This window comes from Cricetulus griseus, chromosome 3 (assembly GCF_003668045.3).
Source record: "Cricetulus griseus strain 17A/GY chromosome 3, alternate assembly CriGri-PICRH-1.0, whole genome shotgun sequence".
Taxonomy (NCBI): Eukaryota; Metazoa; Chordata; class Mammalia; order Rodentia; family Cricetidae; genus Cricetulus; species Cricetulus griseus.
In genome coordinates this window covers 182,482,045-182,625,929 of record NC_048596.1, presented here as the reverse complement: position 1 = coordinate 182,625,929, position 143,885 = coordinate 182,482,045, and the positions used below count along the sequence as shown (strand labels likewise).

Below are 143,885 nucleotides of genomic sequence, written 5' to 3'. Positions count from 1 at the left end.
ATGATAGATGATTGGGCCACTTGTGGGACTCTGGGACTGCCAGCTGACTTTGGGTTTCCTCCCTGTGGCTCTCAAGGATCATAGCTGGCAATAAGGAATGACACTGTAGGTTCGTGCTGATTATTGGCCAGTGAACCCTCTTAGCTAACAGGCGATGTTTAAAAACCTTGACTGTCCTCACCACCCACTCATTTCTCCTAATTTGTGATTCATTCCCTTCCTTCCTTATTCCTTTCCCAGGGAGGAGCCAGGCCTACCCTAGCCTCATTTGCTGAACACAGTGGGTCTGCCTCCCCAGCCTTGTATACTGCATTTTTCCTGCTTGCCTCCTTCCTGTCATATCCTGGGTCTAACTTAAGACCCTCCTTATGGCTCCATCTCTGACTAGTTCCTTTTCTCAGAAACACCTCCCTCCAGGTCACTCGTTTCCTAGTGACCCTCTCTGACATCCTGCCTCAGCTCTCCAGATCCAGGCCCACATTTCCAACTGATTGTTGCCTTCTCAAACGCAGTGTGTCAACAAAGTGTGTTTGTTTCTCCCAAACCCACCTTTCTGCTGTGTTGTTGGATGTTCTTTTACTCTAGCCCCACATTGGAATGCCAAAATGTTGGTAGTTTTACTCTTTGGGCTCTTTTGCGCTTTTGAGGGCCTGCCACCCAGCTCCCAAATAAAAGCACACACAGAGGCTTATTCTTACTTATAAACGCCCAGCCTTAGCTTGGCATGTTTCTTGCCAGCTTTTCTTAACTTAAATTATCCTGACTACCTTTCACCTCTGAGCTTTTTCCTTTTCTTGCTTCTATATATCTTACATTCACTCTTACTCCATGGCTGGCTGGGTGGCTGACCCCTGACATCCTCCTCCCCTTGTTCTCTATTTTGTTCCTGTTCTCGTTCCTTCTATTTATCCTCTGCCTGCCAGCCCCACCTATCCTTTCTCCTGCCTCCCTATTAGTCATTCAGGTCCTTATTAGACCATCAGATGTTTTAGATATCACAGCTTCACAGAGTTAAACAAATGCAACATAAAAGAATACAAACAAATTTTCTACAGCATAAACAAATGTAACACACCTTAAAATAATTTTCCACAATACTGTTGCCCTCTCAACCATCCCAGCTCAGGCTTTTCCCTCTGGCCCAGGGGAGCAGACAAATCCCAATGATCTGATATAAATTTTGCTTTAGGGACCTGGCTCAGCAAGGATGCTCAACACACTGACTGTTGGTCCTTCACTGCTTGTGAGCCTCATGTTTGATCATTGTCACCACTATTTCCACCTGCTTAGGTTAAAGTTCTATGGGCAATTTGCCATCATCAGCACTAGCAGGGTCCTTCTTTTTGCCTGCTCCTCTCCAATCTTTCCTTTTCCCTCCATCATGTTTGTGGGGAATCCCTCTCTTCAAGTGTATAGGGAGGCAGCTAGGAACAGGTCAGCACTGACACTGAGGCTCCCTTCCCTGCTGTCTTTTCAAGACCTTTGTAAGCCCAGACTTAGCTACCTGAACATGGCATATCATCACAAGAACCAGGATAGGTCCTTTGTAGTCAAAGTCCAACATCACATCCCATTTATTGAGCACTTCATAACTGCCTGGGTCCTATTGAGAATGTGCATTGAAGTATTTGTTTTGGTAAAAATGCTGGAAGATTTGATTGCTATCATCAAGCAATCCAAAAAGGGCCCCTACTAAGGTATAACTGCTGTTTATTGTGTCATGGATACTATTCCTGCCTTTAGTTTGTAGGATGTCTTCATTCAACACTAATTGAGTCCTGACTAATTCCGGGCAAATACCCCAGGCATGCTGGAAGTGGTGTTCTTGCCTCCCTGGAGCTCTCGACCTCTGGAGACATCCATGGCTGGGTTCTTTAAATACCAAATGTACCAGGCACTGTCTGGACAGACCAGTGATATACAGCACAGCTCTACTTTAGGGTAGACCAAATGCTCTGAATGTTGAGATCCAGGTCAGTGGCTTTGACTCAATCACCATCCAAAGTGATTCATTCATTCAGCAATAAACTGACTAATCTGAGGCTGCCCATGATCACTCAAATAGTGAGTGTGTTTATCATCATTATGGCTTTGCCTCCCACTAAAAAATTCAAAATCAGCCTTTTCTAAAGATTTTTTTTTTAGATTTTCCTCCCATTTCCCATGAAGTTAACACTGTTTCATTTTTTTTTATAAATTCACAAATAATCCAATTGCCCTTAATTAGGCATACTTTGTCCCTGTTAGTTGCTGGAGCTCCGTAATTGGTTATGTTTTCCCTTTTGCTTTGGATTCCATGCCTTTTATCACAGCATTCAGAAGGCAGAGGTCTCTGTGAGTTTGGTGCCAGCCTGGTCTAGATATCAAGTTCCAGGACAACCAGGGCTGTGTAGATCTTATCTCCAAAACAAAACAAAAGAATGGCCATTATGTTTAGAAACTTATATTCTCCTTTCTTTTCAGAATCAGGTTCTAATTTTCCACTTACAGCTTAATAATCTCACTGTCACATCTTTTGTTACAAGCTTCTACTAATCCAGTTTTGATAAGAGGAAGAGACTAAATGAAGTCTTTTTAGAAAAGACTTCAAGTAGTCTTTCAAAAGAGGTTATTCAGCACTTAAATTATCCTTTTCCAGAGATTATTTTAACTTATGGCCATGAGCAGGCTTGTGTCTTTCCATAGTGTTGTCTCAAATATGAATTTTGTAAATTGATGGGGATAGCTCTTGTTCCCTATGTTGGATTTTTCCTAAATGCCCTTAGACAGTCTATAGATAAATCAATGCACCTCACCAAGCTACATTTATGGTTAAGCAATAATTATAATGTGCCCAGATGGAGGCCTCAAATGTTTGCCTCAAGCAAGATGTGAGTTCCCTTTAATATTCTCCTGGTCAAGCTCCTGCCCTATTTCTGGTCTCCACTACTGGGTAGTAATCTAAAGACATTAATGTAGAAATCAGCCTGGAACACCCATCCAATTTTAGAAGACTCCCTCAGCAAACATTAAATCCTCAGCCTCCACACCCTACCCCCCAATGCCTTGGTGATTTGCTGAAAGCAACTTTCATTCCTACCAGCTGATTGTGTTCAGCAAATGTTTGTAAATGTCGATGGCAGTGTCTCCTCCACACTACAGTGAGCTTCCGTGCCCTGAAACTGTGTTTTTGGAGTCTTTTGTGTCTCCTAATGGTGCCTGGAACATTTTGCACATGATAAGGAACTCAAATAAAATGAACAATAAGCATCCCAACCAGTTTGAGCTTTTTACAAGGCTCTCAATGAAAACCCTGAACCACATCGATGTCTGATAAAGCCAAACATCTGGAGATGCCGGTGGCAGATGCTCAATTATGCTGAGCCTGGCATATGGCCGGGAGTTATTTGGAACTCCATAGCATTGCTCAGCTTTGCCTGGTTCTGATACTGTTGTGGTTGCTGCTGCTGCTGCTGCTGCTGCTGCTACTGCTACAAGCAAGCGGCCTCCCCTTCCTAAGGCAAAATCCTGACCTAGAGAGTACTGGGAACAACTATTTATCTACCCACCTGCTCCCAAATGACCATGACCATAAGCCTTACACCTGAGGATGAGGAAGGCTAGCTAAGCTTATTTTCTCCTTCACTTTTCCATTTCAAACAAATATCATACTTTCTATAATAAAGTATTAATTATACCATAGACACCATCAAATGCATCAAGTGATAACTAAATGTTCAGGAGGTTGAGATGGATATTGTTTCAATAGCTCTATGATTTATTATCTAATTTAGATTAATGGCAAATAGTGATATCATAATAGCTTCTTTTTATACTGGTTTATGCCTCATTGTCTCTGTGTATAGAATAAGAAATGAATCATCAAACAGGTCCCATAGGAAGACTGTTAGAAGCATAGGCTCTTAGTGTCAGACCCTTGAGGGTTCAAGCCCATGACAAAAGCTGCCAATACTAAGAGATCAGGGAATGAGAAAGGGTGAAAGGGGTGAGTGTGATGGAAGTACATTGTAGACATTTGTAAAATGTCATGACAAACCCCTTAATTTTGTACCAATAAACTATATAAACAATATAAAATAAAATTTTCAAGGGGGCAGGCATGGAGAGATGTCAGCAGTTAAGAACTCTGGCTGCTTATCTAGAAGATCCAGGTTCAATTCTCAACACCCACATGATGGCTCATGACTGTCTATAGCTCTAGTCCTAGGGGATCTGATGTCTTCTTCTAGCTTCTGCAGGCACTGTACACACATGGTACACAGACATACAACCAGGCAAACACCCAAATAAATACAAAATAAAAATGAAAAATGAAAAAAGGAAGACTCTTTTTTATTATTCAGTTGGGTTTTTTGTTTGCTTGTTTTTTGAGACATGGTTACTCTCTTGCATCCCTGGCTGTCCTGGAGCTTGCTCTGTAGATCAGGCTGGGCTCAAACTCAGAAATCCACTGCCTCTGCCTCACAAATGCTGGGATTAAAGACTTGTGCCACCGGGCTGGAGAGATGGCTCAGAGGTTAAGAGTACTTGGCTTCTCTTCAGAGGTCCTGAGTTCAATTCCCAGCAACGGCATGGTGGCTCACAACCATTTATAATGAGATCTTGTGCCCTTTTCTGGCCTTCAGATGTACATGCAGACAGCATTCATACATAATAAATAAATCTTTAAAAAAAAAAAAGACTTGTGCCACCACCCAGCTTAGGAAAACAATATTAAAGGGCTTCCTAGATAGTGACAAAGCTGAGAATTAGTGATCGATACAACTTGACACTGTCTGGCATGAACAATGTGTTTCACCTGTGTAAGTTGTTACTCCAGAGGTCAGACCCTGCTGAGTGAGGAACATGTGCCCCCATCACCCTCCAAACTGCACTCTGTGGTGAAGATGGTAATGAAGCAAGGGTTTTACCGCCACTGAACCCTTTCTTCAGCATTGTCATGTATGAATAAAGGTGGGCAGAGATGAGACAGGAAAGGAAACTGTATTTCTCAGGTCAGATCTGACCTGCAACCTGCAGTGAAAAATTTGTGCTGTGTCTACTCCAGGCTAGGCTGTTCTAGATGTTTCACACCCAGCAGTGAAAGGGCAGCACCTGTGGTGTGCCATCCTGTAGCTCAGCTGGCATCTCTCCAGGGCCCATGACATGACAACTTTCACTTCTGACAGAGAAAAGGAACTTTCAGGCCACAAATTTCATCCAAAAAAGCTACCATTTTTATGTGACTTTGGTGAATTCATGGTCACCTCCCAGGCAATTTTTCTGTGCATCTCTCTTAAGGAGACTAGCAGAGCCAGGTGAGCTGAGTAATCCAGGTAGATGAGAAGATGAAAGATAGCCACAAGTTCCAAGGCTGTGATCTCAAGCTCTCTTCAAACCAGCTGCTTGGAAAAGAGACTGTCCATACTCAAGTGTAGGCCTCTATTAGCAGATCCCAGAAAACAAATTCTATAACCATACAGTCTCAAAGTTAATCCAGTCAGCAGCAGAAGAAATTCCCATTAGGGAGTTAGCAAATGGGTAAGAGCCTGATTCTGCCCCAGCATGACTCATGGGGCCTGGCAAGTCTGAACACCCTATAACTGAGGTTTCAGAGAGTAAACTTGAGTCAGCTTCTGGGGTTTCTAAGATTGAGGTCCTTCACAGTGCTCTGAGTCACTACAGTTGGTCAGTTAGGCCCCAATACCTTTTCCTTTTGTTTTAAGTAGAAGCCTTTATGATAGCCTACTCCCAGATATGGCATTGCTGACCATCACCTCACCCCATGTTTGGTACTGAGCTGGGCTGCAAACAGTAGCCTTGAGGGAGTGGAAGTTTATACCTCAATAGTAGGTAAACTTAGCACATAAGAACCTCAAACACGGGCTGGAAAGATGGCTCAGAGGTTAAGAGCACTGACTGCTCTTCCAGAGGTCCTGAGTTCAATTCCCAGCAACCACATGGTGGCTAACAACCATCTACAATGAGATCTTGTGCCCTCTTCTGGTGTGCAGATATATATGGAAGTAGAATGTTGTATACATAATAGATAAATAAAATCTTTTCAAAAAAAAAAAAAGAACCGCTTGCCAGAAACTCCTTGTACCCCAACTCCTGAACACCCACTTTTGCAATTGCTAAGATGCAGCCCACAGGGTTTCCAGTAGAAAATTACAAAGCCAGAGGTAGTTCTGCCCAGACTCCATCTACACTGCAACCTCGCCAGAACCTGGTTCCCTTCAAAACACAGTGCTGTAGGCTTTGTGACAGCTTTTCTCGATAGCTTTGGTCCCTGTGACTCTTATGTATGTGGTCATCCTCTCATCCCAGGTGCTGAGTAAGTATCCTCATGTGATAACGGAGATCTGCTCCCCTCTGTCACAAGAGATCCATCAGAATAATCTTCGGGGACCTGGTTTGGAAATGATTCAGAGGCAAATCATTGTGCAAACAATCAAACCTCAGCAAATCCATCCTAATTCACTTCATTTAGAACTTTTGTTTTCCATAAAGGATTAGACTAAGAAAGAATTTAATCACAGCAAATCCACTTCCAAAATAGTTACAGATCCCATGATCAAGAAGAGTGATTAAAAGAAAAGACTGAAAACCCCCAGATGCTGAGTCTCCTTTTAGTTATCAAACTACCCTTCTAGATACTGAAAGTGGTCTGCTTCTGGAGCTGGGGCATGTTCATCAGCATTGTCATGCACAAATGAAGACAGAAATAGAAATCGAGACCAGGGCAGCCATTGCTCTTCATCAAGGATCAGTTCTGACCTGCAATTAATTTGTATTGTATGCTCTAAGTCAGGCAAAGTTCTGGGAGTGATGTATCCAGCAACTGACAAAACAGACATGGCCTTGCTTTACATTCCTGTAAAAAAGAAAGACAATATAACGATGCAGAATGTGTTAAGTGGTGATGTTGGAAAAGAAAAATGAAGCAGGGAAGGGGACAGAGGGTAACCTAAGGGTCACTGGGTGTACAGGATAGTCCAGGGAAGGCTGGATATGCGACCTAAATAACCTAAGGGAGTGAGTTGGGCTCAGGGAAGACTATCAGGGGGCCGTGGGAAGAATGCTTGTCACTCCAAGGTCTTTTGGAAGGTCTGAGACTGGGGCCCTCCCCCGTAGTGAAGTAAGTTCCCAGACAGCAGGGCTTCTGGCAGTGGGGTGAGGTAGGAATGGACCAGGCAAGGAAGGAGTGAGTTACATGGATATCCAAGGGTAGAATATTACAACAAAAGCAAGGCACTGGGGCTGAAGAGGGCCTAGGGCTCTGCATACTGCACCCTGACACAGCATCTGCAAATTCACTGTATAAGCTCAGGAGACAGACTAGCTCATCATCATTACAGGAACACTGCCTCTCCAGCAAGTCAGAAGAGCACATCTCAGTCCCCAGGAGTCATTCTAGCCCTTTTCAGCATCTTCCTGGAAGCATCTTCACTCAGCATACCCCTTCCCAGGGGAATGGCATTACTCTTGGGGGCTACCCTCCTGACTGAAATACAGCATCCAATCAAGAAAAGCTCTGATCAGCTGACACCTCAGATACGCAGTCCCTGCATCTACCATGCTGTGTAACCAATGGAACCACTGACTCCCCACTCCTTCCATCACCAGAATAAATGGATCCTCTGGCTCTAATGGGTCTGTTTGGTAGGACTCCTCCAGCTGGTTCCAGGTGAAAATCCAAGCTGTGCAATGATTCTGGCCTGGAGCTTGTCCCTTGATTATGCCCAGTGAACATTCCACAGAACCAATCCAGGGCACGTAGACCTTAGCACTTAATGGCAGTCCCAGGATATAATTACTACACACCTATTTTACAGGACAGAGAACATAAAACATGAAGTGGTGGGATGTTTGGCATTCAGGGTTCATCAGTGGAGCAGAACCACTAAAAGCAAGATGGAACTGGGAACTTGTTGTAGAAATTAGACCTTATCAACCATGTGAGTCACTGAGGAAACATACTGAAAGGGAGACATGACACATTAGAAGAGATCAATATCCAGCCCTGTGGGGTGAAGGAGAGTCCCAGCCTTCAGAGAGATCTAGAAGATGTGTGTCCTGGTAAGGGATGCTGGGGGAGGAGTCCATAAAACCTTATTGCCTATCTGTGGCTCCCACCTGTGAATTGGTAGGGAAGTGTCTGGTGTGGGCCTGGGCTTTCTGTGGGTCAGCTGGGACATCAATCTGGAAGGAGAGCAGGGATAAACTGGAACTGCCCATGTCCTAGCCCTTTGGTGTGTTTACCTTGCTGAAATGCTAAAGGTCTTTGGAGAACAATTATATGGTTCTAGATACTCTAGAAAACTATCTGGCTCTGCAACTTTGCCCACTCCCAGGCAGTGGCAAGACTACACCTTCTGGCATTATCCTCCTGATATCTCAGGAGAATGGACATACTGCACAGGGGTTGGGAATATGGAACTGGGAGTCCTGTAAGCTACTCAGCCTGTTCTATAACACCCCTTCCCAGCCTTGCCCCAGACCTTGCCTGTCCACTGGGCCACTCCCTAACATACTTCCTGTAGCATCTCCTTTATCCTGTGATCTCTGCTGTATCCTATACTCTGGTGAACTTCTATTCTACTAACCAATTCAATCTCCAAAATCAAGCTCTGTGTGTCTGCCTCTCTGTTGGAAGTTGCCACTGGTGTTCAACACAAACCAAAGGCATGAAACCACCACTGATGACTGGCTGCTGAGAACACCCTATTTAAACACTCCAAGAGTAAATGAGTCAGCAACAGGCCGAAGAGATCCCCACCCCTACCCCTCAGCAGTAGATACCTCTACCAGCCACTATGACATCTCAAGTGGACTGGTCAGAAAACAGGTGATACCCAGAGAATCTGTGAAAGTACCCAGAGTCTGAAGCATGACAATTCAGAATTCCAGTCTCAGTTCTGACACCCACTGACCTGGGTGCTCCAACCAAGACTGTGCTTCTGTGTCACTGTCCATGTAATACAGGAAGATTGCAAGGATCACAGCTCCTGTCTCTTTAGTACCCAGCACTGTCAATAGCGCAGAGTTGGGCCCAGTGAATATAACCAGTGGGACACAGAGGTGAGCAGCACTGGACAAAGCCCTAAGGTAGGCCTCTCTAACCTGCCCCTCTGTTCTGACTATCCTAGAATTCTCTTTGTAAGGATTCAGGCATTATGCTGATCCCAACCCCTGACAACTAGCATCCAGGCAGAGGCAGATACTTAGACAACTCAAAGGGCCCTATGTTGCTTGGGCTGCATAAGGACTCTGTATGCATGTGCAAGCTTTCCCTTTTAAACAAGTGTCTCCCACCTGTTCGCCCCTTCTTTCCTTCTTTCCCCTTCCCATTCCATCTCTATTCCCAGTTGGCCAACACCTACACCTCCCTTTGTTCCCTTTCACCAATAAACAACAGGTGGGTTTTGTAGAGTTTTGTGGTTCGTGTTTCATCATCTGCAGCTGCAGCAAAACAACAACATTCCTCCCTATCCCCTTCCACACTAATCTCAGTAGCTTCCTTAGACCCAGAGATGGGATACTTCTCTGACCTTCCATCCTTGTACAGCTGCCACCTGTGATGGCAGTCAGGGCTGGACTATTTCTAAGGCTCAGCTGTTGGTCTCATATGTTCATACACTTGGCATTACTATGAAGGCAGGAGACAGAGAAGTAAGTGCAAAAGTTCAGTTCAGTGCAAAAGCAAGAGATTCACAAGGATGGAGATATGGTTCAGTCAATAAAGTGCTTGCTTTGCAAGTATGAGGACCTGAGTTCAGAACCCACTTAAAAAATGTGACAACACACATCTGTAATCTCAGTGATGAGGAAAAAACAACTGGATCCCTGATGCCAGCCACCCTAGCCAAATCAGTGAGCTTCAGTGAGAGACCCTGTCTCAAAAATTAAAGTGGAAGGCAATAAGGACACCCAATATCAACCTATAGCCTCCAATTGCACTCAAATACGCACATACACATATGCCCTCCCACACTTTTTAAAAGTAACAAATCCAGTCACAACCATCCAATAATCTGGTTATCATTTAGCTTCTGTGACACCTCTATCCCATGACAAGTTAGAATACTCTCCCATTCAGAGCTGGACAGAAGTTTTCTATGTACACATGCTCAGTTATAGTCCTTACACACATAGGAGGGACTGGAATAGGCAACCACATACACTGGCTGATCTTTTAAGTTTAGGTTTGGGAGAGTTGGTTTCAGTTTTGTGAGGGTTATTTGTACTTTAGTGTTTTGAGGCAAGGTCTCACTCTGAAGCCTAGGCTGCTGAAACTCACTATGTAGCCCAAGGTGGCCTTGAACTCAACTATGTTTCTCCTGCCTCAGACTCCTGAGTACTGAGATTATAGGTATGAACCACCAAGCCCATCTAGGTTCAGTTTTGAGCAGAGAATCAAATCCAGGCACCTAAGTATCTTTGTCATAGTTTGTGGAATATGGGCATACCAGATGCTCACATAGCTGTCTAAAAGATGCTCCCTCCTGGGGCCAGGACCTATGGATTCACATATCTGTGGATATGGTACTGAAAAAGATCATCATTTCCACTCAAGTTTTAGAAAGCTGTCAGGAAATGCAGGCTTAGTCTTCTTGTCTGAGTCCAATCCTACATCTACAACTGTCTAGCCACAGAACAGCTTCTGTACCTTGATAAATGTTACTTAGAGCCACCATATTGAATTAGGAACCCATTATATCTGATTTACCCTGTAACAAGGTTAGCTCCATTTCCTGGGATGTAGCAGAAAGGCCTAATGGTCACCAAGCTCATCCATAATCATCTTTTAAAATTACAGTCCAAATAGGTCATGCTGACAAGGGCCTTCACCCAAAGGGGACAACCCAACAGGGTTGTCAGGGCTTGGCAAGAGGCACCATAGTTGCTTGCACCTCATCAGAGCTTTTGATCCTTACCCAGGATTCTGTCATTCTTGATGCATATATGTAAGGGTGGCCCCATTCTAGAGCCTGTCAGAAGCAGGAAGTAGAACCAGGAAAGTCTGTGGCAAAGTGGGTTAAACTCACACACACATACACACAGCACTGGTTTAGGAGTCAGATGGATTCAGGTTCAGATCCTCCACTATGATCTTGAATGTCATGTTTGAGAGCTTTGGCCTCTCAGGTGAGATGAGGATCTACAAAATGATAGATAGTAGCTGCCCTGCTATGTTGTTGATGGAGATGTTGGTGACCTTCACACTGATGCCCAAAGAGCGGGAGCTAGGACAGGAGGAGCTGGGTGCAGGCTGATTTGTCATTATCCCTGAGATGATATAAAAGTAGGGCTACAGATTCCCCCTGATGTCACTGGTGTGCTGAATTTGTAACAAGGAGCTCCTTCTTGGATGTGGGTACAACAGAAGTAATGTCAGTACCTAACCATTGGCCAGGTCTTCTGATCAGCAAGGACAGGAAAAATCTGGCAGTCTTGTCAAGAAGTAGCCAATTGGCTCTAAATCATACAGGGATAATGGCCAGTCAGGAGGACTACTGCACCCACCCTATATTACATGTACTACCTCTGAAGGGGAGGAACTGAAAGGTCTTTCTCTTTTTTAAAAAGATACATGTACTTTATGTTTATAAGTGCTCTGTCTTCATGCACACCAGAAGGAATCGGATTCCATTACAGATGGTTGTGAGCCACCATGTGGTTACTGGGAACTGAACTCAGAGCCTCTGGAAGAGCAGTCAAGTGCTCTTAAAGGCTGACCTATCTCTCCAGTCTCTGAAAGGTCTTTCTATGCAGGTATCCATGTGATGAGGTAGATAACACTTTTCTTGGTTTCAAGAGCCAAGAAGGAATGCCTCCAGTTCCTATTCACTTCCATCCCAGGCAGCAGATGTGTTGCAGGGCATGTATAGCAAGCAGTGTTATTCATTCACATCTACAGCTTGTAGGCCCTATGCCTTCATTTATAAACAGAGCAAAGTGGTGACTACTGCAAAGAAAGGCAATGAAGTCAAATGGTAATTCCTTCTGCCTCTACTACCCCATCTTCTAGTTTGAAGGAACATGAAGGGCCAGGCAATAGGAGAGGCTAGACATCCTCATCTGGGGAGGCAGAACCTCATGCTTCAGCTTGTCAGGCCTGATTTTGAATCCTGAAGTGACCCTCCCATGCTTTTACCTAAGGGACACTTCTCTGGCTTCAGCATTTGAATTCAAATCTAAAAACCCAGAGGAGCAGGCAAAGGTTTGGTCAGAAGAGACCTAGGATCTGCTCTCTTTGTCCAGAGCCAACAACTACAGACTCAGTATTTTCAAACATTTGAAACAACAGAGAGAATGTTTACCAATATTTTAAAAAAGAAATGTAATTAGAGTTTGGTGAATCCCCAGTGTTTCTGGCCATAGATGTCAAAGGCTTCCTTGACTTGAAGGGACAAAATGAGAAGCAACCACAGAGACCATTGCCATGGTGTGCTCTGCCACAAATCCCACTTGACAGGCGCTCCCCACCAAGGCTCATAAAAGATTCTGTGGCTAATGGAATGGCATTTCACATATGGCTGTGTCTTTTTATTCCTAGGTAGTTTTCTTTCCCAATTTGGTAATATGGAGATTCTATTTTAAGAATGATAATTACTGTTCAATTTTAATATAGTTAACATGAACAAAAACACAACTTTGAGCTAAGGAAAAGAAACAAAAGCAATTTGTGAGGTAATTTTCTGTTCACTTCCCTCAGGATGGCCTGAGAACACAGGTCTGGTGCATTTATTTCTGGTCAAGAGAAGTAAAGAGCCAGTGTTTGGGTGGTTTCTGGAGAGAGGGGTGAGGGCTAGCCGCAACCACCTCAGAGATGCCAGCAAAGGCCACCTCAGGCCAAGCTCCCTCCCTCCTCTAAGCTCAAAGAGGTAGTGTGGGGAGGCAAAAATAGAGTAAGGGATTCAGCCACAGCTTTGACACATGGTTCTCTCATCCCAAGGATTGCCACACAAGGCCCTCCTTTTCAGCTATTCTAAGTAGAAAAGAAAAAATGAAATAAATAAGAACAGTGCCACTTTCCCTGAGCTCTTCCCCCCCTTTCTCGTGCTCTTTTTGGCTTTTCTTTCAACACTAAATCAAAAATGAATGAGCCCCAATATTCTGCCCTTGACCACCCCCTTTTTTTCTACTAGGTGGACCTGAGAATTAGTATCCACATCAACAGCTTTTGCAGATATCTAAGTGACCACCCTTGTATGATCGCTTTCCCCAACAAGGACCTCACATATCAGAACCAGATAGTATACCTACCTGTGGAGAGGCATACTTGAGGCACAAGCATTACTCTCTGCAGTTGTTATCCCTATAACCTTACCTGTCTTCAGGTTGGTAGGATTATTTGACCTAGGAATATGGACCCAACCCTACCATAGCCTACCCCTGAAAAGGGTCTCTCCTCAAGAGAGTGATGGGCTGAAATTCAAGTGAGTATACACTAGCTAGACAAGGTATCAATTCCAAGCTGAAGAAGGGACCGTGGAAAGACACAGATGGCTCTGAGAACAAGGAGAGGATAATAAGATTGGCAAACAAGCCAGGAGAGGAGAGTGGCACAGGGCATGGATCTTGCCTGAGGCCATCAGACTGGTTCATTTGGGAGTGTGCTCAACAGTGTATGGAAATGTCACACTGGCTTGTGCATGCAGAGGTGGGACTCAGGAGGCAACGCTGACAAACCTGATAAGTGATGTGGGGCTTGGGCAGGTATCCCTTCCTATCCCACAGCCTACAGCAATAGCTCTACCTGATTTACACATTCTGAGGTACCCTCTCCAGTTCTCTGATTGCACACCTAAGACAGCAGATGACAGATCTATTCACACTCAAGGACTAACAACAAATCATGGCAGCATCTACCTCATATCTCTATATTAGATGGACCAGAGTGGCAAGAAGGAAGGGAAGGTAGTTGCCAAGCTTTTCCCACTGCTCTGGGGTGTTTCTCTCCTTGCCTTGACCATTGTATATTTGTTAACCATTCAGAGTCATCAGAATAGGGCCTCAGAGAAGTTTTACCCATAGAATCTAGGCTGTACCACTTAGAGCTATATGACTTTGGACAAGCCACTGAAGTTTTTACCCCACTCTGACTCTCAAATTTCCTCTCTGAGGATAAGGACAAAACTCCCAAACCATTTCAGGTTCAGCAAGAAAATAAGCATGCAGTGTTCTTAGCACAAGGCCTAGCACATGGTAAGTACCCCCAAAATATTCTTGATGATGATGATGGCAGTGATCCCAGCAAGCTGCCAGTGCCACCTACATGAGTTCACACAAGACCTCTAGCCTTCAAGGCTCCACTTTTCCAAGTCTTTCTTGATGACAAGCAGCCTAATTGATACATTAGTTCAAACAGGAGCAGTCACTCATGGTTCCCACTGTGCTTCTGGTGTGCACAGAGAGAATTGAACCTTTTGGTGACTGACATGCTAGCCTAGCTAGAAATCATTTTATTTCTTCCATTAAGGCTCCCCAAGTGTTTCTCACGGACTGAGCCCTGCTGGGTTTGGTACTCATGCTCTTGGCTCTCATAAGAAGCTTAGGCATAGAGCTGGAGAGATGGCTCAGTGGTTAAGAGCACTTGCTGCTCTTTCAGAGGACCCAGGTTCAGTTCCCCAGCATCCACATGGCAGTTCACAACCGTCTGTAACTCCTGCTCCAGGGGATCCACTGCACTCTTCTGGCTGGCCTCTGTGAGCAGCAGGTACATACATGATGTATAGACACACTTCAGGCAAACAGTCATACCCATAAAATAAAAATAAAGCTTAAAAAAAACACAAAGCTTAAAGATGGTGGTCTAAGGAGGGATTGACAGCCTCCAATTTCAGCTTTGGAGGATGGAGCTGCAGAGAGCACTGCTAGTGGGCTGTGGAGCATTCATTCAATAATTAGGATTTTTGCATATTTGCCTCTCAGTTTATTCACACAAACTTTCCTTACGATACCACGGTAGTCTCATATAAACAGGCATCTCCCTGATTGGGAACTGTTGGTGGAACAGAAACTGCTGGAGGGTTCCACTAGTGTATGCTCTGCAGTGAGAATGCTTCAGGAGCTTGCAAGCTCTACCTACATCTGCCATGAACTTCTTCGGCTATGACAGGCTAAGGGGATGGCACTGTTGTGGAGGATGTCAGCCCACAGCTAGCCCTCACAGGCAAGCACGTGTGAACTCAGCATCAGAGCTGGAAACCAGAGCCACACGGTGGTCAGTCTCAAAGTCCCTTTGCTAATGTGTATCAGGGCAGAGTCTTGAGATGTGTCTAGGGAGCACAGTAGTACAATCCTAAGGGTCATATCCAAAGTTCCAGTTTTTTTTATTATTATTATTCCACTGTGCATTAGTTTTGCACTATCGGGGTTCATGGCTTAGGGCTAGTTCACCTCCAGGTTGGTTCATTACCATATCAAAGCCTGCCTTAGACTTGGCTCATATCTGAGCTACCTTGTGTCTGGCTCCTATCTTACAGTCATTACATTCTTCCATGTCACACAAAATGTTTTTTGTTCCCCCTCCCCCAGACAGTTTCTCTGTGGCTTTGGAGGCTGTCCTGGAGCTAGCTCTTGTAAACCAGGCTGGTCTCAAACTCAGAAATCCACCTACCTCTGCCTCCCGAGTGCTGGGACTAAAGGTGTGTGCCACCACCACCCGGCCACAAAATGGTTTTCAAGTTACACAAAAAGGTTTCACTCATGTTCCTAACAGGTGCCAAGCAGACGACCCAAGAAGGGTGTTTCAGACAGAAGGGACAGCATAGATACAGACATGGAGTTATGAAGAGCATGATGTTTCTAGGAAAGAGGAAGGATAGAGGTTCACACAATGAGTCAGGGGGAGGAAAGAAGGGGTAGAAATGATACTAGAGATGGCATGGCCTGATCAGCAGGAGGCCTGGTAGAGGAGTTATCCTGGGTAGTGGGAGATCTGAAGAGGCTGATCAAGGGCAAGAACAACCCCCACCCCCATCATGTGGGGATCATGGTCTTAGATGTGGAGTGATGGCAGGAGCCAGATACAGGTTCAGTAGTGTATACCAGCATGTATACAAATAAGAGGAAGTGACAGTTAAGGAAGAGTGGAGAGTAGGACTGAAAGTGGACTCTGCAGCTAACAGTGATTGTCCTTGACTCTAGACAGGATAGGTTAAGGGGAGGTAGGAGCCCAAGGTACAGTCAACTGCTGAGGAAGATGGACAGCCAACCCAGAGTGGTCACCTTTAGAGATTCAGTAGCACTCCACTTGCCTTCTCTAAGTATTTCCCACATATGTCTCTCTCTGTGTCTCCTTAACTGCCACAATAGGAAACCAAATACTTGTCACCCCTGTGCTGGGCAAGTGTTGCATGCCTGAGCTACATGTCCAGATACCTCAAACAAAATACCTTTTTAATTTTTTTCAAGACAGGGTTTCTCTATGTAGCCATCACTGTCCTGGAACTCACTTTGTAGACCAGGCTGACCTCAAACTCAGAGATTCACCTGCCTCTGCCTCCTGAGTTCTGGGATTAAAGGTATGCACCATCACCACCCATCACAAAATACTTGTTAATTTCTTAATATAGCTTCTAATTTTTAATATAAAAAATCAGTTAGGTGAGGTATTTTCTTTTTCTTCCTCAAACAGAAAAGACAAAGTTACCTGTACATGCTCTCTCCTGTATATGAATATCTAGACTTTTGTTTCCCTTGTGTTGAAGAAAAAAAAGACAATAATTAAAAGGTATCAGCGTGACAGCTATTGGTTCAGGGAGCCAGGTCTAAGCTCGCCTGTCCTGACTGGCTTGTCACTCAGGGGCTTGGGCTAGAAAATGACATGTCAGCTCTTTACCTTCAGGACTGAGCTTTTCCTTCAGAGGACACATTCTAAGCCCTGGGATGATGACATTTTGATAAGGTTTTAAAAACGATTTCACTTTGCAAGACAAACAGCTAATAAAATAGATTCTTTTTTGGTAACCACCCATACAGCAATCAATCTGTCACTCCAAAACCTGGCTCCCAAGAAGTGTGAAATGAGGCCACTTTGGAGTTCTTTGGGAAGACAGGGCCAGAGAAACCTTCCTTTCTACCAGATTCCATTTGCCCTCCAAACAGGGAGATCTCAGATTGAGAAAACAGGAAACACAGCTAATGAGTTACTCACTCAATACTTCGGGAGAATGAGTCGTGAAGAGGAGGCAGCGGAAAGTAGTACTGTCTACGTTCAGCCTGCCAACACTATCACTGTGTCTCTCACCCTTTTCAATTCCATCCCCATTACAACAACAAAAAAGCGTTTCTCTCTCAGGGCTGATGGAGTGAGTCGCACCCAAGTGGCCTCTTCTGTGTTACAGCCATTCAATCAAGAACTTAAAACAAAGGGTCATTTCAAAACCACCAGCAAAAGATCAATAGGACAAGCCTCAGTCGTAGTACATATCACCTCTGAGTCCACCTGAGGCCACCTAACTCCCTCATTCTCTGTTTCTAACTCTGCCTGGATGTCTCTAGGGTGTTCTGTCTTTATTGAGAGGAGGGGAAAGGGAACATAGATGAAATGAAAGGGGAGGGAGAAAAAGTGTCATTTTGCACACAGATCATAGCTGAAATCCTTTCCATTCTTTTTAGGAACAAGATAGAACAAATGAATTATTTAGTCAGAAATGACCCCCAAAGCAGCCCTAACTGAAGACTCTGGATGTTATTCCCCTAAACTTGGAAGAAAAACAGGTGACTACAAATGCTAGCTAATAAGCAGCAGCATTCATACATATGAATAAACCTCAATGAATTTAGCTTTTAGTGATAGAATCTGATCTGGGCATGGTGCTTTACACCTGTAATCTCAGCACTTGGGAGACTGAGGCAGGAAGAGTGCCTTGAATTCAAGGCCAACCTGAGCTAAAGAGTGAGACAATATCAAAAAACAAACCCCCAAATAGCCAAAATGATGGATTCTGAAGGGTTTAAAGAACAAATAAAAAGAACTTGGTAATAACTTAAAAAGTCCCAAATGAACTCTTCCTCAAAAAAAGAGAAATAGATCAGAATAGATAATGGCTGTAGTTCCAACTTGAAAATGTAAAAGAATTGGGAAACACCTGGAAGGATTAATTGACAAAAAAATTGAAACAATAGAACAAAGGAGTCAGTGGTACTAGGGATGAAGTCAGACATCAAACCAAAAATGTAGAAAAAAAACAGGAGCAAATAACTGATTTGGAAAAGGGGAAGTGGCACCACAGCAGTGAAATGAGCATAGAGGGAGGTGATGGGATGCAGCCTTCAAGGAGGTGGGGAGGAGGGAGAGGGGAGTAACCTACATACCTCCACCCTAGAGCTAAAGAACATACATGGTGCCTTTCAAGTTTAACTAGGTAAAATCTTGAATTGTAAATTATCCACTAAGCTGAAATGAAAAGAAGATATGCTTTTTCGAAACTGGGTAAGAATGACAAAAGAGTTGACATCACAGATATTAAGATACAGTGAGCTCAGGGGAAAGGGTGATTCCAACCAAACATGTGGGATTTAACTCAGTTATGATCCTAAACAAGATCAGATCTGTAAAGTAGGAAGAAAATAGTCATGAAGAGGGACTGGGATGAACTAGTACACTGTTGAGCTTTTTAAAAGCCAAGGTGGATGTCTGCATTTTTTTACAAAGGTGTAAAAGACAAATGTAACAAGAATTAGAATTCTTATGTAACAAGAATTAGAATTAAAATGAACCAACTGAAGAAAAAAGAATAAATGATCTGACAAAATGTTGTCACTCCAAAGACTTTATCTATACTCTAATAACTCCCAATTTCTGTTCAGCCCAGACCTCAGCTCTGAGTCTTATTGCCACCTGGCAACACACATAAATGCTACACAATGCTAACCCAGCCCCTGGGTGGGGAGTGACTGCAACATCAGTAGTTGCCAGGAAACCTAAGAATGTCCTCCTAGCTACCCAGTTTGCTATCCCTTAATCCCACCCATCGGTATCAGTCTGCTTCTCCTGCCATGAAGGTGCAACAGATTGGGTGGTTTAAACAAGTAGTATTTATTTTCTCATAGTCCTGACATGAAGGTCTGCCTGATTCCAGTGAGGACAGCCACCTTCTCTGTGAGTCTCCACAAGCCTTGACTGGGTGTGAATATTCTGCTGTATCTCTCTTCTTAAAGAAACACTAATCTTATCTGATCAGAGCCCTACCCTTATGATCTCATTTAACTGTAATTACTTCCTTACAAGCTCTGTCTTCAATTACAGTCACACTGAAGACCCAGGACTTCAACAATGAGCTTGTGGAGAGGGACAAATTTGGTCTATGACATCATTCTACTCTCTGAGATGCCCCCCCATATGTGACCACCCTTTGTTCTGTTGTCTCCCTGCTTAGCTCCTGCATTGACTTTCCTGCTCATTGCCCTTCCTGGTCACCCCACTCCCGACAGAATTATCTTTCCAAAGTAGACAACAGATCATTGGATATCTATTAAGTATTTCTCCTATCATATCATCTTTACATTCTCTCAACAACCCTGAAAAGTGACAGAAAGCCAAGGATGGCCCAGAGAGGCTCAGTGAAGGCCTAGTGTTACTAGATTTGAACCCAAACTGAGCTCTGAAATGCATGTTATGTCCATGAGTGCAGTCCAGGCACCTAAAAGGGTTCTAGACCCAAATACCCAGGACAATTCATGGTGCGCAGATGAGTTCGTATATAATGTAACCTCAGCTTCTCCTTCATCAGTATTAATGGCAAAGCTGATTTATTTTCTGATTCCACCAAGAAACCCAGGACCTCTTAGTTGTTACCTCTTTGCTAATGATGAGTAAATATTTTTAACTCAAACTGAAAATCTTTATTTTTCCTGTTAAGGAAGAGTTCTTATATGTGACTCCAATTATGCATTAACAAATTTACTTGTACTTTTAATGGTAGAAATTTTATCATCGTGAAATAACAAATGAGCTACAGCTTCATCTTAATTTCCTGCTAGCTGATGGTCTAGCTTCCATTCACTGAAGCAGGGGTACTGCCTCAACTCACCAGAAGGTCAAACTGAACCAACCAAGTGAAGCACTCAGTTCCACAGAGTCCTTTAGACACTGCTGCAGTTGGAAGGGGGTTCCTTACCAGTATTGTTCTAGCAGTTGCTCTGGGCACATCTGCACACTTGCCACTCACAGTCTCAACCAAAAACACACACAGACAGCATGAGTGTGCTCGCCTTTCTCCTCACCTTGGTGTTGAAGGTATTATTTCTTCAGGCATGATATCAGAGTAATCTTTGTTTCAAAAAAGTACAAATTGAGGCTTGGAGAGGTACCACGCCTGAGCAGCTGGTGGTTCTGAGGAACAGTCCATTCAAATCCAGTTGGTTCCATTATCCAGGAGAGAGAGAGAGAGAGAGAGAGAGAGAGAGAGAGAGAGAGAGAGAGAGAGAGAGAGAGAGAGAGACATCCAGCAACTTGACTACACTTGGAGAATCCAGGGACCGTAGTCTCACTTGGAACTACACATCCATCAAGGGTCACTCCAGGTGCTGCTCTGTGGTCTAAGGGCCTGTGGGCTCCTTGCCACCTGGTGGGCAGGCAGACAGTTAGGCAGGCATGTGTCTAGACCACTGCTGGCTCCTCAGACACTGCTGTGCTGTGCTGAGTAAATTGCCCACTTTCCATGCCCGCCCCACAGGCCTGCCCTGCCCAACTCCGGCTGCCTATTTAAGCTGGAGGCCCTGACTCCAGCCAGACACAGCCAGCTTCCAGAACCCGGAGAGTAATGCAGCCTGCTCCACTCACCCAGGGATGAAAGGTCCTTCTGTTTCACCATTTCCAACTGATGCCATTTTCAATCGGTGTGTACTAAATGATGTCGATGAGGGGGGTTGTGGCAAGAACTGATCTGCCCCTACCTGGGAGTATATTGAGATGTGTATTTGTCGGAGGGAGGCTCTGATTGATTGGATTTTTCTCATCTCCATTACCTGACTTGATATAACACTATTTTCAAAGAGGAAGAAATACTGTATAGTTTGTGAAGGGACAAGGGAGAACATATTTCAAAACAAGGTCTTGCTCAGAATATCAATTATGTCTTTTTTTTTTCTTTTCTTTGAAAAGGGGGCCTATAATGTCAAGGTTACCAAGATTCCATTTCCCTTCAGGAACTCCTCCCTAGAACCAGTTCCTGTCATTTAGTTCTACTTGGAAAATACATGCAGGGAATTTGGGGAGTGAGGGAACTATGCAGTTGTGGAGGACAGTTTGGTAACTGTAGGTCAGAGAATGCTTGGCCAACATCTTACTGAGAGATCAGAATGAGCTTCTCCCACTCTGGCTGTCTTGAGTTCCAGAGATTTTTCTGGTCACCACTGTGATTTGCTCATCTCCTTTCATGTCCTGACTGCCTTGATGTCCTCTGTCCAGCAGGAAGGACTCTCTAAAGGACAGTGGAGGCTGAGAGTCACACAGGCTCAGGTGGGTGGGGTGGGGCCTGCCTCCTTTAAGTTCACTTCCAGGGGCTTGCTAGCCTGTATTCTAAAATCACCCACCTATCAAGAGTAAGGAGGCAGGATTCCAAGGATAGGAATCAGGATCTCCCCCTGATAACCAAGAGGCTGGGTCGTCAAGATAACCTGTCAATTTCCATTCGGCTGAACTTCCAAGGATTGGGAGTGGGGCAGGATCTTCTCTCTGAGAGAAAAGGCCAGGACACCACACAGAATTAGGCCTCTGGGGATTTCAGAGTCACCTTGAATAGAAGCTGGACCTATGTTCGTCCTTCTACCCACCCTGATCTGAGAGCACCAAGTCTTGATGCTCCTTTGATGCTAGCCATGGTGAGCCAAGATCCTGTATTATCCCGTGTTCCAGGGGAGGGATGTTGGAGGACAGATGGACTAGAACCAGGCTTGCCCTGGAGCCAAGCTATGAGAAAAGACACTCGACCAGTGCTTCTGTGATGCACTTGGTCAGGGGATAAAGATGAATTTAGTCTCAGATTTCAGATTCATTCAATGAGCAAGTATGGTCTTGGGCAATCTCTAAGGAAGGTGGTAGGTAGCCTTACTCGGGAGGCGCGGATGACACAAGGGCTTAAGACAGCGCAGGACAGTGGAGTTGGAAAAGGTAGAGAGCAAGAGGAGAGTCTCTCTGGCTGTGTTGGGTAGGGGTTGAGCTTGATTTCATAAAGAGGCAAGTGGCGACAGCCTAGGATTGGCCAGTGATTCAGGTAGTGGCCCTCACATGAGGGGCGGAGCTAGAGGGCCAGGGGTGGGACCTATAGGATAGAGCACTTCTTCTCTAGGGCACAAGGCCAGGATCCCTGAGCTGTGAAAGCTGGAGGTGTGTAGGGAGTCTGTTGCGTCATGTCCAAAGGTCTCCACTCACACAAATACCCTCCCAACTGACCTGTCCGACGACACCACGGGGTTCATGAAAAGTTCCCACTCAGCCTTCCTTCCGCTGTTCTGCCCATTTTTCCCTCTTAACTGCTACAAATATCCCTCTGGTTCTTCCTCACAGCACTGCTTCCTTCCTGAACACCAGCCAAGGAGGCCACCAACCCTCTTTCCCGACCGGGTTTGGCCTCGGCAGACCCCCCACCCCCACCCCATTTGTGGGAAGCAGAGATTGCACAAAGCTACCAGAGAGCACTCTGATTGTTCTGGCTTCGCCTATGAGACCAAATTCTGGCCCTCAGCAGGACTCTGAATTTGCATCTTTGCTGTGCCCCCTTTCAACCTGCACACAGAGGGCCTGCCTGGGTGCTGTAGTGTATATGGAAGGGTCATACATCTCCCACGGAGCCCTTCCCACCTGTCAGTCTTCTTCACTTTCTGCTTCATCAACTCCGCCCTCATCCCCTCGGGCTGCACTTCTGCTAGGATAGCCAGACCTCAAACTCCAATCCTGGCGACAGGGAAGGTGTGGCAGCGCCTCCAGGTGAGGCGGAGCACTGAGGTCTTTGTACCTGGCTCACCTGTGTGGCTGTCTTGTTCCAGTCACTACTGTGAATGGTTCATCTCCTTTCAGGTCCTGATTGCCTGGACTTCTCTTCTCCAGAGTTAAAGACACAAAGCCCGAAAGGCCCCTCAGGTAAGACAGACCTCTGGAACTACAGGAAGTGGCCTCATAGGCTACTTATTTTGCTTTGAATTATTGCTTGCTTTCTTTAGTTTTGGGTTTTTAGATGGGAATCTCAGTATGTAGCCCAGGCTGACCTGGAATTTACAGGGATTATGCCTACCGATGGATTGTGTGTTAGTATTTTTATATGAAGAGGTGCTAAATGAAATCATTTAAGAAAGAGTTCTGTTGCTCTCTAAAAACGTTTGAAATTGATGGATTTGGGGTAAGAAATGTATGTGGGCTTGCCCTCCTGTGAAAGGTAGTGACAGCACAAAGTGGGAGTGGCTGCACTCCCACAGCCGTGGAGAAGAAAAATATTTCAGGGTAGAGTAACAAGTATCCCGAACAATGTAACCAGATAACATTGCTCACTAAGCTATAAAAAATAATAATAATGTTTTTCACTCTAAAACCCAGAATTGGTAAGGGTATTGTGAAATAACCATTCTCAAATATTGGCAAACTGACACAACATTGGCAGAAAGCCGTTCGGCAATATTTATCAGAAGCTTCAAAGTACTGAGCATTCAGAATCCAGCGATAAAAGCAGACACAGGATCACAAAGTGACCCCTGTAATCAAGAGCCTCAGGCCAAGAGTCAAGCAGCAAGACCACTGTAAGAACTCTTCCCAAATACTGGCAGAACAAATATTTTCTGGGCTGCCAGGGGGGTCACCAGACTAGGAGCAAGGGGATTTAGGATCCAAAGTAGTGGTGACTGTATGAACAAAATAAAAGTGGGAATGATGAAGCCAGGCCCCCACAGAAAGGAAGAAAGATATTGGAGTTGACACTAGAGTCCCGGGAGGTGATGAATGTAACCTTTAGGAGAATAAACAAAGCAGGGATCTTATCCTATGGACATTGAAAGTGAAGGACAAAGCAGACAGGGTAGAAACTGTGTTATTCTTCCCCAGGACTTAGGCTGGGTGTAAAGGGCCCTGGTGCTGGGTGGTTTTGAATATGTTTGCTTATCATTTATACTTAGGCTTTGTGAGAAAAGTAGAGAGAAAGGGGAAATTGTAGTCATATGACCCAACAGCTACCTCTCAGGAACTGCCATTTATTTATTTTTCTGAATCATTGTTTCCTCATTGTATAGTGGGGTCAACTATACCCATTTTGGGTGGCTGTGAAGTGTCAAATGTACCCTTTGTGATGAGAATGTATTTTCTGAAGGTGCCTGACAACTGTTCACATAGCTCCAAAAGGCAGATCAATTATTTCTGCTTTTTAAAGCTCATCTCCAGTCTTCCTCATGTCTTTGCCATGCCTGCTTCTTGGCTGTGTTCCATCTCAACATACAGAGAGAAAGAAAGCAAGAGGGAAGAAGTCTGAGGTCCTGAGTGGACTCAGGAGATGGCTTCCTAAAGCCATTCTGGCTGTGGTTCAAGGTCTTCAGTGCACAAGGCTGTCACCAGTCAGCCAGGTTGCAGGCTTCCTGTTACTTTCCCTATTAGCCACACAGCTAGGGGCAGGTGAGGGAATTAAACCGTGAGGGTCTATGGGCAGTGGAGGGGACATCCACCTCGTTCCTCATCACTGCCCTGGTTCTCTGGGAGGAATGGATGAATGGTCCTGAGAGACACCCCACCAGACCCCCTTGCTTAAAGTATGGGAAATGCTGACATAGCTTGAGCCTCCAGTCAGAACAAAAGAATGGAAGGAAGAAAGGAAGCGAGGACGGGAAGGGGAGATTCAATAAAAGCTTTTATTTGCTTAATTCCTGTTTCCCTGCTCTTTGCCCCTGGTCCTGTGTCACCATCCTTCTTGGTCTCAAGACTTCTCCTTCCCAGAGCTGTTTGGTCAAATCTGTGTGACAGGAGCTGGTCTCCTTTCTGGTGTACCGACTACAAAGTTGCACAAAGACAACCAACTGGCAGGACATGTGTGTCTGTTTTAGGCAGGCCAAAAGGTGCAGGGATCTCGGAAGCCACAGTAGACTGGCTGAAACTTGACAAAGGGTACATCACTGTGCTTGGAAGCTGAGCTCCTCTGCTGAAGTCCCACCCTTCTGCACAGACAGAGAGCCGAGGCAGCTGTCCCTGCAAAGGCTCCATGGGAAACTGCTCAGGCCTGAGCTCTTGGGGCTCTAGAAGTAGGAAACATAGAAGCCAGGCTGCTGGGCAGAGTCTGCCTTCCCCTGCTAAGTTGATGGAGCCACCAAAGGGCTTAAGAAGAAGCAATGTAGTTTAGAGAGATCCCACCAGTGACCAGGCGAGCCAGAGGGAAGAGCTAGGTGTGGGGAAGTCAGGTGAGGCTGCAGTAGTTTGCGGTGGGAGAGGATGCAGCCTGAACTGGAGCATGGCTTTGGGAATCCAGCCCAAGGGCTCCAGAGGCTGAACTGCAGGCTACTGAGAGGAGGTGAGATATGGAAGAGGCCCACTGCTCGGTGACTGGTAAGATAGAGCTGGCGTTAGAGAAAACAGAAGAGGGATAATGAACCTGAAGGGGAACGTCAGTCAAATGCTTGGGGTCAGAGCCATGAGGTATCTGGGCTGCTTGTCACTTAGGAACAGATATCCCATGAGGAATCACCTGAGGGGATGGAGAGAGACAGGGGTAAGTTCGGCATTAAGGGGGCAGGGGGAGGGGGAACAGCATCAAAGAGGTTTGAGAAGAACAGCTGTGAGAGCCAGAAGAGGGTGAAAAGTATAGTGACAGATGACCGAGGGCAGAAAGTCAGGAAATAGAAATCAAACAGCTGAAGGCCCCTGAGTCTATCCCTTTCTTCCTCTCCCCCTTTTTTGCTTTTTCCTTCTTCCTGTGCAGGGTATTAAACCCAGGGTCTTGGGCATGCTAAGCATTCAACCATTGGGCCACAACCCCAACCCCTGGACCTAGTTTTTATTGCTGTTTATATGAGACAAGGTCTCACTACTATGTAGCTGTGGCTAGCCTGGAACCCCCCTGCCTCAGCTCCCTAGTGTTGAGATTGTGTATATTACTACACCCAGCTTCCTGGGGTTATTCCTTATAGCAATTCTGGTCAAAATTGTATGAACTGTGTTGACATTAGTGCTGACATCTTTACAGAGATTTTCTTTTCAAAAGTTACCTGTAAGTCCACCAAGATACACTGCCCACCGTTTCTCTATGAATGGGAGTGCAGCTTCAAGTTGAACTGTCATTCAGCCAGAGGGAAGGTTCTAGATACCACCAGCAGCATGCTACAGCCTGGGTGTACTATCTGGACAGTGTGTCTTTAAACTAAATGAAACAGGCTTGGAGAGATGTTTCAGCAGTTAAGAGCATTGGTTACTCTTCCATAGGATCTGGGTTCAGATCCCTGCACCTACATGGCAGCTCACAACCATCTGTAACTTCAGTTATAGGGGATCCATTGTCTCTTCTGGCCTCCAAGGACACCAGGCATGTATATTGTACATAAACATACATGTAGGCAAAACACCCATACATATAAAATAAATTAAAAAAAAATAAGCCAGGCATGGTGATTCACACCTTTCATCCCAGCACATGGGAGACAGAAGCAGGCAGATCTCTGTGAGCTTGAAACTAGCCTGATCTACAAAGGGAATTCCAGGACAGCCAGGAACACACAGAGAGAACTGTCTCAAAAAAAAGTAAATAATAAATAAAAAAATAAAATTAAGCCAAACAAACCACCTCAGGGAAACTAAGTGCGTTCAGAAGCCCCCTCTCAGGCCCACAGTATGGAGATGTTCCTCCCTGTGGCTGTCTATCTTCTTGCCTGTAAGCAGTCACTGTGGTCACTAAGGGGGTGGCCCTGGCAGGCAGGACTTCCTGAGTGGCTCCATTCCTCTTGTGTCTACTCTTAGCTTCCTGACTTCTCTATGCTCTTCCTGCCTCTACCTTGCTCACTGACCTACCCAATACCCAAACTCCTCCTGAACCCACACTCTCTGGAGGACACCTGTGCCCTCAGTACATGCATGGTCAACAGTATTTCTCATGTCTTTACAGAGAAATACCACCAGGAAACCATATCTGACTTTCTGACATCCAAGTTCCCTGTTTAACTTCCCTGCCTTGGCCCTGTCTGCTGTCCAATAGTACTGACCCCATAGTCTGACCACAACCAAGACTTGGCTCTGATTCCAAGCATAGGCTCTTGGCTTTGTCTCAACATGTGTCCACCTGGAAGGACCTGATCCTGCCTCCTGCCTGTCTTCTGTAGGTCCTGATGGCCCCTAGTCTGGCTTCTCACACTGAATTCCAGAGGTTAGAGGTTTCTGTCCATTCAAATGGGTTTTCTTCTCTGTGTCTATGGATTGACTGTCTACTGGTGTCAGACTGTTTCTCCCTGGGCAGAAAATTTCCACTAAAATGAAAATATTAATGCTCAGAAGTCCCAGTGCCTCGTGATCCCAGGAGATCTGGGCACAAACATCAGGAGTGGACTTTATGAAGAGGTGAGGAGTGAACCTGGAGTCTGGACAGAGCAACATTACTATCAATATTGAAATGGAGATTAAGCAAGTGGGTTCCAGCCGGGCATTGGTGGCTCATTCCTTTAATGCCAGCACTCGGGAGGCAGAGGCAGGTGGACCTCTATGAGTTCCAGGCCAGCCTGGTCTACAGAGCAAGTTCCAGGACAGGCTCCAAAGCAATACAGAGAAACCTTGTCTGGAAAAAAAAAAGGGTGGGGGTTCCAGAGGAAGATCTGACTGTAGTCCTGGGAACCATAGTCTGTCACCCATTAAACCTGCATTCTGGAATCAAGCAAGGAATTCGAATATACAACAAGCCTTATCTTTCTCTGATAGTCAAGAATGGATGGCCAATATTGTGGTTATAATCAGAAGCTGTCTGGGGTTATGGATGTAGCTCAGTTGGTAGAGTGCTGGTCTAACAGGCAATAAGGCCTGGGTTCAATCCCTATAATTATATAAACCAATTGTGGTGGCTCATATCTGAGAGGTAGGACCAGGAAGATCAGAAGTTCAAGGTCATCCTGATACACCATCAGTTCAAAGCCAGACTGGGATATATGAAACCCTATCTAAAAATTAAAGATGTCTTGTTAGTCCCATTGCAGGGGGTAATCTGGGCCACTGGCTGATGGAATAGCAATAATCTCAAACTGCAGGTCCAGTGGCAAAAGGGCAAAACTCTATGGAAGTTCTCACACCTACTGTTGAGTGCTCTGTTTCTTAAGGGGACTAGGAAATGTAGCCTTCCTTTGTCTGCTGCCTCAAACTGCTCTAGAGGTAAAAGTCCTAGCCTAGTTTTGGAGACATGTGGACAAAGGGAAAAGTCTGCCCAGACTTTCACCCAAGAAAAATGTGCTCCTTCCTTAAGAAGTCACTGCTATATAGAAATGCATCTCTGTCCACACTAGCAATCTGAGTACATATGACTGGGGCAGCCAGAGCCAAGAACCCCTGCATTCTGTCAGAAGTACAAGATTTGAAGCCTGTACTCAGCAGGGAGGCAAGAGGATTGTGAATTGGAGGCCAACCTGGGCTACACAATGCATTCCAGAACATCAAAACCTAGCCTCAAAAAACAAACAAACAGGGTTGTGGTGGTGGCTCAGTGTGTAAAGTGATTGCTGTGCTGGCATGAGGACCTGGATTTGGAACCCCAGAACCCATGTGCCTTAGTTAGGGTAACTGTTGCTGTGATGAAACACATGACCAAAAGCAACTTGGGGAGAAAATGGTTTATTTGGCTTAAATATCCTGAGTCACAGTCCATTGGGGGAGGCCAGCGCAGGAACTCAAACCAGGGATGGGGGTGTGGAGGGTGTGACATGGGACACCTGGAGGCATGAGCTAATGCACAAGCAATGGAGGACTGTTGCTTACTGGCTTGCTCCTTATGGCTCGCCCAGATGCTTTCTTATAGAATCCAGGACCACCAATCCAAGGGTGTCACCACCCATGATGGTCTGGGCTCTCCCCATCAATTACTAATTAAGAAAATGCCTTACAGGTCTGCCTATGGCCCAATCATATGGAGACATTTTCTCAGTCAAAGTTCCCTCCTCCCAAATGACTCTAGCTTGTGTCAAGTTGATGTTGGACTAGCCAGTATACCTTGGCTCTACTGGTCTTAGCCTCCACAAGGGCACAGGACTGGGAGAAGCCCTGTGGCTTCTGCTTCAGCCAACTTTATCAGATGGATCTGGTTCAGACCAGATATAGTATCAGGAACCATGGGAATGAGAGGAGGCTCAGGCAAGGATTTAGGACCCAGCTACATCCCATCCTCCCTAGCAATGTCCTTTGTCACCAATCGAAAAATCTGGAAAGGCTAAGCAGCAGAGACCAGAGTGGCCAGATTGGTTGAGCACCCTTGCACCCCTCCCTTCCTCTGACCTAGCTGAGATGTGCTTTCCAAGCACACACTAGCTGGCTCCATCTGTGCTTTCTCAATTCTACCATGGAAATGCCCAGACTGGCTGGTGGAAAGCATACCTCAGAGCTGCTCCTAGCCCATTCCTATTCTCAGAAACCACATCATGAATTAATAGCTCCCACGGAAAGTTTCTTTTTAAAAATTTTATGGACCCTTGGCTGCACTTGGCCTCTACAGAAGCCTATGACTGGCTTATACGAGCAGCCCCTGATAGACAGCTCTGGTGCAACCCTGCCAGGAGGCAAGCCTGCTGCTCATCTCCCACAGTGTCCTTGCCCCATCATGCAGGAGAGCAGGCACCCTTCTATAAGGCCAACCAGCCCCATGAAAAAACTTCAAAGGTTTCTTTCCCTTCCCTTCCCTTCCCTTCCCTTCCCTTCCCTTCCCTTCCCTTCCCTTCCCTTCCCTTCCCATCCTAATCTTGGAATTAAATTCAAGCCCTCAAAGATGCTAAGGAGGCACTACAGCTCAGCTCTTTCAGGGCCTTTAAGGCAAGGGGAACACAAATGCTTGCTATCTCTAACTAGCCCAGTGGTTCTCAACCTGTGGGTAGTGACCCCTTTGGGGGTCAGTTGACCCTTTCACAAAGGTTGCCTAAGACCATCAGAAAACAGATATTTACATTATGATTCATAACACTAGAAAATTACAGTTATGAAGTAGCTACAAAAATAATTTTTAAAGATTTATTTATTTACTATGTATACAGTGTTCCACCTGCATATATTGAGAGGGCACCAGATCTCATTACAGACGGTTGTGAACCACCATGTGGTTGCTGGGAGTTGAACTCAGGACCTCTGGGAGAGCAGGTAGTGCTCTAACCCCTGAGCCATCTCTCCAGCCCGCCAACAAACATAATTTTATAGTTGGGGGGGTCACCAACCATAAAATGAAGAACTGTATTAAAGGGTCACAGCATTAGGAAGGTTAAGAACCATTGAATTAGCCCAAGGAATTTTCATCCACATCTAATACAAAAGGAAACTAAGGCTTAGAGCATCCTTCAGTCAACTTTTCTAATATTCATCAGGACCCCTGAGACTCCACACATCTGCACTCAGAGCTTGTGATTGAAAGTTCTGTCTACTCAGATTGCTATCTCCAAGGGATGCCCTGAGGCACATAGACCTGTATGTAGGGCCTTGACTCAGGAGGATGGCTCTACTCTACCAGTGCACAGCTGGGGACAGCACAGGAGTTATGCACATCTGAGAAAAACTTAGCTTTAGAAAGATCACATACCTGGTGTACACAGATAAAACAAAGCCTCTTTAGTGGTAAGTGACAGAAACACACAAAAATGACTAGAGCAAAGAAAAGGGATTTTCTGGCTCACAAATTAGAAAGTCTACAGTCTGTGTGGCTTCAGGCAGACAGATCAGAGTTCAAATATGTTATGAAGACTTACCTCTCCATTCTAGCCCTAAGATCTGTTTGCCCCTGAGCTGGATTCATTCTCAAGGAAGGCTCTAGAAGCTGCATGCTCTCATTGTAGTCTTCCATCTCAGAGAAAATGTAGACTTCTTTCCTAAGTGGTCTGATAGGAGTTCCAGGGAACACTTAGCATGGTCCTAGTGCTTGCTGTGGCTGGCTGTTATATCACCTTGGAGTGGAGCAAAGCAGTGTGTCTGCCATTGCCAGAGAAGTGAAGCCAAGCATAAGGATGTAGGTGGAGCTGGGGTGCTTTGAGAAATATGAATAGGCTTTTACCTGTGTCTGAGAGGCATCACTGCCACAGCCTGTGTGTTTATGGTAGATGGAAAACTCCCATTCTGTCTGGGATATGGCTCTTTCAGCCCCTCCCCCAACTCAGAAAAGCCTCTGTCTCTTGTCAGTCTTTCTGTCCTCCTAGCAATGAGCTGACTCCAAGTTTCAGCAGCTCAGAGCACACGTTGCCATGCCAACCCCTCCACAGCAGCATCTAGGCAGAATGGGCTGGCCTGATCTCACAGCCGCTGCTGAATGCAGACACATTCAGGTAATTGGATTGGAGCAATCCTAAGGCCTTTCCTGTGGAAACCTGCAGCTCCTGTTTAGACTCAAAGGCTTGGAGGACATTTTGCTCCAAGACTCCAAGCTTATAGTGGAAAAAAGAGCTCAGCAGGCTAGAGGGTCAGAAGACAGGGCAGTAAAGGAGGGACAAGCCCCAGACAATGCCAAATGGAACAATTACCAGCCTTCCAAAGTTCAGAGAGCCCTAGAGATGGCATGGGCTTCCACTCCAGCAGGGGAGGGGGATGTCATGACTTGCTTTGTTCAGCAAAACTGGTTGCTTTCTTACCTTCCTTCTGAAGGAGAAATTCATATTTAAAGTCATCATCCACACAGGTTCCTTGGAGCTACTGTGAATGTATGTTCTCTGAATCATATCTGAGGTCCTTATCTCAGGCCTGGCAATCCTGGTCATTTGATGCTCAATGGGAACAGTCCTGCTTTCCAGAGTCTGCCCAGACAGGACCATTCTAAGGATTCCTCTTACTGGTAAGGGAAGATCAGCCACCCTGGGCCCACATGCATACATCTAAGGGGAAACGTTGGTTTAACTCAGGCTTCTGAGCAGCCATAGTTCCCTTCCCATACTGTGGGCACACAAGTTACTGATTAGAAGTCAGGTGCCTTCAGGTTAACTTGTATGAATGGCCACATGGAAGCTTCTTGCTATTGATGCCTTGGGCTGCCCACAAATGCCCGGGTCTATATTCTTAAGGTCTTGCAGAGCAGTTGTCCACCTTTTCTTCTTCCACATGGACTAAGGGTTTTCTGGGCTTCCAAATATCCCTAGGCCAAGTTCCTCTTCTACCTGCATCAGTCTGTGACTCACAGAGCTCTTTGTCCCCTCTGTTCATGCATAGCCCAGCCCAGTCCTCACTGGAGAGGGTAGGGGCAAGTTAGTGAAGGCTTTGGCTTTGGCTCAGACACTGTAAGTGGCACCTATGAGGCTCCAGAAAACACTCTGCTTCAGTCAGGGTCCTGGAAGTCCTGTGGGTGGGCTCGGGCCAGCCCCTTAACAATGCAGAAACTACAACCTGGGGAGACAAAACACATGGGGTGGCTTCAGGATATGGTAGGAAGGAAGCAGGGGTGATCAGGCCACCAGACTGGTGCCCTCTAATCCTCATAGAAATACTAGAGGTAGGCACTGCTACTCCATGCCTGACATCAGTGTCAGGATGTCACTTAGGCTAGCCTGCCTCCTAGGCTGAGTGCAAGACCATGAAGCTCAGATGAAAAAAGAAATCCTGGTTTTGACATCTAGGACCAATATGCTCCCAGCAGTCCTGCCTTGGGGCACCATAAAGCTCCGAGTCATAACTCCACAGCTCATACTGAAAGAATCAGGATTCCTGCTAGGATCCCTGAGGACTGAGGACCTGAGAGTATTCAGGACTCCAGCTCAGCTATACAGACCATGGTATGGAGGGGAAGAGATGTGGCTTCTAGTAATACTAGAAAGTAAACATTAGGATTTGCAAAGGGGATCAATCCAAGGGTGACTGTTGATCTTAATGTAAAAAAACTTGAATGATCCACCTAACCTAAGAGCTTGAGGCATGCATGGCCTTGGAGGGACCTGCTAATCCTTTAAGAATGTCCATGACAGGCATTGCTGACAAAGCTACCAGATCAAGGAAAAGAGGAAGGAATGATGGGGAGGATGGGGTCCCATGTCCAAAGCCAGACACATGCCTGACCCCATCGAGACATGCAGACGAGAGAAAGGGAGATAAGCAGGGTGCAGCTGAGCACCTGCCTGTGCTGTACAAGCCTGGGGAAGCCACAACCTTCCATGGCAACTCCTCTGAGCATCTGAAAACTCTGGGAAGTTACCAGCCTCTCATGTTTAACTGCAGCGCTCCTCTTTCATGAGGAAAGTGTAGATCAGACTAATTAATGTGTGTTGTTTGTTTACCCTCCTCTCATTTCCCTGAGACAAAATAATTATCCAGAGCTTTGGAAACAGCCTCGTCTGTGGCAGTCCCTTCTGTGTCTTCTGTACAGCAGCTTCTTATGTGTAGACAAGGAAGCCAGTGCAGGCCATGGCAGATCGCAGCAGCCAGGAAGGTCCTCCTATACAGGACACTGCTGAAGAGGAGACCCTGGGATAGCTGTGAAGGATTTGGAGTGGCACCATTGAGGACCAAGGGACTCAAAGCTGCCTCATCTTACAGGGTCACTGTGGTAGCACAGCTCCCACTAGCCCCTGGAACTGCTACCCCAGATCCTGCCCTCCACCATCCCTATAGTGGTGACCAGAAACATGCCCATGCCTGCCCAGGGCAGGCAGAGATCCCTGCAAACTAGAGACTTTGCCAGAGGGTTTCTGGGGCCTCAAGAGTGGGGGCGTTGGTGGCACACACCTTTAGTCCCAGCACTTGGGAGGCAGAGACAGGCGGATCTCTGTGAGTTGGAGACCAGTTTGGTCTACAGAGTAAGGTCCAGGACAGGCTCCAAAGCTACACGAGAAACACTGTCTTGAAAAAAAAAAAAAAAAAGTGGGGGCAGCTGAAGATGGATTCTCTGTCCTCATCCCCTAAAGCCCCATCCTAGCCAATAGCCAATCCCAATCTGATTAGCCAAAGTCAGGGTTGAGCCACATGGGATGACAGAATTGGGTAATTTTTCTCAGGAAGCCTTTGATGAAGGAACGCCTGACTCATGGGGTTGCTGTGGTGGACACTGCAGTGGCTCTTAGAGGTACAAACCTACCTCCTCCCTGATACTTTCTCCATGTGTCATCCATGTAGCCCACATTATTGCCCACAGGTCAAACCTGACCCTTACTACAGGGAGACTGACTGCACAAAAGCTTCCCCAACTGAGTGTGCACTCAGATCAGCAATCTGTTCATTCCTTAGTTGTTTCTGCATTTGTTACTTCCCTCCCCAGACAGGGTGGCCAAGAGCCAGGGCTTGGCCTCAGATAGACTCTTCCTGGAGCTTATGCTGGAGGGAATCCTAGAAAGAGCTCCAGCTCCAGGCCAAGTGACAGCCTGCTGTAGGGAGGGGCTGTGATCACAAAATGCCTTGACAGGGTCAAGGAAGTGTCCCCTGAAGGAGAGAAGTCTCAGTTGAGCCCTAAAAGGTACAGAAGGGATGGCAGGAGTCAAGAAGGGAGTTCAGGAAACAGCTGCAAGCAGGTGCAGAGGGTCTGGCAGCAGCTGCAGCTGGAAAGGGGACTCTGTGGCTGGAGCCAGGGTGGGAGCGGGAAGAGAGCACAAAGACAAGAATACAAAGGGCCAGACAGATTATGAGCCTGGACTGTCAGCAGAGGGAGAGGGGAAGGGAGGGAAGGGGTAAAGAGATGTTAAGCAGACCCTTCTGGGTGCTGCACAAATGTGAGGGGGACACTAATGATCTTAGTCAACAGTGATACGGAGGGAAAGAGGAAGGGAGCCTTGGAAGAGAGTCTGTTCAAGACTCTGAGGTGACATTCAAGTGGCCCAAGGAGTATGGCTGGGGCCCTTCTCTAGAGTCTTGGTGCTGAATTCAGGGACCACTGGTGTCTGGAATGCCTCAGGAGACCCCATCCAACTGCCCATTGCTCCTGCAGGGTCTGCCTCTGGCCCCAGGAGGTCTGGCAGAGATGGGTTGGTATGGGCAGCTCCATATCCTGTATTTCTTCCTCTAGCCAGGAGGGGTTCTGCCAGCTCCTCATTGAGGGCTGTAAATTGGCTAAGCTCATCCAGGCAAGTGGGATAAGGAGTGAGCTGTGGCTCTGGCTCCAAGCTGGAGTCCTCCCTCTGGTAAGCGGTTGGGATATTAAACAAGCATAGTGCTCTGGCATCACCCAAGCCAGGCAGCAGGTGTGGGAGGTTACTGTCCTGAGAAGCCCTCACTTGACTGTGCTTACTTACTAGAAAACACCTGTTGCTCCAAACTGTGACCTTCCAGTGTTGGCTTCAAAGTGACTTCCCTTGAGGAAAGTAAAATCTTTGTGCTTCTTGTTCATCAGAACTAGACACAGCTATCAGCTTACTCTCCTCTTTGGACATGAAGCCCTGCTCCCCATCATCAGCCTTGGCGATGGTGGCTGCAGGGCTGACAGCTGTGGGGAAATCCCCACCTCCCCAACAGCTGGAGGAAATGGCTGCCTCCTCTCTGGCACTAGCATCATGATCTACCTCTGTTCATTTATCCTATCTCTTAAGGACCTGCCACTTTCGCCTTGAGACTCCCTGGAACATTTGTGTAGCACCTTCCCTCTTAAAGCACCTCATTTTCTGGGGAGGTAGGTATATTCCAAAAAACAAGAAACACAAACTGCAAAGACCAGGTCACTGTTCTGGGGGACAAGCACCCCCAGTAAAAGTACTTAAGCTACTCCAGCAAGGAAGTGAAGAATCCTCTCTAGAAGCTGATGTCTAAGCTGAGCTGTGGACAGGGTGAGGGAGCAAGAAGCAGAGCTATGGGAGAGCCTCAGGGTGAGGTCCCGGCACCACTGTCCAAGTGAGTAGGAGGTGAGCATAGTAGGTGAACAGGCCGCTGAGGAAATGTCCCTCCAGCCACAATGTAAGTGGAGGCTGATAAAGTGAGTGAATTGTGACACTGTTCTCAGCTCATACTGAGATGCTTCACTGGGGACAGAAGGACAGATAGGACAGGAGGACTGAGGGAGGGTAGTATGAATGATATCTAGGTCTCTAGTTTGGATGATCAAAGTCTCAAGAGGGAGGAGAGAATGTGGGGCCAGGATGAATGATGGCAGCCTTGGCCAGAGGTGTAAGGGGTGGAAGGGGTGTTGATCAATGAGAGAAACAAACATTGAACTTACCTGCTTGGCCTAGAAACTAAAATGCAACTCATTCATCGAGCATTTTCCCCTCAAGAGGAGCAGTGTTGGTCCCTGGAGGCTGGGTAAACATAGAATCTTGTCTTTATTGACTGGGTAATCAGCACGGTCAATGCACCTGTCTGGGTGTGGTCAGGCCTGCTCTGGAAACTAGTATGACTCGTACAGCATGGGGCAGGGACCCAGGATAGATGTATTTAGGTTGCTGTTGGCTTTGCCTGAAGCTGTAATTTGGAAGACAAGCTGGAGAACTAATAAAGCTTTGACCCAGACCCACACAGCCCCAGGAAGCTTCTCCAAGTGTCCAGAGTAACTGGGTAAACTCTTCATTCTGAAAGCTGGTGAAACAGTCTATGCCTGGGTACCCCTGGCTAGAGTTCTGCCAGGGCACCATGGAGTAGGACATAGAGCTTAGTCTGTTGCTCAGGAAGCTGGACCATGGTCAGATCAGGCTGCATGTGAATGAGACTTCCCTGCTCTTCTGCCCAGCCTGCCACGCTGCCCTCTGCCCTGTAACCTTTGGCCCCTCTGGTCTTTCCTGGCCTAGCTGGCACTAGATAAAAGGTAAACATATTTGCAGCATATTAGAGGTAACCAAGGCTGCTGCCTGCCCATTTCAAACACACCCTGACTCCCACAGGGCTTTACTTGCTTCTAGCCAGTGTCAGTCCAGGCACACACTCAAATTGAAATTGCAACACACCCCTTTGTACCCATAAAGCTATGCCCTTTTGTAAACATGGGCCATTTTTTTAAGCAATTAAGTTACAGAGTCAAGACAGCCAGTTAGTGACAACCATATACAAAGCTGTTTATTCCAAGAAAACAAGACTATATAGACAAATGGAATGTGGTGGGGCATTCTTCTGGCCCTGAAACACTCCAGGTAAAACTGATTCTCTAGTTTTCAGAACAATCTAATTTAGTAATGATCTCCCTCACTCTGTTTCTCCAGGTTCTCAACAAGCTTTGGTATCCCAGCATGGCCCCTTGAGGTGAACCATGAATGTCTGCAGGACACTTACTACTAACTACCCAGAGTCACATCTTGCCAGGAGGTGACCTGTCCTCCACCTGCCCTCAGCTTGCCCACCCCTGCCTGGGAAAGTGCTGCAGCTGCCACGGACACCATGTAGTAGGGCCGGCTGCGGCGCCCAGTGAGCTGCAATGGTTTTGTACACGACTCCCTTTCCTAATAGCTGTCTGTCCGCCCTCCATGCTGTGTCCTGGGCCCTCATCTTCCCATGTTACTGGCTGGTGGACCGGCTGGTAGCCTCCTTCATACCCACCACCTATGAGAAGCGCCAGAGGGCAGATGACCCTTGCTGCCTGCAGCTGTTCTGCACTGTACTCTTCACACCAGTCTACCTGGCTCTGTTTGTGGCTGCATTACCTTTTGCCTTTCTTGGGTTCATTTTCTGGTCTCCATTGCAGTCTGCCCGCCGGCCCTACTCATACTCCCGGCTAGAGGATAAGAGCCCAGCTGGAGGGGCAGCTCTGCTTAGCGAATGGAAGGGCACAGGGGCTGGCAAAAGCTTTTGCTTTGCCACAGCTAACGTCTGCCTTCTTCCTGACTCACTTGCAAGGCTCAACAATGTTTTCAATACCCAAGCACGGGCCAAAGAGATTGGGCAGAGAATCCGAAATGGGGCCGCCCGGCCTCAGATCAAAATCTACATTGATTCTCCCACCAACACCTCCATCAGCGCAGCCAGCTTCAGTAGCCTGGTGTCTCCGCAGGGCAGTGATGGAGCTAGAGCTGTCCCTGGTAGCATTAAGAGGACAGCCTCTGTGGAATACAAGGGGGATGGTGGACGTCACCCCAGTGAAGAGGCTGCCAATGGCCCAGCCTCTGGGGACCCGGCTGATGGCAGCCTTGAGGACAGCTGCATTGTGCGAATTGGTGGTGATGAAGGAGGCCGACCACCGGAAGCTGATGACCCTGCTACTGGGAGCCAAGCCAGGAATGGGGCTGGTGGGGTCCCAAAGGGCCAGACGCCCAACCATAATCAGCGAGATGGGGATTCCGGGAGCCTGGGCAGTCCCTCAGCCTCCAGGGAGTCCCTAGTGAAGGCACGGGCTGGGCAAGATGGTGGTGGCAGCGGAGAGCCAGGAGTCAACAGCAAGCTCTTGTATAAGACGTCAGTTGTGAAGAAGACAGCAGCCCGCAGGAGGCGACACCCTGATGAAGCCTTTGACCATGAGGTCTCGGCCTTCTTCCCAGCCAATCTGGACTTCCTGTGCCTGCAGGAGGTGTTTGATAAGCGTGCAGCTGCTAAATTGAAAGAGCAGCTACACGGCTACTTCGAGTACATCCTGTATGACGTCGGGGTCTATGGCTGCCATGGTTGCTGCAATTTCAAGTGTCTCAATAGCGGTCTCTTCTTTGCCAGCCGCTACCCTGTCATGGATGTGGCCTATCACTGTTACCCCAATGGGTGCAGCTTCGATGCCCTGGCCTCTAAGGGAGCTCTGTTTCTCAAGGTAGGCATCCTCAGCTCCACCTGAGGGCTACACACCAGCTGTCCCCAAACCACATGACAAAATGAGCCATAGCCCCTACCAATCCTTATGCCCTGGAAATCCACACTCCCTTGATGGGGTGAATTGGGAGCCAGAAAAAACTTTTCAGGGAACTGAACTCACAGCCCCCAGATCAAGCACAGGAAACCCATAGGCTCAGGCTGAGTGATCTGGCCAGTTTCTCAGAGTCACATTTACTCATCTATGAAGTGTTGTGGGTGTGAACCAGTATCCTGAGGTCCAGATGGGATTCAGCCTCTTGTACTGCACGTGGTGAACATGGGAGTGGTGGTGATTGCTGTGACAAGGGATAGAAGAGGAGACAAGCCCATCTCCATTCACACATGGCATGGGTACAAGCCAGCATATGGACTCTCAGGTCCCCAGGCCAAAGACCACACTCAACCACTGAGACCTCTAGCTTCATTGGCCAGGACAGCCCCCTTCTGGTAGTCAGCAGCTGTCCTGCCAGGCTCTCTTCCCACCAACCCTTGGCTTCATTTCCATAGTCACTAATTAAAGTGAATCACGATTATTTCTGCTAATTTGGATGCACTTGGAGGTTTTAGACAGACCATGGTAATTTGGTCATTACACATCTTTGTCGGAGCCTGAGATACTGTGTCGACTTTTTGTTCTCTATCTAAAGGCCACTGCTAGTGAATCCAGAGTTTTCTGAAACATCATTTGGCCATCTGATACAGGTGGAACTTTCTGTCCCCAGGGGCAGCAGCTGTTTTGCTTGTGGTTCTCCCATTAAAAGTTAAGACTTGACTGAGGGGTTGCTTTATCAGGGGACCCTGACTATGGCCCAGGGCAGGTTTCTCTCACTTCAGTTCCAGGATTAACTAAGCCCAACCTGTACAGGAAAATACTGAGCCAGTGCCTGCTGGGAGTAAGGGTACACTGACTCCATCTGCCTGTTAAGGAAAGGCAGGCACTTGTATTCCGCCACCCTGGGGTGCTCAAGGTCTTTTGCATGGCTCTACCAGAGTTAGAGTCCCCAGCTTTCTAGTCACAGGCACAGGTCTTCTGACACACAGCTCCAGCCTTCCTATTCTGACATATGGTTCATTTGTGGATATATTTGTCATCGGTGGAAAGGTGTATCCTCTCACCCTAACTCTGATACAGATGGCTGTGAGCCTGGAGACATTCACCTCCAGACTACTGCTATGCAGAACAATCCACTATCCTCTGACCGTCCCCCTTCATTTGATACCCCGAAACAGTTCTCAAGACAACTGTCTTCTTGGGACAGCCTCTCCTTTGTGGCTCTAACATTAATGTCTCCCTTTGCTTTGTGGTTTTCAAACTGGTCAGCAGATATGTTGGCTCATGCCATTCCAAAACTTTTTTTGAGCTGGCCAGTATTTGTTTTGCTATCAAACTTTGTTTGCAACATCTCTTAACATCATGACAGATCTGATAGTACCAGCTTGTCTGTCTGTTTTGTTTTTCCAGACAGAGTTTTTCTGTGTAGCCCTGGCTGTTCTGGAACTCACTATGTAGACCAGACTGTCCTAGAACTCACAGATCCCCTTCCTCTGCCTCCCAAGTGCTGAAATTGAAAGCATGTGCCACCACCTGACAGTCTTGTTTTCTTATAGCTAAAGGTTGGGATAAGCCATGTAGCCAGCTCTCTTTACTTCTCAGGATCCCCTACTATCAACTCTGTTCCCTCGGGGAATGTGATTTCCACAGCCCCATTGCTAACCTTGCTGGTAACCCTCATTCTTGTCCCAGCCCAGATCTCACACCAGAGCTCATCCTTGAATCTGGCTGACTCCTGGGTACATCTCATTTACTCCTGAGTAAGCTCAGCATCTGCCTCACTATCCTCACCCAGGTCCTCCTATCCTGAAGCCAGAAGAAACCAGCCACCTTAGCTGAACCTTGTGCCTGCTCAATTTATCCCAGGTTCTTCACTGCACCATCTTGGTGAACTTCCTCTCTACATTAGCCCACTGTGATGTGCCTGTCTGATTTCTTTAGATCTGATCCCTTTTACTGCCCTTACCATACCACCCTCAGGGTCCTCCACATCCTATGCTCTGCTGGTCTTAATCTTGCCAAGCACAAACCAGTTCTCCCTTGATGGACTCCTTGACTCTGTGCTCAGGTATTTTTTTGAACTTCTTGTCCGGCCAGATGTTGCCTTTGAGAGTAGAGCTGTGGCCTGTTGGATTGGGATCTGACTGTTCTCCTGCCACACAAGAGGGCCAGGTTTATCTACAGAGGAGCTGGGGACACTGGGAGGATGTGGTCAGCAGTCCCTCCCTCTGCCACCTTCCTCGCTGAGTCCTGCTCACCTAGTTTATTCCATGGATTCCTGAAGAAATGGGCCTCTACATGAAGAAAGGGACTAGAATTCTCTTTGGCACAGTATATCTAATCCTGAGGACCCCTTTTTTTTTTTTTTTTTTTACTGATACTCTGTACCAGCAGGACTAAAGGACTCAGCCTCTCGGTGTGATTGTTTGTTTTTGTAAGAGAAACACACAGGACTCTGCAGGTCCTGAGGATATGCCGTAGGAATCACTAAGTCCCAGCAAATAATAAAGTGGATGCTGTCAAGATCACATACCTATTAAGAGAGCGGCAACTGTGGCCTTACTACTGTGGTGTCTTCTCTCTAAGTGGGTTCTTGGCAACAGGGCCAGTAGGGATGCCTTTGCCCTCATCCAGAACTCAGCATGGGTCAAGTGATACTAAGGGAGAGTCTGACAAATGGGTGGCTGTTAACAATCTTGACAAGGACACCAACAGCCCAGAAAGGAGCAACAAGCAGCACGGGGAGGCCAACAAGACTAACATGTTCCCATCTGAATGCTGTGAGCCTTGGTGTATCCATTCATAAAATGGTACACAATGAGCATGTGAGGATATACTAAGCTGAAGTGTCTGTGGCTGAAGATTATAGTGGGAGAAACCTGTTGCCTGAGGAACACAAGGTCGGCAGTGTCATAAGCCCCTTTGAGCACTGTATTCTTTTTAATGTGCTTTTATAACAAGATGCATCAGTGGTCCATGGTTTTGCAGGGCTAATTCCCAGAATAGGGGTTCCAGATGGCTGCACCTTGGGTCTGAACTGAACATGTGAGTTTAGAAACAGCCCAAGTTCAGGTCAGAGAGCCTATTATCAAATAGTGAGACATTCGCCAATAAGCACTGAGGATAGACATGCATGCTGTGGGGAGGAGGGTGGAGTTGCAGAAATCCAGGGGACAGGACTGAGAAGACCCACTCAGTTTCAGCAGCAAAAGGAAAGAACAATGACTGAGAGGCACTGTTGTGTCCTTTGCCACAGGATGGAACAAGAACCTTGGCTTCTGTGGTCTACCTCTCTGGGAAGTGCCTGGGTCTGGGGTTCATCAACACAGGAAACACAGCTGGATTGGATAATTATCTGGGGAGGGCAACTGGTGCTCACATAGGAAGATGTGACAGACCTCTGAGGACAGGGGCCCACAATAGTCCCTGAAGAGTATGCAATTGAAAGATTCTTCTTGAGTGGCCTCCAGCAGTTGGACAGTGATAAGGGACCTGGCAGAGGCCTTAGGTTGTGGAAGGGGATGTGATGTGTAGTCTGTCTTACCTCCAGAGCCACAGCACAGACAAGGGCTCATTCTTGTGCTGAGTTACCCATGAGGGGCTGCTGAGTTGTCTTTGGGCTATACAATTAAAATGCCCATTTTTATGAAGCCAGCATTAGAGATGACCTGGCCAAGTAAACTGCTTGTTGAGCCAGGTCCACCCAATGTAACTGTGCCCTAGTAAGGAAAGGGCCAGGTTTGGAGGAAGTGGAAGTGTGAGAATGTGAAGAGGCTAATGTGAAAAGAGAGCTGGACTTGGGATGAGATCAGTCCATGCCAGGGGCCCAGAACCAGGGACACTGATCAGGACTCTGGTCGAAGACTGAGGGACTACAGGAAACCATTTCCTATAAAACTCATGAAGCACTGGGCAGTGGCAGCGCACATCTTTAATGCCAGCACTTGGAAGGCGAGGCAGGCAAAATCTCTGAGTTGGAGGTCAACCTAGTCTACAGAGAAGTTCCAGGACAGCCAGGGCTACATGGAGAAATCCTATCTTGAAAAACAAACAAACAAAAACTCATGAAGCAATGGACCATGCAGCCAGATGGGGCAAAGACAGACTAGCAGGAGGCTGGCAGTGTCCAAGGCCCCTCTAGTGGGTACTAGCTTTGATTTCAAATTTGAGGGTCAATAGGTCAGGTTGAGAGTATGGCCAAAGGAGGAAGGAAAGAGCCATTAAATGGGAGTAGACAAAAGACTAAAAGGGGGATAAAGAATATGGCTCCATGGTTAAGAGCATGTAGCTTTATTATGAACACCAGAGTTAGGAATCACAGCACCCACATTAAACAGCTCCAATTCTAGCTTCTGTGGATGGACAGACACACACACTCACACAACTACAATGATGATAAACAAATATTAAAAAGACTGAATGTGAGGCTGGGTATGATGGTACATACCTGTGATCCCAGCAATTGAGAACCAGAGGCAGGAGGACTGCTGTAAGTTTGACATCATTCAGATCTATGTAACAATTTCCAGGCCATCCAGGCTACATACCAAGATTGTGTCTCAAAACAAAACTCGGGAAAGTGTGTAGGTGGATATTCTGGTCACCTGGAGATGCCAGGGACTAGGGAGGAACTTGCTTTTGACTTGTGAGTTTCTGCCCCATAAAGCCTTGCACAGATTGTGGCCAACCATGTAACATTATAGGCTGATGGTTTCTTTACACATCTGCCTCTAGAACCAGCCAGACACTTCTAGAATCAGGGCATGCCCTCTCTACTAGACTGGGCCCCAGAGTCTAGCCAGGAGCCTGGCACAGAGCATGATGGCCAGAGCTTGAGCAGAGGGCTCTAGATGTTGCCAGGGTCCCTTTGCACCTGGAACAACAATGGTTGGCTGATAGCAAAACTGACACCCTGCCTTCCCCCAGGTGCAGGTGGGAAGCACACCTCAGGACCAAAGAATCGTTGGGTACATCGCCTGCACACACCTGCATGCCCCACCAGGTAGGCCACAGTCTGAGTTTTTTGGGGGATGGGTTCAATACCTGGGCCTTGGCTGGTGTCCAGGTCAAGCTTCATAGTCTGGTTTCTGTCCTATCTGTAGAGGACAGTGCCATCCGGTGTGAGCAGCTGGACCTGCTTCAGGACTGGCTAGCTGATTTCCGAAAATCTACCTCCTCATCCAGCACAGCCAACCCGGAGGAGCTGGTGGTGTTTGACATCATCTGTGGAGATCTGAACTTTGATAACTGCTCTTCTGGTGAGGCCACACTCCTCCCCTCTCAGGTCTGAAACTCCAGGGACAGTCACAGACTACAGCTAGGTAGTTTGAAGAATTTGCAGTTCCTCATGAATGTGTGTGGGAAATTTAGCAAGACTAATGTGTCTGCCCCACACTGGAGTCCTTGCATAGAACAACCCATACACTGCCCCCACCCCAAAAAAAGCACAGAGGCTTCTAGCTACAAAGAGATGCCCTAAAAATGAACCCAGGACAAGGGAGAAACTTCCAATAATATTGCCTTAATCTAGGCAAGGAAGATGGCTCAGTGGTGGCTCAGGGATTAAAGACACTGGCTGTTCTTGCAAAGGACCCAGGTTCCATGCCCACCACCCACATGGTAGTTCACAACTGTCTGTAACTCCAGTTTCAGGGATCCAATGACCTCTTTTGACCTCTGAAGGCACAGTGGTGCACAGACATACATGCAGACAAAACAATCATATACATGAAATAAAACTAAGATCAAAATTTTTAAAAAGCTGACTCAGCAGGTAAAAGTACCAACCTGATGATCTGCATTCAATCCCCAGGAGAAACAACTTCCAAAAGTTGTCCTGTGACCTCCCTGAGTTTGCTGTGGCATATGTAGATCCCCTACACCCACACACCCACACCCACACCCACACCCACACCCACACCCACCCACCCACCACCCACCCACCCACACACACACACACACACACACACACACACACTATTTTAAATTTAAAAAACTACTGGTTTAAATTATTGAACTCTGCTAGGTATGGTGGCCCATGCCTGCAGTCTCAGGTCTGAGACCAAGTTGGTCTACACAGTGACTTCCAGGTCAGCCACAGATACACGAGTCCTTGTCTCAAGAAACTAACAAGCAAACAAACCTTTTAGGTAGAAGACTAACAGCCAATCATCTGTGAAGTTTTAAACTGATTTGAATCCACATTTACAAAAACCCCCTTTGGGGTAGGAGTAGTTTTGAGCTTTCTTTGGCCTGGGAGCCTCATGGTTCTGACACTCCTGCGGGAGCCACAGCTCCCACAGGAGACTATGGGTAGCGCTGAACTTGAAGTCTGTGAGTTCAGGCCTCACCCTTTAGAACAGGAAACCTCAAGGTCTCATCTGGAGTCCAAGATGGTACCCTCACCTGATGGCAGCAAGTCAAAGCTGTTTTAGCCTTTTATGGCCAGGAAGGCATCTCTTGACAACAGTGGCAATTCCAGCATGGGCGAGGAGAATGCAGTGCCGACCATGGAACACAGTCACCAACACAGAATGATTTTCCTCTATACCTGTGTGGGACAGCAAGGCTGTCACATTCAACACACTAGTTTCTGCCCCAGCACAAGTCTCTCTGTTCTGGTCAGGACACTCTTGGCACAACACATACAGGAAGAGGCTTTTAGAGGAGATTCCCACCAGGAAGCCCTAACCCAATGCCCTTCCTCCAGCCCAGAGTCAAAAAAAAAAAAAAAAAAAAAAAGACTATACTGGTCCAGGGAGTAGGCAGAACACATGGTTCTGAGCCATGTGATATCCATCCTCCCCAAGGGTCAAGCAGACAGATCTGTGAAGAGAACAGGGTTCCAGCTGCAGCATCATCCAGTTTGCAATGGAATCTGGGAAGGCTTGGAGGACAGAGAGCAGTATGTTGGGGCACATAGAAGGTACTGTGGCTCATCACTGGACAGATGAGCCACAGTACCAACCACAGGACACCAAAAGAACCATAAACCCAGAATGGTTACCAAAGAGAAAGGAACCTAGTGGCATACAGTAGGAGTAACTGGCACAAACCAGGGGCAGCGGGTGCCTCAGTCCAGAGCACTCCTCTCTCCATTCCTCCTACACAGATGACAAACTGGAGCAGCAGCACTCACTGTTTACTCGATACAAGGACCCCTGCCGCCTGGGGCCTGGGGAGGAGAAGCCTTGGGCCATTGGTAAGCAGGGGGCTGGGCTCACCATGGGCTTCCCAAGATGAGGCCACCAGAACCTGATCCCTCATGAAGGGGACATGCCCTAAGCAGCTGTCTAGAGGACCCCAAAGTCCTGGTGTCTCCCTAATCTCTCCATGGGGGCTACCCTTGAGGCTGGCTAGACCCTACTTCAGTCACCACACCACTCTCCTCTTTTGTCCCCAGGTACCCTGCTGGACACAAATGGTCTCTATGATGAGGATGTGTGTACCCCTGACAATCTTCAAAAGTGAGTGCCCACACTACTGCAGGGACCCCTAATCCTAATAAGCTCCCAGGCCTTCAGGAGGTATAGAGTCCCTAGTATGTTGTAGAGATGGGGACTGGGCAGGTTCCAGCAGGGCCAGCTCACTCAAGCCACTAAGGACTTTGGCGTATCAGGAAACTCTTACACAGGAAAGAGGACGGCTAGGTGGAGTCTGAAGAAGGGACAAATCCCAAAGCAATAGTCACAATCTGGAATCACATTGCAAATGTCTCTAGTTAAATATGACTCATACAGGATCAGGCCAAGAGTCAAGCCCTAGAGAGCTGCTGGGTAAGAGGTCTGTGGAAGAGAAGGGAGCCCATGGCCTCTGAGAGAACACTGGCTGTCTTGAAAGACAGTTCTACCCTGGTCCACCTTCATCCTTGAACCTAGTGAGGCTTCCATAAAGGACACAGAGGAAAGGCCAATAGCAGAGTGGATTTATAATTCACAGCCTGAGACCGCAAAGAGCCACTGCCATGCCTCCTTGCAGCTAATTTGAACCAATTAATTAGATTATAGACTAAATTTGAAACATCATCCTATGCAGAGAAAATTATCTTTTCATGAGATGATGATTAAAAAATGACTATCAGTAACTCTCAGATCATTGATGCTAGAATTAATTATCAAAACAAAAGACAGTAATGGATTATATCTTTGAGCCGTTAACAATGCTCTGAATGTCATTAGTGTATTTATCTTAAGGCTGATAAAAACCTGTAGAAAGCCACGTTTGCCATCCTAGTCTCTCCAGACACTAAATGTATCCAGTGTTAATCTCCTGGAGGACTGGGCAGAGTCTCCCATGCCATAATTTGAGAGGGATGACCTATGGGGTTCCCTGGTTCTCCCAGGGTTGCTTGGGCTCTCAGGGAAGACTAGTAGGAACTGTGTTGGACATGTAGGTACCCTTGAGTCTCTGGGATGACTCTGAGAAATAGGACAACAGCCCATTCCCTCAGTCAGGGCCACAGCAACTACTCATTTTACAAAGGAAATAGTACTCACAGGTTTGGTGATAAGCTAGGTCACATCATCACTTAAGCTTAAGACCCATAAAATAACTGGGACCTCCATGTAGCCCTTTCTTGATTCCCTTAGCCTGGCCAATCTTAAATAGTGATGGGGCTTCCCCTACTAGCTCAAAAGCAAAGAAGGGATCAGGAGAGGTGTATTCACATGGCCATAGCCAGGAATGTCAAGACCATAATCGGGATAGAAAGGGAAGTGGGAACTGGTTAGCCCAAGGTAGAGACAGCCTGTGACAGATGGTGGAGCCTCTGCTCACTAGGGACTCTTCCTTATGGTGAGGCCCATTGTGGAGTCACAAGACAGGCAGGTCTTAAACCCAGGTTTGGTCTACCCTTTCCCTCTTACATTGTGGAAAGTATGGCTCCACAGTCCAGGGCTGGCCTAAGACTTCACCTTGTTTCCTTTCTGCCCGACAGGGTTTTGGAGAGTGAGGAAGGCCGAAGGGAGTATCTGGCCTTCCCTACCAGCAAGAGCCCAGGGGCTGGGCAGAAGGGGAGGAAGGACCTGCTGAAAGGCAATGGCCGCCGCATTGACTACATGCTTCACGCTGAGGAGGGGCTGTGCCCTGACTGGAAGGCTGTGAGTCTCAGGCTGCTCCCTGTAGCACCGTACAGTACTTTGAACCTATCCCTCAGTCCCTGCTCCCTTAAAATGAGAACCACCATTTTCATAGCCCGAGAGCCTCCAGATACCCTCTGTACAACCCTAGCCCAGTTGGCCCCACATTTAGACCCTCCCACCACAGGCTGTCATTTCCTCCCCCAAAACTTCCCTTTTCAGAACATCCTCTCTGGATCTAAACAGAATGTTTTCCACCCTTCCCCCCAACCTAGGAGGTAGAAGAATTCAGTTTTATCACCCAGCTATCCGGCCTGACCGACCACCTCCCTGTGGCCATGCGGCTGATGGTATCTGCAGGGGAAGAGGAGGCATAGACCAGCCATGCCACTGGCATCTCAAGAAGTGGGGCCTCTGCCAGCCCTTCAAGGAACCTGGGCTGTGTCCCCTCCATTGAGCACCAAGTGCTGGGGGAAGGAGGGCAGGGGACAGGGAAGAGCCTGTCAGTCCCCTGGGAGCCTGGAAGCCAGGCTGCTCTGTGCCTCTGGGCCATCTCTAAGAACAGAGGACTCAGGCCAGTCTGGGAGCCCCTGGCTGCCTAACCAGTGCCATTCTTTCCAATCACAATTTTCTACAGATCTACACAGCACAACATAGTTTGTAACCCAAGGGTTAGTATGAAGACTGGGTTTGTGTACTCTTTGTATCTCTTCTCAAGCTTTGTCCAGGGTTCATTAATTTTGTCTGCTGCCAATGTTGTCTCGCATGCCTGCACCCTCGCTCGCACGCACGCTGCCCGCATGCCATGTGCCACACTGTAGCACCCAGACCCCTTGCTCGGGCCTCACCCAAGGCCAAACTCCAAACACAATCAGAAACAGCCAAAGAAGCACTTCCTGGGCACACCTCCAGCTTGGTGGGGATGTGAAGGCTGTCATTACCTGCCAGCCCAGGGCTCTTCCCAGGGTCTTGCATTCAAGGGCGATTACATTTTAAAAAGAAAACAGAAAATGTTAAACACAAAATCACCCTTCACTTAGGGTTTGTAAGTCACTGGGTAGAACTGTGCTCTTCCCCAGCCCACACAGCAGGGTTCAGCTGCCTCTGGCCACCCCAGCAGCACCTTTAGGAAACTGACACAGCTGTGGGGACATAACAGGAAGTCCAAGAAGAGGGCATTACTTTTTTTACACAAAGGGGACACAGAACATAAAGGGGGGAGGGTTGATTTTGAAAATGACAGGTTTGTAGCTTCTTCTATCCAAGCCAACACGTCCTCTTCTACGGGCCCCTTGGGTTCAACCCTTTCGTGAGGACTTCCTCATCCATGTGTGGCTGAGCTCAGGAATGACTTGCCTGCCCCCAAGTTGGGCTGCAGTTCTGGCCTCCCAAACCCACTCTCCCTAATAGCTGCTCCAGCCAATGCCATGTCTAGGAGGGTACCCTGGATGAAGTGGCAGGAAACCAAGATGTAGAGAATTGCTTCTTTACCAATTAAGCTCAGGTGGCCAGCCACCAGCCACTGCGTGACCAGAGCCAGCCCAAGCTCGGCATAGTGAGGCTACTAGAAGCCCACTGTTCTCCACCTGCTCCTGCTCAGGTGCCCAAGACAGCACTGACTGCCCACCTACCTTCAGAGAGCAGAGGCTGATCCCTGACTATAAAGGGAAGATGACTGTCTCAGGGTACTTACTGAGCTCCAATTTGAGGGACTGTTTCTGACAACCCCACTGATCTCTTCAAAGTGCCCTATCTTGTATCCAGCCTGGCTCAAGGCCAACTCGGCTTGGTGAGAATGGAGGAAGGATCAGGACCCTTCTGTTGGGACCTCTAAATGCTGGTGCCCTGAAGCTGTGCCTTGTCACCCATTAAGTAGCAAAAGGGATCAAGAAGAGGGGCACATATCCAACAAGATGCCAGACCCTGTGCTGGGGTGATCCTTCAAAGCAGAGGCAGCTTGGCATTAGGGTATGGATAGCTGGTGATACCAGTCTGTCTGAACTTTTTGGCCTGGAGAGTCCTGCCCCCATGCTCCAGTGTCCAGAGCTAGGGCAGCCTTGCAGGGTTCTCAGCTGTGTCCTTCCCCTGCCAGGGTCTGGCCTCCCCCCATTAATCTGGGAAGGCCTCCTGGAATGAAAGGTCCCACTCCCAGAAACAAACAGGATGCTGTTCATGCAGGGCACCACTGGGCAAGCCTAATCCCTATACCAATGGCACTGTGTCTAAGGAGAGTAGATGAAGCCAAGGCCAGGGTCCCTAAACCTGGGTTAGAGTGACATGTTTGGAGTCAAAGCCACATGCTTCTCTCCTTCCCAACTCCCAGGGTGGCCTTAGGCAAGTGGTACTACCCTGTACCTCTGTCATCTTCTGTTATTACAAGGTCACCTCTACATAGACAGGTTCTGGAGTCCAGAGGAGGGACAGCCTGCCTTCCAGCTCCCCTACACATCTCTTGGCACTGAGGCCATGACCATCTGCCACACATTTTGTTGTGGTTTTCCTATGGACTCAGGGCTTGTGTAATGCCAGGCCTTTCTATTTCAACTTTTAAAAAAAGAGACATTGCCAGGATTCCAGATTCTGTGACAACTAAGGCCTAGACAGGGGCAATCACAGGGATCACTTGAATCCCAACTGCAGCTCTGCCTGCCCAGGATCCCTCAAGGGAAGCGCTAGGTAAGTGCATTAGCTTAGGAAGGACCATTCGTTCATCTTTATTTGTCCAAAACCACCTGGAGTTTTAAGTATGAATATTAACCTTGATGCTTTTTAACTATTGTATTAACTTGCTCAGATTTAGAAATACTGTTTTAAAAAAAAAAAAAAGAAGAAACTTTTTTAATTTCTGTATTGTATCCTCATGGGACATTAGGGGTTTTATATGGTAAGATACCTAAGGTTTTGGTAAAACATTATCAAATATATATCCAGACGATTCTTCCCAAGAAGAAAAACAAATCTTTATGCCTGATTAAAATGAAAATGTTGAAAAGAGGTGGATTTTTCCTTTATGGTGCTGAAAGGAAGGATGAAGAATGACGAGAAAATAAAACTGTGAGGCTCAAGGCTGGCATTCTGGTTCTGTACTTATTTGCTCAACAAACTGGGAAAGGACCTATGGATTTCCAGAGTTGATACCAGCCTATGGGATTTGGGGAATGACTATGGGGACATAGTCCATGTCTGCCCTGAAATGCAAGGGATTTAGCCACCTAGGTTTTACTACTGGATCCCTCCCAAATCCTTTCAGAACTGAGAGATCATTAGAAAGAGTATGGGAGAGAAGTGGCAGAGGTGGGACAAGGCTGTAGCCAACTGGGGAATCTCTGCACTTTCTGCTTCAGCAAGGATAGGCCATCAGAGCAAGGGCCATCCGATAAATACAGGAAAAGGCCACTTTCCTAGTTTTCTTTCCAGTGGCACAGGGAACTGCTTGAGGATGGCCTCTTCCCTAATCTGTGAGCAGCACCCTGGTGTCCAAGTCTCATGGCTTATGAGGCCACCTGCTGGTATGCACTGAGGCAAGATACCCAAATGTTTATGGATGTGGCCTAGTCCTCTAACCCAGGTCTTACCAGGATCACGAAGGCCCAAGGAAGTTCCTAGAAGGCCATTCTCTAAGCAGAGACCTAGAGATTCCTAGAAAGCAGACAGGCTGGGTAGGTTCCAGCTAAGAGGGCCGCCCTCCCTTAGTCCCAGTGAAGGTTCTTCCTCAGTTGTCCTCCAGATAGGACAGGAAGCATCACTATACCAGAGCTTTCTGAACTCTCAGAACCACAAACCATTCTCCCTGGTTGCTTCAGAACTCTTGAATCAGTCACCAGCCCATGCTGCCTGCCACACCTGATGCTGCAAGCCAGCAGCACTAAGACACAAAAATAAGAGGTCTCCTCTGTGCAGATGCCAAGTAGGTGCATACAAAGAAGTTCTTGGCCTTCTTTCCCCATTGAGCCCCAAGCCATTCAGAGTCTGCAGCCTATTGGCCATTTAATTTCTCAATGAGGGAATTAGTTCAAGGTGTCTGCAAGCCTAAACTCCATGGTGATGTCTCCAGTGAGGGGATGAAACTCCACAGCATAGCTGACAGACTGAGGGCCATCCAGAGGCACTCTGGGATCCACTGTGGTGCTGAGGAAGTACACAGCTTGCTTGCAGTGGGGGTTCCAGCAGCAGTCCCCCTGCAGGACGAGTAGCAAAAGGATGGGAAGGGTCCCTGGCACCCAAGCCACCTTTCCAGCCCATGTAAACTAACAGTGGGAAGTAACCTGGGTCACCTGGGAGTTAGCTGACCTGAAGGGCACAGAACAGGGATATTCAGGGCACAAGGGGTACAAGTGGCTTTAGGGCAGGCACACACCTCTGGGCCTGGTGCCCACAGTACTACCTTGTCTTCCAAAGGGTTCATGAGGCCGGTGCTGACTGTGCTGTCTGGAGTCAGATGATATTCCATCCACAGGACAGCACCATGGCTCTTCCCAGGTCTAGGGAGTATAGACTCAAATAGTCACACAGACACAGATGAGTCCAACCAACACATCCTTCTGCTTTTTTGAAACCTCTACCACTCTCATCCCTCCCAGTTAGGAGTTTGTATACTCCTCACCCATGAAGGTAAAGCCTAGACAGAAAAAGTTGAGACAGAGCAGCCACAGCCCTCAACTCCACACTCTTCACAGCCTGAGCACAGAAACCCCTGAGTGCAGCTGTTCCCAGGGTCTGACAATGAAGAATCCCTGGGCAGTGGCATCTGCCCTGCCCTTGCTGCTTGTCCCTGGGATAAAAGCTCTCTGAGCTCTAGGCACAGGGCTCCCTTAGGTAAGAGGCAACACTCTTACTATAAATGGCACTGGGGCTGGGTAGGGTCTCCCACACCTTGCAGCAAGTGGCCCTCACCAACCCTAACCTGCTTTAACTCCCAAGAGAATTCAGGAAAATGGGCCAGTGGGTAACCATAGTAACCAATGTTTGTCTGCAGCTTGATACAGTAAGGAGCCACAGGTAGGGAGGTAAGCAAGGCCCACTCCAGTTCTCCTTCACCAGCACATGCCCAGAGGCTTTGGGACATTCCATAATGCAAAAGATAGGTGGGATGGAAGGAAAAATCCTGGGCCAAGAGTAAGAGTCTCCAGGCTGTTAGTCCTTCACAACTGTGTGGCCAGTAAGTCCCTCTATTGTCTTCACCCCACAACCTGCTGCAGCTTCCACTCACCTTCTCAGTTCCATGGAGCCCTCAGCACGCACAGGCTTCTGGGGCACAGGCTGCTGGAAATCAAAGGTCAGAATCTGCTGAGGCTCAGAAAGGCTGCGGCAGGGGTACTCCCACAATGGGTGGGGTTCTGCCTCTCTGCTCTCTCGAAAATCCAGGGAGTGCTAGAGGAGAAGAGGACAGATCTGTAGAGATGAACTGCAATCAGCCAGGGTCACCCTCATTTCTGTGGCCCAGTACTCCTGTGAAACTGCAGTCATGTGGAACACCAAGTTGTCACTGTAAGGAAAAGGGGCCAGCCAAAGAAATACACCCTGGCCCTAAAACTAGAGCCAAATGCCTAACAAGGACCAGTGAAAGAAACACTACACACTTTGGCCTTGAAACCAGAGCCAAATCTGACCCTAAACCTGTGCAGAAAACTAACCAACCCCTGAGCAGGAGATCTAGCCATCCTAAGCTCAGGGACTGAAATCTGACCAATCCCCATCCTGGAAATCTCCCTGGAAAAACTCGGCCCCTTAGAAGCCCTACCCTGTGCCTGTTCAGCTTGTAGCTGGCTGGCTGTCCTCTGCCACCCTGGATTCTTCCCTCCCAATAAATCTCTTGAATGAGGTTTGGGAGTAGGGCTATAACACTTTCCCTGGAGAAACCTTCCCCTGGTGAAGCGATTACACACACACTCCACTCTCCAGGGGGACTGGAGCCTAACTGTAACAACTTCGCCAGGGACTCCTCTCCAGCTGCAGCAGAGGTGATACAGTGAGGAAGCCTTTCCCTGAAGCAAGGCTGTAAGCTGCCATGCTTACTGTGACCTGTGTATTCCTTGGCTCCCAATTGCCAGAATACCTTTCCACCAGAGTTGTAACACTCAGTATTCTGTGACTCCCAAGTGTAGAATACCTTTCCATCCAAGCTGTAACACTCAGTATTCTTTGGCTCCCGAGTACCAGAATCCCTCTCCTTCCAATCCCATCTGATCTGCTAAAATGCTTACAGTCACAACACTGGGCACCTGGACATAACAACCAGCTTCTCCCTTCCCTATCCATCCATCAGAAGGCCACTTCACCTCTCTAAGCCCTAGCCTCCTTTTTAAACAGGGATGACAATGCCTACTCTTGACCTATTCTAAGGACCAAATGTCTTTGTTGGGGAAGAACAACAACAAAAAGGTAGGCATCCACTCACCTCTCACCAATACTGCCCACTGAAGGGCTCTAGCAGGCCTGAACACAGCACACATGGCTCTGGGAGGCCTTGACCTTCCTCCATTCCCTCTGCCTTGCTAAACTGTTAGATTACATTCCTAAAGGTCTATTCCCTTATCTGTCCACTTTCTCCTCCTGAGGCTGACCATCAAGATGCAGCTATCAAAGCATTAAAGCCCAGCAATCAAAAGTCCCCCTTTGGCTGTCCTAATTAACATGTCCAATCAAAATAAACCAACTCATCCTAACATGGGGTTTCCTTTTTCTCCCTTTATAAACTGTCATTTGCCTATGGGCCATATCTTTGTCCCTCCAGGGCAAATATCCCTTCCCCCCCTCTCTCTTGTTCCTTTTCCCTTCTCACTCGTCCTCTATCTCCTGTCTTTGTCTCCTATTCCCCGCCCTTTGTCCCTCTGAGACAAATAAATTTCCTTCGTGCTGAGAACTTGGTCTTGGTGATTCCAGTCCTTTTCACCCACTACCATGATACCACCCTAACAGGGAGCTCAGAAGCAAGGAAAATGGACATGTACATAAGCATGTGAGAACAGGCTGTGTGGACAGATGCATGACAGAGAAGCTACCTGGAGGTGGCTTTAGGCAGAAGACTGGGAGGCCAAAAGGCTGGAAGTGGGACATAAACAAGAGTCAATCAGGAAGCAGAAGCAGTGGCCACATTGGGGGGTTGGGGGGGTGTTGGAAGACACTTCAAGACCCAGATCTTTTGGGCAGGAGGATGGAGCCCAATAAGATGTACATTTCCTTGGACACCATGTAGAGGAAGGCTGAAGTGGGAGAGGTAGGAAGCCACAGACCAGTGTGTTTCTGACAAGGTTGGCAGCAGAAACCTGAATTAGAGACTCCCTGGGAACCTGACAGGAAGTTACTACAAGGGAAAGCATAACTGACAGGGAGGATGCCAGGTCTAGAGGAGTGGACTGAGGAAGCAGGAAAGTCACAAGGCCTGATGAGATCCAGCAGAGGTGTCTGTCTCTATAAACTATTTTACTCCTTTTTTTTTGGGAGGGGGGTGGGGGTGAGCAAACAAGGCCTTGGAACTCACTACGTAAACCATCCTGGTCTTGAATTGACAGAGATCCTCCTGTCTCTGCCTCCGGGGTGCTAGGATTAAAGCCAGGGGCCACCATGCCCTACAACTATCTTCTTCAAGATTTATTTTTAATAGTTTAAACTGTATATGTGTTGGGTGGGGGGCGTCACATACCTGTGTGTGAGTGCCCACAGAGGCCAGGGGTGTCAGAGGCAGCTGTGAATCATTCAGTGTGGGTGCTAGGCCCTGAATTGGGGTCATCTGAAAGAGCAGTGCTTGCACTCAACACTAAACCAGCTCTCCACACAGGAGAAATGAGCCCATTAGCCAGGCAGTAGACTGGCAATGCAGGGTCAGGAATAAGGGTTGAAGGAGAGCAGAGACATGAAACCTCAAAGGATGGCAGAGTGAGAGGAGGCCAACACTGAGCCAGATAAGTGGTCAAATGTGGCAGGGAGACCCAGAGCAATGTCTCAACACAAAAATGTCTAGGAGCATTAATAGTCAATGGTCTGTTGTAGAGATGGCAAGATACAAATGGAAAACACCCATGAGGGTTACTTTACAAATCTGAAGAAAAAAAAAAATAAAAGCAACCCACATTGACATAGAAAAATGTAATCTGGAAGATAAAAAGGAGAAAGGTCTCTATCTAGTTACAAGCTATGAGTTCCATTCTCTTTTCTCTCTGTGTAAATATGAATTTTCAAGCATAATGGGCCAGTGTTTCTACCCTCATCCTGTGAACTCACCCTGTGACTTTTCAACTCAACCCTACAAAGGCACATACCACTGCTGCTGTCATGACATGTTTCCAGGGGACATAGGCCCTGTGGGTCACCCACTCTAGTTGAACATCAGGAACTGGTGACATCTATTACATAACTTTGCAAAGACCTCCTTATAACTCCCTCTAGCACTCTTCTCTGGAGTACAGTGCCCAAGATGAAAATGGCTACCACAGAAAGTGACCAGTCAGTCACTTGTGGAAAGGCTGTCCCAAGAGAAAACAAGTTTCTCGGCACTAGCAGGGTAGAGTCAGTACACGGTCCAGTGACATTCAATTCCAATCCAGACATAGAGCATAGGGCTATGAATGGTTCTCAGGTTAATGCCCATGGAGGGGGAGGGGCAAACAAAATGGCAGCACTGGCCTCACCACCTGAAACAGAAGCTCTCTCTATGTATACTATTTATGTTGCTCACATCAGGTCCCTGCCAGAGGTTTATGGCCCTGAGGAAATAATAGGTGGAACAGGACGCAGAATGCATTCTTGCTTATCTGTGTTTTCAGTAACTCTAGAGATCAAGCACTCAAGAGTGCACAGAGGTTAAGCAGGTATTCTATCACTAAGCTATATTCTTAGTCCCCTGTACCTTCTACCTCTATTTTGTTTTTAGGGTTTGTTTTTTTTTTAAATTTTATTTTATGTGTATGGGTGTTTTGTCTACATGTATGTCTATGTAACATTTGCATGCCTAGAATTCATGGAGGCTAGGCAGGAACATCATATTCCTGGAACTAGAGTTACAGGTGAGTATGAGCTACCACGTAGGTGCTAGGATTCAAACACCAGTCCTCTGGAAGAGCAATCAGTGCTCCTAAACAGTGAGCCATCGCTCCAGCCCTTTGGGTTTTTGTTTTGTTCTTCAATTTTTTAAAAATTTTGAGGCAGTCTTGCTAAGTATCCTGGGCTGCTGAACTTTTCACCCTCTCATCTCAGCTCCAAGTAGTATTGTAGGCAACAGGTCTAGCTAGTCCTGCTTACCTTAATCATATCATCCATGATGTGCACGTCAAAACCTTCGCAGTCACCACAAGGGCTCCGGATCCGCCACAAATCCTATGAAGGAAGAACAGTCCTGTGTTACAACTGGGCTTGAAAAAAAAAAAAATGGCTACATGAATTGGGATCAGAAGGAAAGATGGTTGAGGTGACACAAAACTTTAGTTCCAGCACTTGGGAGGCAAAGATATGTGGATCCCTGTGTTGAGGCTACACAGTGAGTTCCAGGCCAGCACTGACTCAAAACAGGCATAGCATGCTGTTCCTGTTTACCATAGACACAGACCTCCCCCCCTCCACCCACCAGGAAAAAGGGACAAAGACCCTGAAGAACCAGAGGGGTTTGTGTGACAGACTAATATAAGACTGTGTAAACTGACATGGCACCAAGTTCCCTCCTAAGGAGACAACCAAAACTGAAGTTGAGGCTTTTGAAAGTAGCCCCCTGGGGCCTGTGAACACTACATCAAAGTACAGGAGAAGGGCCCAAAGTACTGTCTGGCCAGTCCATCTTCTATCCCCTGCCTCTTGGGCCTGGGACTAAGCATCCTTTTCTATAGTCATGAGAGCCACAATCCATATGGAAATTCCATCAGGCAAATAACACAGAAAAAAATGCCCACCAGAAATTAAGTGATGGAGCCATGAGGCTACCAACAAATAGAACCATTCTCATAAAAGGAATATTAAATGTGATTCACTCTTCATTTCAGGTTCAAAGCACTTCAAAATCCTTCCAATAAAAAATGCCTTTTCCATTTAAAATGACTTGGTGACTGTGGTTCTGCTTTGATGAGAAAATTAAAATGAAGCTTTTCTATTTCTTCGTGCATAAAAAGAGAAGTCCCCATCTCAGAATGCTCTAACAAACACAGCCTCCATTCTCTACAAGAGCACAGCTAGCTGCACAGCATGCCTTCTGAAACACTTAATTTATGTTTTTAATTATTCTGATAAGACACAATTGTGAAATGACAACACACAGTCATTTCCATTTCATATGTCAAATTACTGCTTTTTAAAAACACAGCCTTCCTCTATTCCATCCTGCAGCCACTGATGCAGAAAAGAAAGGCCCATCACCAGGGCCCAAGCTGTTCCATCTGCACTCAAGGACTCTGAAGAACACAGCTTCCCCACCCTCCTGTTGCTTTGGTGTTTTGCAAAGTCCTGGGTGGCCTACCCTGAACTCCACGATCATAGCATACAGTGAAGCAGCCTGGGGCATCACCACAGCTCCAGGTTCCAGGTGCTGGTCCACAGAAGTACGGACATACCAGAAGTATAGGTTGTGCCATGGCAGCAGGCTGGTGGCGAAGAAGGGTTCACCCAGGAGGAGGGAGACCTGGCAACCAGAACAGGAAGAAACTGGGTATAAGGAGTGAAGCTAACAAGTTAAGGGCAACTCAGCAACTTCACAGGAACATGTAACAGGCCATTCATTCATTCATTCATTCATTCATTCACTCATCCATCCATTCAACACTCAGTCAACAAATGAGCATGCCCCTGAAGACGCAAAGGACTGCAGAGTAGAAAAACAATACAAACAAGGGAGAGCAGTCTTCACGTGAAAGAAGCAAGGGATAGGCACATGCAGGGCCTTCACAAAGGGCTTCCAGAATGGATCCTTCTGTTCCACAAACCAAGTTGTTTCACCCCAGTGTATCAGTGCCAGATGGACAATGTGTCACCTCCACTGCACTAAAGCAAATGTGGACACTGGCAGCATGGTGCCTGGCAGACTGCATTTCAGTCAACATTTGTAGAATAAACAAATAGCTGTATGACTAGGAGTCAGGGAAGTCAGACAAATGGGCAGAGGCCAAGCGAGGATGTAAGTAAGAGCAAGGCCTTCTAGACATTTGTCAGGAGAGGATGAGGAGGCCAGACCAGCCAGAATCCAAATGGTCAACTTGTCCTGAAGGCAACAGGGCCTCCTACAAGCTTTAATCAGGGATTCAAAAGATAGAAGACATGTATTTTAAAATATCCTTCTAGGGACCATGAAGCATATAGGCAGAACTCTGCAAGTGGAGATGTGATTGGAGATAGTCTAAGGGAATGCCTCAGCATTCAGGCTGATGTGTGGGTTGGGGACAGAGTCTAGAGACTCTCCAAGGCCTCAGTGAATGGGAACCAGAGGATATGCAATAGGTACAGTGGAAGCCAGACCAGGGTTGGCCTTGAAACTTCCCTGCCCTTCACTCTTACCCCAACATCAGAAATATCACACAGATGCCTTCTCTTACCATTTCATCATTTCTGCCCAACAGGAACCTGAAGTCTGGCCAGACACCACAGAAATGATTTATTACTTTAACCATGTTCTAAACCTCTATGTTCTAAACCTGCATTAAGAATGAGGCTGGAAAGATGGCTTAGAGGTTAAGAGCACTTGACTCCTCTTTCAGAGGTCCTGTGTTCAATTCCCAGCAACCACATGGTAGCTCACAACCATATGTAATGGGATTAGATTCCTTCTTCTGGTATGCATGAGGACAGAGGACTCATACATAAAATATATAAATAAATCTTTAAAAAAAAATAAGAGAGGAAGAAGAGGAGAAGGAGGAAAACATAATTGGACCTGAATGTTCAAAGTAGCACCATTCAAAATAACCAAGAAATATCAATAGCACAAATGTCCATCAACAGTAAATGGAAAAATAAAATGTGGTATATCCATACAATGGAGTATTGCTCAACAATAAAAAAGATGGCACACTGACTTAGGTTACAATATGGATGATCCTTGAAAATATTACATTAAGTGAAAGAAGTCAGTTACAAAGGAGCATATATAGTATAGTATATATGATTTGTCTAGGATAGGCAAACCCACACAGAAAGTAAACTAGTGGTGGTTTAGGGCTTGGGAGCACATGAGTGTGACCACCAACAAAAAGAGTGTAATTTAGGGTAATAAAAATCCCTAAAGTTGCCGGGCGTAGGTGGCGCACGCCTTTAATCCCAGAACTTGGGAGGCAGAGGCAGGAGGATCTCTGAGTTCAAGGCCAATCTGGTCTACAGAGCGAGTGCCAGGATAGGCTCCAAAGTTACACAGAGAAACCCTGTCTTGAAAAACCAAAAAAAAAAAAAAAAAAAAAAAAAATCCCTAACGTTGACTTAGTAGTGGTTGCCTACTTTATAAACACACTACATCACTCAACCATATACTTTAAGTGAGTGCTTTGTATACTGCATGAATTACATCTCAAGCTGTCATTTTATAAAATGCATGAGGGAAAATAGGCAAGACACTTGAACAGATATTCAAGTAAGACTTATAAGTCTTATAAGCCTATGAGTATGAAAAGATGTTCAATATCATTAGCTATCATGAAAATACAAATTAAAACTACACTAAAATGGCTACACTGAAAAGGAGAGAAAACCACAAAATGAATCTCACATACTGTTGGAGAGGTACAACCCAGCAACCATGTACAACAGTTTAGCTGCTTCTTAAGAAGTTAAAAACAGCTAGCCATGGGGGCACATGCTTTTAATCCCAGCACTCAGGAGGCAGAGGTAAGCACAGCTCTGTGAGATCAAGGTCAACCTAGTCTATATAACAACCCTTTCCCAAAACAAACAAAAGCCTGCAGGGAACTGGTGCTTAGTAACCAGAGTTCCTGATGAGCAGCTGGGGGTGGGGGATGTAAAAAGTTCTGAGCTGGAAGAATCCTTCAAAAAGGACTACATTTAGGGGAAAAGGAGAGGTGGTGCACTATGCTATGTAACATCAACAAACTATTCTGCTCTTATTTGAGAGGCACAGGAGCCCAGTTCTATGCTCACTGGGCCTTAATACAAACCCTCACCTGTTGGACCCAAAAGTGAAGTCTAACTCCGGGAGACGCACCCCACAGAGTCACTCACAGGACATAAGTTCAATGTAAAAGCAAAAGGATTTTATTCCAATGTGTTGGGGTCGTCCCCTGGGAAGAGAATGGCCCCGAGTTTCCAAAGCAGGCAGTTTTTATGTCTTTTTGGCCATTAGGCAGGAGTATGACAACATATTGACTGGCTATAACATACATGAGTCTCTGATTGGTGGGGAACTGAACTTACAATTTTGCCCACAAGGGGTTTGGAATGTTATTTTGGTTTTTACACATGCAAGGCCATAGGACAGCTAGTGGTTTTTCTGGGAACAGAGTGACTTATACTTATTTTCAAAACTTGGGTGCTCTGGAGCAGGGTAACCCATAATAATTTTTAGAAACCAGACAGTTGTTGAAGATAACAGAAACTAGTAATAATAACAATTTCCAGAGACTGGTCATCATGACCGACCATTGCATGTGTTCTTTGTTCCAGAGCTGTGTGTGCCCAGAGTGATTTTTAAATACATGCTGGTGGGTATCAGGCTAGGCTTGAGTTGGGGTCTTTCAACCCACCCTTATAGTGGTGAGGTCTCTGCTGGCCAAGCTGCATAAGGGATATCACATAGCATTCAAGGTGACAAGGCAGAGCTTAGTCACACAGCTCTAGTGCACCACAAAGTCCCATGCCTTACCTTCTTACCCTCCAGGTCTGCAGATGTTAACAACTCAGGCCGTTTCTTGATGATACTAACTTTATCTTCCAAGTGGTTAGCCTTGAAGATCTTGGAAAGAATGTAACTGTGTTAATATTCACATATTGTTTTGGACCAGGGAAAAACAACTATTGAGAGAAGGTATAGTTCCATGGTAGAGTGCTTGCCTGATGCGCTTGAGACCTAGATTCAATCTGCAGCATCATAGAAAGTTAAAAACTAACACCTGTCAAAGTTACCTTTTCTGCTGCATATTCTGGCCAAATGGCTCTAGGATAACATCTCTTTGGGCACCTCCTACAGACCATGAAAGAGGTCATGAACAAATGACATCTCATCAGGCAGGATCTATATAGATCTTGCAGTTTTGGTAAAGTAGGTTACAAATCACTCAGTTCTCCTCACACAGAGATGCTAGTTTCTGTGAAATGAGAAAAGGCTAAACTTCTTCAACTACAAAAACCAAAAGCAGAGTGCAAACATTTGGTTCTGATTAGATGCCAGAAGCCAGGCAAGGTGTACACAACTTTAATCCCAGCACTTGGGAGGCAGGCAGACCTCCGTGAGCTTGAGGCCAGCCTGGTTTACATAGTTATAGGCCAGCCAAGGCTACAAGTGAGACCCTGTCTCAAAAACAAACAAACAAAAATCCTACTAATTGGATGTCTGTCCCAAAGCCAAAAATCCTGCTTTCCAGATAGGAGCTATAGCCATGAATCAGGGTTATTTCTACTAGTTTCTGGTTGTGATGCTACTGCAAAGTCACCCATCCCAGACTGAAGAAGGTAGGTCCAACAGTCCCCTCATGAATTCAGTAACAACTGTCACTTACCCTTTTCATCAGTCTATAGGAAGCTGCCGAACTCTCAACTGTAAACACCTGAAGAGAACACAAGAGACAGACTTAAAGACGGTAGAAACTTAAGATGAAAACCTGTCAAGAGGACACTGAAACAAAGGCCTGACTGTACTACCTCCCTTGGACAGCATCTATGCTGGCTGGGTATTCATTAGAGAAAGTGGGCAACTCAGAACCCTACACTGCAGCTACCTGGCAGTGGTAGTCATTACTTTGTTCCTGACCATGAATGGAAATAGTAAAGTTCCTAAGCCCCCAAACCAAAGCCATTCCACCAAAGAAAACTACATCTGCAAAGGGCTTTGATCACAGAAACTCATGCCTGGACTACACTATGCCCTAACTCAAGAGCCAACTTTAAAAAAAAAAAAAAAAAAAAAAAAGTATAAAACAACAAAACAGAAAAGAAAAGAAAAATAAATTAAAAAATGAAAAGAGAAGAACAACCCTTACAGAGAAACAGAAACTCATGACCCAGTACCTGCTCCGCCCCAAGGTGATGGGCCAGCAGAGAGAGCAGACTGCCATCACTGACACAAAGACAGATGGTGCCTGGCATCAGCACCTGTGAGAAACAGCATAGGTTACCTTAGTCCAGCAGCTTCCTCCAGACACGCTGCCCGTCCCCCAGCTTCACTCACAGGCTCCATTTTCCTTTTTTCCCCCTAATTTTATGTTTGGGTGTTTTGCCTTACTGTGGGTTTGTAACCCACTGAGGCCAGAAGAGGGCATCAGATGTCTTAGAAGTAGAGTCACAAACTGTGAGTACCAGGATCAAACCCAGGGAAGGGCAACAAGTATCCTTAACCATTGAGCCTTCTCTCTTCAGACCTGACAGATTTCTGAATACACCAAAGAAACCCTGTCTCAAAAAAACAAACAAAAAAAAAGAAAACAGTAGAAGTGCAGATGAAGATGTGATCACCCACACCAATTGCTGGTGACTACAGAGGTAAAGGGTACCGGCACAGCAAGTTTGGGCTGGGGAGAGGCTCTCAAGGGAGCTCTTATGGGAACAATGAACTCCCAAGGGACCTCTCTCAAAGCAGAGAACAAGTTCTCAGGCTCTCCAGTGTCTGCTCCAGATGGAGCCAGTTAGAGATATTGACAAGGAAAGACAAAACAAAACTGTAAGAGCAAACCATAAGCGGAAGAGTGAGACCTAAGCACAAAGACACAGATACTCACAGTCCTCAGGGCTTGGGCATACTGATCAGTTCTGTCCTGATCATTAATCTCTCCAAACCGAGGCCGATTCCAGAGCAAGTGAGCCTGACAATCACACACAGGGCGCACTTGGTAAACTTCCTCATTCTCATCAGCGCTGAGCAGGAAGGTGAAAAATTAAACATAAATGATAAATATTCCACACTGGAAACTTGGAGAGCACGAGGGCATGGGACAGGGGGCAAGAACACCAGAAGTGAGCCTGGGCCCTGGGAGATACATGCACAGGTCTCTAAAGGAGTCTCAACACCAGCACACTGGGGGAGATTCCACACTTTTCATATATTTGTTTTGAATAGAACTTACCAATCCATAACAGTTTCTGCATATACAGAAACACACTGATGTATCTTGCTACAAACTTTTGCTTTTTAAATTATTATTATTATTATTATTATTATTATTATTATTGTTATTATTGTTATTATTTGTATGTGTGTGGAGGAGTACCATAACACATATGTAGAGAACAGAGAACAGCTTTGAGAAATAAGTTCTCTCCTTCCACTATGTGGATTCTGGGGATTGAACACAAGTCATCAGGCTTAGCTACAAACACCTTTACCCACAGAGTCATCTTACTGGCCCTTGCTCTTATTTTATTCTGTTCTGACCTAAATCTACCCATTTAAATCTCTGCCAGACCTGTCCAATAGAGAGTTCACATCAATGCAGTCTCTGAGGGCTGGTCCTCCACCCCAACAAACTTGCATACCTGGTCCTCTGAAGGCTGTACCACACACAGTAGTCGTCATGGTGGGCTACCAGGCATCGGGGTGAGCCCTGAACAACGGGCTCCTCCTGTGGCAAGAAGTATACACACTGCATCCAGTGGTCCCGCCACTGAAATGAGGAGGAGAACCAGGTTTCACTAAGCTGTGACAATAATGCTTCCGATCCAAAGGCCCAAAGTCAAATATTAGTTGTATAGACTATATGTGCTTATTATAGCCCTAAAGATAAAGAAAAAAATTCTAATCAGAGAAGCCAGTGTCCCAAAAAAGCTTTCTGGAAACCTGCTAACTTTAGAAGACATTATCGGGGGCAGTGATCTTCTGAGGTAGCTTAAGAAGGGACAATTGCAGGCTCTGCTCTCTCCTCACACCTTTAATCCTAGTACTCGGGAGGCAAAGGCAGATGGATCTCTGAGTTTGACTCTGGCCTGTGACAAGTTGACATAAAACTAGCCAGCATAGCGACAATGTTCTTTCCTACATCTATTGGACTATGAGCCATCTTCCATTAGAAGGAAAAATTCTCTGGTTCACAACTAAGGCTGACCTGGTGGCCTGGGGGGAAATTCTGCTCTAAGAGCCTCTTGGGGCATATTCCAAGGCTTTAATATATATATACAGAATTTCCTTTTGTTTTAAGTGGCATCAAAACACAGAAAGGTCAAATATAATACATAATATTTAACTGGATCCTAGATTAGGAAAGCAAAAGCTATCAAAGACATTTGGGGACAAGAAATTTTATTTTGAACCATGTTAGATGTTATGGAATAGTATACTGTTAATTTTCTTAGATGTGATGATGGTATTTTGCTTATGAGGAAACTGTTTTATTCTTAAAGTATCAAGGAGTCAAGAGTTAGATGTTTGTAACTTACTGTCAAATGACTAAGCAGAAATTGTGTGTGCAGTGAGAGAAAAAATAAGAGATACAGCAAGTGTGGGAAATATTAACAATTAGTAAATTGAAGTAAAGGCACCACCAGTGACCATTTTCACTTACTCTGTGATTCTACAATTTTTCAAAACAAAAGTTGGGAAAATAGGGGTCAGGGAAGATGACTTAATCAGTAAAGTGACTGCTGCATGGCATGAGGACCTGAGTCCAAATCCCAGCACCCATGTAAAAAGCTGAAAAGCTAGGTGTCTATAACCAGGGGACGGGAGAGTGGGGGCAAAGACAGATGCATCCCTGAGTGGTCTAGCCAAATCAATGAGTTTCAGGTTCAGGGAGAAACCCTGTCTAAAAAACTTAGGTGGATGGTGACTCTGGCCTCCATACATACATGCACAGGCCCACCTACAGGTACATAAGCAAACACCAATACTAACAAATACATACACTACATACACCATAACTCATACACAGACCACATTGTACACACACACCTGAAAGTTTAAAATAACAGAGAAAGGTTGTTTGGCTTACTTCCTTGAATTAAATGGAGTTGTTGGTTTTTGGCTTTTTTTAAAGATGTATTTATTTATTATGTATACAGTGTTCTGCCTACATGTATGCTATGTCTGCATGCCAGAAGAGGGCACCAGATCTCATTACATATGGTTGTGAGCCAGCATGTGGTTTCTGGGAATTGAACTCACGACCTCTGGAAAAGCAGTCAATGCTCTTAATCTCTGAACCACCTTTCCAGCCTCCTTGTTTTGTTTTGTTTTAAGAACTAAAATATTCTAAATTGTGAAACATGAATTACAGTGATTCTGACTGGGGATTAAAAATCCAGATCTTTGCCAGGCAGTGGTGGCACACGCTTTTAATCCCAGTACTCAAGAGGCAGAGGCAGGCGGATCTCTTTGAGATGGAGGCCAGCCTGGTCTACAGAGTGAGTGCCAGGAAAGACTCCAAAGGTACACAGAGAAACCCTGTCTCTAAAAACAAAACAACAAATGAAAATCCAGAACATTATGTTAGGCAACTACTCTATTACTGAGCTCACTTGAGCCCAAAGTAACCTTTAATTATGATAATCCTTACTAAAAATCCTACATATAAGGAAAATAAGAAAAAGAAAAGATAAAGAAGCTATAGTCACATAAATATGTATATAAAAGATTTATACTAACAAAAACCAAGAACCAACACAAATGCCCAGCTCAGAAATAGGTTAAAAATTTATGAAGAATACTCAAAAGACATGAAAAATGACAAAGACCATGAGACAGCAGAAAAATACAACCACCAACAACAAAAGGTTAAATATAAATTACAACTTCTATTTGGAAAGATACACAAGAAAGATAGTTAATTTTGGGTGATAGGGTCTAATGTAAATTTTAAACACCTTCATTTCACCAAAGGAAGTACATTATTTTTTTTTTCTTTTCTTTTTTTTGATTCAGGGTCTTACTTTTATAACCCTGGCTAGCCTGGAACTTATTATGTAAACCTGGAGGCCTTGAACTCACAGGTGTTGTAGAATATTATTTAAAGGTGTGTTACTTTTGCTTATGCACTGGAAGTTTTGTTTAATGATGCAAAGATGTGTTTGATTAAATAGAATTCACCTGCGGTACGGAAATTGGGTCAGCAACCAGCTGATAGGAAGTTGTAGGGAGGAGTCAGATGGAGAAGGGTTTATAAGGAGGGTTGAGAAAAAGAGGACTTATTGGGAAACAGGAGGTGGTGAGCTGTTTGCTATTCAGCCCCTTTGGGAAGCAGGATTCTACTTCAACCTTTAAATCTTGAGTTCTTTAGTGGGACAGAGGTTTAAATAAGTTTCCTTAGTAGCTTTGAAGGAGTGGATGCCTGAGGGAACAAAATTCTCACAGGCTTTGGCTCTTGTGGCCTAGACGCAGTAGTTACAGGTACGTTACAGTACAGTGCAGTACACAGTAGTTACAGTACAGTACACAGTAGTTACAGTACAGTACAGTTACAGTAGTTAGTTGCTGAATAGAAAAGCCATAGATTAAAAGGCAACAATAAAAAAAAAAAAAAAAAAAAACCACAAAGTCCACCTGCCTCTATCTCGTAAGTACTGGGATTAAAATCCTATGCCACCATGTCCCCTCCTCCCCTCCCAAACACCCCCACTCCCCTCACCCCCTGCCAATTCTTGGGTTTTTTGTTTGTTTTGGGGGGGTTTGTTTTGTTTTGTTTTGTTTTTTCAAGACAGGGTTTCTCTGTGTATCTTTGGAGCCTGTCCTGGCACTCACACTGTAGACTGGGCTGGCCTTGAACTCAGGGATTCCTCTGCCTTTGCCTCCTAAGTGCTGGGATTAAAGGCCTGCACCACCACACCCAGCATTTTTTTTTTCTTTTTCATGTTATTCTTATATAACCTACAATACGTCTTGTTTTTTAGAAGATAAGGTGATAGAATTTGAAAAAATTAGGAAGAATAAGTATCCTAAAAAGTTGGTGCCTGAGTTAAATGTGGCTGAGTGGTGGTGGTGGTGGCATATGCCTTTAATCCCAGCACTCGAGAGGCAGAGGCAGGTGGATCTCTTGTGAGTTAGAGGCCAACCTGGTCTACAGAGCAAGTTCCAAGACTGCCAGGGCTGTTGTTACACAGAGAAACTCTGTCTCAAAAAAAAAAAAAAAAAAGCAAAAGCCTGTAATTCCAACACTGAGGAAGATGAGGAAGGAGGATCATGAGTTTGAGGCCAGCCTGGTTACCTTAGGAGTTTGGGCCACCTTGCTATATAGCAAGAACTTCTCAAAAAAAAAAAAAAAAAAAAAAAAAAAAGGAAAGAAAGAAAGAAAGAACGAAAGAAAAAACCTGGTTCAACTCTGATGGGATGATCACCTGTTTATTGCTATTTCCAGGAACCAAGGAAACTAGGCTTTTGTCAGACTCCAATAGCATATAGGCAAATGAAGAAAAAGCTTGTTCTACTTGCTGGGACATAGCTCACTCACTTGGTCCTGAATTTATCAAAAAGGCAGGTACTGAAGATGTTTATTCAAATATAAAGGCTAATAAAAAGTAAAAGTCCAAAGGCCACATATACAGTAACAAAGGATAAACAGGTTATGTTGTCCCTGTTATTCCTTCCTGTACTGGAGGAATACCAGTGCTCTGGGGTGCTTCCCTAACATCTGCCCCTCCCATAAGCCCTATACAAGGAGACTTCTGAGTTCTGATGCTAAAGAGCCAGTGACAGAACCTCTGTCCCAAGTAAGGCAGGCTAAATGGGATCAAAGTGGTTTTGTGAGTTCATCAGGGAGATTCCTTTAGCCTTCAAATTCCTAATACTATAAAAGTCATCAGTGGTCTAGATGGGGCACAGGATGCACTCTGAGAAGACCTGGGATCCACACATACCCTTCCACTTCCTGGACACAAGAGCCTGCACTCTGGGCATTCCTACAGTTCCCTGGTATATTTATGTGTAGGTTCAAGGAGAAACAGACACTGTAGCACTCTAAAGACATGCAACTAAAATGTATTAATATTCCATTTTTGAAATCTCAACCCATGAGAATCAAGATTGCAGAGGGAAGTTGGCATGCACTGACTGACCCACACCTAAGACCATCTGCATATCAGATATTTACATTACAATTCAGAACAGTAGCAAAATTAGTTATGAAGTAGCAATGAAAACAATTTTATGACTGGGGGGTCACCACAAATGAAGAACTGTATTAAGGGGGTCACAGCATCAGAAACACTGAGCGTTGAGAACCACTGCTCTAACCCTCAGACTCTAAGAAAACAATACTAATATTAATAAATACATATACACTGACCACTCTGCAATGGAGCTACTTTGTTCACTGAAAGACACAAGATGTCTTGAGTCCTTACAAGTGGCCTTTCTGTTGTTCTTTTTCTATTAAAGATATGATTATCCTACATGTGAGTCACTCTGCATCTGTGATTTAAGCAAAAGTGCCCAGGGCTCCAACATCTATCACTTTCTATCATGTTGGACTGAGCTATTATGCTGTGTTCCATGAGTGAACAGTTTACAGTCAAGCTTTACCAACAGTGTGTCACCAAACTTTCTGAATTTTATTTACTAATGAAGATAGTATTTCATTGCAGTTCATATATGTTTTTATTTCATAGCAGTTTAAAGGTAAAAACTTATCATATGCTGAATAGTGATCTATATTTGCATGTTGTAGTTCACATTCCTCTGCTCATTTTCCCTGAGCTGGAAAAGGTGGATTTTGAACCAAAGGAAGTGAAGTTGTAGTTCTCTATTCCAAGTTGACCTAAGCCCTCTGGATTACTTATGGCAGAAGGTTGTGAAGTAAAGGGTTATGCCAGGACAAAAGAGAATAGCAGAATTAATAATCCATTAAGACTTCTGATGCTCACCGGGCAGTGGTGGTGGCACACACTTTTAGTCCCAGCACTCAGGAGGCAGAGGCAGGTGGATCTCTGTGAGTTCGAGACTAGCCTGGTCTACAGAGCAAGTTCCAAGACAGCCTCCAAAGCCACAGAGAAACCCTGTATCGAACCCACCCACCCACCCCAAAAAAAGACTTCTGTTGCTCACTGGCCACTGGTGTCAATCATGAACTCACCCAGAGAGGAGAGGTCTACCTACACACTGGAGGCTCTGCTTCTGTTTGCTTGCTTGCTTGCTTTTTTTTAGACAGGGTTTCTCATCCTCCTGCCTCTGCCTCTGAGTGCTGGGATTAAAGGTGTGCACCACCACTGCCTGGTATGCTTTCTAGTTTTTATTGGTTATTATCATGTTTCTTTGTAGTGCTGGGGGTATAGTATAGGGACTCATGCTAGGAAAGTGCTCTATCACTGAGCCACATCCCCAGTCCCTTGTGCTTGTGTGTGTCCATGTGTGTTTTCCCAAAAGAAAACTCCTTCTTTGCCTTTAACTGATAAAGTAATCTAGAGGTAAAAAGAAAGAAAAATAAGTTTCTTGACTTACATGAAATGTGCTTAGCTCCTGCCTCTTACCTGAAGCTCCTGTGGGTTTGTCTGTGCCCAAAAGGGTGCCATGGTACATGTGATCTTCCCCTCAGGGTCCATTTCAATGTCCCACCAGGACAGAACCACCTGTGCTTGGCCAGATGCCAGAGGTACAAACTGCTTGCTATGGCAGGCTGCTGAGCTACTGACTTGCTTGCTGAAGTCCACACTGTGGAATAATATTCAGAAGCTGGAGCACAGTTTAATTCACACACTCCACTGTTAAACTTCTACAGAGACCTGATCAACAATGGTACTGATGTGGAGAGATTCAGCTAGATTTCCATTCCACAAAAGAAGAAATCTGATTAAATGTCTCAAAGCAGTGCCACCCAGGAAGTCCCATGGTACCTGAACATTGGTAGTACATCACTGAGGGCAGTGAAGTCAGTAGATGGCACCTGATTCAGCTGAATGTCATAGACTGAAGGTGCACCAGGACACCTCTCCAGTTCTGAGGGAGGGACGATAACCTGCTCTCCAAGACTGGTCTGAACATGGACAGGAAACAGCTTGTTCCATGACCACATCCTTCTGGACTCCACCAGCTGGGCATAGACAGTTGCTTTGTGAGGCACTGCTTCACAATTTTCCTAAGTTTATATCAAAACAAACCAACAACAATAACAGTAAGTCAGGTACCTGATCTACAATGACTCATACTTGTCAAAGGCTTTAATATTTGTTGCAGACAGAATATTTGTTTACACTGTGAAGTTGTGTTTTTGGCCAAGGCACCTTCTGATTGGTTTAATAAAGAGCTGAATGGCCAATAGTTAGGCAGGAAGAGGCCAGGTGAGAGTTCCAGGAACAGACAGTACTCTGGGAAGAAAGGTGGAGTTGCCCAGCCAGCACAAAGAAAAGAGGATGGGCACTACAGAGAGATGAGGTTATCAAAGCCATGCTATTGAATGTAGATTTAAAAATATGGATTAGTCCTGAGTGAGGTAACCCAGACCCAGAAAGAAACAAGAATCCACAAGGATGACCCCAGCTAAGACTCTAAGAAACAGTGGAGAGGGTGCCTAAACTGGCCTATCCTTGTAATCAGATTGATGATAACCTTAATTGTTATCATAGAACCTTCATCCAGTAACCGATGGGAGCAGATGCAGAGATCCACAGCTAAGCACTAGGCCTAGCTCCCAGAATCCAGTCAAAGAGAGGGAGGAGTGATAATATGAGCAAAGGGGTCAAGACCATGATGGGAAAACCCATAGAAACAGCTGACTGGAGCTAGTGGGAGCTCACTGACACCAGACTGACAGCTGGGGAACCTGCATAGGACCAAACTAGACCCTCTGAATGTGGGTGACTGTTATGTGGCTTGGGCAGTTTATGGGGCCATTGGCACTGGGACCAGGATTTATCCCTAGTGCATGAACTGGCTTTTGGGCGCCCATTCCCTATGGAGGGATACCTTGCTCAGCCTAGATACAGGGGGGAGGGCTTTCATCCTGCCTCAATGTGATTTGACAGATTTTGTTGAATCCCCATAGGAGGTCGCACCCTCTCTGAGGAACGGATGGGGGAGGGTGGGAGCTAAAGGAGGAGAGGGAATTGGTATATAAAATAAAAAAAAAACTGGGCTGGAGAAATGGCTCAGAGGTTAAGAGCACCGACTGTTCTTCCAGAGGTCCTGAGTTCAATTCCCAGCAACCACATGGTGGCTCACAACCATCCGTTATGAGATCTGGTCCCCTCTTCTGGTGTGCAGATATACATGGAAGCAGAATGTTGTGTACATAATAAATAAAATCTTAAAAAAAAAAAAAAACTGAAGGAGGGGAGAGTGTGAAAAGAGGAAGGAGGGAAACTGGGATTGGAAAGTAAAAAATAAAAAATAAGAAAACCCAGAAGGGTGAAGGGACAAGAGAGGGTAATGAGGGCACAAATATGAGATACATATGTACATGTATACGATGTTATAATAAAACCTATCATTATGCATAATTTTAAAAAGGCACATCATGTCACCAGACATTATTGTCCTTGGTTAAGATGCTCCCTGATCACAGATGGAAGAATGAGTTGGATAGGGTTCAGCAAATCCTAGAGAGGAAGCCAATCCTCAAATGGCACAGAATTACTGGCAGTGTCATATATGTAACAGATGTAAGACAGCACATCTACTGCTTGCCCTCTCAAGTTTAAACAAAGAACAGAAATTGGCCTATGGTGGAATCTCCATACAAACATAACCCTCAGAAAAATGCCCAGTTGCCCCAGGTGAGCATGGATCACACAAGAGAGGCATCTACTTTTGTAAGGGTAGTTGTCTATTCTTGTGTGAGAGCAGACAAGACCACAAGCTGGCAAACTTGTGGACAGCAGCTGCTCACTTCTGCAGGCTCAGTGCCTATATCCTCTACTGATTTGCACCTTGTCCAAAGGGCTCCAGTTCCCCTAAAGAAAACAGGATGAAGAGAACTTGTTTTCATTTGAGTGTGAAGTTACTGAGTAAGGCAGAAGCACTCCCATTTCTTCACAGATCACTACCTGCATGAATACCTGCAGGGTCCCCCTCACATACCTGGCTGTTCTACCTCCTTGACCTCCTACCTCATTCATCCTTTTATTCTTCATCCATCACCAGGCCCTGAAAACCCAGAAATGCCACCGGATCTAGATGCCTGTCAGGAATTGAAGGGAGGCCCAGGCATAGGGATAAATTCTGAAGGGCTGTACAGAGCATGGTGTAGCAGTGACTGTGTACAACAGCTCCAATCATAACACCCCAAAGGCTCTGAGCCACTCACCTGCACAAGATGTCTATGCGCATGCTCATAAGAGGGCAGTGCCCCCTCCCCAATCAGTTCCGTGTCAAACAGCTCTGTGACCAGGATGTTAGCACGACATGGCAAGTCACCATCTGAAAATATGCAATAGACTAGGAAATATATTCATGACAAATATGTTGAAGATACCACATCAAAAAGTAGGGGCTAGCTGGATGGTGATGGCCCACGCCTTTAATCCCAGCACTCGGGAGGCAGAGGCAGGTGAGTTCGAGACCAGCCTGGTCTACAAGAGCTAGTTCCAGGACAGCCCACAAAGCCACATAGAAACCCTGTCTTGAAAAAAAAAAGTAGGGGCTAGAGAAATGACTCAGTGGTAATAGCATGTGCTGCTCTTGCAGAGACCAAAGCTCAGTTCTCAGCATCCATATCAGGCAACTCAGAACCCCTGTTAACTCTGGCTCCAGGAGATCTGACACCCTCTTCTGGGTTTTGAAGCATTCTTTTGCCAACTGTTTTCTAAACCTCTAAAACATAACATTACTGCTACAATTATAATTTTTAACGAGCCAATAGACCTTGGAAAGAGTTATTTATCATGGAGAATTAACTGTAAACATTTCTAATGGCTCATGAATTACATTAGACAAAGCCCACTCATCTTCCCTTTACAGAGGACAAATTTCATAGCTGACACTGAAAAAGAGACACATTAAAGTGGTTTAGAGAGGTTGAGAGCAGTAAAATGATTGAGCCTGGAGTCCTATAGACCACTTTCTAGCCTGGAGGTCTGAGCTCTAAACATCAAGCTAGTCACCTCAACTGTAAAACAAGGGACAGAACAAAGATTAGAAAAGTACATTTCCTATGACACATACACGGGCTCAATGTGCCCATTTTACTTATACATCTAGTAAAGTGGAAGCTAAGTATAAGCAAATGGAAGTTAAGAGCAAACTCCATCACCTGAATTAGAAACTGTCCATTCTCTTTAATATGTTAAATTCCGGCTGGAACACACTATTCCACCTTGACCTCTCCCCACTACCACACACTCGATAGCTTCTGCCTTAGTGAACAGCCCCATCACACTGCACAGAAAGAGCATCATTTGTCAGGTCTAGGACTGCCCTAGTCACCATACCTCAATGACTAGAACAATGCCTTACAACCAGTAAGAGTCAACAAACACTAACTGAATTCTTGATGCTTCCCTGTCAATCATCATCAAACCTGGACAATTCTACCTCCTAAATAAATTTTAAGGTGATGATTTACCTTAAAATGATTTACCAACCAAGTCTGTTCATTAAAATAAAAACAAAGCTTTATGACCCAGTGAATTTTAATAAATACTTCTTAGCACTTGGTATTCATCAAGTGAGTGTGAATTTATGAGGGAGTGGTGTAGAAGAGCCTAAAGAAAGGCTAATTATACCAGGTGTGTCCTAATTTATCACATGAATGCAATGGATAATTGAACAACTGTTGCCACACATACTCAGGGTAATCCATCTGAGGAACAGGCTCCAAACATAGATACTAATTTTAAGGCCTCAGAACAGACCCTTAGGGAACTCCACATTTGGAATTAGAAAGAAAGTGATAAAGTAACGATGGTAACAGGTGTGCACTGCCATATCCTACCATAAATGACCTCCCCATTTCCAAGAGGAAGTCTTCTCTCTTTCCCCCTCTCTAAATGCCACTCTAATCCTAACATTCAACAAGCCATACGTGGTAAGTACCAGGCTACCCAGGCTACAGAGCAGAGCCTTTCTCAAAAAAAAAAACAAAAAAAACAAAAACAAAAACAAAACAAAACAAAACAAAAAAAAAGTGAAAAAGGAGAACCAAAATTAGGAAACATCACTGGGAACTGGAAAGAGTTTCAGGAAAGATGGAATGAATAAGCACCACACTGTGGCATCTAAAGAGGGGGAAACAGAGAAGACATCTGATTTGGCAATAGGAGGCCACTTGGGATAGGATATGGCAGTGCACACCTGTAGCCCCATCACCTGGGAGGCAGAAGCAGGAGGCCAGTGTGTCTTAAGCTAGCCTGGGCTACATAAAGAGACTCTGTTTCAATAAAACAAACACCTCAGCAAGTCACCTTTAAGATGGGGGACTAATGTTGGGCGGTGGTGGCGCACACCTTTAATTCCAGCACTAGGGAGGCAGAGGCAGGCAGATCTTTAAGAGTTCCAGGCCAGCCTGGCCTACAAAGTGAGTTCCAGGACAGCCAGGGCTGTTACACAGAGAAACCCTGTTTTGAAAAACAAAACAACAACAAAAAAGAGGTATTGCTATGTAGTCCAGACTGACTTGAAATCCATGACTTTCCTTCTACCTCATCTTCCCAAATGCTTGGGATTACCCATACCTAGCTTTAGGATCTCAGGGATCAAATCCTGAACTTAGGCACCCAAGTACTCAACCAGTGGCTACATCCCCATCCCCAAAGTAATTTTTTTTTAATGTGAGGAAAAAAAAAAAATCCAGGTATGGTGATCTGTTAATCTGTCGTAATTTCAGTACCCAGGAGGACCAAGGCCAACTTCAGCTACAAATGAATTCAAGATCACCCTGGACTGTATTAGAGCCTGATGATGATAATGACAAAATTAAACTTATAAAATACTAAGTTTAAGTAGATCCTTCAATCCTAAAATGCTACATCTTAAAAATTAGTAATGGCCATAAAGAAAAGCTTGTCCTTCTTCCCCTTCCCCAAATGTTTTAACTGTGCTCTTCAAGTTTCAAAGAGCATGTAGAATGTTCTAAGTTTCAAACACCTGACTATAAAAACTTTTCTTACTACCTTAAATTTGCTAAAAGCAAAACGTTTCTTCCCTGTGTGTGACTGCTGTGACATTTCATTAGCTCTACTTTTCACACACAGCTTCTCACACAGGAGGTAAAGCTCTCACCTGGTCCAACCGTCACCTCAGTGGAATGTTTGTTAATAACTTTAATCTTATCACTGAAGCCATTTTTCTCCACAATCTTCACAGCAGCATCAGCCATTGGCTTAAAAACCTGTAAGTCAGAGAAGGGTGAAAGGAGAGGTGATAGGGAGGGAAAAATAGCAATGTTCTAAAAACCAAACAAAAACCTACTTACCACTGAAGGACTCATAGCTAGCAAGACAGTACCTGGCTCTGGTCCCATAATTTGACCCTAAACATGTTTTAGTCTCCAAATGTGTGCCATGAAAGTCAACATAAAAGGATGAAATTCAGCCAGACGTGGTTAGCTCATTTCTAATTCTAGAATTCAAGATAGTTAGGCAGGAGAATCATCATGAGTTAGACGCCTGAGCTATAAAGTGAAACCCTCTTAATAGCCCCCATTTGCACACACACAAAAAAGTTTAAATTCAAGGTACTATTTACAAGTTCCCATTTCATGCCCACTAACTGGAAATGAAATAATCTTGCACTACTTAGTAAAGGCATTAGGTGTCACTGCCCTTACTAAACATTCCAAGAGTGGAGCTGTCCCACAAGCCTGGGAAAATGTGCTTAAGTCTCTAGAGATAAGATAGCTAAAGTGTGGCCAAACCACCTTCATTTTCAGAACTGACCCACACTAAAAGCACAGCCTGTATTTCCTTATGATACATGGGACCCTCCACAAAGTAGACCACTTTATTCTCCTAGCCATACCCCCTTTCTTAACCCACATGATTCTCTCCAACCTTCACAGGCAAGCCTGAACCTTTCCCACTATATCTGCCAAATCAAATTCAACTGGAAATGTATCGGAATGGTGATACATGCCCATAATCCCAGCACTTGGGAAATATAGGTAGGATTGGGAGTTCAACACCTAAACACACAACAATCTCACCCCAACCATGAACAGAGATGAACAATGAAGTAGACTTCCCAACATCCATTCTTCCTTCCTTCAGAACAGGGGCAGTGGTGCAGTATAGAAACAGACCTGCCTTCAAGTGAACCTATCTGGCTTGAGAGGAACTTAAGCCCCTTTAAGTATTTTGGCCAATTTTTTTGTTTATTTGTTTGTTTGTTTGTTTTTCGAGACAGGGTTTCTCTGTGGCTTTGGAGGCTGACCTGGAACTAGCTCTTGTAGACCAGGCTGGTCTCGAACTCACAGAGATCCACCTGCCTCTGCCTCCCGAGTGCTGGGACTAAAGGCATGCGCCACCACCGCCCGGCATTTTGGCCAATTTGATATACAAGGAGAGGTTTGCTAGAAATTTCTAAGAAAAGTCTGCTTGCTTTTAAAAGAGAAAGTAAATTGGGATCATGCTGTCCTGTCTGACATGTCCCCAGTGGCTCTTTAGCAGCTCTCCTACAGCCTGTAAAGGTACAAGTCTTCAAAGGAAGGTAGAGTACATCACACAGAACAATAAGAAAGGTTCATAAAGCCAGGAGAGATGGCTCAGGAGTTAAGAGCACTTCCTGCTTTATAGAAAACCAGAATTCAGCTCCTACCTACAATAGTCAGCTTAGAAGTACATATAACTCAATCGAATGCCCTCTTCTGGCCTCTGTGGGAAGCAACATGGATGTGCATGTGCACACACACAGAAATAAAAACAAACTCTTTAAAAAAAAAAAAATAAGAGCTAGTAAGATAGCTCAGAGCTTAAAAGCCCATACTGCTCTCCCAGAGACCCATGTTGGGTGCCTTACAGGCTAGATTAGGAGATTTGACATTCTCTTCTGGCCTCCATTAGGCACCTGTACTTACATGTGCACACACACAAAAATAATCAAAAACAAAATCTTGAAAAAAAAATTTTAAAGGTCATTAATGAGCTGGGTATGGTGGTGCCAGCTTTTACTCCAAACAAACTCCAGAGACAGGCAGGTCTCTGAGTTGAGGCCAGCCTGGCCTACAGAACAAGTTCCAGGACAGCCAGGACTACACTGAGAAACCCTGTCTACAAAAACAAAAACCATTGCCAATTCAACAACTTTTAGTCCACACCCAGCCAAACCTTTATACCTACCTATGCTGTCCAACCCGTTAGCAACATGTAGCTGATTAAAATGTTATGAAATAAAATTTCATTCCTCAGGTGCTTGGTAACTAACTGTGGTGGTTTGACTAAGAATGGTCCCCGTAGGCTCGTATATTTGAATGCTTAGTCACCAGGGAGTAGCACTGTTTGAAAGGATTAGAAGAATCAGAAGGTGTGGCTTTGAAGGTTCAAAAGTTCACACCAGACCCAGTTTCTCTCTGCTTGTAATCAGGATGTAGCCCTTGGCTACTTCTCTGGCACCACACTGCCAGTCACCATTCTCTCTGCCATTATGATTCTGTAAGCAAGTCCCAATTGTTGCTGTCGTTTACAATAGCTGCCTTGGTCATGGTGTCTCTTCAAAGCAATAGAAAAGTGACTAAGAACCACAACCAAATATCATTAGGGCCTACTGTATCAAATGACAGCATGGTTATTTGACAGTGAGTCTTCTCCCATCTATACCTGTTGAGTATTACCCCCTTTCCAAGGTTTCCATGAATCTGCTTTGTTGGCTTCCACAGTATTCTACCCGCTGGGGTCATTTCCTGTCTGTACAAACTTCACTTTACTGGCCGAATTTCCTCAACCATTGAAAGCAAGCATATTTTCAAGATTTGCCCTTCTCTTTTCCCTCCCTGAGCAATCTTACTGGTAACTTTATCAGTTATACGTTGGCAAGTAAGTACCAAGTCCACCTCTATATCCTTTTATTCATGTTTAGGGACCAAAACCAGAGACCTGTCTTCATGCCTAGCTCCTACTGTTTATTTACTGTTTTGTCAGTGCTGGAGATCAAGCTTCTTGCATGCTAGGCAAGTACTATGCTAATGAGCTATATCTTCAGCCCTTCTTTTGCCTACTGACTGTAAGATTTAAGTCTTTAACTATTCTGAGTCCTGGTTCCTTCATTTGTAAAATAGGGATAACAAAATTTACTTTGAAGTTATCAAGGCAATCATTGTAAAATATAAACTTCTTTGTATCTGGTCAAACACCTTGGTCATGTTTTGGTTTTTTGGTTGACATGTTTGCTTATTTTGGTTTTTGAAATGTAGCCCAGGGTAGCCTTAATCATCCTGCATCTCTTTCCCAGTGCTAAGATTACAAGTGAGCACCACTATGCCTAGCTTAAACATCATTATTTAATTTTTATTTATGACTATGAAAAATTCCACTATATATTTTTTTCTTTTCTTTTCTTTTTTGATTTTTCCAGACAGGGTTCCTCAGTGTAGCCCTGGCTGTCTTGGAACTCACTCTGTAGACCAGGCTGGCCTCTGCCTCCTGAGTGCTGGGAATAAAAGCGTGTAACACTACTGCCCGGGCCTTCTTTTTCTCTTTATCTACTTATAGATGGCTAGGTTGGTCCCAATTTCTGGCTATTGAGAATAATTCAGCATTATACCTTTTTTTTTATGAAATCCAAAGCAAGTACAGTCTCTCATAAACAACAACTCTCAGGATTTGATCTCATGGAAATTGCAAATAGATTTTTTTTAAGATTTCATTTTATTATTTTAGTTATATGTATGTGTGCACATATGGGTATATCTGCTTGAGTGCAGTGCCCATGGAAGTCAGAAGTATTAGATTTCCCTTGAGCTGGAGTTACAAGCAGTTGTAAGCTGCCCAACATACTGGGAACTGAACTTGGGGGGGGGTCCTCTGAAAAAGCAGTAGGGGCTTTGTAACAGGGCCCTAGAACTTAATAGGCCCCCAGACCTTAGCACAACTGACTCCATGATAGAAATACCATTTTATTTATTGCTTGTTTGTTCATTTTGGGGAGCACTATCTATTAGTCTTGGCTGTCCTAGAACTCCATATGTAGACCAGGCTGGCTTCAAATTCAGAGAGCCTCCTGCCTCTGCATTCCAAATGCTGGAATTGAATGTATGTCACCATGCCCAACCTACTAATTTTATGTTTGTGTATTTTGCCTACATATATGTTCACCATGTGCATGCATGGTACCTGTAGAGGTAAAAGAGGGCACTTGATGCCCTAGAACTGAAATTATGGATGGTTGTGAACCACCAAGAATTGAACCCTCAGTAGGCACAAATGCTCTTAACTTCTGAGCCATCTAACCAGCCATAAATAGGTTATTCTTAACCCAGCTTAAGTATACCTAACTCAGGCCAGGTGTAGTGGCACATGCCTTTAAATTGTGTACATATAAGTGCCAGGACCCACAGAAGCCAAAGGTGTTAGATCCCCCTAGGGCTGGTAGTTGAGCTGCCTGCCATGGGTGCTGTAAACTTCATTCTGGCCCTCTGCAAGGGCAGTAAACACTCTTTTTTTTTTTTTTTTTTTTTTAGTATTTGTTTATTATATATACAGTGTTCTGTCTGCATGTATGCTTGCACACCGGAAGAGGGCACCAGATCTCATTATAGATGGTTGTGAGCACCATGTGGTTGCTGGGAATTGAACTCAGGACCTCTGGAAGAGCAGTCAGTGCTCTTAACCTCTGAGCCATCTCTCCAGCTCCCAAAGTAAACACTCTTAACAATAGGCTATCTCTTCAGCTTAGGCTCATCTCTTACAGATATTGATATGAGCTGGGCGTGGAGTTGCATACCTTTATTCCGAGCACTGGGGGGTGGAGCAGAAGCAAGCAGAGCTCTGTGAGTTCCAGGCTACACTGGTCTACATAATAAGTTCCAGGACACCCAGGATTATGTAGAGACCCTGTCTCAAAAAAAATCTAAATGAATAAATAAATATTATTGTGTGTATGTGTAATGATGGGTGTGTGAATAAGTATGAGCATGCATGTGCAAGAGAATTCATATGGAGGTCAGAAGACAACCCTTGGGAACCTATTCTCTCTCTCCATTGGGAAAGCCAGGGGTCAAACTTAGGTAACCAAGTTTTCAGGGCAATTCACACCCCTATCCACTGATCCACCTATTGCACCATCCCAAATGTTCATCTTTCTAGACTTTGACATTAGGGCCACACTGTAGTGCTGAAAGGGTGGGCAGCTAGAAGGAGCCTAAGTAGAATACCTTCTACTGCTGACCTCGGGATTTTATGTGATTAATCTGGGCTGGAGAGATGGCTCAGAGGTTAAGATGCTCTTCCAGAAGTTCTGAGTTCAATTCCCAGCAACCACATGGTGGCTCACAACCATCTATAATGAGATCTGGTGCCCTCTCCTGGCCTGCAGGGATACATGTGGTTAGAACAGTGAGTGTGTGTGTGTGTGTGTGTGTAATAAATCTTTTTTAAAAATTTATCTCACATTAGAGAATTGACAGAACAACTGAAAGCTTTAGAGCAAAAAGAAGCAAACACACCAAGGAGGAGTAGACGCCAGGAAATAATCAACCTGAGAGCCGAAATCAGCAAAGTAGAAACTAGGAAAACAATACAAAGAATCAATGAAACAAAGAGTTGGTTCTTTGAGAAGATCAATAAGATAGACAAACCTCTAGCCAAACTAACCAAAAGGCAGAGAGAGAGCATGTTAATTAACAAAATCAGAAATGAAAAGGGGGATATAACAACGAACACTGAGGAAATCCAGAGAATCTTCAGGTCATACTTTGAAAACCTGTACTCCACAAAATTGGAAAATCTAAAGGAAATGGTCAGCTTTCTGGATAAATATCACTTACCAAAATTAAACCAAGATCAGATAAACAGTTTAAATCGACCTATAACCACTAATGAAACAGAAGCAGTCATCAAAAGCCTCCCAACCAAAAAAAAGCCTAGGGCCAGATGGCTTCACTGCAGAATTCTACCAGAAATTCAAACAAGAGCTAATTCCAGTACTCCTCAAACTGTTCCGCACAATAGAAGCAGATGGGATATTGCCAAACTCTTTCTACGAGGCTACAATCACTTTGATACCTAAGCCACACAAAGATATGACTAAGAAAGAGAACTACAGACCGACATCCCTCATGAACATCGATGCTAAAATACTCAATAAAATACTGGCCAACTGAATCCAAGAACATATCAGAAAAATCATCCACCATGATCAAGTAGGCTTCATCCCAGAGTTGCAAGGATGGTTCAACATACGAAAATCCATCATATAAACAAACTGAAAAAGAAAAACCACATGATCATCTCACTAGACACTGAAAAAGCCTTTGACAAAATCCAACATCCCTTCATGATAAAGATCTTGGAGAGAACAGGAATAACAGGAACATATCTAAACATGATAAACGCAATATACACCAAACCAATAGTCAACATCAAACTAAACAGAGAGAAACTCAAAGCCTTTCCTCTAAAATCAGGAACAAGACAAGGCTGTCCACTCTCTCATATCTCTTCAATATTGTACTTGAAGTTCTGGCTATAGCAATAAGACAAGAAAAGGGGATCAAAGGGATACAAATTGGAAAGGATGAAGTCAAACTTTCACTATTTACAGATGACATGATAGTCTACATTAGTGACCCGAAAAACTCTACCAGGGAACTCCTACAGCTGATAAACACCTTCAGCAAGGTGTTTATTAACTCAAAATTAACTCAAAAAAATCAGTAGCCAAACTGTATACAGATGATAAATACAATGAGAAAGAAATCAGGGAAACATCACCTTTCACAATATCCACAAGCAACATAAAATATCTTGGGGTAACACTAACCAAAAAAGTGAAAGTCCTGTACAATAAGAACTTTGGGACTTTAAAGAAAGAAATTAAAGAAGATACCAGAAAATGGAAAGATCTCCCATTGCTCTTGGATAGGTAGAATTAACATAGTAAAAATGGCAATCCTGCCAAAAGCAATCTACAGATTCAATGCAATCCCCATCAAAATCCCAACACAGTTTTTCACAGACATTGAAAGAACAATACTCAACTTTATATGGAAAAATAAAAAGCCCAGGATAGCCAAAACAACTCTTTACAATAAAGGATCTTCTGGAGGCATCACCATCCCCAACTTCAAGCTCTACTATAGAGCCATAGTTCTGAAAACAGCTTGGTATTGGCACAAAAATAGACAGATAGACCAATGGAATCGAATTGAAAACCCTGATATTGACCCACGCACCTACGAATACCTTATTTTTGACAAAGGTGCTAAATCTATACAATGGAAAAAAGATAGCATCTTCAACAAATGGTGCTGGTACAATTGGATTTGGACATGCAGAAAATTGCAGATAGATCCATACTTGTCACCATGCACAAAACTTAAGTGCAAATGGATCAAAGATCTCAGCATAAATCCAGCCACACTGAATCTTCTGGAAGAGAAAGTGGGAATTACCCTTTAACAAATTGGCACAGGAGACCGCTTCCTGAACATTATGCCAGTAGCACAGACACTGAGTTCTGCAATTAATAAATGGGACCTCCTGAAACTGAGAAGCTTCTGCAAGGCAAAGGAAACAGTCAGTAGGACAAAACGACCACCCACAGAATGGGAAAAGATCTTCACCAATCCCACATCTGACAGAGGACTGATTTCCAAAATATATAAGGAGCTCAAGAAGCTAGCCACCAAAACACCAAACAATGAAATTAAAAAGTGGGGTGCAGAACTAAATAGAGAATTCTCAACAGAGGAATCTGAAATGGCTGAAAGACACTTAAGAAAGTGCTCAAAATCATTGGCCATCAGAGAAATGCAACTCAAAACAACTCTGAGATACCACCTCACACCTGTCAGAATGGCTAAAATAAAAAATACCAATGACAACCTATGCTGGAGAGGATGTGGAGAAAAAGGAATAGTCCTCCACTGCTGGTGGGAGTGCGAACTTTGTAAGACCACTCTGGAAATCAGTATGGCGGTTGCTTAGAAAAATGGGAATCAGTCTACCTCAAGATCCAGCCATTCCTCTCTTGGGTATATACCCAAATAGTGCATGTTCATACAACAAGGACATATGTTCAACCATGTCCATAGCAGCATTGTTTGTAATAGCCAGAACTTGGAAGCAACCTAGATGCCCCTCAACTGAAGAATGGATTGAGAAAATGTGGTACATCTATACAATGGAGTACTACTCAGCAGAAAAAAGCAATGAAATCTTGAAATTCGCAGGCAAATGGATGGAACTAGAAGAAACCATCCTGAGTGAGGTAACCCAGTCACAAAAAGACAAACATGGTATGTACTCACTGATATATGAATTTTAGACATAGAGCAAAGGATTACCAGACTATAATCCTCTTCACCAAAGAAACTAGGAAACATGAAGGACTCTAAGGGATAAATGGTCCCCAGGAATGGAAGTGGCATGAACTCCTGAACTAATTGGGAGCATGAGGGTAGGGGGGAAGGAGCTGCTACAATAAGAGCAAGAGAAGAGGAGTAGAGGAGAGGAAATGGAGGGGCAGAAATATTGAGTTGGGGGAAGAATAGAGGAAAGAGAGCAGGATGAGAGATACCATATCAGAGTATGGTATAGGTCTGAGAAGAGACCTGGAACCAGGGAGATCTCCAGAGACCTACAAGGATGGCACGATCTGACAATCCAGGCAATGGTGGAGAGGATAACCTAAAAGCCCTTCCCCTAAAATGAGATTGATGACTTCTCTTTATGCCATCCTAGAGCCCTCACCCAGTGGCTGATGGAAGCAGAGACAGACATCCACAGATATACACTGAGCCGAAATCGGGAATTTAGTTGAAGAGAGGGAGGAATGAAGAACGAAGGGGTCTGTACCAGGTTGGAGAAACCCACAGGAACAGTTGGCCTGAACAAGGGAGAGCACATCGACCCCAGATGCTGTCGGGGAGGCCAGTACAAGACTGATCCAGACCCCTGAACATGGATGTCAATAAGGAGGCCTCTGCACTCCAGGGAGCCTCTGGTGGTGGATTAGTATTTTTCCCTGGTGCAAGAAGGGACTTTGAGAGCCCATCCCACATGAAGGGTTACACTCTGGCCCTGGACACATGGGGAAGGGCCCAGGACCAGCACAGGAAGATTTGGTGGACTTTGCAGAGCCCCCGTTGAGGGCCCTACCCTGCCTGGGGAGTGGTGGGTGGATGGGGTGGGGGGTGGGCTGGGGTGGGGGAGGAGGGATGGAGGTGAGGGGAGGGAGAGGGAGAAGGGACTTGAAACAAGCTTGTTCCCTAACTAGAACTAATAAATAAGTTAAAAAAAAATTATCTTATTTAAGATACTGTTATTATTCATTTACCACATTCCCTGTTTGGTGTATACTACTTAAATTATCATAAAAATAGCATAATACTTAACGTTTTATTAAAGAAAGACAGTAAGGATGAAATGACCTGAATTCAATCCCTGAGAGCTGTATGGTAGAAAAAGAAAATAAATTCCCAAAAGTTGTTCTCTGACCACCACACAAATGCCCTCTCCCCACATACAAAATAAATAAAAATGTGATTTAAAAAAATTTAAGGGGGGGAGTTGGATAGGTGGCTCAGAGGTTAAGAGCACTGACTGTTCTTTCAGAGGTTCTGAATTCAATTCCCAGCAACTACATGGTAGCTCACAACCATCTACAATGAGATCTAATGCCCTCTTCTGGCCTACAGGCATACATGTAGGCAGAACACTGTATATATAATAAATCAATCTTTTAAAAACTATTTAAGGGCATGGTAGTGGACAACTTTAGTCCTAGCATTTGGGAGACAGAGACAGTGGATATTTATGAATTAGAGGCTAACCTGGTCTACATAGTAAGTTCTAGGTCTGCTAAGGACATGTATGTAGGTGGACCTTGTCTCAAAAAAGAAAAAAAGAACAGACGTAGAGGCACAAGCCTTTAATCCCAGCACTTGGGGAAGCAGAGGCAGTAGTATCTCTGTAAGCAACATCCAGTTTATGTAGTACTAGGGATCAAATCCAGGTCTACATGGTAGAGACTGAACTATATCCCTCACAAACGCTTTAATGTAAATTTCAGTGCAAAGCAGAAACATTTCAATTTTTTTCTTTTCAATTTTATTTTTTATGTGTATAGCTGTTTTGCCTGCATATAAGCCTGTGTATCACAGGTACGCCTGGTGCCTAAGAAGGCCTGAAGAGGGTATCCCCTGGAGCTGTAGTTACAGATGGTTATAAGCTTCCATATGGGTACTAGGAATCAAACATGGACCCAATGCAAGAATAGACAGTGCTCTTGACCACTGTGCCATCTCTCCAGCCCACATACTATTTTTTAAAGCTCCACAGGGAGTCTGATGGCCAAGTCTGAGAATCACTGTTTCAGGGCAGAAAAATAGCTCCTGGAGAAAGGAACCCTGTCTGACTCATCTATATGTGTGGGTGTGGAGAAGTTGGTCACATGCTTGGTATGTGTTTGTCAACAGACTGGGAAAACCCAAGGACTAAAGACCTTCCCATGTAAGACATAGGATACATACCCAAACAGCATGGCTTACCTCAATAGCATAGCAGAAGTCAGCACCTGCAGTAACTGCCATCATCGACAAGAGACCTGTGCCCGTGCCGATGTCAAGAACCAAGGCCTTCTGTCCTCTGTCTTTCACCCTACTCACAGCTGCCCGGATACCCTGGTAATATTTTATATTCTAAGAGAAAGGGAAAAATAATTGTCATGTTACATATTATAAATAAGTGGAAAAAGAACTGGAGTCACGGTTGACAGCAGCAGTTTAAGTCAGGACCCTATGTGCTTTCCAGCCCCTAGATTATCAGCACTTACCAGCTGAGCTAGATAGATACTGCAAGACTCCAAGATCACTGACTCAGCCTCCTGTCCTATACTAAGTGATTCTCTGTATACCACACTTCCCAGAGGAATACTGTTCTGATCAGGATCCTTTCAGAAATGGTAGATGGTTCCAGGCCCTCTTCTCCCAGTACCCCACAACCTGCCTCCTCTGGTGCCTCAGAGCAGCACGCAAACCCAAGAACGTTCATCTCAGAAAGGACCAGCTCACAGATCTTCCTTGCCAACTTGTGGAAGTTTCTGTTGGTCCTAGGGCTTTCTATTGACTTAGTTTGGTATGCTCTCATTATTGGGTCCTCTGGAGTGCTCATAATCACTGAGCCTTCTCTCAGCCCCAATAAATAATTTTTAAAATAGTTTCACACTTACTATTTATTTGTGTAGGTTGGGGAATGTATGGGCAACAATAGGGTATATATGTACATCCAAATAGGATCTGCAGGAGTCAGTTCTCTCCTTCTACCATGTAAGGTCTAGGGATGAAACTGAGCTCCTCAGGTTTGGAGACAAGTACCCTTACCTGATGGCCCATCCTGCCAACCCAATAATAAAAGGGATTTTGGGGGGGGGGGCGCTTGGGAATTGACTTTTGTTTGTCTGTTTTTCAGAGTAAAATACCACATATTGATTTCTTTTCTTTTTCTAGTGCTAAGTATCACTCATGACCTCACATATACTAGGCAAGTATACTGCTGCGTGTAATGAGATATCTACCCTGCTTGGTCTGCGCATCAATAACTGAGCTAGATACCAGCCTCTAAAATAATAAATCTTGACAAAAATTTAAAGAAACAGAAACCCCATGCATCAGTAATGGGAACATAATATTATGCATGCACCCTAAAAAAAGTTTCAACAATTTCTTAAAACTGCCAAACATATACTTATGTGGGGCTAGAATCATGGCTCATCAGTTAAGAGCACTTACTTTTGTAGAGGACCTGATTCAATTGCTAGTATCCACAAGGCAGCTCACACAGTCAGACTAACCCTTGGGCTGTCATGTAGAGGAATAAGAGAAACTCAATGCAAGTAAATGAGGGCTGACCAAGGATCTGTAGTTGGAAGATGAGTAAAATTTGATGATAGATTACAGGCTCACAAAAAAGGGAGCTATCTTTCTGCCTTAGCTGACTGGATGGGATGTCATCTTGCCAACTTCCCTCTGAAGTAAGAAGGACCCTTTCTATATGGGTCATACTAAAATCAGAAAGTCTCATAAGTACAAGACTCAATAATAAGATGAGAATGTTATGTTATTTGTCTAGTCAAAAAAATAGGACTGCTTTCTCCCCTCCCCCATAGCTGAGCAAACACATTCAGACATTTGATTAAAATTTATAAGATCTTTAGGTGCTCAAGAATGTCATTTTAAGGGGCTGGAGAGCTGGCTCGCCGGTTAAGAGCACTAGCTTCTCTTCCAAAGGATCCAGGTTCAATTCCCAGCACCCATATGGCAGCTCACAACTTTCTCTAACTCCAGTTCCAGGGATCCAACATCCTCACACAGACATACATGCAGGCAAAACATCAGAGTATATGGAATAAAAATAAAGTAAAAAAAAAAAAAAAAAAAAAAAAGAATGTCCTTTTAAGGCTAGAGAGATGCCTCAGCAATTAAGGGTACTTGCTGATTCCACACTGGGCAGTTATAATACAACTCCAGCTCCAGTGATATGGCACCCTCTTCTGGCCTCTGAAATCACCTGCACAGCATTTGTATCTGTATATACAACATACACACTAATAAAAATAAAATAAAATCACCAGGTGTGGTGGTGCATGAGTTTAATCCCAGCACTGGAGAGGCGGAGACAGGCAGATATGAACTGAGGCCAACCTAGTCTATACAGTGAGTTTCAGGCCAGCCAGTGCTGCACAATAAGACTCTTGTCTTAAAAAAAACAAAAAAAAACAAAAAACAAAAACAAAAAAAACTAAGAATCTTGACTACAACACAGAGAACTGTAGCAAGGTTTCCTTTACCCAACAGCTATATGGTGGCTTACAACCATCCATAGCGGAATCTGATAACTTCTTCTGGTATAAAGTTGATAGAGCACTCACACATAAAATATATTAATTTATTAATATATTAATTTATTAATAAATAAATCTTAAAAAAAAAACAGGGGTAAGGAAGTTCATTAAAACATTTTTGAGCCAGATGGTGGTGGCACACGCCTTTAATCCCAGCACTCAGGAGGAAGAGGCAGGCAGATCTCAGAGGCCAGTCTGGTCTACAGAGTGAGTTTCAGGACAGCCAGAACTGTAACACATAAAGGTCCTATCTTAAAAAAAAAAAAAAAAAAAAAAAAAGAACAAAACAAACAAAAAACATTTTCATATATCAATGTACTTTGCTCACATCTGCCAACACCCAACACCAAAAAAAATTCATTGTAAAATCACAACTAGACTGTTCCATAATCCAAACAAAGGTAAAAGGAAAAAAAATGTGAAAAAGAAAACATGAAATGTAACTCTGCAATGACGGCCAAATGTACCTTAGAATATGTCCTTAGGAACCTCCACAGATATGATTTTATGGACTCACAATTTTTACCCTTTACACCATACTCATTTTAAAACTGAGCAAGCAAGGTCAAAAGAGACTGCACATTTTTTTCTATATCACAGATCAATGGCAGAGTCATTATCACCAAATTAATATATAAAAAAAATATATTCCGGGATGGAGATTTAGCTCAGTGGTTAAGAGCACTGACTGCTCCTCCTAAGTACCAAGGTTCAATTCCCAGCACCCATATGGCCTCTCACAACTGTCTGTAACTTCAATTCCAGGGACTTTGACCCCCTCATGCAGATGTACATGCAGACAAAACACTAATACACATAAAATGAGTAAATAAATAAATGTTTTAAAAAAAAAGAAAACATATTCCCCCAAATGGCATACTATTCATTTACTCTTAAAAATGAATCTTGTCATAGTAACAATACTGATGGACCTGTTAAGTAAAATAAGTAATAAGCTAGACACAGAAAGACAAATATGTGTTGTGACTGGTATACAGAGTCTAAAGAAATTGAACTCAGAAGCAGAGCAAATGATGACTACTAGAAACTGAGAGGGCACTGGTCAAAGGTCACAAAGTTTCTGTCACACAGAATGAGCAAGTTCTCTCAACATGGTAACTGCAGTCAAATCAGATATTACATATTCTATTAGATTTTAAATGTTCTCAGCTCATCAACAAAGGAAAAATATAAGTATGTAGATGACAGGGCTGGAGAGATAGCTCAGTAGTTAAGAGCACTGGCTGTTCTTCTAGAGGTCCTTAGTTCAATTCCCAGCACCCACATGGTGGTTCACAACCATCTATAATGGGATCTGATCCCCTCTTCTATCATGCAGATATACAGGAAAACAGAATACTCATATACATACATAAATAAATCTTTTTTTAAAAAAAGTATGTAGATGACAGATGGTAAATAGTTTGATTTAATCACTTCACAATGTATGTTTATTCATGCATGTGCAGTTAATATATTACATTATACCAAAAAATATATAAGATGTTTAACTAATTGTACTGTATATATGTGTGAGCCTGATTTCATGTGTGATCATGTGGAAGTCAGAAGTTGAATGTCTTCCTCTATCAAATTCCATGGTATCTGAAACCAAGTCTCTCACTGAACTTCAAGGGACTGACTTGGGTAAACAGGCTTACCAGCAAGCCCCCCAGTCTACCTGTCTCTGTCACTCCTACTGGGTTAGAATCACACTGCCATGCCCAGGTTTTACATGGGTGCCGGGGATTCAAATTCAGGTCCTCATGCTTACGAAACAAGTATTTTATCCATTGCACCATCCACCCACCCCTCTTTAATCCACCTTAATAAAGCTGAGGAGCAGAAAAACAGCCAGAGGTAGAAGCCAGCATCCTGAAAGATTTTCTAACTATTATACCATACATCACTCAGAATTAACTTTAAATCCTGATTCCTGGGAGAGTTTATAATTCAAAATTCCAAAGTCCATATCAAGACTATGGCTTCCACCAGTCATGGTGGCACACACCTATCTATTATAGTCCCAGCACTCAGGAGGTAGACAGGCAGATTTCTGTGAGTTCAAGGCCAGCCTACTCTACAGAGTGCATTCCAGGACAGACTCCAAAGCTACACAGAGAAACCCTGTCTCAAAATACAAAACAAAAAATTCCAGCACTCAAAATGCAAAGAAAGACAGCATCTCCAAGTTGAATGTCAGCATGGTCTACATAACAAGTTCCTGTCCAAGCAGGGCCATACAGTGAAACCCTTACAATATGGCTTACTTTACACTTACTCTGTCTTTGTCATGTAGCATATCCGCATAGGATGACCTTAAAAGATAAAGAAAAGGTAAATCAGAAATCTTTGTGATAAAGACACTCATGAACACATCAAAGAGTTCCCACATATAAAAGCAGTCCTCAATTGGATGGAGAAAGTGTGTCACATCCACTTTAAAATATTTTAATAGCCTGGTGTGGTAACTGAAGCCTATAGTCTCAAGCATTTCAAGCCTGAGGAAAGGGTATGAGTTTAAGGACAGCCTGGATACACAGCAAAACACAGTCTCAAAAAAAAATGTTTTTTAAAACTGGGCATGGGATCACTTACCTTTACTCACTGGACTTGGGAGGCAGAAGTAGGTGGGTGGATTTCTGTGAGTTTGAGGCCAACAGGGTCTACAGAGTAAAACTTTTGTCTCAAATAAATAAATGAAAATTTTATTATTTGAGGCAAGAAATACATGCAACATGGCACTTATGTGGAGGTCAAAGAACAATTCTGTGAAAGTTAGTGCTATCCTTAAACCATGTGGGCTGCAAAGATTGAGCTCAAGTCTTTAGGCTTGGCAGCAAGCACCTGTACACACTGAGTCATATTGTCAGCCCCCAAAATTTATTTTAGTATAATCAGTTACTATCAATCTCTACTATTGAAAAAAAAAAAAAAAAAAAAAAAAACAACTCAGGGCAGATGTTTTTCTCAGGTCCAAAATTGTCCTAGTAGTTAACCTAGAGAAGTATTTTTAAGTGTTTATCTATGTGTGTATCTGGAGGTCAAAGGTCAATTTGCAGGAATCAATTCTTTCCTTCCACCTTTATATGGACCCTGGGGATTGAACTCAGGTTGTTAGTGTTGGTAGTAAGTAAACACCTTTAACCTGATGACCCATTTCACTGGCCCACCAGCTAGCCTAAAATAGTAAGCTACAACCAGGAACATCCTGATCATATATAACACTCAATAATCCTAACACTTAACCTAACCTTGAATAATACTTGTACACCTTAAAACAACCCCATATATCCAACTAGGAAGAGGAACTGGGAAAGGGAGAGCCTACAGCTGCTCTATATGTATGGTTCATCAGGCTCAGAAGTTCACACCACATCAGAGGGAAATGATTGGCTAAACACACTGTGTAAAGAGAAGAAAGTAACATCTACATACACATCATCAGGGGAAATACTAAGCTAAATATGGTGTGTAAAAGGAAGAAAGTCAAATAGAAGAGACTCTATGAGAGGACTGAGGGCAGGTGGGGATGGGAACATGTTGAGGTAGAGGGGGAATGTGTTGAGGAGGACAGCTGGGGTGGTGCATTTAGGGGTCAGGCAGAAGTCTGGCCAAAGACAATCTCCCAGGAGTGTATGGGGAGGACCCCAGGTTAGACTCCTAGAAATAGTGGACAAGTAGCCTAAATTAGTCATCTCCTATGACCAGATTGGTGCCTGGTCCAATTATCATCAGAGAGGCATCATCCAGGAACTAATGGAGGCAGATGCAGAGACACACAGCCAAATATTAGGCAGAGTTTAGAGAACAGGAGCATGAACAGTCAAGGACATCACAGGAAGGCTCACACAATCAACTCACCAGGTTCATAGGGGCTGGCAGAGACTAAACTGAAAACCAGGGAACCTATGTGAGACTGACCTAGGCACTCTACATATATGTTACAGTTGTGTAACTTGGTCTTCTTATGGAACTCCTAACAGTGGAAACAAGGGCTGTCTCCAACTCTTTATTGGCTTTTGGGATCCTATTTCTCATACTGGGTCATCTTGCCCAGACTTAATGCAAGGGGTGGTGCTTAATCTTATATGCCAAGTTTTACTGATATTCATAGGAGATGGAAGAGGAGGGGATGGGGGGAGGGACTGGAAGGGGAAGATGAGGGGGGAGGCTTCAGCCAGGATGTAAAATAAAGATGAATGTGAAGAAGAAGAAGAAGAAGAAGAAGAAGAAGAAGAAGAAGAAGAAGGAGGAGGAGGAGGAGGAGGAGGAGGAGGAGGAGGAGGAAGAGGAGAAGAAGAAGAAGAAGAAGAAGAAAAGATCGCATCCATATTTTCTACCACAGCAACTAAAAATTCTGGAAACTGGGGCCAGGGGTGGAACTCAGTTGCATAAAAAATGCCTAGCATCTAGCATGTGTGAAGCCCTCAATTAGATTGCAAACACGACCCAAAAAACAAATAAAGAAAATTAAAAAGCTGGAACCCTGTGGCCCAAGTGAATACCCAGGACTCAGGCCACAGCCTAAAGAGGAATTCTGGGAACTCCAGGGTAAACTGAGTCACTCTCAACAAAAAAAGGCCTCCAGCTTTCAGCCAGCATGACTGGGAAAGCTTATCTGAAATGCAGATTTTCTACACACACCAATCCAAGATGGAGTCTGGAGGCTGCACTTGAACCAACTCTACTACAGGCAGTTTTAACACTGGCTGTGTATACTCTACACTTGCAGAACACTACACTGAAAGAATATTTTTTCCTCTGAACCACCTACAGTCCTTCCTATGCTTACTTTATTCAGGTCCCCAAGCATAGGAGGTGGATGTGGTTGCCAGTCAGTGATAGACTACTTACTTACCTAGTATGCTTTAAATAAAGATGAGGTTATAATCCTAAGAATCCTCACTTCATTCTCCATCTACCCACTGTGTTGATTGGTTTGTTTGTGTTTATTTTTTTTTGTCTGTCTTGGTCTTGAGACAGGTTCTCAACAATGTATCCCTGGCTGGCCTGGAACTTGATACATAGACCAAGCTGTTCTTGAACACAAGGAGATCCACCTGTTTCTACCTCAAAAATGCTCAGCTTGGACTGTTTAACTGTCAACCTGATACAACTAGAAGCACCTGAAAAGGACATCTGAGTGTGGAATCATCTAGATTAGGTTGGCCTATGGGTACTTGGTGGGGCATGTCTTGCCACAATTAGAATAATCTGAGTATTACCTGAAGAATTTCCTTAATCAATTCTGAGATAGGAGCTGGAGAGATGATTCAGAGGTTAGGAGCACTGGCAGCTCTTCCAGATAAAGTTCAATTACCAGCAACCACATGGTGGCTCACAGCCATCTCCAATGGAATCTGATGCCCTCTTCTGGCCTGCAGGTGTATATGCAGATAGAGCACCGCATACATAAAACAAATCTTTAATTTTTTTTAATCTGAGATATTAAAAAAGAAAAAATTCTGAGGTATACAGATATTCTGATGCACATATAATTAATTATTGTATCCCTTTGATTCTGTTGCTCTAGAGGACCCTGAGTAAAACAAATTACCGTACCAGGAGTGGTGCTGGAGAAAACAGAATTGTGAGCTGTCATGTGGGTATAGGGAACTGAACCTAAGTCCTCTGGAAGAATAGCCAGTGCTCTTAACCACTGAGCCATCTCCCTGGCGAGAAAACAGAATTGTAAGGATGAGTTTCTCTATTAGGCTTAGTGGTGTCTGGAACAGGTTCTTCAGCTACATGGAACCTACAGTCACTAAAAACTCCTCAGATAGCTGGGCATGGTGGTGCACAGCTTTGATCCCAGCACTTAGGAGGCAGAGGCAGGCAGGATCTCTGGGTTGGAGACCAGACAGGCTTACATAGCAAGTTCTAGGCCAGCCAGGGCTACAAAAAGAAATCTGTCTTGAAAAACAAAAAAATTCATCAGATAGTATGGAGGGCACTGAAAACCCATGGTATGCACTATTTAAAGAATTTACTGAGATAAATATATTTGAGTCCTGATTCTCCTCTTGTGAGGTATAGGGAATTTAGTGATTGTGTGTATGAAACCTTTGGTGCTGGTTCATTCCTTTCAGCATCTTTGGACAAAGTTACAACAGACAAAAAATGACTGAGTAATAAAATTGACTGGCCCCAGATGTACATGAACAATCTAGTGGCTTTTAAGTGTGTGCTGGGAGAATCTTCTGCACATACCACCCCACTCCCCAAAAAATCCATTAAGCAAGTGAGCTTTAAAATAGTAACAACAGCTAAGTTACATCTGAGATGTTGAGCACAAGTAGTTACACGGTCCTTAAAGTTGGGTGTCTCAAAAGTTAGAGCAGTCTTAGAATAACTGTCACTCACTGGGGGGCTATGACCAGTTAGTTCACAAGGTGGGGTGCCCTAGTAGTCCCAGTCTGGCACCTGGAGCCCAGAAAATTGTTGGAGAGTGGCTGGTTCCTATTCCACCCTGAAAGCTTGGAAACTCTGGTTCTGTTGTCAGAAAAGGAAGCAGCAATAGCAGCAGAGCAAACTGACTCATTGGCAAGAGGGAAGGCCAAGCAAGTAAATAGGGGGAACTTCCTTCTGAGATGCCCTTTTCTCATCTGGGTGCTACCAGAGGTGCAACCCAAAATCAGGGTGGTCTTCCCACCTCATCCAAAACAATAGGGAAAATTCTTCAGGTGCAGCTCCCCACTCAGCTGAATCTAATTGTGGCAAGTAAACATTAAAACCAACCACAACAAACACCCACCCAGTCCCATTTGCACTGTCTACAGGGAACTTTCATCCATTTCCATTTACTCTTCCAGAGCTTCTTTTTACAAAAAATAAGCAACAATTTGTTTCCAACACAAAAGCAGTATATGTCTACACTTGCTTTTTTCATGTAGTATGTTGTGAAGATCACTCTACCAGTGGAGGATGAAATGAAAATAAAGACTTCATTTCTATTTTGCTATATAGATACACCACAGGTTTGCCTAACAATGTTGATAATTTCAATTATTCATTATTTTCAATGTTTTGCTATTTCTGACTGTGAATAAAACCAACCAAGCCAAGAATAAAGAAAAATACATTTATTGGGTGCTAATTAGGATTTCAACCTAAGATAAATTCATGCACTGTTGAAAACATGCTCCCTACCCACTCTGTAAACATACTGTGTGCACATTCATGCGTGTATGTGTGCACATGCACAAGTTTGTACAAGCATGTGGAAACTGGAGGAAACTCTCCAGTCATCCTCATTCATACTATGCACCTTCTTTGAGTCAGGGCCTCTCACTGGCCTATTTCACCAATTAGAATAGACGGGCAGGTAGCAAGCCCCAGGGATCCTCCTGTCTCCACTTACCTGGTACTAAGATTACAAGCAGGTGTCACCAGGCCCATTTTTTGTTTGTTTGTTTGTTTATTTTTAAAGTGGATTGAGACTAGAGAGATGATTCAGTAGTTAAGGGCACTTGCTGCTCTTGCAAAAGACCCGGGTTTGATTCCCTGCACCCACATGGTGGCTCACAACTGTCTAACTCTAGTACCTGGGAATCCAATGCCCTCTTCTGACCTCTATGGGCACTGTACATATGTGGTGCACAGACATATATTCAAGCATAAATATAAAATTAAGAGCCAGATAGAGTGACACTTTCCTTTAACACTAGCACTTGGGAAGCAGAGTATGGCAGATCTCTATGAGTTCAAGGCCAGCATGGTCTACATACCAATGATACACAGTAAGATCCTGTCTTAAAAATAAATAAAATCTCAGGACTGGAGAGAAGGCTTGGCAGTTTAGAACACTAGCTGCTCTTCCAGAGGTCCTGAATTCAATTCCCAGCAACCACATGGTGGCTCACAACCATCTATAATGAGATCCAATGCCCTCTTCTGTCTGATGCTCTCTTCTGTCGTGCAAGAATACACACAAATAGAACACTCATGTGCATAAAATGCATAACAAATAAATCTTAAGAAATAAATAAAATACAAAAACTAGTTATTTTATTTTTAATTATATATGTATAAGTCTATCTGAGGATACATGTACCTGTGAGTGCAAACACCCAGAGTCCAGAAGGGGGCATCAGATCTTCCAGAGCTAGCTACAACCTCTTAATTGCATAGCCATCTCTCAACCTCCCTACCTACTTTTCTTTTCTTTCTTTCTTTCTTTTTTTTTTTTTTTTATTTTTTGTTTTTGTTTTTTGTTTTTTTTGTTTTTTTGTTTTTCCAGACAGGGTTCTCTGTGTAGCGCTAGCTGTCCTGGAACTAGGTCTTGTAGACCAGTCTGGTCTCAAACTCACAAAGATCCTCTGCGTGCCTCTGCCTGCCTCCCGAGTTCTGAGTTTAAAGGCGTGCACCACCACCACCACCCAAACATTAACCTACTTTTTGAAAGATATGTCTACTCGCTAGCTTCCTGGCTTTATCAGCCATTCACTTCTCACCGTTGCACTGACATAACTCACCCTCACCACGCCCTGCTCACGCTAATGGTCATCAGCACTCAGGCCTTCTTAGCAGACTGACCCTAACAGTTACTTCCTCTTTCCTAAATGTCCCTTTTCTTTCCATCCTAACTTTCCTTCTGGTTCTGCTTCTGCCTCCTCAGCTAATCCTGATTTTACTTTCCAGACCCTCCTTTGTTGAGATGCTACAGCTTCTCTCAATTTCAACTTTCCCAAGTTCTACGAATTCTGTCTCAAAAGCCATGCTTCTTTCTACCTACCAGCATCATCATCTGAACGTCCTTAGCACCTCATGTCCATACCTTTCCCTCTAGAACGCTGCCCATTCGTCCATCCCTCCCCTCAGGGAATGACATCTCCATCTACCTAGTCAGTCTAACCAGAAGACATCTTGGTCCTTCTTGAACTTTGTTTCCCTTAACTTCATGCAGTGAGTTTCTAAACTCAGGTTCCTCCAAGCTGTTTTTTTGCTCTCACCTCCACTGCTTCTACTTCAGGATTACAATAACCACCCACTCCCCTTTCTCTCCAACCCACTTCCCACACACTACTTTCAGCAAGTGTTTTATTCTCCTAGTTAACATCTCAACTGCTCAGAAAGCAATGCCCGAAACCTATTTTCAAAACTAAATTAATGTCACTGAGCCCTATCCACCTGCAGCCACCTGAGAAGCACCCCTTGTTACCTGGCAATTTCCTGATGGTAATCATAGTGTTCATCCTCCTCCAGCCATTCCAGGGATCCTGTGGTTGGATTGGCACGACCGCAGAAGACCTTCATGTTGCCAACTAGCTCCTCAATGTTTGCACAGAAATGTGGTCTTGTCAATTTACGTCTTAGGAACAGATCTGGATATCAGAAACCTAATCAATTATAATGCCTATGGTGAAGGCAAGGGACAAGAAAACAAAAAGGAAAAAAAAATAAAAAAAACAGACAAAAATGTCAAAATCACTTAAATTTTTTATTAATGACACAGGTCTTCAATCTCAGCTCTGGGAAAGAGAGTTAGGAGGATCTCTGTTAAATTCAAGGCCAGCATGGGAAGTTCTAGGTCAGCAAGAACTAAATAGTGATAGATCCTCTCAAAATAAAAAAAAAAAAAATTAATCAGTATTTTAATATTTCCAGCAAGAGTCATCTCATTTTATATACAGTATATACCATCAAGAACTATAAGCCAGGTGGTGGTGGCACACTCCTATAATCCCAGCACTCAGGAGGCAGAGGCAGGCGGACGGCTGCGAGTTCGAGGCCAGTCTGGTCTACCGAGGGAGTTCCAGCACAGGCACCAAAACTACACAGAGGAACCCTGCCTCAAAAAAAAAAAAAAAAAAAAGAAAAGAAAAAGAAAAAGAAAGAAAGAACTATAATAAAAGCTAGGTGTGGTAGCACATATCTACAGACTCAGCACTTAGGAGGCTGAGGTAAAGGATCTGAAGTTTGATGTCAACCTGGGCAACGCCGTGAGACCTAATCACAAAAACAAAAAACAACCTGATGGTGCATGTCTTTAATTCCACAATTAGAAAAAGGCAGGAGGATCTTTAGGGGTTCCACGCTTGTCAGAACTAGCGAGACCCTGGAGACGGCCCCCCCCCCTAATAAATATATAATGCTGTCTGCTGGAAATTTTGGCGCTCTTCAGAAATGCCAACAGGATCAAAGTGTCAAAGTGCCTCACAAGTTCATCCGGGTCCAGCCCTCAGGTGAAGGCAAGTGAGAAAGCAAAGTGAGCCAAGCAGTGAGCTAACAGAAGTGAGCAAGAGTGCTGAAGTGGTCATTCCTCGGCATATTAAACACACTTATCTGTGGTGTTGCGAGGGTTTGAGACGCACTGAGGGCCACCCCCAAAAAGCATGTCTACGCAGGGTGCACACATTTACAGCGCTACTGCCGGCAAATGCTTTGAAGCGAATGGTTTCCAACTCCTCAGAACAAGAACTAAGAAAAGCCATGCCGAGTAAGAGAACGGCTGGAACGGTTCGGGGACCGAAGGCTGGAGCTGCTGCGTACAACTCCGGCCCGGGTTCTATGCTCGGCCACATTCTGAGAAAGGAGAGCGCCCCGGCGGACAGCTGTGGCCGGGCAGACCTGTCCGCCAGGGTGCTTTCCAACTCCACGTGGACTCTGGAAAAGTCCAGAAGTATACCGGGAACCCGAATATACCCGCGCCAGGGCCCTCCGCCAGAGCCCCAGAGACGAGTTCCAAAAGCTGGCTGCACCCAGGACCAGCCACGGCCCCACCTCCCCGGCACCGCCAACAGCTCACCCGCTGTGGGAAGCATTCCACTCGCCGCCAAGGCTGCGGCCATTTTACCTCACCCGGGGCGGGGCCTCGGCGCGAAGGCGTGACGTTCGACGCGGCGCGGCCCTCGGCGGAGCCGAAGAGATCTCCCGTCACACCCCGCGCCTTCCCACAGTGCCCCTCGACAGCCGCTATGGAGGCCGGCAGGACTGCGGTCTTGCGCGTGAAGCGGAAGCGTAGCGCGGAGCCTGTCGAGGCTCTCGTGCTGGCCTGTAAACGCCTCCGGAGCGGCGAGGTCGAGTCGTCGGCTCAGGAGACGCCGCAGGGTCCGGAGGCAGCGGCTGAGAGTAATGTCTTCCAGTTGGTTGCTACCGTGCGCTCCCAGGTGTGAGGCGGGGGTGGACTCTGTGTGGAAGGGATCTTCGAACGCAGCCCAGATACAAACAGTTGCTGAGGCAGTCATCCTTTTTCTGTCGCCCCCCTCAGGAGGAGCCCATCCAGCAGCTTGTGCGGGCTGCCCTGCGCCCGTCCCGGAGCAGCCAGCTGCGTATCCGCCGCGATCTTCGAGCCTCGGTTCGCGAGGTCCGTAAAGAAGGCCGCTACAGGGTTGTCTCCAGCCACCGATCCTCAGGGATCTCTAGCGGTTCGGAGCCACCGTGTATGTCGGAAGATGCTGGGGATGCAGGCTTCCAGTTGTTGGACCTGGTCCACGAGGAGGGAGACCCAGAGGCGGCCGCCACAGACTGCTGCAAAGTGAGTACTGGATGTCTCTGCACTGCTCCCCAAGGCAGAGACAGCCATACGCACTAAGCTTCAGGATGGGTAATCTACTCCAAAAGATAGCCTTGTTTTACTTGTTTGGGGTTTTGCTGTGTAGCCCTAGTTGACACAGTACTGGCTATGTAGCCCACGCAGGCCTCTGACACACAGCAGTCTTCCTGCCCCAGAGCTGGGGTTGCAGAGGTGTGCACCGACGCCCTTCACTATTGGTTTTCTTGTTTTTTGTTTTTCTCTTTCCCCCCAACTCCACTTAGTCTCTTTGTCAGTTGGGTGTGGTGGTGCATACCATTGATCCTAACAATTTTGTGTGGCAGTGACAGGTAGATCTCTAAGAGTTCCAGGCCAGCCAAGACTACGCAGTGAGATCTTGTCTCCAAAAAAAAAAAAAAAAAAAAAAAAAAATGGGGGGTGTGGTTGTCCAGGCCTTTATACCAGCACTCTAGAGAGGCATTAAGATCTCTTTGTGTTCAAGGACAGCCAGGGCTACACAGGCCCTGTCTCAAAATAAATAAATTTGTTGTACACCTTTTGAAAAGTATATTTGGGCCTATTTAAAATATTTACATTATTATTTAGAGATTATGTTAGACTTTTGTTGCTCTGACAAATGAAGGATTTTTTTTTTTTTTTTTAAAGCTCACAACTTCAAAGGTTTGGTCCATGGTCAACCTGCTCAATTGCTATGGATCACTATTGTAGCAGAATACTATGGCAAGAGGAGTATGTAGCAGAGCAGTTACTCTATAGTAGCCAGCAAGAAGTTTAAAAAATTAAAGTTTGGCCAGGTAGTGGTGGCCCATGCCTTAGTCCCAGCATTTGGAGGCAGAGACAGATGAATCTCAGTGAGTTTGAGGCCAGCCTGGTCTTTAAAGTGAGCTCCAGGACAGCCAGGACTATTACACAGAGAAGCCCTGTCTCAAAAAAATTTTTCGAAGTCTGTGTTTTCCTAATAATCATACTTCCAAGATTTAACCTAATAAATGATTCAGCAAAAGTACACAACTATGGCATTAACAAAAAATACTGTTGATTTCATAAGTTATTGTGTTGTATACTTAGTTTTGTTTGGGCTTTGTTTGCACTGCTTTTGGGGCAAGTGTTCTTCCACCAAACTATATCCCTAACTCTGTATTTTCCTTTAATTTGTTTAATCTTCACAAATACTATGAATTAGGTACTTTAATCACCATTTTGCTTTTACTTTTACAAAAAAGTTTTTATTGGCATTCATTGACTAATCAAAATAGTAGGTTTCATTAGGATTTTAATTTGTGAAGATTTTACCACATTAGATCAGTGGTTCTCAACCTTCCTAATACAGTTCCTCATGTTGTGGTGACCCCCAACTACAAAATTATTTCATTGTACCAGGCAGTGGTGGCACATGCCTTCAATCCCAGTACTCAGGAGGCAAAGGCAGGCCTGATCTACAGAGCTAGTTCCAGACAGCCAGGGCTACACAATGAAACTGTCTCTGGGAAAAAGAAAAAAAAAAAAATACAAACCATTACTTCATAACTGTCATTTTGATAGTTATGAATTGTAAATAGCTGATATGCAGGATATCTGATCTGCCACCCCCATAGAGGTCACAACGCACAAGTGGAGAACATTGACTTGGAGGCAAAACAGCTGTGAAAGAAGTCATGGTAAAGCTGTATGTAGTCTGCATTCCATAGATGACAGGTGACTCAGCTTTGTTTGTGTTACTCTAAAAAGAACAGAATCTAGTATTGCAGGTAACCATTTGTGTGTTTGTTTTTCCTAGGAAAGATAATTTGTACCTATAGTCAGTGGACCAGAACAAGTTCCTTTCCTTCTACTGGTGGATTGACATGCAGCCCTCAGATAGTAATGTTAAGTGTTGGTGCTTTTCAGGGTAATCTCTACTTTTTAATGGGAATGGCAGCCAAATTAGGTAAGGACTTGCTTTCCCCCAGTATTATCACCATTTTTCAAATGCAGAAATGACATATTCATTTTGATACTGCTTAAAGATATGCATGGGACTAAGACTTGGCTCAGTAGTTTACTTGCTGTTTCATCTTAAGGATCTACATTTGGTTCCCAGCACCTACAAAAGGCACCTTAAAACTTCCTGTTACTCCAGTTCAAGTGGATCCAATACCTTCTGGAATCTAGGCACAGTGTACAAGTAGCCTACATATAGACAAACAGGCATATTCGTAAAAATTTTAAAGGAATAGACATACACAATGATTTGGAGTATTAAGATTGATAACCCTAGGGGCTAGAGAGATGTCTCAGTGGTTAAGAGCACTGAGTGCTCTTCCAGAGGACCGGGGTTCAATTCCCAGCACCCACATGGCAGCTCACAACTGTCTATAACTCCAGTTCCAGAAGACTTGACACTCATACAGACATACACAAAGGCAAAACACCAATGCACATAAAATAAAAATAAATAAAAAAATTTTAAAAAAAAATGATTGATAACCCTAAAGATTTGCAACATGGGAAGTATGTGTTTAACAACAGAACATGAAACTGAAAATACAAGGGCACATATGTCAACAATAAAAATAATTTTTCTAAGGGCTGGTGAAAGTGTTCAGCAGGTAAAGGTACAACCCAAGTTCAATCCCTGGGACCCACGTGTGCATCATGACATGTACACCCAGGTAGTACTGTCCTAGTTTCCTTTCTGTTGCTATGATACATTTTAAACAAAAGTAACAGGGTAGTAAAGGGTTTAGGAACTTGAAGGAGAAACCATGCAAAATGCTTCTTTTGTTGTTTTGGGTTTTTGTTTTTGAGGAAAGGTTTCACTGTGTAGTTTTGGATGTCCTAGAACTAAGTATGTAGACCAGGCTGGTCTTAAACTTTGAGGTCTGTCTGCCTCTGCCATTTGAGTGCTGGGACTAAAGGGTGTGCACCACTATGCCATGCTGGAAAATGTTTCCTGGTGTCTTACTCTCATGGGCTTATGCTTAGCTTTCTTTTGTAGCCCAAGACCACCTGCTCAAGAAATGGTATAGCATAGTCTGTGCCCTTCTATAATTAACAAGGTAATCACTCACAAGGACACTGGCCAATCTACACAATCTCTCAATTGAGATTCTCTTCTCTGGTGACTCAAGACTATGTGACGTTGACAGTTAAAGCTAACTAGGACACACACAATTGTAATAAAGAAAATTTTTCTACAAAGTCTAATGGCTCAATGCCTATAATCCTAGCATTTAGGAAACTGAAGCAAGATTTCCAAGTGTTTGACGTCAGTCTGTGCTACATAGTTCAGGCCAGTAACAAAAGTTACAAGAGCAGTGTCTATTCATGAAAAAACACAGCAATCTAAAAGTAAAATAGGAATTTAGAGGTATAGATCAGAGACAATGCATTTTTATCTAGCTTGTATAAGGCTCTCAATTCAAATTTTAGCACTGTGGGTTTACCCACAACCCAAACTAGAGAGAAGTTGGTTAATTTACTCTGAATATACAATTATTTGGCACTTTTGTTAGTCTTAGAAACTTAATGACTATATAATTTAATGTTCTGGGTGGGGAATTTATGAATTGGAGCTTTGATGAGCTGGAGTCTAACAGCACTCATTGCTCTTGCAGAGGACCTAAAAATCAATTCCCAACACCCACATGGCAGCTTACCAACCTTTGTAACTCAAGTACCAGGAAATCCAACACACTCTTCTGATCTCTGAAGACACTACATACATGTGGTGGATATAAATACGTACATACAGGCAAAACACTCATACACTTAAAAGAAAAAAGTCTTTGAGGAGGAGGAGAAGCCTGCACAAAACCTGTACCCCTAATTTTTTTGTGACTTTAGACCAAGGGAACATTCACCTTGGTTTTGTATGTGATATCATCAGTCTCCTGCTGTGTGCTTTGGTCAGAGAACATTCCTACTTAAGGTAGCTTTCTGTGATGAACTTGTTTAGAGGGGACAGCCATCTGAAGCATTTCCCTGCAGCTTCACACTGACCCATGCTCCCAGGACCCTGTAGTTGCTGGAGAACATCTTAACCTGGGCTAGTTCTTTTCTGGGACTTTGGGTTTTCAAGTCCTTCCTTTTTATATATATATATATATATATATATTTTTCCCCCAGTGTTTCAAAGCTTTATGTAATAATACAATTATTACAAGTTATACAATTCATGCATAAAGGTGTTAAAAGTGATTCAGAAACCTTTATCCAAAAGCAGAGAACAAGTAAACAAAGGAGAAAATAATCATTAGTAAGTTAGATAAATATCTAATATATAAACTAACAAAGCAGCATATGTAAAATAAATCCACTGTTTTACATAAATTAAAAATATTATAATGAAAACCTGAACTACAGGTTAGGAGGAAATATTTCAAAATCACATACCTAAAAACATGTTTACAATCAATATCTACTCCAGAATTAAATTCTTACCAAATCAATTAAAAAAAAAAAAACATGGAATAGAAATTTAATGTTGAAAGTTTTTCCTGAACACATTTGAGCATATAGTATTTGTTTCATTAGCATTTACTAAGAGCTCTTCCTTCTTGCAGAGAGATTATAGGTGACTCTAGTTTTTTGTTGGTGGTGGTAGTGTGTTTTTGTTTAGGTTTTTTAGGGTTTTGTTTTTTGTCTGTTTTGGTTTTGTTTTTTTTTTCCTTTTTAAAATTTAAATTAGAAACAATTGTTTTACATGTCAATCCCAGTTCCCTCTCCCTCTCCTCTGCCCCCCACCAACCCTCTATCCCATCTTTCTGCTTCCCAAAGAGGATGAGGCCTTCCATGGGGGTTCTTTAACGTCTGTCACATCATTTGGAGCAGGGCATAGGCCCTACCCATGTATCTAGGCTAAGAGAGTATCCCTCTATGTGGAATGGGCTCCCAAAGTCCATTCGTATACTAGGAATAAATACTGATCCACTGCCAGAGGCCCCATAGATTGCCCAGGCCTCCTAACTGACATACATTCAGGGGGCCCAGGGCCCATTAGCTCCCCCTTGTTCGGGTCAGCTGTTTCTGTGAGTTTCTCCATCCTGGTCTTGACCCCTTTGCTCATCACTCCTCCCTCTCTGCAACTGGATTCCAGTTCAACTCTGTTTAGCTGTAGGTGTCTGCTTCTGCTTCCATCAGCTCTGGATGAAGGCTCTAGGATGGCATAGGTAGTCATCAATCTCATTTTTGTTTTTTTTTTTTTCTTTTTTTAAGACAGTGTAACCCATCGTAACTGTCGTAGAACTCACTCTATAGACCAGGCTGTCCTTGAACTCACAGAAATCCACCTATCTCCAGTGCTGGGGCTAAAGGCATACGCCACCACCACCAGGACTAGTTTTCATTAAATTTAGGATATTGGTCAGTTAAGATGAGCCAGATGACAGATTTTAATAAGCTTTAGCAGGAAACATAAGTGGGCCTATGGATCCCCAAAGAAGAACACAATAGCAAAGAGTATTCAAAAAGACCTGTAGAAGCTGGGTGATGGTGGCACATGCCTTTAATCCCAACACTCGGGAGGCAGAGGCAGGCAGATCTCTTAAGTTTGAGACCAACCTGGTCTACAAGAGCTAGTTCCAGGACAGCCTCCAAAGCCACAGAGAAACCCTGTCTCAAAAACCAACAAAAAAAAAGCCTGTAGAAGCAGGCATCTGTGAAAGAGACTAGGCATCTGTGGGGATAGTGATCTTGAATACTAACTGCACTCCCAGTACTTGGGAGGCAGAGGCCTTCCTGGTTAGGTTCTCCACCATTCAGGGCTGCATAGTAAAACCCTATCTCAAAATAAAACAAAAAGCAGTCGGGCATGTGGCGCATGCCTTTTATCCCAGCATTCAGGAGGCAGAGGCAGGTGGATCTCTGTGAGTTCGAGGCCAGCTTGGTCTCCAGAGCGAGTGCCAGGAAAGGCTCCAAAGCTACACAGAGAAATCCTGTCTCGAAAAACCAAATAAATAAATAAAAAGCATCTTGAACACTGCATGGAAAACAGTAACAGACCTTCATTTACTTAATCTTTAGAACATTATTTGAGTCTTATTGTTTTCTTTGTAGACATCTGATCCAGATGTGATCCTCTGCAATTCTGTAGAGTTGATCCGTGAGAGGCTGACTGTATCTGAAGATGAACCACAAGTGGAGCACCAGAAGGAATCAAAGCACAATGACGACTATGTATATGACATTTACTATATGGAGATGGCCCCTCCAGGATGGATTGAGAACATTCTGTCTGTGCAGCCCTACAGCCAGGAGTGGGAGCTGGTAAGGGGTCCAAGAAGAGGACATGTATCAGTGCACTTTGACTTCCTAGACTCTACTCATTTTTGCTTTTGTTTGTTCTTAAATTTTAAAATTAATTTTATTTAGTGTGTATGCTATTGTACATGTGTGGAAGTCATAGGACAACTTGTTCTTTCAACCATATTGGCTCCTTGGATCAAGCTTAGATCATCAGGCTTGGTGGCAAGCACCTTTCACTAAGTCATCTTGCTATTTTTTGTTGAGACAGGGTCTCATGTAGCCTAGGCTGGTCTCAAATTTGCTGTGTACTTAATAAATTTCTGATCCTTCTATCTCCAAAACACAAATGCTGGGATTATAGACTTATTCCGTCATTCCTGGCTTCCTTTATCACCACCATCCCTTGAAAAGCTTGGGGGCGGTGACAACTCTGTGTGTGAATGCATGTTCCTGTTTGTTGGAGCACATGGAGGCCCAAAGTTAACATTTAGTGTCTTCTTTGAAGCAGGTGTCTCACAAAAGCCAGAGCTCTCCAATTCCAATAAAACTAATGAGACAGCTTTTCCCAGAGATTCTTCTCTGCCTCCCATGTTCTGGGGTCTCAGGCAATCTACCCAATCCACGCAGCTTTACATGGATTCTGGATATCTGAACTCTGGTGGTTGAACTTGTACATCAAGTATTTTATCCTCTAGCCCCTTATTTTTCTGAAACAGAATCACTATGTAGTCCAGGCAGGCCTTGAACTTTGGCAATTTAAATTGCCTCAGTTTACCCAATATTGGGATTACAAATATATAAAACATCTAGCTATGAACTACAGTCTTGATGTTTGGGTTTTTCCAGTTTTTTTGGTTGGTTTTTTTTTTTTTTTTTTTTTTTTTTGACTTCTCAAGACAGCATTGTGTTAACAGCTCTGGCTGTCCTAGAACTCACAGAGATCTACCTGCCTCCTGGATTCCACTTTTTTTTTTTTATTTTAGTGTACTTTTGGGGTTTTGTCTGCATGTGTGTCTGTATGTGCTTAGAAGGAAAATTCTATTCTAAATCCTTTGTAGAAAACCTTGTTTAATACAGCAAATGTGTTAAAACTACCTACACTGAAGATTTTATTCATAATGAATCTTCAGATGTTTTTGAATCTTAATTTTTTTTTCAAGAGGACCTAGGTTCAATTCCCAGAGTTGTCAAAACCAGACATTAACATGAATTAAAAAAAAAAAAAAAACCTTGCCGGGCAGTGGTGTTGAGAATCCCAATCCCAGCACTTGGGATTCAGAGGCAGGTGGGTATCTGTGAGTTAAGAGGGCAGCCTGGTTTACAGTGTTAGTTCCAGGACAACCTCGGCTAAACAGAAATCCTGTCTTGAGAACCCAAAAAGAAAAAGTTGTTTTTGTTTTTTAAAATGTGTATGAAATGTGCATATATCTGTGGGTGCCCTTGGGGACCTGTTACCAGTTTTGCAAATAGGCACCCACCTTAGACCACTATGTGGTCTCTATTCCTGCCTTCCTGTACCTTCCTGTATTTTTGGTTGTGAGCCTAGCCTTTAATGGCTGAATCATCTCTCCAGCCCTATTTTGAGATTTTTGATCCTGATCTTTGGCATTACCCAGTCAGAAATCTTTTTGTTTTTTTTAAGATTTTATTTATTATGTATACAACATTCTGCTTCCATGTATATCTGCACACCAGAACCAGTCAGAAATCTTAATATGGATGTCACTACCTTCTCTTTACACTCATTCCCCTCTAATGACATTGAAATGTGCTCTCTATGGCTAGATTCTTGATTGGAGTTAAGATTACATAGTCTCTTGTAAAACAGAGTCACATGAACTCCAATGCCATTTTTACATTGGACCTTTACTTGAATTTCCCCTGCTGCCAGTAGCTTCCCCTAAGGAGCATAACTTAAGAGGTTTTAGACTTAAACTTGTGTTTATGTTGAGATGTTCAGGTGAATGATGATCAGCAACCAGAAGATACGTATGAAGATGAAGATGATGAAAACAGTGAAAATAATTGGCGCAATGAGTATCCAGATGAAGAAAGCAGTGATGAAGATGAAGATTCTAGAGGTGGGTAGCAACCCAGATGGGTAGTCATGATTGAAGTGAAAATGTAATTAATTGATGGGTATGTTGCAAATGGTTGGCTTTCCCTGTCTTTCCAGGGGAACTATTGGGATATATCAGTCAGGCCTAGGTTCTAATCCTTAGTTGTTACTTCCTATATATATATGAAGTTATTTCGCTTCTTTGAATATGATTTTTCTCTCTAAAAGTGAGACAATATTGGATCAACTTTAGCAGTTGGTAAGATGTGTAGCCCATTCTTTTCCCTACTCCCATCAAGCAAGAAAGTATTAACAGGGTTGGAGAGATGCTCAATGACTAAGAGCACTGGCTGCTCTTGAAAAGATCTGGGTTCTATTTCCAGTACTGATATGATAGCTCACAACCATCAATTCCATCCATTCTTCATCTTCTGACCTTTGTGGGCACTAGTCCTACATGGGATGCACATACATACATTCAGGGAAAACAATGAAATACATTAAAAAATAAGAAAACTGGGTGCAGTAACACATGCCTTTAATCCCTGCATTTGGGAGACAGGCAGGTGGATGTGAGTTCAAGGCCAGTCTAGTCTATAAAGTGATTACCAGGACAGCCAGGGCTAGAGAAAAACCCTTTTGGCAGGGAGGGGAGGAGTATTAACATATCAACCAGCAAGTTTGGCAACATGAATTGGATCTTTAGAACCCTTGCTGTGGAAGAAGAACCAACTTCCATAAATTGTCATCTGACCACCACACATGTGCACTCACACACAAATTTAATTTCTATATATTGGCTTTAGCAAGTATTTTATTCTTCATAATAAAATCCTTATCTCCTTATAGACTCTAATGAATACAACAGCCTCAGCGAGGAGGAAAGAGGCAGCAGACAATTGATGTGGAGCAAGTACCCTTTGGATGTACAGAAGGAGTTTGGCTATGATAACCCCCATGATCTGGATTCAGATTGATAGTCTCGTGAGATTCTTCCACAAGCCCTTGAGAGCTCTGTGACTGCAGTGCCATCATCTTAGGATGCCTTACTGGAGATGTAGAAAGAAAAACTATACCCCAGCACAATACAGACTTAACTAAGGGCTCTTCTGCTTATAAGTGAAGCCCAGCATGCTGGCTCATGCCTGTAATTTCCAGCATTCAAGAATCTAGGAGCAAAAGGACTGAGAATGCAAGACTAGCCAAGATTGCATAGAAAATTCTAGGCTAACCTGGGCAAAAGAATAAGATTCTATTAAAAAAAAAAAAGGTAATCCTACAGTCTGGAAATAAAGTGATGTACAATCTCCAGCCCAGGTGGTTTCCTATTATTCTCTTCTCAAGTCTAAAGGAGCTGGAGAGAGGAAGCTCCTATTTCATCGGCAGTATAATCTACCTTCCAAATTGGAGTGCCTGCCTCCAATAAAGCCTGTTTTCTTTGATGGAGGTCATCTCTATAAGGGCAACAGTGCCCCCTCCCTCCTTTGCCTTTAGACACTGATAATGGTTATAAAGACTGCTCTCATCTTTTGGCAGTGGTGCCACAGAACAGTATTATGCAATACTCATAAAAACAAACTTTTTACACAGAAGCAATTTTTATTGCTTTGTTTTTTCCAAGACAGGGTTTCTCTGTAGCTTGCAGCCTGTCCTGGAACTCACTCTGTAGACCAGGCTGGTCTCTAACTCACAGACATCCACCTGCTTCTGCCTCCAGGTGCTGGGATTCAAGGCCGGTACCATCACCTCCCATCTGCAAGCAATTCTTTTAAGCCCTCTCAATCTGACTATTTTAGGTTTGCCCCACAGAAAAGGGAGAGGTTAGTGAGACAGGCATTTCATAATTAACTTTATATACTGTGGACTAAGTTAACTGTTTAACAGCACTCACAAAAAATAAGTTACAGTTGTCCCTCAGTAACTTTGGTTCCAAGACTGCCAAAATCCACCATATATGTAAGTCTCTTACATATGTACATGGTTAGAGTAGGCACATCTCCCCCAAAATATTTAAAATCTACCCATCACCAATAGGACCATTTTTGTTACCAAAACGCTTAAAGGCAGTCCCTATTCCCTCTACTGGTTTTCTAAATCTCAGCAGCCTTAGACCTAGATACAGTAGTATTGTCCAACAGAACACACCACAGCATGTTCTATATATTCACTGTCCAATTTCATGGTCACTGAGCACTTGAAATATGATTAGTACAACTGAGAAACCTCAGGGATTTTTGTTTGCAGGTGACAGTCTCAGCCCTGGCTATCCTGGAAGTCACTGTGTAGACCAGGCTGGCCTTGACCAAAAGAGATCCACCTGCCTCTGCCTCCCTAGTGCTGGGATTAAAGGTATGCACCAGGCTGGCTTTTTAAAAAAAACAAACTAAAACTTGCAATTTTGCCTTAGTCTTCCAAGTGCTAGTATTAAAGGTGCAAGCTATTAAATTGGCTAGATTTCATTTTAACTTAGCTACATATGGCTAGTTATTACTGTAGTAGTTACTATAGGTCTAGGGAAATAACACTCAGAACATTCGACTCTTCTCCTGTGATAACCAATCCATTGGAAAGTGAATTACACAGATGCGTTCTTCCCACTATTTACAAGTTCATCAGCCTCTCACTCTTTCATTGTCTATAAGCCTTTACTTATGGTAGTCCTACCTATAAGGAGTTATTAAGCTTGTCAAATTGATCTAATTTGTGTACTCATGTTTATTGCAACTAATAAAACTATCCCAGTTACTTTATTCAGAGTATCAATAAAACAATTCTGCAAGTAATAGGTGGCAGTGTTCTAACACCAGTTCTAACACTGATCAGTAGCTGGACTAAAATCCTCTTTGCGTCTATAGCATGCTCACTGCTATGTATGTGTTCATTAAGTTTTGCAACATTAAAGGGCCAACAACTTCAGACTGTACCTCATACAAAAGGAACAAACTGTACGGCTCACTGTAAATGGGATTAGCACATCAGGAGGTAGATTCAAAGAGACAGACCTGGTGGGAAGAATTCCACCATGAAGCTTGAGTGCTGTAGGAAGTCTGGCTTCTTTCCCATAGAAAGTGTTCCTGGGAAAAGCTGTGTTGAGCTTGAAGAAAAAAAAATAATGATAACTTGGCTCAATAAGCAAGTATTAGAGCACCTTGAATGTGAGGTCCCTCCTCTCAGAAACCACTAGAGGGCAGCAAATTCCTGGGACTAGCTGGTTAAGGGCCAAAGACCACTAAAACCAGGGTCACTCTTTAAAAACTTAGCTCTAGGAGAGCCTTAGAATGGACACCAGCTTGGCTCAGACATGAATCGTGTTTGTATTGTTTGGGCAAGTCAGTCTTTGCACCTTATCAGGTAGAAATTTACAAATCCCCAACCCATAGCAGTAAGAAGGTCACCCACAAGTTCTCAGTGATGCATTCCCATAACCAAAGGCAACTGTGATCACACTCCCCTAAGTCTTTACTGAGCAAGCATATATCCAAGGTTATTCCTTTGCAACTAGGGCCAGTTTGGTATATAAAAAGGATCAGAAGTTTTGAATGCCTCATAGCTATATGATTCATGAGTTCCAAAACTCTTTGAAACATCCATGGGGAATGCCAAGACACCAGGTTCTTCTGTGTCCAAGATGACAGTGTCTAAGGGCATCCCAAGACAGTTGTGTAATCAATCCAAAATAGATATACTGCCCATAAAGATCCAAGCCTGCTGTTTTGATCTCAACTGGCAGCCTAGCCCGATCACCAGAATTAGCTGTTTTCATCCTTTCCCAGGAGCCAGATTAAGGTTGAAGCTGTTTTCTACAGTCTTCATTATCTTCACAGGGAGAACATAACAGATGTACAAGTACCAAGTCAAGTACTTTCTGGGATTTCAATCTCACCAGCTCTTGCACAAGAGAAGGCAAACAGATGTACTATCCTATAACTCAAAATGGTTCAGAGTGTGGACACAGCCTGACGCCAATGTGGTTTTCAGAAAGTTAACAACCACTTTCCAGCACCAGAGTGGGCTTGCATGAGTCTACACAGCAAACCTCACACAAGCTATTTGATGACTTGAATTTATGATGTTCTCCAAGTCCACTAATAATTGATGAACCAGGTAATCTACCTGAATTATAAAACATCCCAGGCCTCATAACAAATGCAGATATACTTTCTATCAACTAGAACAAAGGCCAAAGGTCTTAATAAAACAAAGGATTATCCTTCAAAATAACATTACCAAACTTATGGCTCATGTAGTTGCCAATCGGTCCTTGCTGGAGCTGAGCCAGATGACAGTAACATGTGACTTGTCTCTATATTAAAGTGTAACAGGTACATGTTTTAAAATGTCCTTTATCTTTGTTCTTGATACAAGTTCTTACTATATAAGCTCAGATAATATGGTACTATGTAGCCCAGGCTAGCTTTGAACCTTCAGCAAATCAAATCCCCTGCTTTAGCTTATTGAGTGCTAGGATCACAGGTGTTCACCACCATGCCCAGCTCGAAAACTCCTTTAACTTCACCTTCATAGATAATGCTCAACAAATTTTGTGAAATATTGTCAGAATCTGACTTACTATCACATTGAGACATCTCTGAGAGCCAGGAGATACTGTTTTGAGTACTTGAACTTTTTTTTCTCTTTTTTTAAAGACAGGATCCTGCTAGCCCAGAGTGGCTGCCTGGAACTTACTATGTAGCCTAAACTAGCCTCAAATTCAGACTCCTCCTGCATCACCATGCCAAGTGCTCAGATTACAGGTGTCTACTACCACACCAGCTAAGGTACTTTTTTTCAAACACCATTTATTGCATCCTGTGAACAAATAATCACTAATGGTTTGCTACAATTGGTGTCCTGGATTAAATATCAATAAATACAGGAGTAGGAATTTGGTGACAGTAGTAGCAGAGATACTCCCACTCAGCTGTAGTAGTGAGGTTTTCTTTCAGCCCTTGTTTCAAGAGCTCCACAGCACCATGGCTTCAGCTAGGAAGGAGGCAATCTAGTATCCAAAACAATTTCTTTATGAGCCAGAAGCTCACCTCCTTGCTTAAGGATTTTGGCCATAGTGCTAAAATGATCTGAGCAAAGTCAGTCAGACAGGCAGCACCTCCTCAAGGAGATAGGCACACTGTACACAACGAGATCCCAAGGATTTCCCAACATTCAGACCCACAAATGGGAAGTCCTCAACAGGAGGGCTTTCATGCCCTGACCCTGAAGAGTCGATCTTCCTCTCATCAAGCTATATTCTTTGCTTGAACATGAAGTTCCAGGGCAAGGAGTGATATTCCTCTTGTGGAATTCAGGAATGAGGGCGCACATTGATCCCATGTCAGTTAAATAAAGCCTTGCTGTTCATGCTACCCAACAAACAAAAAGGGGGGGGGACACACAATATTTTCCCTAAGGAAGAATTTTGAGCCACAGAAAGACATGGCAGCATTTCAGGCTTCTAAAATCAAGTAGCTGTACTTGGTCAGATGAAGATTTCCCATGAAAGAGCCCCACTGTAAAGATTCCTGGTTTATCTGTGAGCTATACGCCATAGCTATCAACCTAACATTCTTCCCTCTTTGCCCACTACAATGTACCAACAGGGCAGTCTGTACCTATCCACCAGAAGAAGAAAAACGAAATCAATCCCTTGTCCCAACCTCCCCTCCCACTGAAGTCTCATCTTCAGGCTGGTCTGATCAGTATCTTCCACAGCTTACCAATGAGAGAGCACTGGCCCTGAGTCCCCTTACAGAATGTGGGCCAAGAGGCTCCTTTCATTCAGAAGGGTTAGGTAACTGGTCTTTGATGGCTGTGGTCACAGCCTCTGGGCTTCAGAGAATGTCACCTCTGGCTCCTAGTCAGTTTTCTTTCCTCTCAACATTTTTCTCTTCAGCTACATCAAGCTCAGTCAAGACGCAAAAACAAAGCTTCTGGGTTAATCTGGTGACAGTAGCTAAATGAAAATAAGAAGCACAGGATTTAGCAAACATACTTTGTTACAGTTCCAATCTGAATACTAGAAGGCTAAAGGCTTATCTATGACTCCTTCCCACCCGGCTCTTCATCCCTTCGCACACTAAGCCTGTGTTTATCCTTTACAACCAAGCCTTTCTATTCCACACCCAGCCTTTTCTTCCCAGGTGTTGAGGGTATACACCTATATTCCTAGCACTTATAAAGTAGGGGCAGGAAGATCATCCTCAGCTACATAGTTCAAGACTAGCCTGCATTACTCAAAATCCCGTCTCAAAAAAACAAAACAAAACAAACAAACAAACAAAAAAAACCTAACAATCCAAACACTACAAAGCAGATAGTGCTTTAAACCTAGAATAGAACACTAAAAGTATGATGGGCAGCCAGGTTTTATCCCCTTGCCATTAAGTAAGATGGAAGAGCTGGTAACCTCTGCATGAACTTGAGCATAAGCATATAGCCATTCAAAGCAACACTCACCCAGAACATTCCTAATAAAGAGTGGCCTCCGTGACTCTGGCAGGTAAATACCCATGACGTAGACAGGGACCCCAGAGAGGGCAATCCCAATGCCAATGAGAGAATTGATGGTGTCACTGAAGAGGGGTACAGCCACCAAAAACAAGGAACATATGCAGTACACGATGGGAAAAAAGAGGCTCAGCTGAAATAGAGGTAAGTGAGATTTATTAAGGTGGGATGAAAGAACATAACCTGATAAAAAAGAAGACACTTTAAGACTGGGACCCTAAATAAATCTTTGAGAAAACCTGTCAAAAAAAGGGGGGATGGCTGGAGAGATAGATGGCTTAGCAGTTAAAAGCACTGGCTGCTTTTCCAAAGTACCTGGGTTCAATTCCCAGCACTCGCATGGCAGTTTACAGCTCTCTTTAACTCCAGTTCCAGGGGATCTGACAATTTCATACTGACATACATGCAGGTAAAATCCCAATGTAGATAAATAAATTTTAAAAAAATAATAAATTCAGTTAAAGAAGAGAACCCACAAGCTGGGTGTTGGAAGCACACGCCTTTAATCCCAGCACTCGGGAGGCAGAGGCAGGAGGATCTCTGAGTTCGAGGCCAGCCTGGTCTACAAAGCAAGTTCCAGGACAGGTTCCAAAGCAATACAGAGAAACCCTAAACCCTGTCTCAAAAAACAGAGAGAGAGAGAACCCAGTCCTGCTATTATGCATGAGCTGTGCATGTTGAGCCCTTCTTGGCTACACAATTCCAAGCTAATCTAGATAGTATGAGGCCCTATCTATCTTTTTTCCTTTTTAAAAAGGGAGGTGCTGACCTTGAGAGGTCGAGGCCTGTCAGGCTCTTTCCAGCGAAGGTAGAGCTGTCCAACCACAGACAAGCCCACAAAAAACCAGTAGCTGAAGCTGAAGTAGTTGATGAGCAGGAAAACATCTTTCACGACGAGGTAGATAAGTGCCATGGTGCACTGTGGGGTAGGTGGTGGAGAAGAGAAGTGAGTATCATTACTTCCAGCCATACCAGGAGACTCCATCATCTAGCAATCCATCAGATCTTAAATAGCTTTACCAGATTAGCTCTGGTTTTTATTGACCCTCCTTTGGCATCAGATAGACCCATTATCCCATTAACTTTCAAGGCAACATCTCCACCTCTACCTATACTCAGCACCCACCTTGTTGGAAGCACTTTGGTTAACAAGGTACATTTCTTCTTCCTTTCTGACAGCAGACAGGGAGGTTCTCAACACACCAACCACAGTAGGAATTACACTGTTAACCTAGAGTTCTTTTGTTTGTTTGTTTATTGTTTTTCAAGACAGGGTTTCTCTGTGCAACAGTCCTGGCTGTCCTGGAACTTGCTTTGACCAGGCTGGCCTTGAACTTACAGAGATCTACCTGCCTCTGCCTCCAGGAACCTGGGATTAAAGGCATGTACCAACACTACCAGGCTGGGACTAGCTTTCTAAAACAAGGTCAGGCTTACTTAAACTTGAAAAATAGAAATTTCCCCACCTGTCTTTTCACCCCAATGCATCAATACAGGATTTTAAAAAATAAAATAAAAAAACAAACAAAAAGCCCCTTCTGAAACAATACAAGGGAGGCTAAGGCAAAAAGGTCTAAAGCAGTGGTTCTCAACCTCACTAATGCCATCACCCTTTAATACATATAGTTCATGTTGTGGTGACCCTCAACCAGATTATTTTCATTGCTACTTTACAATTGTAATTTTGCTATTGTTATGAATCATATTGTAAATATCTAATATGCAGATGGGCTTAGGCAACTTCTGTGAAAGGGTTTCAACCCATAGGTTAAGAACCACTGATCTAAAGCTCAAGAACAGCTTAGGCTATGCAAGAAGGCCTTGTCTGAGGCAGGGGACAATGAATAGTGGGCTAGGAGTATAGGACAGTGGTAGAATACCTCATATATGGGGCTCTGGGTTCCAACCCAAACACTACAGAAAATAAACTGTGCTTCAAATCTTAGAACAAAGCCTATATACAGTGTAAATTAAGAATCCTGCATAAACCTGCCCAAGCCCACTTCTCCCAGCAGAGCTTACATTGAACAATAAAGCAGGCACAGGTGTAAAGCGCTCAATGTGGATCATGGACAGAAGGTTCGGGAGGTGGCCCTCACGAGAGCCCACGAAAAACAACCTGTAAGAGTATGAAATGTGTCAGCAGCAGCAGTCTTTCACTCAGCCACACTCCTCAAACTAAGTTCAGAGTACCAGAAAAAATCAGGGGTACAGCCCCTCAGGCTTCATATATACTCAGTCCATTACTCGTATTACCCACCAACATCTTCAACTATTAGCACCTCACCACTATCCAGGAATGCTCATCCACCATTATCCATTAACCATTAACCACTCCAGGCCCTCAGCAATGAAACTCAATGTCACCTACCATAATTCCCACTTCTGAACCAGATACCTCACCAACATCCTACAGACACTGTGTGTTTCCACCACCTAATGACATTCCAATCCATCCCGGGGGGCAGGGGGGACGACACGACACACACACCTATTCTGCCACAGTACAAATTTACAACTACCACAATGTCCTTTTTTAAAAAGATAAGGTCTCCTATGTAGGTCTAGTTAGATTCAAACTTGAGATCCTCCTACTCCAGCTGGGACTGTACATCTCATCCCTTCTTTTTAAAATCGTCATAGGGGTTACCGGAGCAATAGTACCGGTTAGGAGCATGTACTACTATTGCACAGATGCTCTTGTACTAGTTATATATGGTTGTGAGCTGCCACGCAGGTGCTAAGAAAAGTCTATTATCAGAAAAGCCAAAGTACCTTGATGAAGCAAAGATGGATGCGTTTAGGCCCCCAAAGCAGGACAGAGCAACGGCAATGGGGATAGTCCAGCTGAACATGCCAAATGTCTGGTCAGCAAATGTCTGGAGGCAGAGCAAAGAAAGGGCACTCAATATAGGACCAAGTTTTGTAATCCTCCTCCTTATATCTATGATCTCTGAACAAAGGCAGGCACTGCTAAACTGTCCACCCTCTGCCCTATCCAGACCAATCCCTCACACTGTAGAAGTAGAGTAGCTGCAGAAAAGGACTAAGCACCATGTGATCCTCATGAGATGAGGAATAGGAGCAAAGGAAGACCCCCCCAAGAGACTCACCACAGCCACTGCATCACTCTCCTGGACATCTTGAATGTTCAGCACTGTGTAATAGGCCACGTTTGTCAGGATGTAGATAAGTGTCACAATTGGCATAGAAATCCCAATGGCCAAGGGCAAATTTCTGTCAGGACAAGTGAAATAGAACTACCTAGAACCAACTCACCCAGCACCCACTGGAATTTCCTAACTTTAACAGTTCGTTGCTGCCAGGTCTTTTAGATGGGCTCCTTTCCCTCACATGCCCTGGGGTAGGTATGCTTCCCATGTCCCGGGGACTTTCCACTAAGGAAAAGGGGGCACATGATTAGTTTATTCTACCAGAATAGGTTCAATGAGTCACATGTGGCATTACAACATTCTTGCATCTGTGATCTCAGGATAAATGCAGAAGCAATATCCTTTGGAAACTAGAAACTAGCTGAGGACCTGGTAGTCTAGAAACAACTTAGGCAGCTTTGGCAACAGTCTCACTACCACATGGCAAAGTCCTGCCACCCCAGCCCCAGCTAGACCTGCTGCTGCCCACTAAAGACCTCCTATACAAAGGACCCTGGATGTTCTTCAATGGAACATAAGAGTGAGAGCCAAGGGTTTCCCACCATCACTTACTCCCATCCTAGCCCCCAAGGCCTCTAACTAGAGAAGGGGAGCAGGAAAAGAAAGAGGGGTGAGAGGCGGAGGGAGGAGGTACGAGAAAAGGGCAATTGTGCCCACCATCAGCAGGAGTTCCAGCCAAGATGGAGAATGTGATCTCGCCTTTACCTTTCTGGGTTTTTGATTTCTTCTGTTACAAAATTAAGGGTGTCCCAACCTGAGTAAGAGAAGAGGGCAGAGTAGAGGGCAAGAGAGAGGTTTCCCATATCCCACGAGGAACCCTCAAAGGCATCCTGAAAGTGCTCAGTGTGTCCTGTGGGGCAAAAGTGGGTGGGAGACCAGGTAAAAGGAAGATAGGGGAATAATATGGAGAAGATAAAGGATTCAGAAGGAGAAATAAAAAGGTGAAACAAAAGAGGAAAAAACAAAAACAAGGAAGGGGAAGAAAAAAAAAAACATCATTTAATAACAAAAGAACAATCAGAAACTCCCTGCACTTTACCACCCCACCTACTACCTCAGGTTAAATTTTCTTTAATCTCAAGAAAACAAAAACATTCTTATCTGCACTCTGAGAAACACTCCTTCCCAAGCCCTAAGGAATTTCCATTTCCTGCAAGGAAAAATTACTCAATAGCCCAATTTTACTCTAAGATACTCCTGAGATCTCAAGGACATCTAGTTAGATGCCTGACTGTAGTTACTCAGCAACAGTGCATAAATTTCCTGGGCTAGCTGCCAGAGAGTTACCTAGGGCACTTCATAAGAGCATAGCTTTGGGCTGGAAGAAGCACTTGTCTAGCATGCCTGTAGACTTGGGTCTCTGGTCCTCAGAACCATGCACACACAAGAACTTTCATAATTTTCAATTTCAAATCAATAGGCCTGAGACAAAGGGTTCAGCTCCCTAGCCATGTTTGGGAATGATAAAATAGAGAATTGAATGTTAAGTATGAAAGATATCCTTTGATAACGACCTTTCAGGACATCCTGAGATGCCCACTAGCCTCAATCTGCTCTGACCCCAGAGTGAAGTTTTCAAGAGCTAATAATATGTGATAGTTAGTGCATGCCTGTAATCCCAACACTTGGAAAGCTGCAGCAAGAGAAATCAAATATCAAAAGCCCAGGCCAACTCAAAACATATTTCAAGACATTATCTCAATGTCTTATAAATAAATAAATATGAGGCTGAGTGGTAGAGTGTTAACATAGTATGCACAAGGTCCTGGTTATATTCATGGGGGGGAGGGCTTTTTTTTTAAAAAGAGAGAAAGAAAGGGAGCCAGGCATGGTGGCATACACCTTTAATCCCAGCCCTCGGGCAGAGGCAAGTAGATCTGAGTTCAAGGAGAGCTTAGTCTACAGAGCAAGTTCCAGAACAGCCAAGGGTGTTTCACAGAGAAACCCTGTCTCAAAAAAACATGAGAAAAGAAAGGCCAACATAGGTAAGGCAATGCCCATTCTACAACATTCTGACATTTTTGTCAAGAGCTGGCTTTGAAAGATTACTCAACATGATACTTAATACAGGTCCACATAAACAATAAAATACTGCAAAATGACCACATACCCTTTCCCGACTACACCCTCCAGGAAGTGTTCCCACTCACTACTTGATAATTACAGACTACAACCAGGAGCCAATAATCTATCCCCCCTAAATAGCTTATGAGCAACCCAATTATACTCCAAGTTTCAACAACTCCTAGGACTTTTGCTAGCTTCTTGCAATGCTATTTTCAAAGAAGCCCTGAGAATCTGACATCTGACATGTCCAGTTGGCCAAGCTAGCCTAGCTGACAAAGCCCAAGAAGAGATTCATCACCATCTCTTACATTCACTGATGCCACTCTAGAATACATTCAAAATGTGCTGAGATGAAGCTAGCTAAGTCCCCATATCCTCCTCAAGGAGCCAAAGAGGCTCCCAAAGACATTTACCCTCCTTCCCACTTCAGCCCCTCTTACCCTGGCACAGTTTAACAAATCCCATGACAATGATAGCAATGAGTGCCACGACCTTGGCATACGTGAATGTGTCTTGTACTCGTGTGCCCCACTTGACATAGGCACAGTTCACAAATGTCAGCAGACCTAAAAGGAAAACCATAGTATCACTGGCAGGCTTGAGCTGAGCACACAGACCCCAACCTCTCTATAGAAAGTATTTTTCTCCCCCCTCCTGCCTAAATTAGAGGAACAATGGGTCAGTGAGAACTAGAAAAGGTAAACAGGAGGAGCAGCACACAAGCCAGCTTAGCACCTATGAATACCCTACACTGTATCCAAAGACACTAGGGCATGCAGGAACACATATATGCTCTAAACTGCCAGACCATTTCTGGAAATGTTTCCCAACACCAAGAGCGGTTAACCTCACTTCACCCACTCTTTCCCACCCAGACTACATACTTACACTTACAGACACACACACCATTAATAAGGTAAATTTGAATATTGATGATCACCTAATGTTTTATACCTGTATGCCTGTATACAGAGGCATTCTCATTATCAATTCTGACAAATCTCCAAATATAGATGTTTTGTTCTCCATCTTATATGGTGTGGACTACATGGTGACCATTGCTGCTTGACCAAGTTTCAGCATTTCAATATTGCAGACCACACTTCTCCAGCACCTTTTAACATTCATTTTAAATGATTCTCAATATTAATGCCTTTCCCTTTGAGAAATTTTGTGTGGGCTTTGGTAAAGGATAAAAATGTGTACAATGATATCCTCTCTAAATAAAATAATTCTTTGGAAAAAAAAATCTCTGCCACCTTGGAACCAAGAATTCCAATGTACCCTCCCCCTCCTAATTACACCAAACAGGAAAGTTAAGAGATTTACTAGATACACCTGATCCCAAGGATGAAACACCTACAATTCAGTTCAAGAGCCTGAGGCCATTAAGGGCAAGAGTTCAGTTAATAAATACAGAGAAATCAGAATGGTAAAGTATAATGGAAAAAGAGTAAGACATCGGGACCTTCCCTTTGGGAGCATTATGAGGGGAACAGGCTCAGAGTAAATCTAAGAAATTGTAGTAGTGTCTGCTCCCCTAAAGAAGTCCTTTTCCCAAGGCCAGACATTTGGATGAGGATCTCCATTCCCTGGGGGTCTTAAGGAAAAGTTCCTGCATTCTTATCTCTAGCAAGAAGAATTTGTGGCCCTTTCATTGTCAACATCAAGGCTAGATTTCATAACTCTTTATCTCAATCCACCACACCCCAGCTGACGTGTCCTTTATCTTTCGTTTAATCCTGTGTGCAACTATACATAACAAGAGGTGTAATCTTTTTTTCAATTAAATGCTGCTGGCAGGCATCATGATTCACCCTCAGATTTTGTCCATGTCTTCGGTCATGCCCTCCCTCCAACTCCTTGCCAACTCCACACATCCTCTTTGGGACCTGAAACAAGCCCACCCCCACCCCACCCCCACCCCCCCCCCCCCACCCCAAGCACGTCTTATATATGAGGAAACTAAAGCTGAGAGAGGCTATCATTCCTAAACTTGCATTCAAGTCCAAATGATCTCCCTATGCCCATTCCAATGTAAACCTACCAACTGTCAGTGGATCTCTTGGAGAATGAGCCTTCCTGAGAGCTTCTTGGGCTCATGTCATCCCAGCTACCCTCTAAGTTCCCTGCTCACATACCTCAATAACGTCTAAACCCTGTAGATTACTGATAGCTGTGAACTGCTAAGCTGATTGAGGATTAACCTACAGAGAGAACTCTATTCCTGAAAAATAAGAACAGCTTTGATCTAAGGGAGAACATGATAGTAATTATCCAAGGGCTTCTACAACAAGAAACATAGTGACACTTCTAAGTATTGTCCCAAGCTTACAAAAACAAGACAAAAATCTTAAATATATATCTTGTACTTTGAATGCAAACAGCACCCATAGGCTCATATATACGAATGTTTAGTCCATTAACTTTTTGAGTAGTAGAAGGATTGAAAGAAGTGGCCTTCTTGGAGGAAGTATGTCACTGGGTATGGGTTTTGAGGTTTCAAAAGTTCATGCCAGGTCCAGGGTCTTTCTCTCTCTCTGCCTATGAGTTAGGATGTAGCTCTCAACTACTGTTCCAATACTTATTATTATTCCTCTGAAACTGTAAACAAGCTCCCAATTAGATGCTTGCTCTCTTTCTTTCTTTTTAAAGATTTATTTATTATGTATACAGTATTCTATCTGCATGTGTCACTGCAGGCCAGAAGAGGGCACAAGATCTCATTATATATGGTTGTGAGCCAACATGTGGTTGGTGGAAATTGAACTCAGGACCTCTGGAAGAGCAGCCAGTGCTCTTAACCTCTGAGTCATCTTCTCTCCAGCCCCTTAAATGCTTTCTTTTATAAACTTTTACAGCCCATTCTCTCAACCACTTGCACATACTACCACCCACTTATTCCTTTAGATGGACTCTCCCTTACTTATGCCAGTAACACACACAAAAGGTCTTTCCCCTCTTCTTGCCACCGCCATCACTGACATCCAAGGCCTAGCTCAGCCCAAATCTTCCCCAATATATTAGGCAGTTCTGCCCAAGTTCCTCTCATCTTCACATTTCCACTTACAATAGTTTAGTATCAAGTACTACAGTCCTGGGAACATCTGATTCCAGGAGGTTTCTCCCTATGGCATTTCAGTCTTGTTTCTGAAAGACCACAAACTCTCAGAGAGCACAGTTTATAGTGTGTCTAAAGCTCATAATTTGGCAAAGAGGGAACTAATGAACCCTGACTGGAGGCAACATAACAACCAGTTTCCTGGGGTAATTCTCCACTCAAAAGAACAGTGTCCAGAGCCAGTTGAGAAAATGACCATATGAAGCCGGGCAGTGGTGGCTCACGTCTTTAATCCCAGCATTCGGGAGGCAGAGGCAGATGGATATCTGGGCTTGAGGCCAGCCTGGTCTACAAAGCAAGTTCCAGGATATCCAGCAATGTTAGACGGAGAAACCAAGAAGGAGGGGGGGAGGAAGGAAAAGAAAGAAAGAAAGAAAGAAAGAAAGAAAGAAGGAAGGAAGGAAGGAAGGAAGGAAGGAAGGAAGGAAGGAAGGAAATGACCATATGTGACAGAATAGTCACCATGGTGTTTTAAGAGCTTCACTTAATATGCTATCAAATAAGGATGAAGAGTTGTTGGTTCAGCAGTTAAGAGCACTAACTGCTCTTCTGGAGGACCTGGGTTCAATTTCCTGTACCCACATGGTGACTCACAGCCAGCTTAGTTCTAAGAAAACTGATGTCCTCTTCTGTTCCAGGGACAGCCAAGGTTACCCAGAGAAACCCTGTGTGTGTGTGTGTGGGGGGGGGGGTTGCTGTGCTACCAAATAGTACAGGTACTCACCAGTCAGTCATTTAAGGTGGACACATAAATATGGAGTTGGGGGCAAAATGGTTAACTAGGTTGGTGAGAGAGGGATACCCCAAAGGAATGTGTGCTGCCTGAAAACCTTCATAGGGATCAACTGCTGATCAAAGTTCTCTCTTTGGCTAAGCCTGGATCAGCTAACATACATAGTTAACAGCCACCAGTAAATCGCAGGCACCAATACAATAAGCACATTTGGAGGTACTTGTCCATCTCCTTCTTAGGACTTGCTCTCTTTCCCCTATCAGAGTTGCCAAACAATGGATCTAAGTTGGGCTTATAAATTATCCCTCCCAGAATACCAAAAGAGTGAGTCTAATAGCAACAAAGTACTCTGAGAGTTTAGAACTACAACAAGTCAAAGACCATAGAAGCTCTTAACTAATAGCAGAACAGAAACCACAGCAGAGGAAGGAAACAGGAGTACAAAATTAGAAGGCATGAACTTGTGAGAAAAAGACCAAAATACAAGGAAATGCACAGAAAATGAGAGAAAAAGACAAAGAGACAAAGATGAAGTAGAGACAAAGGAAGGAGAACAAGGGAGAGACCTAAAACTGGACACCACAGGAGACACACAAAAGCCTAGCTGGACTCCCTGAGTATGCTTCACACCCCTCAACCCAAGCGCCAGGCACTAGTCTCAGTCTTGCTCCTCCTCCCTCTGCCTCTACTCTTCTGCAGCCTCCTCACAGGTACTGTCCTTTCTATACAGAAGAAAATACAGCCTGCAGTGGAAAGTCAATGACTGTATTAACAGAATGAGTGAAGGTATGCCTCAGGAAGTCCCTGCAGGGCCTGTTCCACAGGCTGGCTGAAAGCACTGTGACAAAAAGACTAAACATCTGAAGAGGAAGATAGCCTTTTTTCTATGATGCATGCTATTACTTTATTCACATATGCTTCCTGCTCAATGCAAACAGTTAATGAGCCACAACATACTTGCCAAAGACGTCAGGCCAGTAGGATGAAGTAAACTTCATCAAGTGCCTCTGGCACAAAATTTAAGGAACACTCCCTACTCCCTCTCAGGGAATCAAGCACAGGAATCCCAGAGTGAGCATATCCTCAGAGATTGGCCTCAGGCACCTAGCTTGCCTCATGGTTTCAGTCCTGCCAAAGAACACACAGTCTACCAAGCAGAAGCCAAATCTCTTGACTACTTTCCTGCTTCTAATTAGTAAACAAATTTCACCACAGACCCACACTCCTTATGCTTCCAAGATCGCTGAGCCCCACCCATCCAGCTAACCAGACTGAGTCTGGAGGCCAGGTGCTCAAACTACAATGCTACAACTCAAACCTCAAACCTTCCCTTTTTTGACCATATTTCCATGATAGACCTTTAGGATAGTTTCCTTATCTGCAGCACTATTGACATTTTGAGCCAGTAAGATTATATTCTGTTTGGCAGGATGTTCAACCTCGCTCCTAGCCTCTACCAATAACAGAAGCACTGCTTCCCAATAATTGTATCCCCAAAATGTCTCCAGATACTGCCAAATGACAACTTTGAGCCAAACTAACCTCCCACTGAGAACCATACTTAATAAGTATGGTTATAACCATACTTAATAAGTTCCATACTTAATAAGTATGGAACCATACTTAATAAGAACCAACATAATAAGTAACACAACCTGAAATACCACCACCAATGGCTTAGATTTCCTTAACTGTAACATGAGAATGCAGATGGAAGGCAGTGGCTGAAGCAGCAACATGTTCAGGGTCATACCTTCAGAGATCAACAAAGCAATACAAATGGAAAGATTTTAGTTTGCTGAGAGAAAAAGTTTTGAAAGATTTTAGTTCACAGAGAGAAAAAGTTTCCCACAGGCCTTGGCCCATTACAAGGGAGTTGGCCCCAACCCTGGGCACATCCTATGGTAAAGACAGGGGCAATCGCCAAGACAATCCTCTTTGGGTCACACCTGGCTGGCCAACAATCAAGGACTTTTCAGGGTACATTCTGTGGTTTTTCCTTTGTAGAAAAGCAGGTCACACCTGGGTGACCACTCTAACATGAGATCATACTTTGTAATCAATCTCTTTGTGCCCCTTGCCTGTATGCTGATCTTCGTTTTTTTTTTCCTATATGTAAGGAGCTTGCACCCCATGCTGAGGTGTGCAGCTTCCCCGATATTGCTGATACCCAAATGCGCATTCATTCAATAAACCCTCTTGCTTTTGCAGCTCTTGGTCTTGTTTCTGAGTCTCGGGGGCTCCTCGGGCACAGTAGGGCTTGCTGCCATTCCAGAGAAACTGAGTTTGGTTCTCAGAATATATGGTGAGCAGTTTACAAATGCCTGTACCACTGACTCCAAGGTATACAACACCCTCTTCTGGCCTCTGTGGGATCTGCTCTGCATACATATGGCACTCACACAAAAGCAAAAAAAAAAAAAAAAAAATCTTTAAAAAAGTAAATAAAATAATACGTAAGGGGGCTGGACAGATGGCTCAGCGGTTCACTGACTTCTCTTATAGAGGACCTGAGTTCAAATCCCAACACCCACATGGCAGTTTAAAAGTGTCTCTAACTCTGGTTTTGGAGGATCTGACACATTCATACCAAAGCAATAAGATAAAATTAAATAAAAAAAATTGTTTTAAGTAATACATAAGCCAGGCACTGGTGGCCCACAGCTTTAATCCCAGTACTTGGGATGCAAAGGCAGGGAGATCTCTGAGCTCAAGGCCAGCCTGGTCTACAAAGTGAGTTCCAGGACAGCCAGAGCTGTTACACAGAGAAACCCTGTTTTGAGGAGGGGAAAAAAAGTAATACATTGGTGGCGCACGCCTTTAGTCCCAGCACTGGGGAGGCAGAGGCAGGTGGATCTCTGTGAGTTTGAGACCAGCATGGTCTACAAGACCTAGTTCCAGGACAGTCTGTAAAAGCCACGGAGAAACCCTGTCTCGAAAAACCAAAAAAAAAAAAAAAAAAAAGTGGAAAAAGTGGGCTGGAGAGAAGGCTCAGCAGTTAAGAGCACGGGCTGCTCTTCCAGAGGACCCAGATTCAATTCCCAGCACCCACATGGCAGCTCACAACTGTCTGTAGCTCCTGTTCCAGGAGATCCAATACCCTCACACAGACTCATTTGGGCAAAACACCAATGTATATAAAATACAAATAAATAAATTATTTTTAAAAAAAAAGTAATACATAGCCACGAATAGAGGCAAACACCTTTAATCCCAGCACTAAGAAGACAGAGACAGGCAGATCTCTGTGACATTCAGGTGAACCTGGTCTATATAGTGAATTCTAGGCCAGCCAGGAACCCCATCTCAAAAAAAAGAATCTAAACAAACAAAAAAGCAAATACAAATGGGAAAAGCAACAAAGTCTAGATATACAGCGAGAGGAGAGTGAGGGCACATACTTATTACATTTAAAAGTCTAGATATATAGCGAGAGAAGAGTGAGGGTACATACTACATTTAAAAGTAGCAACAGCTGTTTAAACTAGTTGACCTCCTAAGGGGCAGGAATTTGGGTTCAAATTTGCCAGAACTCTGGAATTTTCAAGAGAAAGTGCATACTCTAATTTTTTGTATTGTGTTTTTGTTTGTTGTGTTAAAGGCACAATCTTGCTATGTATGTAGCTCAGGTTGGCCCAGTTCTCACTATATAACCCAAACTGGCCTTGAACTCAAAGCAGTCCTCCTGCCTCAGCCTCCCAAATGCTGAGATTACAGGAATGCTATCACACCAGTCTAAATTCTAATTTTTCAAATGCTGACAACTGATTCAAATTATTTAAAACACTGTGAATGAGGAGGAGGATAGAAAGAGGACTATAGTAGTGCATATGATTCAAGTGCATTACATATATGTATGAAAACATCATAATGAAACTCATTATTTTGTACCAACATACACTTTACATACTTTAAAAAATGGGGAAAGGGCAGGAGGGAGAAGGGAACTGGGATTGTCATGTAAAACAATCGTGTTTCTAATTCAAATAAAAACAATTATTAAAAAAAAATGGAGATGGGCTGGAGAGATGGCTCAGAAGTTAAGAACACCCACTGCCCTTAACATGCGCCACCAACGCCCGGCCATGGTAGAACTTTCTATGTCTTTTAATTCCCAAATGTCATTCTCCAACCTATCTAAAGCCTCATGCAGGATCCAGGGCAGATCTTTCATTTTTTATAACATATGTACGTCACCTGAGATCACGTCACTCTCAGTGTCATTCCAAACAGTCCCCCTTCTACCACCTTCAAGCTCTATTTAAAGTCTGAGTCTATGACCTAAGTTCAAAGAAAGGAAATAAGGTGAATCCCAAAGCCTCATTGATTAGAATGCAACATGGTTTTATGACTTGGCCTTATTTCTAACAAATTCCTGCCCTCAGATCTGAATTCTGGAAATGCCTGAGTTTCTGGGAAAGGGGACTCATAATACTAGTCCTAAGAAATATGGGAAAAAATACACTGTGAGTGAAAAAGGACCACAAACCCCATGGTCTGTCTATATTTCAAAGAGATGATACCACTCCTACAATCAAAAGATAAATTCTTGGTATGGGGATGGGCTTTCTAAGCCAAAGAAAACATGGGAACAATCCTAACAAGAGGTGGGAGGCTAGGAAATAAAATAATCTATGTATCAAAAATTATAGGGACTGAAAAAATGGCTCAGCTTTTAGGAGTTCCTTTTGTTCCTTTTGCAGTAGTCAGGTTTGGTTCCCAGCACAAACATGATGGCTTACAACCATGGGTAAGTACAGTTCTGGGAGAGCCTGCCTTCAATTGTGGCCTCTGAAGGTAACAGGCACACATGCACGCTGCGTGGTGTACAGACACATATTCTGACAAAACACTCATATACTTAAGATAAAAATAAATAAATCTTAAAAAACAAAAACATGGAGCTTGAGAGATGGTTCAGCAGTTAAGAGTAGTGGCTGCTCTTCCAGAGGACCCAGTTTCAATTCCCAGGACCCACATGGTGCTCACAACCATCAGTAGCTGCAGTTCCAGGGGATCCAACATTTTTTTCTGGTCTCCAAGGGCATCACACATGTGGCACATATATATACATGCAGGCAAAATACAAGGGCACCATATATATCATCCACACACATAAAAAATTAAAAAAAGAACAAATCCACATCATATATACCAGTCCCTTTAGATTTGACTGTTCTCTGAATTCATACTAAGGCTGTAAAACCAATGCACAGGCACTATCAGATGCTCAGATAGGAGCACAAATGCAAAAAGCCTTCTAAAAAGCAACTGTATAGCACATGAACAATTCTACAGCTGGTCATTCCCTTACAAGAACACAATGCCAAGAAATACACAGGTGCTCTAAAATGACCTTTACATTTTATTATGTGTTTGTTTGTGTGTGTGTAAGTGTTCTCACTTGTGGGGGTCAAACACAGCTGTGGATCCCACGGATAGAATTCAGGTTGTCGGCCTTGGCAGTTAAGTGCCTTTATCTGTGAGATATCTCACCAGTCCTGATTATTGTTATTTGCTTGTTTGAGACAGTGTTTCACTAGGTAACCCTGGCTGGTCTGGTACTTTATATGTAACCCAAGTTGGCCTTGGTAAATCCTTTTGCCTCTACTTCCCAAGTAAGGGGATTATAAGTATGAGCCACCAAGCTTGGTTCATAAAATTACTGTCTGGTTTTTTGTTTTGTTTTTCTCATTGCTTTGAGACAGGGTCTCACTATGATGCCCTGACTGGCCTGGAACTCACTATGTAGACCAGGTTAACCTCAACTCACAGAAATATAACTGTCTTTGCCTTCAAAGTACTAGATATTAAAGGTGTGTACCACTACACCTGCCTAAAACTTTGGTCTTTAAAGATCTCAGCAAATCCAGAAACTGTGGTGAAAGCCCATAAGATAGAAAGCTGAAAAAAAAAAAAAAGACATATAACTGAATCCCACCTTTGTCCCTCCTTCCAGGAGTATCCATTTCCCGTTTCAATGAATACAGAGAAATTACCTTTATTATTTGCCCTGAACAAAGCCCTTAAAGTCAGGAGGCACAGCACACTTTTTTTTTTTTTTTTGCTAACTCCAAGGTATTATTATCTATTTTTAAAATTGTCAATAAGTTATATATACAGCCAAAATTTTTGCAAGCAGAGATAAAGAACAGAATATGATTAAGTATTTCTGGCCACACAGTGCTAAGAAATGCAAAATTCTGTGCTAGCCGAAACCCTAGCTCTAGCAAGCCTGAGTAAGTTCATAGCAATCTTCTCTCATTTCCATGATTTCACACTGAATATTCTTTACTCCACCCCTAAAAGAAAACAAACAGGGATCTCCTGGAATCTCTCACCTAAATGAGAGGTTGTTGTCTAAACCTAAAGGCAGGATGGAAGCTATCTTCCTCTCAGCAGAAGCAGGCAGAGCTTGTTTATAAAGTCAGTGTAAAGAAATCTGAAACACCAATGGAAAAAGGCCATTTGGTATGGTGCCTGTTGCTTAGAACAGGCCACAAAGACCAGCAGTGACAGGAAAGAGAGTGTCCTGTGGGACCTGGAGAGTGTCCTGTGGGGCCCCATCATCTAGAGAAGCCTATTTCCTCATTGATGTCTTTAAACTAGTCTCTGTAACAAAAAGCTACAAGGCCTTAGCTCTGACTTGTTCCCTGAGATGTTATAAATAGTGATGTTGACATCATTCAAAACACTTGACCCTCCAAAAATAAAAAGAGGAAAAAAAGAGAAAAAAAATTAGTTGGTAAGACAAATACTAGACATGTATCAACCTGTCACATAGAGCAAGGAACAGAAATAAGGGACAGCTAAGAATAAGGGGAACCCACAGCTCCAAACACCATGAACAAATTCAAACTTCTCCCATCCCCATCCTTTATGTTTACTTATCTCTCAGAACCAAATAAGTGATGAAATTATTTTTTCAAAAGGTCACACCTTCCCTCCTTCTCAAAGAGAAAAATATAACATTTAGATATCAGTAACCATGAGTGGTATAGCACCCACCCCTCCACATATGCCCCCTGCCCTGCCCCCAATACTTACATATGCAGGCAGCAGCAAGGAGACGGCAGGCCACATATGGAGGATCACAAGTGGGGAAGGAGGGCTTGATGATGTAGTTGGCGAAAGTGATGGCGATGATGGCCTGACTGGTGGGCTCAACGATTAGAAGTGAGACCCACAGACGGATAAAGGCAATGAAGCCCCCAAAGGCCTCTAAAATGTAAGCGTAGCTGGCCCCTGACTTGGTGATGGTGGTTCCCAGTTCTGCATAACAAAGGGCACCCACAACAGAGAAGAGTCCGCCAGTGGCCCAAACAATCAGTGACAACCCATAGGAGGCAGTGTATCTCAGCACACCCTTGGGTGAGACGAAGATCCCTGAGCCAATCATGTTCCCCACCACCAGGCTGACCCCATTCAGCAAGGAGATCTCCTTCTTCAGCTGCACAGTCTCTGCAGGCCCTGGAGATGGTGAGCTAACATCTTCTTTTACAGCATGCTGCTTGGCCTTGGGGAGAAGATGGTAGGTGGGTGTGGGACTCCCAAGTTCCCTGGCTTCCATGGTAAGTGATTCCTGTGGTTCCTGTACACCTGTATTTACTGTGGCCTGGCAAAGAAAAGAAGTGTGTCAAGTCCAGGGCAGAAGCTAGTGTGACTCTGGTTAATTAACATCTGCCAGTCAGACAGACTTCCCTGCCCACCACTTGCTTAGGTAGAATATGCAACATACACAACAGGCCTGTCTCGGTCTCAATCTAAGACAGGCAACTGGAGGTGGGCAGTATCCAATGATCCTGAGAAAGACATGAGCACTCAGTCCCAACCTACGGACAACCTCCAACAAGAGATCTGTCTTACTGAGCAAAGAGGCCAGCAAAACTGTATTTATCCACAGTAGATTGACCCTAGTTTTGCTAAATTCTATTTGTTTGTTTGTTTGAGACAAGGTCTGCCTATATAGACCTGGTTGTCCTGAAACTCACTATGTAGATCATCAAGCTGACCTCGAACTTAAGTGCTAGAATGAAGGCATGTGCTACCACACCCAGTTTCTTACTCCATTCATCAGCTTAAAACTCACAAACCTGTCACTCAGAAAAAGAGTCCCTACACTAGCCTGAAAGATTTGTGAGACCATGGTGGAAGACTAGAAAGACCATCCCAGGCAATCCTATCACTTAGCTCTAAAATAGGGATTTCTTCTTTCTCTTCTAACATACACTGAGGTTTTGCCTGTGTATGTCTGTGTAAGGATGCTAGATCAGATCCCCTGGAACAGACAATTGTGAGCTGCCATGTGGGTGATACAAACTGAACCAGGGTCCTTTGGAAGAGCAGACAGTGCTCTTAATCACTGAGCCATCTCTCCAGCCCTGTAAATAGGGATTTCTACGGGCATTCAACCACATGTGAAGATCTGCAGTTACATACATGGAAGGAGGGGTTAAGGAGATGCTAAGGAAGAGTGTATTATCTCTAATACAGCTTTGTGTGGTGGCATACAAACGTAATCCCAGCATTCAGAAGATTGAGGCAGTAAGCTCCTGAGTTCCACTTGGTGACGCACACCTTTAATCCCAGCACCAGGGTGGCAGCGGCAAACAGATCTCTGAGTTTGAGGTCAGCCTGGTCTACAAAATAAGTTCCAGGACAGCAGGACTACACAGAGAAACCCTGTCTCCAAAAAAAGTGTAACATCATAGCAGAGACCTTTATGACAACACATGTCTAAGTATCATGCATGTGTAAGGAGGAAGGCCACAAAAATCAACTAAGCAGGGCTCACAGGGGGGTCATAGAAGCTGAAGTGACAAGCACGGACCCCCTATGGTCTGAGCTAGGTCCCCTGCATGTTATGGTGTGTAGCTTGGTGTTCTTGTGGGACTCCCAACAATCGAGTAGGGGTTATCTCTGACTCTTTTGCCTGCTCTTGGGATCGTGTTAATCCTACTGGGTTATCATGTTTAGCTGTGATACAAGGGTTTGTGCCCAGTCTTACTGTATCTTGTTAAGCCTTGTTCAGTGGATATTCCCGGGAGGCCTGCCTGCCACCGACCCTTTTTTTATTTTTTGAGACAGGATTTCTCTGTGTAGCTTTGGAGCCTATCCCAGCACTCGCTCTGTAGATCAGGCTGGCCAAACTCACAGAGATCCATCTGCCTCTGCCTCCCAAGTACTGGGATTAAAGGTGTGCACCACCAACGCCCAGCCGCCCCCCACCCTTTTTAAAGGTTCAAAGTCAGCATTAACGACATAGTGAGACTCTGCCCCCCCCAAAAAAAGTGTGGGGCTGACGAACAAAAATAAAACAAAATGTCTATACTAGAGCCTGGCTTCATAGGGCTAAAGCAAAGTAACCCAAGGTCATTTGGGTATACAAACTTCTCAAGGAAACAGGGAAAACTCATACCTCCACAGACCTCACCCAAAATGCTTGTTTTACTTGTCCCAATCCACTCCAAGAACCTGAACCTAGGTCCAAGTTAAAAAGCTTGTCCAGGGCATGAGAAGAGTAGAGCTAGCCTACCTCTACCTTAATAAGATTAGACTTTCAGAACACTTTTCATTCTTGGCATTAAGCTCTATGCAGGTTTCCCTATGCAAGCATGTGGAAGCATATTTGCTTCACATGTCTGTCAACTGAGTCCAGGTTTCCATGGGAACAAATCCAGTAAACAGCTAGGAGCCCATACTCATGTATGGATGAGGCACAAAAAGACCTTCAGGGTTTAGAAACTCAACATACAGATAGGCAGAAAAGCCTGGCCCTAAAGGCTACTCCAGCCTCCTCTATTCCATCAGAACTTAGGCGAGAGTGAGAGTTACCAGGTATCCCTTTTTGTACTTATAAAACTTGGCACAAGTGTGTCAGGTGTGGCTTTATTCAATGAGTTTGATACACTGGACAACTCCCCAGTGGCTTATTCTGGACAAACCCAGAACACCTCTTGCCTAAAAATCACTATCCCAACACCTGAATTAGGGACAAGCAGTTTAGGGAGTGTTCCTCCCTTTAGCTAAGAACCTCTTTTTCACTATGAGCCTGTTCTTAGCTAAGGTAATTAAAACCCCCATCTTTTTTTAACCCAAGAGCAAAATTGTGAAATAACTACAGCAAATTCCCTGAGGACAGACAGCTAAATTCCTGGCTTGCTTGACACAAAACCCCAAGGCCATTCCTTACTTTTCCTCTAAATCTTTTTTTTTTTTTTTTTTTTTCCCCCTGGTTTTTTGAGACAGGGTTTCTCTGTGTAGCTTTGGAGCCTATCCTGGCACTCACTCTGCTCTGTAGACCAGGCTGGCCTCGAACTCACAGGGATCCACCTGCCTCTGCCTCTGCCTCCAGAGTGTTGGGATTAAAGGCGTGTGCCACCAAACGCCTGACTTTTTCCTCTAAATCTTAACTCACACTTTACATTCCTCTAGATACCTGACAAGCACCTCAACCGATAGGATTTTATGTAAAGACACAGCAATGAACAAAATCAATAAAGGCATGGATCATGTCCTCAAATTAAAGTGTTGATATGGCAAGAATTGAAATCAGAAATCCCATAGTCAGAGACCAGAATTCACCAGCTAGCTGTATCTCAACATTCTCTGACCTTCAGCTGTTCTTTCCAAAATCCTCACTGACCTTCTGGGAGTATTACACTAAACAATATAAAACTCTTCAATAAAATGTAAAGGCTTGGGCCAGAGAGATGGCTCAGTGGTTAAAGATACTTTCACCAAGCCTGATGACCTGATTTTGTGCCCCACAACCCTACATGGTAGAGAAAACCACCTACCACAAGTTGTCTCTGACCTTTACACATATGCATTCATGCACACACATACAAAAATATACAAATGTAATAAATTGTTTAAATTAAAGATTTATTTATTATGAATACAGTGTTCTGCCTGCATGCAGGCCAGAAGAGGGCACTAGATCGCATTGCAGATGCGAGCACCATGAGCCACCATGTAGTTGAGGGGAATTGAACTCAGGACCTCTAGAAGAGCAGCCAGTGCTCTTAACCTGTGAGCCATCTCTCCAGTCCAATAAAAATTTTTCAAGATGAGCCAGGAAGTGGTGGCTCACATCTTTAATCCCAGAACGCAGGAGGCAGGGGCAGGAAGATCTCTGAGAGTTCCAGGCCAACCTGATCTACAGAGCTAGTTCCAAGACAGCCAGAGCTGTTACACAGAAAAACCCTGTCTGGGAAAACCAAAAAAAGAAAAAAATTTTGAAGATGAAGAGAAGATGATGATAAAGTTGGGCCAGATTTCTGAGAAAGATTGGGAGACAATTTGTACAGTCTCAAAAAAAAAAGAAAAACAAAAAACCTTTGTGTCTGAGAAAGGGACAGGAAATTCTGGTTAAAACCACTAAGAAGTATAACCTCTGTGCCAGGAAAAATAACCCAGAAAGATCAATCCTGCCCAGACGCAAGGGAACTGAGGCTGGGCCAGAACAAAAAGAGAACCTCCCTGTTCCCCACTAGGAGTTTGCACCAGAAAAAAGACAGAGCAGTACGACACCTAGAGTATAGTAAACTGTACATGGAGAAGGGCCAAAGCTGAGAGTAGAGCATACACTTTGAGAATAAATGTCTTCCCTATAGGAAATCAAACCAACCCCAAGCACAAAGAAACACCAGAGGAATGTGAAGGTAAGATTACCTAAAGCACCATAGTAACAACAAAACTTCAGTGTAACCCTTCTATTTAATTGGTTCAAACTCTTCTACCAAGAACCCTGCAAAAATGTCATACCTATTTTTCAGAATAAAAATTATATACCTCTCTGGGCAGTGCTACCACACATCTTTAATCCCAGCACTTAGGAGGCAGAGGCAGGGGAATCTATGTGAGTTGGTGGCCAGCCTGGTCTACAGAGTGAGTGCTAAGACAGCCTCCAAAGCTACACAGAGAACCCTGTTATCAAAAAAACAAACAAACAAACAAAAAAAAAACAACAAAATTTATATAGCTCAAATTTCTCATATTCTACAAACTATGGCTATCACTAGCAAATTATAAGCAAGGAAAGAAAAAAAGAAAGAAAAACAACCCACTATCAAGAGACTAGTTAATCAACATGACCAGGTTTGGAGAGATATCAGAAACATCAAATAGACTGTTTAAAATACTATGGTGGGAGATGGGCAGATGCAATCAGTTGCTGTGGTCCTGGCTACTTACAGGCCTGAGACAGGAGGATCACTTAAGCCCAGAAGTCCAAGACCTGCCTGTGTAATGCAGCAATACCTCATCTCAAAAAAAGAACAAAAAATAAAGGGATGGTGGGGACTGAGGAGACAGCTCATTGCTTCCTGTATAATCATGAGAGACACTTCGTCAAAAAATACAAGGTGGTCAGGCATAGTGGATAGTAGCACATGCCTTTAATCCAGGCACTCAGGAGGCAGAAGCATCTCTGTTAGTACCATGCCAGCCAGTACTTACAGACTTTTTCTCAAAAAAAAAAAAAAAAAAAAAAAAAAACCTACAAGGTGACCACTGACTTCCATTCAAATACATATAAGTATACACACAAAAAGCAAAACATATAATAACTACAATGTGTCTGGGCACATAGCTCAGTGGTTGGGTGCTTGCAGAGCATGAGACCCTGGGTTCAATCATAGACCTTTATTGTATTAACTGTGGTTAATATATTGAAGGTTTCTAATGAAAATGCTCAACACTAAGAGGAACAAATGTAGAAAACTATGATTCAGAACAGAAAAAAATATATAAAAGCTGTAGGACAATCAGTATCAAATGATCTGCAGTAAGTAGGGGGAGCGAGACTATTTTACATTTATTTAGACTATAAATGAAGCCTGAAGCAAAAACTGCAGAAATGTAGTGTAGGTTTATAGCACAAAGGAAAAAAAAAAAAAAAAAAAAAAAAAACCTGACAATACTATCATGAATAGGAGGCAAAGATACGGACAATACTGTATAAAGTTCTTACCTTATAGTGAAGGAATCTATTATTTAAGGGTAGACTGTAATTAAAGACTCATGAGGCTAAAGTATAGCTCAATGGTAGAGAGTTTGCCAGACATATAATTATGGCCCTATTCCCTAGAGGCCATTAAAAGATTTACACTGGAAAATTAGGGCAACAATTAAAAAAATATTAAAGAGGTATAAGTAATATGCCACCAGTAGAGAGCTGGGGGTGATGACATATGTCTCTACACCAAGCTGGCCTCAAAATTGCAGCAATCTTCCTGCCTCTGCAGGAGTCCTGAGTACTGGGACTATAGGTATGCATCAAGTCTATCTAAATAAGCAGGTTTTAATCAAGTTATATAACTACACTTAATATAAATGATATAAACACACCAAGTAAAAGATACTGTTAGACTGAATACAAAGCAAATCCCAATATGTAAACTATAGGAAATCACTTTAACTATAAAGACATAAATGGCTGGGCAGGGGCTGGAGAGATGGCTCAGTGGTTAAGAGCACTGACTGTTCTAGAGATCCTGAGTTCAATTCCCAGCAACCACATGGTGGCTCACAACCATCTTAAATGAGATCTGGTGCCCTCTGCTGGCAGGCAGAAGACTATACATAATAAATAAATATAAATAAATAGCCGGGTGGTGGTGGGGCATGCCTTTAATGCCAATGCTCAGGAGGCAGAAGCAGGAGGATCTCTGTGAGTTTGAGACCATCCTGGTCTACAAGAGCTAGTTCCAGGACAGCCTCCAAAGCCACAGAGAAACCCTGTCTCAAAAAAACAAACAAACAAAAAACAGACATAAATAAGTTACTGAGAAAAGGAACAAAAGAACCCAAACAAAGTATTTGTCTGGTAGGCATGAAGTCCTGGGTTTGCTCTCCAGTATAGTATAAACCCAGTACAGAAGCCCATGCCTATATGTCATTGCTCAAAAAGTGAAGGCAAAAGGATCAAAATAGTTATTTTCCACTATATATATCAGAGTTCAAAGCCAGCCTAGGCTATATAAGAATCTGTTTCAAAAAAGAAAGAAAAAAGGAGCTGGAGAGATGGCTCCGGTTAAGAGCACTGGCTGCTCTTCCAGAGGACCTGGTTTCAACTCGCAGCACCCACACAATGGCTCACAACTGTCTGTAACTCCAGTTCCAGGAGAACTACCACCTTTTCACCAATGTACACAAAATGGTGTTAAATAAATTACATTTAAAAAAGAAAGAATAAGCCGGCGTTGGTGGCGCACGCCTTTAATCCCAGCACTTGGGAGGCAGAGGCAGGCGGATCTCTGTGAGTTCGAGACCAGCCTGGTCTACAAGAGCTAGTTCCAGGACAGCCTCCAAAGCCACAGAGAAACCCTGTCTTGAAAAACCAAAAAAAAAAAAAAAAAAAAAAAAAAAAAAAAAAAAAAAAAAAAAAAAAAAAAAGAAAGAATAATAAAAACACAAGCACAAATCAAAAGAAAGCTGGGAACCCAGCATGGTTGTACATACCTATAATCCTAAATACTAGGGAAACTGTCTAAGGTAGGAAGATAACAAACTAAAGGACACCCCTAACTACATAGAGAGACCATATCTGGGGGGAGGTTGGTGAAGAGCCCAGAAAAATGGCTCAGTCAGTAAACAGCACTTGCACAAGCCTGATAACCAAGTTCAATCTCCTGAACATGAAAAAGCCAGATATACAGCTGTAATCCCAGCACTGGATGGCCAGATGGAAGGCTGAGATAGGTAAACCCGCAGGAAGCTTGTGGGTCAGATAGCCTATAGTATGCTAACAGTAACAATCAGCAAGAGAGATTTTGCCTCAACAAGGTGGAAGGTGACAACTCCCTAAAGTTTTCCTCTGACCTCCACATGCATTCCACAGCTCTAATGTACCCACACTCATGTACACATTAAAAAATAATAATAATAAATGGAATTTAAAAAGCAAACATAAGTAAGCAAAGAAAAATGATGCTTTTGTTAAAAGCTGTTTTTAAAAAACATACATAAACAGATATATATATATATATATATATATATATATGGGTTGGTTTTTCCTTTTGAGACAGTGTCTCACTCTGAATCAGAAGCTAAGCTGTCCTAAAACACAGTATTTAGACCAGACATTCTTTATCATTGCACTTGTTTTTCAGGTAAAAGCTGATGATAGAAAATAAGTAATGACCAAAAAGTTACATTGACTACAGTAATGGTTTTAATTCATTTGCATTTAATCAGTCCCATAGTACTACAGCTAACCAAAAAAGGACCCCATACCTATGTGAGAGCCATTGTCTATACCATCCCCACAGAGATCTGCAGACCCTCTGAAACAATGGGATGAAAACTGCTGGTTTAAGGGGCCTATCTTAAGCCAATGGTAAGCCGGATATTAGAAGCAAGTTATCAAAATTCCGCCAAATCACCTGTATGAGTTGACTGCCTTCAATTCTTACACAATAGCTAAAATAAATCTGTACAAATCAGTTACTAGTCTCAATCTCTAACAAGATGGCATCTCTAAAATCACTGTTGAAAACAATTTCCATGAATCATTCAATTTATTCCCAAAATATCCTATCTTGAAAAAAACATTGTTACACCCTACTTGGAAAGACACATCCCAGGGGCTGAGAATATTACTCAATGGGTAGAGCGCAGGGTTGAGGCTTGAGACTCTGGATTCAATCCTCAGCCCCGATAAGAAAAAGAAGAGAAAACACAGCAGATTCTAGCAGGATTTCATCATATTTTCCAGGATCCTACAGACCCCTAAAATTTTTTCATGAAAATTTAACAAGTAAACTATCATATTCAATAAAAAAATAAATAATATCAAAATGCAAGCACAAAGAAAGTTGTAAATATATTCTTTCTTTGTTTTTGTTGTTTTTTGTTTGTTTGTTTGTTTGTTTTCAAGACAGGGTTTCTCTGTGTAGCCTTGGCTGTCCTGGCACTCACTCTGTAGACCAGGCTGGCCTCAAACTCACACACATCCATGACCAATGCCCAGCAAAAAGTTGTAGATATATTCGCTGTAACTTTTTATCACGTAACAAAAATTATGTATACCATCTTATGGAGAGTATCAAGTAACTGAGATACAATTTACCTCCCGATCACACTGGCTAAAATACTCTTACTTCTGCAAGGCTTGGTAGTCCATGCCTTTAATCCCAGCACTTAGGAGGCAGAGGCAGGAGGATCTCTGTGAGTCTGAGGCCAGCATGTTCTACAGAGTGGGTTCCAGGACAGCCAAGGCTACACAGAGAAACCCTGTATCAAAACAAAACAAAACACAACAACCAAAATAATAATAATAAAATAAAATAGAGGTAAGCATATTAGCTCAGGCCTATAATCCCAGCACTTGAGTCAGGCTAAAAGTTATCCCCATCTACAAAGAGTTTGAGGCCAGCCTAGGCTATACTGCAACCCAGTCTTGAAAAAAAAGTAAAACATATACATGATTCATTTACAAAACAAGTTTCATGACACTATGATTTTTGTTTGTTTTGATTTTTTGAGACAGAGTTTCTCTGTGTAGTCTGGGCTGTCCTGGAACCAGACTGGCCTCTTAATCCTTTTTATTAGCATCACAGTATGCAAATAACTACAGATCCCTTTTTATAAATATAGATAGAAGGAAGGAAGGGAGGGAGGGCAGGCAGACAAAGGAACAGAGTGGTAATAATCACCTGTCACACTTCAAGTTGTTTCACCACAAATGAGTCAGGTACCAAGAAGAAAAGAAATGCTTTCAGCAAGGGTTAATTCCACTTCTCTGTTTTGGCCATTCAATCTCTGTAACAAATAAGCTCTTAGTTACTTTATCAAACTTACAAGACAGCATCAAGATGATATTTTCTCCTATAAAATACCAATTTTACATGTCCATTAAAGTCAGCCCTCAAATTAACTCTATGAGGGTGTGACAGACACAAACAGCCCAAATTTGGTGTCAGAAAACTACCCTGGTCATCTCAAGTCACTAGGGAGATATTAGTCCCAGGTCCTGAGAGCATCCTTTACATAACTGTTGTAGAAACATCTCCACATTCTAGAGATTACAGCAAGAATGCATAAAAGTCAGGAAATTTCCTCTATCAAGATACTCCAAGATCAGTATATATACATTTGGTCAAAAAAAAAAAAAAAATCCACAGCCAAATAAAAGTAGAGGGGGAAAAAAATCAGGCTTATGGTTTTCTTTCTGTCTTTGTCTTCCTTTCTTTTTCTGTCTTGTTTGAGGAAATAGGGATGAAACCCATAACTTTGCACATAGTAGGCAAGTACTGTCCGAGGCCCTATATCCCCATCAGGACTGTGATTTTTTTTTTTTTTCCTCACGTTTGCTAAGAAAGGAAAACCAAATATAACAAGGAAACAGCCTAAGATCAAACTCGAGAAGCAAAAGCCATCTGTATGAAACCTTAACCAAGTAGGAAGCCTGGGCAGCTTCCTGAAGGGCCTCACCAGGTAAAGAAGTAAAAATGACCTCAGGAAGCAATTGCCAGGCTTCAAATCTGCTTCTGCTAAATCTTCAAATCCTGGAACAGCGCTCAGAAATAAGGCGCCAAACGACTGGGCATCCTGCTACATGGCCAGTTAGATTAGCTGCCCAAGACTGAGACTGGGCAGCTACAGATTTTCCCCCATCAACAGCAGAGACTGATTTTTTTGCCACACAGTCCAGTGTTCACGACTGGTTTCCCAAGACTTGTTAATTTAGATGTTGATTTCTATTTATACTGACCCATTACACAACACGGTGACTAGCCTTTGGGCTTAGTGCTCAGTACAGAATTTTCAGAATGTTTCACAAATATTTCTTGACATTTGTGATATGAGATAACAAAATATGGAGACAATCAAAAGCGCCACAAGAGCACCGTGTTCCCAAACGCCAATACCTCAGCACTCTAAGTCCCAACACGAGTCGGAGGTTTCAAAAGCCCCAAGAAGCTGCATTCCTGCATTCACATAGTCTCTGCCCTCACACACACCGCCTCTCGAACAACAGCTTCTCGCTCGCAGCCTAAGCTCCAGGGGATCAATTAGGCTCACACGGTCCCAGATGGCGAAGGACCCAGTGTTTCAGTCTTTACACTCGTGGCTTCTCTAACACTCAAACCTCCTCCGCTGTCTCCGTCTCTCTCAGGGTGGCTCACACTCCAGAGTCACCCTAACACCCACAGCTTTTCTCGTCACACTCCGGGTTTTTCCGTCACACACACACAGGGTCTCTCCCTCACACTTGCTGTCTCGCAGTTTCCTCTCTCACACACAGTCCTCCTCACACTTAGGGTCTTGCACACTCGCAAAACCACCCAGGGTCTCTCTCGCGCGCTCGCTCACACCGGCACGCACGCGCGCGCGTCTTCCTCACACCACCATCCACTCAGGGCTCCACGCTCCCGGCGTCCTCCTCTCAGGCGCCGCGTCTCTCCCGCGCCCTCCGCCCCACGCGCTTTCCGGCTCGCATCCAGCACGCGGCGACGGCGGCCCAGCAGAGCGTTCGGCCGCACACGAGACGGCCCGGGCAGGGCCGGGCCGGACCGAGCCGGCCCCGGGCCGAACCGGAGCGAGCCCCTCACCTCCTCGCCCCCGCCAGATATCTCCCCGTGTCCCGGCGCTGCCAGGATACTCGGTCGCGCGGCCGCTGCAGCCGCCCAAGCCCCGCCCACGCCACGTCACTCGCACCAGATCGCGACAGCGCGCGCCGCCTGGGGACCCGGCTCGGAGCGGGGGCTTCAGGCGGCGTTGCTTCCGGGCGTCAGAGTACGCCGGGCCCGAGGCGGTCCGCGTGCTGTTAGAGAGCAGCCTCCTGCAGGCCGCGCGGGGCCCCCCGTGGACGGTGACTGGGGTCCAGTCACTCTCACCTGGGATGGCCACTCCCGGACTCGGCACGCAGTCTCTGGAAGGAAGCCCGTGGGGATGCTGCGGCGTGGAGCTCTGAAAGGTCCCCACACCCCACCTCCTTCTTGGCCTCTTTGATAGGGACTCCACACCCGATGGGACCTTAGACAGTTCACACAAAGACCTCTAGACCGCCCCCTTTTATGACTGCCTGTGGAATCCAGGAAGAAATAACACACCCAGGACCCGCAAGAAGTGTGCCCTTCAGTTCGGACTCACTCCGACTCTGGAAGGCACAGCCGCTTGCTCCCTCCTCCCTTAGCCACACCAGAGCTTTGTCCCGCTCTCGCCCGACCATGCTGACACCCTCCTGCCCTTTTCCCCTCTCTCTGGTTGCTCTTCTTCTAACTCCTTTTAGGTTATCTTTTTCTTGAGTAGCTCTGGAGCTCAGGCTAAGATTTTTAGATTCCACTCAACTCTCTAACAGACCTGTCTGGCAGGAACAAATATATTCTAAAGAAACAGTTGTGCTCTCCTCTTAGCTTGCTATCCGATTTTTAAAAAATAAATAAAAATGGAACTCATAACCGGGTGTTGGTGGCGCAGGCCTTTGATCCCAGCACTCGGGAGGCAGAGGCAAGTGGATCTCTGTGAGTTCGAGGCCAGCCTGGTCTCCAGATTGAGCTCTAGAACTGTCAGAACTGTTACACTGAGAAACCCTGTCTCCAAAAAAAAAAAAAAAAAAAAAAAAAAAGAACAAAAACAAAAAAAATTGACCCCCCCAAAAATCAGTTTCCTCCAAAGGAAGAA

The 143,885-nt window shown here is 44.2% G+C and overlaps 4 protein-coding genes across 18 annotated transcripts; 2 read left to right on the top strand and 2 right to left on the bottom strand.

The window, feature by feature from the left end:
- Nucleotides 1-37,037: 37,037 nt before the first annotated feature.
- Prmt7 (protein arginine methyltransferase 7) lies at nt 37,038-99,758 on the bottom strand. 12 transcript variants are annotated; one of them, XR_004769275.1, is made up of 20 exons: nt 99,625-99,751; nt 98,038-98,200; nt 91,156-91,192; nt 86,524-86,673; nt 76,104-76,212; nt 73,192-73,304; nt 70,784-71,025; nt 70,421-70,601; nt 64,508-64,635; nt 63,754-63,889; nt 63,047-63,130; nt 62,539-62,586; nt 61,686-61,775; nt 58,344-58,505; nt 57,143-57,217; nt 53,115-53,275; nt 52,290-52,386; nt 45,234-45,378; nt 43,872-44,051; nt 37,038-38,495 (listed from the first exon to the last, which is right to left on the bottom strand). XR_004769275.1 is itself a non-coding variant. In XM_027405908.2 (18 exons), the coding sequence occupies exons 1-18, from the start codon at nt 99,665-99,667 to the stop codon at nt 51,913-51,915; spliced, it is 2,190 nt and encodes a 729-aa protein (XP_027261709.1). In that variant the 5' UTR covers nt 99,668-99,751; the 3' UTR covers nt 50,596-51,912. The 12 variants fall into 12 exon arrangements, 8 of the variants coding, with proteins under 8 accessions (XP_027261709.1, XP_027261714.1, XP_035298542.1 ...); XR_004769274.1 differs by lacking the exon at nt 37,038-38,495 and adding an exon at nt 38,950-39,072; XR_004769276.1 differs by lacking the exon at nt 43,872-44,051.
- On the top strand, nt 37,419-48,282 carry Smpd3 (sphingomyelin phosphodiesterase 3). The gene is made up of 7 exons (XM_027405917.2): nt 37,419-38,735; nt 43,755-43,830; nt 43,931-44,086; nt 45,940-46,029; nt 46,231-46,294; nt 47,764-47,926; nt 48,181-48,282. The coding sequence occupies exons 1-7, from the start codon at nt 37,419-37,421 to the stop codon at nt 48,280-48,282; spliced, it is 1,968 nt and encodes a 655-aa protein (XP_027261718.1).
- A 12-nt stretch (nt 99,759-99,770) lies between the features above and the next one.
- On the top strand, nt 99,771-111,438 carry Slc7a6os (solute carrier family 7 member 6 opposite strand). Its single transcript, XM_027405918.2, has 5 exons — nt 99,771-99,985; nt 100,087-100,353; nt 106,408-106,617; nt 108,557-108,677; nt 109,505-111,438. Exons 1-5 carry the CDS (start codon nt 99,794-99,796, stop codon nt 109,630-109,632), a joined length of 918 nt encoding a protein of 305 aa, XP_027261719.1. The 5' UTR covers nt 99,771-99,793; the 3' UTR covers nt 109,633-111,438.
- A 1,264-nt stretch (nt 111,439-112,702) lies between these two features.
- Slc7a6 (solute carrier family 7 member 6) lies at nt 112,703-142,952 on the bottom strand. Of its 4 annotated transcripts, none has more exons than XM_027405905.2 (11): nt 142,130-142,583; nt 140,915-141,020; nt 131,301-131,868; nt 120,840-120,965; nt 119,038-119,182; nt 118,273-118,396; nt 117,935-118,038; nt 117,182-117,278; nt 115,929-116,078; nt 115,109-115,292; nt 112,703-114,605 (listed from the first exon to the last, which is right to left on the bottom strand). In XM_027405905.2, exons 3-11 carry the CDS (start codon nt 131,821-131,823, stop codon nt 114,511-114,513), a joined length of 1,548 nt encoding a protein of 515 aa, XP_027261706.1. In that variant the 5' UTR covers nt 131,824-131,868; nt 140,915-141,020; nt 142,130-142,583; the 3' UTR covers nt 112,703-114,510. The 4 variants fall into 4 exon arrangements, with proteins under 4 accessions (XP_027261706.1, XP_027261707.1, XP_027261705.1 ...); XM_027405906.1 differs by lacking the exon at nt 142,130-142,583 and adding an exon at nt 141,693-142,054; XM_027405904.2 differs by lacking the exon at nt 142,130-142,583 and adding an exon at nt 142,814-142,952 and having other exon boundaries at nt 113,435-114,605.
- Between the last annotated feature and the right edge of the window lie 933 nt (nt 142,953-143,885).

Coding starts and splice junctions, on each gene's coding strand:
- Smpd3 (XM_027405917.2), top strand. CDS start 37,419: ATGGTTTTGTACACGACTCCCTTTCCTAATAGCTGTCTGTCCGCCCTC. Junction 43,831..43,930: donor ACACCTGCATGCCCCACCAG/GTAGGCCACAGT, acceptor TCCTATCTGTAG/AGGACAGTGCCATCCGGTGT. Junction 44,087..45,939: donor CTTTGATAACTGCTCTTCTG/GTGAGGCCACAC, acceptor CCTCCTACACAG/ATGACAAACTGGAGCAGCAG.
- Prmt7 (XM_027405908.2), bottom strand. CDS start 99,667: ATGGCCGCAGCCTTGGCGGCGAGTGGAATGCTTCCCACAGCGG. Junction 98,201..99,624: donor TGGAATGCTTCCCACAGCGG/GTGAGCTGTTGG, acceptor TCTGATATCCAG/ATCTGTTCCTAAGACGTAAA. Junction 70,602..70,783: donor GATGTACTACCAATGTTCAG/GTACCATGGGAC, acceptor ATTATTCCACAG/TGTGGACTTCAGCAAGCAAG.
- Slc7a6os (XM_027405918.2), top strand. CDS start 99,794: ATGGAGGCCGGCAGGACTGCGGTCTTGCGCGTGAAGCGGAAGCGTAGC. Junction 100,354..106,407: donor CCGCCACAGACTGCTGCAAA/GTGAGTACTGGA, acceptor TTTTCTTTGTAG/ACATCTGATCCAGATGTGAT. Junction 108,678..109,504: donor TGAAGATGAAGATTCTAGAG/GTGGGTAGCAAC, acceptor ATCTCCTTATAG/ACTCTAATGAATACAACAGC.
- Slc7a6 (XM_027405904.2), bottom strand. CDS start 131,823: ATGGAAGCCAGGGAACTTGGGAGTCCCACACCCACCTACCATCTTCTC. Junction 119,183..120,839: donor ATTTGTTAAACTGTGCCAGG/GTAAGAGGGGCT, acceptor TTTGCCCCACAG/GACACACTGAGCACTTTCAG. Junction 118,397..119,037: donor GAAATCAAAAACCCAGAAAG/GTAAAGGCGAGA, acceptor TTGTCCTGACAG/AAATTTGCCCTTGGCCATTG.